The following is a 144,179-nucleotide window of genomic DNA, read 5'->3' as shown; positions in this document are numbered from 1 at the left end:
GTCCCAGGCGGCTGTGCTTGGACTCCCAGTCCAGGAATGCTGCTGTGCTCCGGGCGGGGGACATGAATGGGGAGGGCTGCTACAGGCAGGTTCCGAAGGGCCCAGTGCGTCACAAACACCACCACACGATCTAGGGGCCCCACCTCTGCCGCCGCCACCAGCGCCCCAGCAGCACCGAGCCCTGGGAGTAGGGGCTCCTACCGAGTGCCACTGAGAGAAAAGTGCCAGATGAGCTTGGCAGTAAGAGTGCTTTGCTGAGTGTGACCTCGCCGGACACGTTATCACGTTGCAAACTAAAGGAAAAATAGCGAAAAACGCTGGGCATGAGGGACGACTGAAATAATTATTCCACCAAACACCATGACCTGGGATGCCCCTGCCCCTGCAGCACACCGTCATCAGCGCTTCGCATGCGTCACCCCATTGGGTTCCCACAACACCCTCCCAGCTCACTGCCCTGCGTGGACCAGGGGACTGAGGTGCCCATGCTGTGGTCACACCTGTCACTCTCAGTCCATGGGGGACATTTGAAGAGGGTCATTGCCAAATGAGAGTGGTGCAAAATAAACTAGAAGATGGACCTAAAGCAATTTTGGCACAGGCTATAACACTTTTGCAAGGGGCATCCGCTGTCACTCGGGGCTCATTTTAAGTTCGACTCCCAAAGCGGTCACCAGGAGGTCTTAATTCATTTCGAGATCATCTCCAAATCTCAACATTATGTAAATACAAAAGGATTATAACCTGAGCTGCAAAGAATAAATTGCTTGGGCAAATGAGAGACGTCTAACTAACCTGAACAGAGGAGACGCAGCTGGGCCTGTTTGCAATGGTCATTCTGGAGGGCGGGGCAGGAGAAGAGACGAGTGGCCAGCAGGTGTCTTCCAGCTGCAGCCCTGAGCACCCTGGAACCAGGACCTCGTCCCCAGGAGCACAGCTGGGCCTTGTCACCGTCTTGCCCACTGTGCCAGGCACAGAACGAATGCCCCCCAGGTGTGGAGAGTAAAAGACCCAGGAGACCATTGTACTCGGTTTTCTTCAAAAACAACAGAAATGAGGGGGGAGAAAACCAAACTATTAGACGATACACATGGACAGGCATTCCCAGAACCGGTGCTATGAAGTGATTCTCGTCCGACCGAGTCTAACTGCAGACGCTGCCCGCAGTCAGTGCAGGCCCCTGCGTGCCTGGGAGGATGGGAATTAGGTAAAGGGGGAAAGTCCTATTTCCTTCCCAGAATTGCATTATTTGGGTACAAAGGCAAGAGGAAAACCCATTCACAAACACATCAATATAAAACCATGTGCTCATATCTAACCTACATAGGCAAATTATAGCATAGAATTGCTACAGTGAGATAATTCCATTTCTTTCCCCGTTCACACACTGCCTTGGTAATTATAAGATGGTGCAGCACTAACGTAGAACAGCATTTTCCAATCTCACAGACCAAACATGGGGTAGGGCAGACAGCCCAGCGGGACAGGCTGGGGTAGGATGAGCCGTGTTTACAGTTCTGCGGAAGCTTCTCTAGTCTTCAACCATAGACTGATTCTTTTTTATTTTTTTTCTTGAGACAGAGTCTCACTCTGTTGCCCAGGCTACAGTGCCATGGCATCAGCCTAGCTCACAGCAACCTCAAACTCCTGGGCTCAAGCGATCTTCTTGCCTCAGCCTCCCGAGTAGCTGGGACTACAGGCATGTGCCACCATGCCTGGCTAATTTTTTCTATTTTTGGTAGAGACGGGGGGTCTCACTCTTGCTCAGGCTGGTCTTGAACTCCTGAGCTCAAGCAATCCTCCCGCCACAGCCTCCCAGAGTGCTAGGATTACAGGCATGAGCCACACTGCGCCCGGCCTACAGACTGACTCTTATCATTCATACTGTTACAAACACAGGGAATTAAAGTACATACGTTTTTAAACTTCATTTTTCAAAGTGGTATAAAAAAATCAGAAGTGTTTGAATGTGTAAGCAGTGGCTGATTTCACAAGCACCTGGTTTTCTGACTTCCAAGTGGCCGGAGCGATTGAATGATGCCCTTCACGTGGGCTAAGCTTGGGGAGGGGGGTGCCTGCCTTTGGCTTCCAGCTAAAACTCCGATGACAAAGCATGATTTGATCCCCAAAGAGGCTAAAAACCCAGCCCTGAAGGTGCCTCGTTTTAACTTGACAGGAGGAGACACCTAAACAAAGCGACAGACAGAGCGGTTGGTGAGGGTTTCGCTTTAGGGCCCCCGAGGGCCACCTGCGTGGAGGCAAACCCAGGGCTGCGTTTAACGTCACGCCACATTTGTATGTGATTAACTTTCGCAGTCCCCATTTATCTTTTTTAGAAATGATAAATCGAGCCCCTTGATTTTTGCTGGCATGCCTTGGCACGAGGATTTGCCGCTGTGTCCAAGTGCCTTTCCATTCGAGCGCGCATAAATTCAGCCTGGATGGAGGTCAGGACCTCATTAATTCACTTGGCCGGGCTGGGAGACTGCGCTTTGAGAGAGGGTGGGAAAAAATCCCATTTTCCCCCAATTCACAAACCAGAAACTGCCAACATATAAGATAGCAGGAAAGCCAGACCGAAGAAAAGATAATTAACATCTAAGCCCTATCACAAGTCTAATGTAACTGGTAAAAAAAAAAAAAATGAGTTAAAATACTTTTTAGAATGCAGTTTTTCTTCCAGCCACAGTTTAGAAATGCTAATAAGATCATGAGCTGGCGTCCACTGTCCTGATGAATCCTTTCGCTTGGAACGGTCTTTATGTCTTGAAATTAAATGATGACACTTCATTTCAAAGTGCCTGTGTAACAGGACACACTCTCTGCAAGGACCCCAGAGAAATAAATGTTCCGAGTCTTCTAGCCAAGGTCGACCTATCGATCGGGGAGAAAAGGGCATTCTAACGGGCAAAACATTTTAAAATATTAACACTACCCAAGATGCACCTTAATGCTTTTGAGAAATGTGCTGGGCAGATGGAACGTCAATCTAAACAATTAGGGGGGAGAAATCAGCTCAAGGTAGGAACGAAACGATATTTAGAAAGCACAGCACACCTCACTACGCTATGATCCTGCCTAAAACGAGAGGGGAATAGAAAGGAGGAGGAACACAAAGAAGGAACCCCACTTTCTTTAAGGATTAAGAAATCACGTGCATCCGCGGGCACTGAATTCCCACAGTGCTCTTAACGTTGGAATGACAGGACAGAGTCAAAGGTCATAGGGTCTGCCAGGGAGGTCGCGACCTTCTGAAGCACTAGCTCCATGTATAAACACCGCTGGTATTGGGTGAAGGGAGCGGAAACTCATTTACGTTTTGGAAAATGTAATTGGGCCCTGGCGGTGTGAGGAGAGGCGGCGGGTGGCAGAGTCCCGCGCACAGTGGGCTGACACTCCGTGAGGCCCGGCGAGGACAGATCGAGGCTGGGGGGCCCCCGCGCCCTGAGATGACTGGGGAGGGGGACCGAGACCCTGAGCCGGCCCCTCCACGACCCAAAGCGGGTGTGCTCAGAGCTTGTCCTCTCCCAGGGCTCAACTCCCGCTTTGTGACATAGGCTGTTACTTTAAAGAGCAAATCTCGGGTGTGAGAGAGGCCCTGGCTCTCCGTTGTCATCTCACGGCCCCGAGATCAGGCTCGCTTGCTGGCGCCCACTGGGGACGTGGAGCCTGCGGTGTGCGGGGCGCCGCGGCGCGAACTTACTTGCGGGGCATCGATGGTGTCCGGATAAACCTGCCTCAACCGTCCGTCAGAATCCATGGCTTCTACTCTGCGAGGCGTCCCACTCCTACACGACATCTCCCGTCTCTATTTGAAAGGTTTAGACCAAAGGAGACATGCCTGTGTGTTTGCTTATAAAGAGCCACTCAGATTTCAGCAGCGATTTCTTCTCGACCGACGTTTACTCAGCTCTTCACCCCAGGCACCTTGCTGAGAGCTGCAGATCGCAGCGGGAAAGGTGCGTTCTCTCTGCCGGTGAGGAGTGCACCACTTTCTGCACCGGCTGCAAGTCCTAGCGCCGCAATCCTATTCCAACACAGGGTTTGGGACTGCAGAACAGCGGAGCCTTACATGGAAAGATTTGGTGGCCTCGAACACCGACACACAGAATGAGGACCGGCCGGTCGGTGGTGGAGCACCCACCTCCCCACGTGGGCGCGGTTCTTCCTGCTGGCATTTCATTTTCTTTGACCTTAAATGCCAAGGAAGCTGCAACACACAACTAAGACTCGTGCTTGTGCCTTGAGAGTCCTACATCCTCTGCAATGGGGACGGGGCAAGGACACCCCGTGTGGGTCAGGTCCCAGGAGGGGACTTCCGGCGAGAGCAGACAGTCCGTGGAAGCACAGGTGCAGGCAAGTATGAGGAAGGAGCCAGGTTCACAGGACAGGGACAGCCACGCCCGCCAGCCCACGCCCCCTGCCCGCCACACCCCCATGCCGGGGCATCGGACCAGATAAGTCCCAGGGCTGAGAGCGCCGCCAGGGAACATCCCTGCCGGGAAACGCTGAGATTTACTTTTATAGAGACGGGGTCTCGCTCTGTTGCCCAGGCTGGAGAGCAGTGGTGCAATCACAGCTCACTGCAGCCTCCAAGTCCTGGGCTCAAAGGAACCCTCCTGCCTCAGCCTCCCCAGTCACTGGGGCTATGGGCACGTGCCATCGCACCTGGCTAATTGTTTTTTATTTTTTTGTAGAGATGGGGTCTCACTATGTTGCCCATACTGGTCTGAAATTCCTGGGTTCAAGTGATCCTCCTGCCTTGGCCTCCCAAAGTGCTGGGATTATAAACGTGAGCCACTGTGCCTGGTCTGAAATGTTGAGATTTATAAATGACAAGAGAGATTTGATTCTGTCCCCGTGGCCTGACCCTTCCCATTTGCCAGCTCCTCACCCTGACTCCAGGCTGGCCCCCCACCCCCGACCCACTGTGTCTGCTGCAGCCTGGTGTCCACACGCCCTGCCGTGGGGCCGAGCCTGTTCCTACCTGGCTGTGCCTCCGTGGTCCCCGGACTCGCACTGCAGCATGAATCAGCTCCCCTGTACAAATCCGCCAGTTCTCTCTGCTAAGCTTCAAACAGATTGCAAAGTGCTGTTACTCTTAGACAGGCTCCCTCACCAGTCATTCTCCCATTCAGCTGTGGATGCTACAGCAAACACGGGGTGGGGCGGAGCCAGCGTCCTAGGATGCCAGGTCAAGAAAGAAGGGAAGGAAGGAAGGAAAGGAGGGAGAGAAAAGGACACCTGCACTCGAATGTTTATAGCAGCACAATGCACAATCGCAAAGGTGTGGAAACAACCCAAGTGCCCATCAATACATGAGTGGATTAATAAAACGTGGTGTATGTACACCATGGAGTTCTATTCAGCTATAAGAAACAACGGTGACATAGCACCTCTTGTATTTTCCTGGACAGAGCTGAAACCCATTCTACTAAGTGAAGTATCCCAAGAATGAAAAAACCAGCACCACATGGACTCACCAGCAAATTGGTATTAACTGATCAACACCTAAGTGGAAACATAGGAATTACATTTACTGGGTGCCGGGCAGGTGGGAGGTAGAGGAGGGGACGGGTATATACACACACACTGAGTGCGATTCGCACCCTCTGGGGGATGGACACGCTTGAAGCTCTGGCTCCAGGGAAGAAGGGGCAGAAGGCAACACACGTAACCTAAACATTTGTACCCCCATAATATGCTGAAATAAATAAACAAACAAATAAAAAGGCAATAGGAGGGAGGAAAGGAAGGAAGCCTCTGAATTAGATCCAAATGAGCAAGTGCCTCTCTAGAGCAAGGCTGTCTAATATCATGTGAGTCACATGCATAACTTTTAATTTTTCTAGTAGCAACGTTTTAGAAAAGTAAAATGAGGTAAAATTAATTTTAATGACATAGTTTATATTTGAACCCAATATACACAGAAATATTACCACTTAAACGTGAACTCAATACAGAAAACCAATGATGAGATATTTTATCTTCTTTTTCTTCCTGCCGAGCCCCGGAAGTGTCCTCCTGTGGAATTGTGACATATTAAGTAAGAGCCATGCGGTGCGTCTAAACGGGGACAGATACTTTTTCTTGGACAAAACCTCCTGTTACCTGAATCTGTGATGTTCGTTTTGCCTTGGCTGGATTTGCAGATCTTATTCAGAAAGGGGAATGATACATTTCTCCTTCATCGCACGTCCACAGGATTGTCACCCAAAGAGTCACCGACATTTGCACCGTGATAGAATTCCTATCACTGTGGACTTCACCGAGCAAGACCTCTGAGCCGGGTCCTCCTTGGAGGACTTAATGTCAAGGTTAATCTACGACGGAAGATGAAAATAAGGACATCTCCGATTTCCCTCCTCTCTGCTTTCCCCCCATATGTCTGCGTGACTTGGAGCTGGTTTATTTGCTTTTCTTCTTCACTGATTTAATTCCGAGGCTGCTTTCTCTTGAGCCGTCTGCTCGGCAAGTGCATTGCTGGGTCATCCTGGACGTCGTGACGGTGGCAGCTGCCCTTCCCAGGCTGGCCCTGCCCAGCCAGGACAGAATCGCCATGGCTCCTGGTCCTTGGGATTCCATTTGTCTTTCTTCTTCCCTGAAAGAGTGAGCGAGTTCCATAACGCCCTCTCTCTGCCTAACGCGGACGGTTTGAAGCTATCGTGCCAAAAACGTCACTGAAATGATGGAGCTGTACCCTAAATTTCAACAGCAACGGAGGTGATCAAAGAACATAAAACTCTATGGAGATTAACCAAGCTTCCACTTTTGTGACTCTGAGTTCTGTCTGCATGATTATAAATGCCAAATGGGACAAGATAGAGGATAAACAGCAGGTGGCTACGTGTCACCACCCGGTTTTGGAGTCCTTTTAAGTCATATGCTGCACCGGTTGGTTGTTGTTCTTTGCTTAATTTGTGGGTCTGGGTAGGCCAGAGTTGTTGGTTTGTTGGTGTTTTTTTTGGGGGGGAGGGGGAGGGCAGAGTCTCACTTTGTCGCCCAGGCTAGAGTGAGTGCAGTGGCATCAGCCTAGCTCACAGCAACCTCAAACTCCTGGGCTCAAGCAATCCTCCTGGCTCAGCCTCCTGAGTAGCTGGGACTACAGGCATGCGCCACCAAACCCAGCTAATTTTTTCTATACATTTTCAGTTGTCCAGCTAATTTCTTTCTATTTTTAGTAGAGACAGGGTTTGGCTCTTGCTCAGGCTGGTCTCGAACTCCTGACCTTAAGCGATCCTCCCGCCGCGGCCTCCCAGAGTGCTAGGATTATAGGCGTGAGCTGCCGCGCCCGGCCCTGAGTTAGTTTTTCAGCAACAAATAAAGCCCATTGTGCCTGTCTACCCTGGAACCATTCGTTGCCTGTTTGCTTATTTGTTTAAAATCGCTGCTCCAACCAAACATCCTTTCTGACGCTGCGGGACTCCTGGGTGCGTGGGTACAGGCAGCGCACATGCAAATTCCCCCCGAAAATTAGCAACGTGAGGTCACGCTCTCCCAGTGAGCATCTTCCATACGCCCTTCACCCTGAACACCGAGCAGGCCGTTTTTGAGATGGTTGCTTTGTGGAATCCCATGCAGCACATCACCTGACAAACTGCTCTCAAAATGCGTGTGACGAGAAGCGAATAGACCACGGGGCCCACACAGGGGTCTCGGTGCTGTGGCCCTGCCTGACTCCACTGCCAGGGCTTCTCCCTGGCTGGTCACTCGCAAGGGGCCTGTCCTGACCATTTCCGCGGAGTGGCCTCCCACCTACGGCCATCCTATCGTCCTTCCAGCTCTGCTTGGTGGAAAGCGGGGACAACCTTCACCAACGCCGCGAGCAGCCTGAAGGCCGGGTGAGGACCCCCACAGGGAGGCCAGAGCTCTGTGCACACCTGGAGAAACATCACACACCTGCAGGTCGCAACAGGAGGGGAGGGTGACCTCAGAGCTGCCCCATCCCCCAGTGAGAAAATGCCCTTCGTCCCGACGAATACTCCCTCTGGTGATGAGAAACTGTGGGACATTGCAGAACTTGGGTAATTGAACCCACCGACGAGCTAAACACGTCCTGTTTGATGATTCGCCCTTTCATTCCAATAAAACATCTTCCGATGCCGTCTGCATGGAGTGCTTGCAACGGGGGGCCCCTGAGCCAGGCAACACTCTCCTCCGGATCTCTGGCAGAGGCTACAGTCAAAAAGAGTGTGAATGGCCGGCACCCCCAGAATACAGCTCAGGCATTTATGCTGGAGTTTGGGGCCCCAACTTAACCTGCGCTCATTGGAATAAATGGCTTTCTTGCACGTAGTATTTTAACCTGGGGACTCAGAGGGGCTCCTTCTGCCTGAGCCCCCGGGGGGAGGCCACGCCAGAATCCACGTCCTGGAAGGGTGCCACATCCGTGCCGGGGAGGTGACCCGAAGCCGTGTCTCTGAAGGCAGACCACAAAACTAGAGGAGCCCAGGACGCAGCGGCGGCGTGCGGGGAGGAGGGTGGGAGGGAAGGTCGCCACCTGCTCTGCCTGCCCTGGACCCGCACACGGCCGGACGACTCCGTGCAGCAGTCGGGCCGGGATGGCCGTGAAACCGCACCGTGTTCTGAAAGCAGTGTCGTGTCCAGAGCAGAACCGGTCACAGACCCACCGGCAGGCTGAGGGTGCTCCTCCCAGGACGTCGGGAATTTCCAGAACTAGTCCCGTGATGATGCCTTTCTAACCTACACCGTTTATCGATGTCGTGAACTGAATGTGTGTGTCCCCCCCCCCAAAAAAAAAATTCACGTGTGGAAACCCTGACCCCCAAGGCGGCGGTGTTGGGAGCTGGGCCCTGTTGGAGGTGGTGAGGTCTTGAGGGTGGAGCCCCCGTTGGGGGATGAGGGCCCTGCAAAGGGGGGCCCAGGGGATTGTTTGTCCTTCTGCCACATGGAGATGCAGGGAGGGGGCGTCTGTGAAATCTGCCGGTGCCTCAATCGGCCCCCCGGCCCCCCAGCGTGAGGGATGCATTCTGCCGTTCCCAGGCCGGGCCGTCTATGGCACTTTGCGGTAGTGGCCTACGAGCATGAGGACAGTGAGCCTCTTAGCAGACCGCTTGCTGCGGTCATAAATGCTGCCACAGCTAGTTCATGTGAAACAATGACTGTGTCAGGAGCTCTTGCCTGTAGCAAGTCAGTCTCAGTCTTCATGAAAAGCCCGTGATAAATACTGTTATCGCTCCCATTTAACAGATGAGGAAACTGAGGCACAGAGGTATTAAGTAACTACTGAGACGGCAGAGTCGGTGGATCACAGCTCCAGGCCTCGCACGAAGGCCGGCTCCACCCAGATCTCACCTGTCTCACGCCTACCCCCAGCCCCAGGGTGGGGGCAAAGAGCAGCCCCGAGACGGCAGGCTCTGAGCCCCGGAGTCTGTAAGCGTCACCTTACGGGGGAAAGGGTCCCTGCAGACGAGACAGGAGATTATCGCGGGTTGCCCGGTGGCCCCTGCGTCAATCACAGGTGTCCTCAGGAGAGCGGGGGGCAGAGACCCAACATACACACAAGGGGAGAGGCCGTGTGACGCGGAGGCTCAGACCGGAGCCATGAGGCCACAAGCCGAGGAACGCCTGCAGCCCCGGGGCCTGGAAGAGGCAGGAATGACCCTCCCCTGGAGCCTCCCGAGGCTCCGGCTTCAGCACAGCGGGACGGATTCCAGAACCAGGACGGCCCAGTGCTGTTGAAAGGAATTAGAGGTGTGTCGTACACTCCTGGTGTTTAATACATACATAGAGAGAGACGTTGTTCCAGAAGTTACTACAGGTGTGCTGAGTATCTGTGTGAGTGTCTCGATTTTGTCCAGCACGGGATGGTTGCATATAACTTACTAGTTGCAGGGCAGATGCACAGTCTCCATTCAAAGCTGGTGGGGGCAATGTGACTGCAGCTCCTGTTCAGGTGGGTCCAGGCAAAAAAAAAAACAAACGTCCTTCGCACTATTCTTGCGGATTTTTCTATAAGCTTGAAATTATGTTTATTAAAAAATTATACTGATGCGGAAACACTCCATAGAGAGAGCCATTTGGTTGGAGGTAGGCTTCCTCTCAAAATCATCAAAGTACCTCCAGCTTCGGGGACCGGCGCGTGCTGTGCCAACCACCGGCGTGAGGGCTGCACTGGACAGTCCAGTGCTCCACCCACCCCGGCAGACGGCTGGGCTGCAGGCAGAGCCACCACAAGGCCTTGGAGGGACAGCGCCGAGCTCTGACCACGCGCGCCAGCTCCACCCTCGGCCCTGCTCTGCCGGAAGCCACAGGCAGGAAAGGATCCCCGCTCCGGAGGACTCACCCGACGCCCGTGAGGCCATCAGACCTTAGGGACAGTAGCCAAATGCCGTTCTGCAGCCCCCGCTCCCCTCCACAAAAGCCAGCCTTTTCTGGGGACTCTAGAACTGGGCTGAGACAGAACCCGCCACCGTGATGGGAGTGGGGGTCCCCGAGAACGCTGGGCCGGAGGCACGCAGGCGGGGAGGCGCTGCCTGCTCAGGGAGGGGCACAGCACGCAGCCCCGAGAGTGCCGTCTCCAGGGGCACGTGGAGTCTGTGGGTGGCGCTGGCCTTTCGAGGAGTCTCTTGGGGCCACAGGAGGAAGCAGCTGCGACTCCCCGCTGGCTGGTCCAGCTTCTGGAGTGAGGTCACCTAGAAATCTGCCGCGGGTGGTGCCTGCCCTGCACGCACCTGTACACGTCAGTGTGGTGGCCTCAGTGCGTCTGCACCGACAGACTGTCTTCTGAGAGCCTGTTTTCTCTTCCCCGGTGGATAACGTCCTCCCGTGCTCCAAACGGTCCGACCAGTAACAGGAACGTGCCGCCTTACACCCAACATCACCAATTCCTCTCCGATTCCCTCCTCAGCTCCCATCAACTTCCGTGAGAATTTTCGTAACAGCCTGCTTTCGATGGGATGCCAGGATTCCTCAATGTCCCGTCTGTAGACGATGCTAAATTAATTCCCGGGCTTGGGAACAGATTCAGAGCCACTTAGCGTCTTCATATGCAGTTCGAGCAGGAAAGAGAGAAATATCTACCACGAGTCTCTCGTGCATACGTGATTTCCATTCCACAGGTTCATGGAAAAGCCTAGGAAATCACAGACTGTCTTCTCCATCTCCTCACTTTTCCAAATAGGATATATTTTTGTAGCTTATAAAAGAAATCTTCCTGAGATTTGTTTTATGCACTGTTGCATATTCTAGGTATCAGCAAGACAGTTTATAAGGCTTCAAAATAAGGTAAAATCCAAAGTGTGTTCATTTTTTATTAATATTATCTTATTATACCTCTTAAGTTTCTGTATCTTTACTTTTCTAACTTTTTCCAAAACAACCTTGGAATCGTTTTTAGGTAATAGCCATCCTTCCATGTGATCTTCACTCAGGGCCATTTGGTGAGGGAGTACTTCTCCTTCCAGGATATTATCTACAATTGAGGAAAAAAAAATAACACTGAACATGCTTCAAAAATAATAAGATCCCATGGGCAAAGCCCTGTCGTGAGATGTGCGATCGTAACCTAAAACGAACAGGAGCGGTGTGTCCCTCTCTAAGCTTTAAATTTAGCCCAGCAAATTTTCCTCCAAGTGGACTTGCAAATTATTGTGGAGTTTACATTATGCCACAGGCAGCAATTAATCTAAGGCTGTGTCAGTTGTCTTGACTGTAAAAAAAAGTGCATTTCCCTCGACTTCTCGCCATTTCTTTACGTGATCCACAATCATTCCTCATTTAGTCCAGAAACACAAGATACCTGAAGGGCTCCCGCAGACAGAACCGGCTACCGGTTGTCCATCCGCAGGGATTTAAATGGAGGGTCGAGACCTTCTGCCTTAACGATTTTGCCAGAAAATGGGAATCTTGAAAGGGGTGACGCACGTGAGCATCAAGACCTGTGACCAGCACTTAACGTGTGCTAGGCGCGGTGTCGGGTCACACGGGAGGAAGAAGTCCCCGCCCCACAGGGCCCATGGCCGTGCCGTAGCTAGGACTCTGTCTCTAACCAGGCAGGGTAAAAGTAAAAAATAATAAATACAGAGTTTGGGAGCAGGAGACGGACACACTCCTGATGAGACAGGCTCTGTTGAAAAGCCTGCCTGAGAGACAAACAGCATTCTCCGGAAACAGACCTGGCTGGGACAGGATGGGGTCTGAGTCAGCCTGAGAAGGTGAGTAATTAGGCTTAGATCAGTCAAGAGGGGGTGGGAAGGGAGCTTCCGGACAGAGAGAGAGCAGCTCGAGCAAAGGTAGAGAGATGTGAAAACGCACCGCACATTCGGGGAAGGGCGAGAAGTCCGCTGTTAACCCAAATCCTGGAGAAAGGGGTCACACGACATATTCTCATACTGAGATGAGACCTGTGTTGCTTTCGTCTTGATCCCATTAATTCTAAGAAGCTCAGTGTCAAGCTTCCTCATTCTCAGCTCATTAGGTGAAAATGGCAGAGTTTGCAGGGTTAGGAAGAAAATTTGTCACTCCGGCTAGTACGGTTGGTCATTAGTCCAATATTGCTATACTTTTCCCCTATAGTTTGATGATCACTTTCGACATCATTAGCCTGCAGTTAGCTCTCAGCCTCTAAATTAATTTGCGGTCATCGTCTACACAACTTGACTGCTCTAAAAATAATAAAAGAAATGATTTCTGTAGTCCAGGAAGGGTCTGGATTCAGGAAAACTGACGTGATTCTTTAGTAAGAACAATTGCTGTGATCTGGTTTAGCCAAAGGTTCATTTTTGATAAATGTTATGAGAAAAATTCAGTAAGAAAAGTCAAGTTGAACGATGGACTTAACGAGCATTTGTGAGTTAAAGACCATATATAAGGCGCTTGATTATCCAATACACAGGAGTCCAGTGGATGAAGAGAATTCTCATAGCCACCCAAATCACCTCAACACATATTGTTCTGAAGGGGCCCAAATACATATTATTCCAAAAGGAGACAAGATGCAAATTATTTGCAACCAGGCCTCCTTCTGAAAATCACTATCCAGTTTAATATCAGAACATGTGTGAAACTGCAGAAGGGGCTTAACTCTGAAGGTTTTAAACAATATACATTAATAATTTCCACACTCTTTACGGATTTCTCATTGCACGTTTGCATATAAGTCCTTCAAAAAGAATTTTAAAAAGTGCCAAGAGCGGCTTAGAAAACACAGAAAAATGAATCCTACTAAGAAACATCTTTGGTTTATTAATGAGCGTAATAAAAAGGGGAAGGGACAAGAAAAGCAACAGGTTTTTGCTTTAGGAGAAGATCTAAAATCCTGAAGGCAAGTCCTAAATGCAAACACGCTTGCATTAAAATCCCCAACCCTGGAGACATCTGATAAAATTCATTACCCAGCTAGGAGGGAAAGGAAGGGCAAGCATTATAAATACTGCTCAGAGTTTTTATCACAAAATCATTCATCAGCTAAGAATAACTATTCTTTACCTCTCTGCACAAAACAAACCAAAACATTTTTCTTCTATGATTTTCTGCATTTTTTTCTCTCTCTATTTTTTTAGCTGGCCAATTAATTTCTTTCTATTTATGGTAGAGATGGGATCTAGTTCTTGCTCAGGCTGGTCTCGAACTCCTGATCTTGAGCAATCTGCCCGCCTCAGCCTCCCAGAGTGCTAGGATTACAGGTGTAAGCCACTGCACCTGGCCTATTTTCTGCATTTCTTATCAAACTGAATAACCCCACATAACAAGTGGTTGAAGGCCAGGCGAGAAAGCCCAGCCTGTTATACATAGATCAGCACAATAGACACCCACCAGTATAAAAATCACCCAAAAGCTAAAGGTCAGAGCCCAGACAACACAATAGCACAGAGTTAGAATAAAGCAATAAAGTGCTACTCAACAGGATGAACAGAAATCCACCCAACATATCAATTCTCTCAATAAATGTGAATGGCTTGAACTCCCCACTCAGAAGACATAGGCATCTTCTCAGACTACAGTGCAATAAAATTAGAAATAAATTCAAACAAAAACACTCAACTCTACACAAAGTCTTGGAAATTAAACAACCTATTGGGTCAAAGAGATAATTAAGAGGGAAATCAAAAGATTCTTCAACTAAATGACAAAGGGGACACAAGTTATCAAAATATGTGGGATTCAGCAAAAGCAGTCCGAAGAGGAAATTTCATAGTCTTAAATGCCAAAATCTCCAAAAGACGGAGAGGTCACAAGTCAATGATCTAATGAATCATCTCAAGGAATTGGATAAGGAAGAGCAAACCAATTCCAAACCTAGCAGAAGAAAAGAAATAACTAAGGCCAGAGCAGAACTAAATGAAATCAATAACAAAAGACTTATACAGAAGATTAATGTTGGTTATTTGAAAAGATAAACAAAATTGCCAGGCCTCTGGCTAGATTTACCAGAAACAGAAAATAAATGACCCTAATAAGTTTAATCAAAAATGAAAAAGGAGATATTACAACTGATACCATGGAAACATAAAACATCATCTCTCAATACTATAAAAATCTCTATGCACACAAACTTGAAAATGTTGAGAAAATGAGCTAATTCATGAAAACACACAACCTCCCTAGGCTCAATAAGGAAGAAATAGAATTCCTGAACAGACCAATATCAAGTAACAAAATTGGAGCAATAAAGAATCTCCTGACAAAGAAAAATCCCAGACCAGATGGTTTCATAGCTGAATTTTACCAGACCTACAAAGAACTGGTACGTATACTACAGAAATTATTTAAAGGAAGAAATCCTCCCCAATTCATTCTATGAAGACAGTATCACCTTGATATCAAAGCCAGCAAATGATACAACAAAGAAAACTGCAGACCAATATCCTTTATGAATACAGATGCAAAAATTCTCAACAAAATCCTAGAAAACCAAATTCAGTTGCACATGAAAAAAAATAATAATAATACAACATGACCAAGCAGTCTTCATCCCAGAGATGCAGGGATGGTTCAATATATGTAAATCTATAAATGTAATCCACCACATAAAAGGAGGCAAAAACAAAGATCATATGATTCTCTCAATAGATGCATTTGACAAAATTCAGCACCCTTTTATGTTAAGAACTCTGAAAAAAAATAGGCATAGATGGAACATACCTCAAAATTATAAAATCCAGATACAACAAACCCACAGCCAACATCATACTGAACAGGGAAAACCTGAAAGCATTCCTACTTAGAACTAGAACCAGACAAGGTTGCCCACTCTCACCACTTCTATTCAACATAGTGCTGTAAGTCCTAGCCAGAGCAATCAGGCAAGAGAACAAAAGCAAGGATATCCAAATGGGAAAAAATGAGGTGAAACTATTACTCTTTGCTTACAATATGATCTTATATCTACAAAACCCCAAAGATTCTTCCAAGAGACTCCTAGCATTGATAAATAAATTCAGCAAAGTCTCAGGTTACAAAATCAATGCATACAAACAAGTCACATTCCTATACACCAATAACAGTCAAGCTGAGAATCAAATTGAAGACTCAATACCTTTCACAATAGCAAAAAATAAATAAAATACTAGGAATATATTCAACCAAGAAGGTGAAAGACCTCTACAGGGAAAATTAGAAAACACTGAGGAATGAAATTGCAGAGAATGTAAACAAATGGAAAAACATATATTCTCATGCATTGGCAAAATCAACATTGTTGAAATGTCTATACTACCCAAAGTGATTTACAGATTCAATGCAATTTCCATTAAAATACCAATGTCATTTTTCACAGCTCTAGAAAAAATAATTCCACTCTTCATATGGAACCAGAAAAGACCCCAAATAGCCAAAGCAACCTTAAGCAAAAGGAACAAATCGGGAAGCATCACTTTACCAGACTTCAAAGTATACTACAAGCTACACTACAAAACAGCATGGTACCAGCACAAGTACAGAGACATAGACCAATGGATCAGAACAGAGAACCCAGATATAAAACCATCTACCTACAGCCATCTGATCTTTGACAAAGCAGACAAAAACATACACTTTGGAAAAGAATCCCTATTCAATAAATGGGTAATGAGAAAATTGGATAGCCACATGTAGAATATTGAAACAGGATTCTCACCTTTCACCAGTCACAAAAATCAATTCATGATGCATAACAGACCTAAACCTAAGGCATAAAACTATAAGAATTCTAGAAGAAAATTTTGGAAAATCTCTTATGGATACTGGCCTTTGCAAAGAATTTATGAAGAAGACCTCAAAAGCAATAACGGCAATAACAAAAATAAGTAAATAACAAAAATAAGTAAAGCGGGGATGTAACTCAGGAAGTAGTTACAAGAACAAAATGTTTTAAGGTGTCTGAAAGTGCATCATCATATAAAGGGCTAATAACCAGAATCTACAAAGAACTCAAGCAAATCAGCAAGAAAAAAATCAAACAACCCCATTAAAAAGTGGGCAAAAGACATGAACAGAAACTTTTCAAAAGAAGGGAGACTAATGGCCAACAAACACATGAAAATATGCTCAATGTTTCTAATCATCAGGGAAATGCAAATCAAAACCACAATGAGATATTACCAAACTCCAGTGAGAATGGCTTTTATCAAAAAGTCCCCAAACAACAGATGCTGGCATAGATGCACAGAGAAAGGAACATGTGTACACTATCATTGGGTCTGCAAACTAGTACAACCTCTGTGGAAAGTGGTATGGAGACACCTCATAGAACTAAAAGTAGACCCACCATTTGATCCAGCAATCCCACTACTGGCCATCTACCAAAAGGGGGAAAAAAAGACATTCTGTAAAAAAGACACTTGAACTTGAATGTTTATAGCAGCACAATTCATAGTTGCAAAGATGTGGAATCAAACCAAGTGTCCATCAACATATGAGTGGATTAATACCATAGAGTACTACTCATCCATAAAAAAAAAAAAAAAAAGGTGAACTAGCACCTCTTGTGCTATCCTGGGTGGAACTGGAGACCATTCTTCTAAGTGAACTGTCACAAGAATGGAAAAACAAACACCACGTGGACTCACTATTAAATTGGAGCTAATCGATCAACACTCATGTGCACGTATGGTAGTAAAACTCGCAGAGATCAAGCAGGTGGGAGGGGGAGGAGAGGATGGGTGGATTCGCACCTACCGGGCACAGCGCACACTCTCTGGGTGGTATATAACTTTGACTCAAACTGTTCAAAAGCAATTCATGCAACCAAAATGTTTGTGCCCCATAATACTCTGAAATTTAAAAAAAACAAATCAGTTAAAATAGTTAAAAGTAAATACAATTAAATATCTGGTTTCTCTGGTTTCTCTGTCTCGCCTTCTAGAACTAGATGGAAGCAGGGGAGGAGGTGTGGATCCTGATCTCTCTGGAGGTGTTCGTGCAAGAGCTGGAGAGAGAGACTCGGCGTTCTCCAGGAAGCGAGTCTGGATCAGTCAGTGAAAGGGTGTGAGGGAGCCGGGGGAGGTGACAACATTCACAGTGACTTGAGTCCCAGCCAACGGAGCCGCCATGAGGCTTCCAGACACATTTCCGTCCTCTGGAAAGTGGGGCCGCAACGCCCCACAAAGGAGCTCCAGGAATGAAGCGTTTCGAGGTGTCTGCAAGAGCCAGCACACGCAGAGAGCCGGGCAGGCTTCACCTCCGCTCGTCACTCTTCTACTCTTCTGCTTGTTATTTTTACTCTTAAGCATCTGTTTGCGCGTGCCCCAGCCTGGAGAGCAGGCGCTCTTTGAAGACAAGGACGCTGTCTGACTCAGGTCTGAGCCCCCCGGAACCCGGCGCAAGGGAGCACTTAGTAAACATGGGTGCTATCAATGAGCGAATGAATAAACGAATGGCTGTGGCCCTTGGCACCCGTGGGAAATGAGTGCCTTTTTAAAATAAACCACAGATGTGTCTGATTAATTATTTAAACCAGACTAAAGTAAACAGTGATACAGTTCATCCGGATGCAACCTGAGCTGGCTCATTTCCACATTTGCTCTCCAGAGATTTCCATTTTAGGGCTCAGGGGCTCAGCACCTCAGTCCGCAAAGGCTCCCACGGCCTTCCGTCACCAGCATTTTGGGGATCAGGGCGATTAAGCTCCAGCTGTATTCCGAGCTTCTGCAGCCATTGCAAAAGCAAGTTGAACGGATCTGTAAGCGAGTGGAGTGTGCTCCGTGCTGAACGCCGAGATGAAGCTGCCGGGCATACAGCTCATCGTGTTGAAGCAACTGAGAAAAACACGCTGGGAAGAAGTAAAACAATGTAAAATATAGCTAGCACCCGCGAAAGATAAGCAATTTATTTTCCTCTCACACCATATTGGATCGCAGAGGAGAGTGATGTCATTATTTTATTATTTATAACTGCTGGGACCTAGCCATGTGAGACTTGGCTGAGGTATCTGGATTGCAGACCGTTTGTTTCCTGCTTTTATCATTAATCACTCCTCCAGCCAAACACCGAAGCTGTGGAAATGCAGAGAGCCCAAACTCACAGCTGCCGCAAGCGTGGAAGACCCATGCCAGCTAGCACGTTTGCATGTGCGCCTTTTGGGCCACACGACGGTGCAAACACGGAACGTCTCGCGCACGGTGCTCGCGCCGGAAGGGCGGCTAGAGGTCGGCTGGTCCTGCCGCTCATTTCTCAGATGGCAAGAGCGCAGGTGATGGAGGCGAGAACCCGTTTTGCAGTGAGGACAACCGACCCCACCGCCTCCTAAGTGCATGACTTGGGGGGAGTGACACAAATACTCCTGGTCTGTCCTCCCATTTGCAAAGCCGCCTTCGTCACCTGCTCCCTCCTCCTCACCACGAGTCCCCTTCCTGACAGGTGCGCCGCAGAGACAGTCTGCGTGAAAGGTCCTGCAAACCGCACTCCACTCCGCAGAGATGGGATCCGCCGGTGGGCTGCCATCGCCAGGGAGTTGGTCACCGATGTCCAAAGATGGCGCAGGCCCCTCGTCTCGGCAAGGCACCACTTCTGCTGGCTGTTCCGACACTGCACTGCCCCGCAGGTGTGGCACTGAGCCCCGAGATGCGGCTGCTCAGATCGGGATGTGCTGTGAACGGAAAACACACGTTAGGTTTGAAGGCTTACTACCGAAAAACAGAATGCCAAACATATCCCTATTTTTTGTATCAATTTGACATGGAAATGACAACATTTTGGTATTGGGGGTTAAAGAAAAATATACTGTGAAAACTGACTGTATGTGTTTCATGCCACTTACTCTAATGTGGCTACTAGAAAAGTTGAAATTGCCTGTGAGCCTATGTGCGCTATTCCTTTTGGGTCCCCAGCCTGGGTTTTCTCATACTCAACAGCTCCCGCCGTGACACTGCAGGCCAGCCAGGAGGGGGGGCCCTTGGCCTCAGCCTTACTGTCACTGGAAACTACCCAGCAATGAGAACTGGTCTTCCTACACCCTTTCTTGCATTTTGCCCTTGAAACTTTTGCTGACAGTCTTCCTGGGCTTCCCACACAGTATCATCTAAAACAAGCATCCAGAGGATATTTATAATCCTAGCACCAGTGGCAAATCCTGGGTGTTCTGGGTTGAACTGTGTCCCCCTTAAAGATACGTGAAGTCCTCACCCTCTGTTATCTGCCCATGAGACCTTACTTGGAAAAGGGGTCCCTGCAGATGTGACTGGGCACGATGAGGCCACAGTGACTACCCTAGACTCTAACGCCAGCAACTGGCTTCCTCGTCAGAGGTGCAAACGCCGCACGGAGGCAGAGGCACACGGGCAAGGTGCCGTGAGATGACACAGGCAGAGATTAGAGAGGTGCAGTGACAAGCCGGGGAAACCGAGGACTGACATCCAGCACCGGAGGCTTGGGGAGACAGGGAGGGATGCTACCCAACGCCCAGAGGCAGCGTGGCCCTGCAGACAACTCGACTTCCGGCTTGCGGCCTCCAGAGCCGTTAAAGAATCGGTTTCTTTCAGAAGAGTGAGAATGGGGCCCCAGTCTCTCCTTGCTTGTAAAGTCTCATTAGAGAAGTCTGATGTTATTCGAATTGGCTTTCCCTTGTATGTTACTTGCTTCTTTTGTCTTACAGCTCTTAGAAGGGCCTCTTTAGTGGATACTTTGGTCAGTCTGATGACTGCATGACGTGACGTCTTCCTGTTTGCATTGAATCTCCCAGGGGTCCTCTGGGCTTCTTGAACTTGTATAAATGTCTATACTACCCAAACTGATCTACAGATTCAACGCAATACCTATTAAAATCCCATCAGCATTCTTCACAGATATAGAAAAAATAATTTTACGCTTCGTATGGAACCAAAGAAGACCCCGAATATCTAGAGCAATTCTAGGCAACAAAAACAAATTGGGAGGTATTAATATGCCAGATATCAAACTATACTACAAAGCTGTAGTAATTAAAACAATATGGTATTGGCACAAAAATAGGATTATTGACCAGTGGAACAGATGTGAGAATCCTGATATAAAACCATCCTCATATAGCCATCTAATCTTTGACAAAGCAGACAAAAACATATGCTGGGGAAAAGAATCCCTCTTCAATAAATGGTGCTGGGAAAACTGGATAGCCACTTGTAGAAGGCTAAAACAGGACCCACACCTTTCACCTCTCACAAAAACCAACTCACGCTGGATAACAGACTTAAATCTCAGGTATGAAACCATTAGAATTCTGGAGGAAAATGTTGGAAACACTCTCCTAGAAATTGGCCTAGGCAAAGAGTTTATGAAGAAATCCCCAAAGGCAATCAAAGCAGCAACAAAAATAAATAAATGGGACATGATGAAACTACAAAGCTTCTGCACAGCCAAAGAAACAGTCATGAAAGTAAACAGACAACCTACAGAATGGGAGAAAATTTTTGCATCCTACGTATCCGATAAAGGGCTGATAACTAGAATATACTTAGAACTCACGAAAATCAGCAAGAAAAAATCAAATAACCCTATTAAAAAGTGGGCAAAGGACTTGAACAGAAACTTTTCTAAAGAAGACAGAAGAATGGCCAACAAACATATGAAAAAATGCTCACCATCCCTAATCATCAGGGAAATGCAAATCAAAACTACAATGAGATATCACTTAACCCCAGTGAGAATGGCCTTTATCAAAAAGTCTCCAAATAACAAATGCTGGCGTGGATGTGGAGAGAGAGGAACACTCCAACACTGCTGGTGGGACTGCAAACTAGTTCAACCTCTGTGGAAAGCAATATGGAGATACCTTAAAGCGATACAAGTGAATCTACCATTTGATCCAGCAATCCCATTGCTGGGCATCTACCCAAATGAGCCAATGACACTCTACAAAAAAGACACCTGCACTCGAATGTTTATAGCAGCACAATTCATAATCGCAAGGCTGTGGAAACAGCCCAAGTGCCCATCAATCCAAGAATGGATTAATAAAATGTGGTATATGTATACCATGGAGTACTATTCAGCTCTAAGAAACAATGGTGATATAGCACATCTTATATTTTCCTGGTTAGAGCTGGAACCCATACTACTAAGTGAAGTATCCCAAGAATGGAAAAACAAGCACCAGATATATTCTCCAGCAAACTGGTATTAACTGAGCAGCACCTAAGTGGACACATAGGTACTACAGTAATAGGGTATTGGGCAGGGGGGAGGGGGACGGGTATATACATATATAATGAATGAGATGTGCACCATCTGAGGGATGGTCATGCTGGAGACTCAGACTTGTGGGGGGAAGAGGGAAGGGCATTTATTGAAACTTTAAAATCTGTACCCCCATAATATGCCAAAATAAAAAAAAATTTAAAAAAAAAAAGAATCGGTTTCTGTTGTTTTAAGCCCCCCAGTGTGTGATACTTCTTACAGCAGCCCTGAGAAATACGGCCCGGAGCGGGGGAAGGAACTCCCTGCAGAATCACAGCGCTTCCTGTACAATGAAAAGAATTTGTTGTGTCCTTTCAGAGCCAAATAACAGTGTTTCTGGAAAAATGCAGATTGCGTTAGCAATTGCAAAGTGTACACGTCTAAAACAAAGCATAAAGAGTGCATAATGTGAATGTGCATTTTACCCTGTATGGATGTGTGTTTTAGTGACAGAAATTCGATCGGGTCAAATATTCACGTCCAACAACCTATAGGATGAGTCGTGAGTGTTTATGAAGGGCAACTGTGCCGTGTCTCTCCCATCCCGCCATCGCCGGGAACTCGGTTTCAAGGTGTGTCCGGCGTCTCCTTGGCTGAAGGGGTCCACTCAGCCAGCAGGGGTTTTTTGGGCTTTTGTTTTCAGTTCGCAGACTCAAGTCCAGCAGCACGGTCATCTTGCTGTTGACAGCCTGGCTGCGAGGAACTCCCAGGCTTGTACCGTGCCCAGGCGCTGCCCCGATTCTCAGACACCGAGCCGTTTCAGGCTGCCTCTAATATCTTCTGAAATGAAAAACAAACAAGGTCACAACGGACACGGTGGCGGGAGGCTCATTGCTTCGGCATTCGGCAGAGATGACTCCGAGCTCGGTCCTCATCACAGTTGACAGCTATCAAATGTGGCCTCTTCTTCGCGTCATTAGCCTGCCACATGGGGGGAGAAAGCCAAAAGTGAACGGTGACCCTGTCAGAAACCGGTAGCAATAAAACATAATTGGGAAGAAATGTGTGTTCCTGCTACATCTAGGAAAACTAACCTGCCTACCCGGAAAGCCAGCAGCGGATGCCACTCCTGGGACAGAGCGGGAAGGCAGGCGGCCGCGACGGCACTCAGGGTCCCCTGAGGGGGGAGGGGCGCTGTCCGGACACTGCCGTCAGCAGACCCGCCGGCCCCCTCTCTGGCCTCGTGGACGAGAAGAGCAGGGTGCACCCTTAGAACCGGGAGTGAACCCGGTTTTATTGTTGAAAATTAAAAACGGGTGTATTTTCAGAGACTTCACACGGCCCCATGTTCTGGTTATCAATTAATCATGCACACCCGATCGTCCCACGCATAAATCGCCCGTGTCTGTGGACTGCCCACAGCAGAGACGGATTCCAGACGTCCTGCCCACCGTGACCTCTGGCAGCAGCACGGCGAGGGCCTCGTGTCTCTTCTCTGCCCCGAGTCCGTGCGCGCCAGGAAATGCAAACAGACCACAGAGTGGAAAACAGCTAGATTTTTGTCGCAGAACGGAGCTGCTGCCAGCGGGGACTTGCTGGACAAACATTCACGGAGCGCTAATTATGTGCCAGACACGGCTCTGTGTCCTGGCGATGCAGCGGTCCGTGGGCACAAGAGACCGGGGACGCTGCCTCGGGAAAAGTGCTGCGTCTGTCAGGCCCTGGGCCCAGACCGTTCTAGAGACACGCCTTAAGTTCAAACAACATGTATCGAGCACTTCCTGAATGCCCGGCACTAAGACCAAGACCCCACCCCTGGAAAGCTTAAAGTCAATTAAGCCAACAGCTGCTCTTTACTGGGCAGCACCTGTGAACTCCGCTGGGCATTTAATAATGCTATTATTAATTAATTAAGCATTTAATAATGCTATTATTATTAATAGCATTTAATAATGCTATTACGTAGGTTTCATTATTCCCACCTGAACTTAGAGCGGTTAGCCGGCTGGCCACAGTGGACAGGAGTGGGCAAACTGGCAGGAAAACGCAAATGCAAACCTTCTGGCTGAGCCCGCCCTGTTCCATCGCCGCCCCCGCCCTTGCCCCGGACCTCGACCCTGCCCTCGCCAAGAACGGGCGGTGACTGGCCCAGGTAGCCGGTAGCGACAGACCCAACTACAAGCTCACACTGAGGTCGAAGAGAGGAGCAAAGATGGAAAACTGGGAAAGGGCTTCTAATCACGAGAGCCAAGAGCGGAGAGGGCACGTGCTTGAAGAGCCGAGGCCCCGAGGAATGGAAACAGACCGGCAGGAGCGCGGGGAGGGCTCAGGCCTTACGGCAGGAGCGAGGCCAGGACTCGAGGCTGAGATTTCACGGGGGCCACACTCACGCCCAGGACATGACCCCAACAACTTAGGACGGGCGTGCGGTCGTGACGGCCCCGCTTACGGTTACGGGAGGGAGTAACGCAGGTGCTCGCGTCCCCAGCCCTCCCCCCCTGCTGGAGCAGCCGTGAGCAAAGACACCCAAGGACCCCAGAAAGACCAAAACACCCTGTCCCCCACCCTCATCAGGGCCGAGGCGGATGGATGCCTGCAGACAGAACTGATACTCTCGGAGCGTGCGGTAGACAGAGGGGACCGCGGGCCCTGCCCAGGGCACTCCAGCTCGTGCAAACCCTAAACACAAAGAGCGAAGTCTCTGCACGCCGGGTTTTGTCTCTAGCTGAGCTAACGTGACCTCCGTCAGCATAAACGCTCAGTTCGTTTCCTAAGACGTGAGCGGCCCCATATGGCTCCCCGAATGCTAGAAACACGGGAAATGATGGTGAGCGAAAGGAGAGGGGAGAGGAAGGCCAGCAGACACGACACGCGCTTCACCACGACCGGCGATTGTCGGAGCGGGGGTCGCTCCACACCCCGTCCCGTGCACGCACCGCGCAGGTACGCGGAACGGCTTTCGTATTTACATTTAAGCTTCCACCTTGGTCCTCCTGGCCCGACGGTTCTAAACATCTAGCGCGACTGACTGTTTTTATTTTGTGGTCGTGGCCACTGGTGCTCTAGAATATGAGCAGTGAGGGCAGAAGGCTGGCTTGCCGTGGCAGAGGGGAGCTTGCTGGCGGTTTGCCTGCTGCAGTGCATGGTGGCATTCGTGGAAATATGTTTGACGCCTGCCACGGCAACTCAGGATCAGAGCCATCGACGCTTTGCTAAGCCGGGAGAGTCATAATTCCAGACTCCATTTAGGAAATCACTGGGAGCAGCTCTGTTATTGCCCCTAGAGACGGAACATTCTCGCCCTGCCTCCCCAGAGCCGTCTGCGATCGCTGCAGGAAGGTGGACAAGGCTGAATTGGAGCAGAGGGATTTGCTCTCTCCAGCTATTCAGTCTCCCTGAAGGTCTACAGGGCAAGCAGTTTCTGAGGAATTTCTCAAGAGATGTCACGGGCCGACAGGAGCCCACCTCCTCCTCCCTGCTCCCATGCACTGCTTGTCTTGACAATCCACACCTCTGGCAGTCACATGGCAGATTAAAAGCCAGAATAGCGGGGAGGGGGAGAGGAGGGGGTGGGCAAACACCTACCCAGCGGGGACGGTGAACACTGCCTGGGTGATGGGCACACTCACAACCCTGACTCAAGCGTAACAAAATCGATACAGGTAACCAAAAACATCTGTGCCCCATAATATTTTCAAATTTGAAAAATCAGCATTCGTAATCTGTGGTGCTAAGCCAGGCGGAGGGGGAAAGAGACATTTGGAATTAGAATTAACTCACATTCCTGCAAGCAAGCGGGTGGGGTGAGGGGCCCGCAGAGAACAAACACCTGGCAATAACCCCGTCCAAGGCTCAGGTCGCGTCCTGCGGCTCAGCTCAGCACCGCGGCCGCCCTGCTCCTGGGACCCCGGGAGGCGCGGCTGGCTCACACCTCTGCCCGGCGTCCTGCGAACAAAGGTGGCACACCTGGGCGGCACGGAGGTGTGCGCCGCGCACCTGCCGCTGTCAGAGAAGGATGCTGCTGCGACCCGAGCACTGGGCCGCGGGGACATTCAGGCCGCTCATCCGGCAAGCCCTGCCTCTCCCGGAGTGCGCAGCAACGGCGAGTAAGCCGGGAACGGCGCCAGAGCCACATTTCTTGCTTCTTTTAATTTCTTGCTTCTTTTGCTCACGGTTCTAATTAATTAGCATGGCATTAGCAGCAGCTACAGACAGGGGCTCAGGAATATTTTGTGATATAAGCAATTCGCATTACTCATAAGTTTGTACATACGAGAGCCTGAATCCATCGTGAGTGAATTATAGTATGGATTGTAAATGTAGCATTCATAAAGTATGATGATGATTCCTTATAACTAAATACACATTGAACACTAGCATTACAGAACACTTTCATTTTTACGAATGTGTTTAATTAAATTTTGCACAAATTAAACCTTAAATTTTACTTTATTAAAATAATTTTGATTTTTGGATATTTATTATTGTTTTTATTTTGGATTTTAATTTTAATAAAATAATAAAGAAAATAGTAATATTGAAAACATCATAAAAATGACTTTAATTTTTTTTTAACCTTAACATTTAGGGAAGGTGGCTCTTACCTAAATCTATATTTTATTGGTAAAATGTCCAAGTTTCATATTCTGAATGCAAATACATTTTCCTCTCTAATCCTTTTTTAGGTCAGGGACTGACTGGCAAATGTTTTTGATAAAAGACCGGCTTCACGTCATCAAGAATGAACAGAAGTTGGTATTTTGCCAGAAATAGAAAATATACAAACGGACCTTGAAGAAAAAGCAGAAAACAGTCACAGAAAGACTCAAAGAGGCAGCCTGTTTAAATTTTTTTAAACTGAAGACAATAGAGATGAACAGAATTTTGTCAAGCATGACCCACATAGAATTTGTGAGCAGGGAATTAAAATTTTATTTTTTGAAAATTTGATTATTGATTAAAACAGTAAATATGAGCAAAAAAAAATTCTAATCAAATTCACAATTGAATAATTTGACATTTTTCCAACTCCAATCATAAAAAGTATAATGCTACATATATTTTAATTTCGTTTTTATGAGTGAGCATTGATTATGAACAAATAAGGATTTTTGTTGTAATGATTTATAGTTCGGTTTACGAGTTTCCAATGTAAAAAACACAGCGGGTGTGGGTCCCATCTGTGCCCCCGTCCTGGCTTCGCGACTCCGGCAGCCCCATATGACATCACGGAGAGGCCGCTTTCTGGATGAGCACAGGGATTCTGTCCGCTCTCATCAGATGGTTCTTCCTTAAAGACTGTTTCTGATCCCCCAAATCCCAGACTCAGAAGGTTCCCACACACCTCCACTGTCTCCAGTTCAATTCCTCAGGCTGACGCACGACGACACTCACGGTGTCTCCAGACCACACCTTTCCTTCCTTACCTCCCGGCGCTCTCCACCCTGGTTTTCCACTCTGGTGGACTGACCTTGCAGGGCCTCCCGCCCAGGCGTGCACAGCCCTGCCGTCTGGAGTAGGAAAGAGGTCCAGCCTCGGCACCCGTTTCAACGCTCAGCACGAGGCTGACACCGTGGGGAAGTCTCCTGGGGCTGCCCACACGTGTGGGAGTGTCCTCCCGATTCTACGGCTCGTGTTCTCTGCAGCCCCAGGAGGCAGGAGGCTCTGTAGTTAGCTGCCAAAGAATAACATCTCACTTCCCCAACCAGAGTATAATCTTCGTAAGACCTGACGTGTTTTGAGGCGCTATGACATGCCCAGCACCTTACATTCACTATGAAAGCAAATTAACTGAACTGAACTGACGAGTGTGGTGAGTGATTTTAGGTGTCACTTGACTGGCTTAGGGGTCCCCAGGTAGCTGGTGAAGCATCATTTCTGGGTGTGTCCATGGCGCGTGAGTCAGTGGACGGAGTGTGGAAGGTCCACTCAGCTGGGCCCCGGGTAGAACAAAAGGCGGAGGAAAGAGACTCTGCCTCTTCCTCTCTTCTGCAGTGGAGACACCCCTCTTCCCCTGCCCTTGGACATCACAACTCCAGACTTTTCAGCCTTAGGACTTGGGGACTTACCCCAGTGACCCTGCAGGTTCTCAGGCCTTCAGCCTTGGACTGAGCTTTCTGAGGTCCCCAGCCTGCAGGCGGCCTATCATGGGACTTCTCAGTTTCCATAACCAAGGGAGCCGATTCCCCTGTCATACACACACACACACACACACACACACGACAGAAACTGTAGGCTCTGTTTCTCTCCAGAACCCTGACCAATACAACAATTGATATTCACCGCAAGAACAAAAATTCTTCCCACTCTCTTATGCTCCCTGAATTCCTACCAGTCAAGTTTATATCTTACACAAACAATACGCCCCACACAACTTTCTCTTCTTTCTTTTTTTTTTTTTGCCAAAATATTATTGGTGGGTATATAAAAAGAAATGATGTAAACTATTTAAAAAATAATTTTGGAACTCATAAAAAAACAAGTGTAAAAGGAATTACAGGGACGTTTGGAAAGGGATAATGAGTAGGGGCAGTGATTTCTGGTTAACAAAGTTGCTGATACGATAAATACAAAGTTAGCTTTCATACTTTCATTTTACTCACACCTTCTACCAGCCTCCGCACCGAAACCTTAATATTAGCATTAAAAAATACAATCTATTTTTTGAGGCTTAAAAAATTTGAAAAAATGAAAACATGCCCCAAATGAGTATTTCATGGAAAATTCTATGTTTTCATTGGCCTGATAGAGGAAGAGGAAGAGGAAGAAGTTGTCGTCATGACATCTCAGAGCTGGTCCTTGCAGGGGCTTTCCCACAGGTCCGCTGCCTCTGCTCCAGCAGTCTATGCAGAACATCAAAAATAGGTCAAATATGCCACCACAAGAAATAAATAAGAAAAAAATTAACACTCACCCATTCTCCATTTTTTAAAAATTTTTTGAATATCCTATCTGTACTTTTTAAACAGGAGTCAGCCTATCTGAAATGTAAACTTGTTTTCCCGCCAAAAAATACAAGATGAAAACTTTATTTACGTTACTATGTGCTGGTCTTACTGGTAAACAATGCCGAAGTCATTTTGTATTCATATTTAAAATTTCTTTCTAAGATTCTCTGGGCAAACCATTCTAAACCCCTAAGTTCATATTCGTGTTTTATTGAAGCATTTAAAGTTCAAAACACCCGCTAAGGCGCAAACAAAACATCAATTGAGCGCATGATATGCACTTAAAGTTGGAACCTTCTCGTCAATTGTTCAGCTGAGTCACCAGCGGTGAATCACTCTAGATATATTAACACTGTTTGAGTAATAAGCACCATAATCTTAGTGACAAATGTCCCTCTTACAGCCAATTTTCCACGTCCAGATACAACTTGTGCTCACCTGTTTCTGAATCCATTCGGATTCTACTGATGGCTTGTGAAAAGACAAGGTGCACCTGTGGGTACCCCCGGAAAAGCTGCAGGAAATGACCAGAAGCCAGATGAAGGGAGCTGCCTGCCTCAGGGCGCAGAGAGGACTCGTCTACACTTCCCTGCTCCACCTGGGTGCATCCAAGGCCATCCAGCAGGCAGCACAGGTGTGCATTTCAAACCTGTGCATTTGCACAAACGAGAGCCTCCCTCCCACTCTGTCACCCCCGCTGGAGTGCAGTGGTGTCATCGCAGCTCACAGCAGCCTCAGACTCCTGGCTCAAGCGATCCTCCTGCCTCAGCCTCCCAAGTTAGCTGGGACTGCAGATGCATGAAACCCCACCCGGCTAAATTTTTCCCATTTTTAGTAGAGAGGGGGTCTTGTTCTTGCTTAGGCTGGTCTTGAACTCCTGAGCTCAAGCAATCCTCCTGCCTCAACCTCCTGCAGCACTTTTAATTTGCATGTCCATATGATGAGTTTTGTTATCTCGTTTCTATTCCATACTGAATTGAAAGTAGCAGATTATAGGCAGGAAGAGGAACTGTCTGGGCAAGCACCACATAGATTGTAAGAAGAGCTAGCTCACAGCGCAGAGCTAGAAAAAGACGGCGCATTGAAAAATAGCAGCCTACAGACCTAAAGTGGATTTTTCACTCCATGCACCATAAAGCAATAATTTGTCTTTTTAATGTTCATCCTGAGTCAAGGCAATTATGTCCGGCGAGTATGCATGATGCCTTTTTATAAAGATTTACAGTCCGAAGATTTACATTGTGTGCAGGTGTTCATACAGGTGCGCGTGCAGGTGTGTGTGCGCTCTGGTGTGACCAGAGTTTGGTGAATAGATAAATCTCTGCCCAGGTCCCTGTAAGGCATCTGCTGCCGAGTGATTATAAGCAACCCTGTCCCCGGTTAGACTGGGTGTCTGCCTGCTCACACTGAGCCCCTGAAAGGAGGCTGAACCGGTTCCAGAGAGTGTGTCAACTAGGGAGACATACTGAACCATTCCAATTCCTCCCCTCGGACTCCTGAATCTCAGCTTTTCAGGAAAAAAACTGACTCAGATTTCCCCAGGAAGAAAAATAATTACATAATCTATAAGTGTTTATCTTTGGTGAGCAAAATCTCTCCACCTGCCTCTCGAGTATTTCTTACCCAACTTGCCTCTTATCTTAACAAAAAGGCAAAAAAAGGCAAGATGCAGAATGTTCTGTCTTTGGTACAGAGAAATTCTGCCAAGAAACCAAGCCCTTTCAAACCACCTAAAAAAGGCAAAACCCAGGACATCTGCATCAGGCCAATGGGGGGCTCACAGACACCGGAGTTTACTCTCTTTGCCCAGATAACCAGTAACCCAGATGGTCGGCATGGCAGGACCACACAGACTTCCTCAGCGAAGGGAGACAGACAAGGCCCAGCCCGGAGGAGGTTCCAGGGCAGGGAGGGGGCACCCAGACACACCCTGGACATCTAGATGAGGAAGCAGAAGTCCCAGGTTCAGGGGAGGGCAGCGGAGACTCAAGACAGACTAGCAGGGACAGGGGAGCTGCCCAGACAGAGCAGCCCAGCTCTGAGGTCTGCACGGGGAAGAGCTCTTCTGCACGCCCAGGAGGGGAAGTAACTCCCAGGGCGAGGACCCACGTGGAGAAACAGGCAGGTGGGCTCCCAAAGCCCACACGGGGCTGGGGACATCAGGGAACCTGCAAACGGGGGCTTCCCCTCTGTGGTCCGCCACACAGAAAGTCCATTACTGAGACGACGAGGACCATCAAGGAAGAAAGAAAATCTATGGCAGAGGACATCGGCCAGGAGGTGGAAGGACAGCCCTGAATCTGCCTCCCCAGCTGATGGGGTCAGGGGATTCTCTAGAGGTGAAATGGATAATGCATGGAGTGAGCGAGCATCGTTTCGAGTCTGGGGTGGAGTGCAGGGGCGCAAGCGCAGTGAGCAAGCACAGTGGCGCGTACATCGCGTGGTCAAGAAATGGCGAACAAGCCCCTCCCGGGACAGAGGGCGTAGTAGTGAACTGAGCTGGGGTAACCTGGCCATCCTCTTGGCCTTGTGCACATGCTGCTGCGGGGAGGAGGTCCTTGGGCGAGATCTGTGGCGAAATGTGGCTTATCTTAACGTCTCTAAACAACCAGGTAGTGCAAGACCTTCGCATTGTCTTGTGACTGCAAGAAGGAGCCACCGTTTCTGAAAAACAACTCAAAAGGGAAGGGATCGGTGAAAACAGAAAAAATTATAAAGTTCTGGTGAGCACATCTTACTGGCTTGGGAACTCGAAACATAAGAGAACTGCCAAAAGGTATCTTTGTTCATGGAGCCAGTTACGGGAATAGTTCATGTTCCTGCCAAAGCGGGAAGATGGAAGAACACATGGGGCATCGTTCCTGCCCTGTGGTCAAGCCGAGCATGTGCCCAGGTGGAGGCTTCAGCAGATTGCAGTGCTTAGAACGCCCCCTCTGGGACCCAGCCCGCTGCACCATGGACCAGAGACAGTCACCGGCACGGGCTGCCCGTGGGCCCTGAGGTTGCGGGAAGGCAGGACCTGCAGGGACGCCCCATACCAAAAGGAAACTGGCCCGGTTATCACGTCTTCTCCCTTTGCATCTAGATCAGATGACTTCTCTGGATTAATCTTGCTCGCTCTGAGCTGTCCTGTGCAAGCTCAAACTGTGACGCAACAGCTGCGGTGGCAGGCTCCCGGGGAACAGGGGGAAGAGCTCAGCTGCGCCGGTTTTATGTCGGCGTCATCAAATGCTTCAGATAGAACACCAATCCAATCCGGATAGTGGCTCGATTCTCCATCCCATTCATGGAACAAAACAAATGGTTTGGGATTTGGTTCTGCTGCAGATGAATGCACCTGACCTTACTGTGAATGCCACTGTAACTCAGTTACATTAGACATTAAGACAAAACTGTATGTTTTTGTGGGATCCTGTGAAGTGTTGTGCTGTGGTTTAATAACACTCCTTCCAAATTAAGAGACCCATGGAACAGAAACATACTTGGAATTGCTTGTGATGTGCATGTATGTTTCTAACATCCAGAGTACAAGCTATCATTGTCAAAATTAATATTTTTTTCTATACCAAAGGGCATATGAACTACAAAATGTTTTGGGTAAAGTTTATTTTGTTAAACAAAAAAAGTCAGCATGACCAAAGGCTCTTTTCTCCCTTTGCTTACCGTTGTCAGACACTTTGTAGGAATGTGTGAGCTCTGGAGGACCATGTTGTAAGTCAAACTAAGGGTCCCACAATGGGTTAAATATTTCTTTAAATGTTCTAAATTTTGTTTGCATTTTGTCCAAAATCATTCTTTAAGCTTTAATCAAATTATTCAACAATTAAATGATAAAACCTTCAACTTTTGAAGTTTTGGTAATTTGTAATTATTGAAAAGAAAGGTTGAAAACTGGAGTTCATTGAAATTTATGCTTACAAAAGCTAGGGAGGCCTTCAACATGTCCAACATGAGAGTTCAGGTGGATTTTGAACTTCTATAACTTTGCCTGGAATTATCTCTTACTTACACAACTTACAGGTGTGCTTTAATAGCACACCTGTTTTTAATTGGGTAAATGTATGCTTTGTTTTGTACCACAGTGGGATAAAATTGAGAGGCGATGTGATTTTGCAGCATATAAATTTCTTAGACATTAAAAGGATCACCAACGGAAACAACTTCTCTGATGAGTTTTGTCTTGTAAAAATACTTGTCAACAAAAGGCATCTGAATGGAGCCACAAAGACAGCAACTCCAAAAATATTTGCCTGAAATATTTACAATTTCAACATTTAAAGAAACAGAATTGAGGATTTTCTACATTTTGCAAAATTTGCTCTGAGCTTGTGAGGTCCCTCAGCACCTCTAGAGAGAATATTTTCTCAGTTAAAAATATAACAGTATATAGAGGAGCATCAATTGGAGATGTCAACCATTTCAAATTTATTAATCACAAAACAGTACTTTGAAGAAAATTGCAGGAAATTTTGTGAAAAAATTAAAAATAAATTGGCTATATTAAAGCACATATTTTGGGGGAAAATATACCAGGGACACAGTATTAAATAAAGATAATATTAAAAATGCAATTAACAGACATGAATATGTATGAGAATATTTCTTTTACTTTTTTTAAGTTTAGATTATAAATATTTAAGACAACTATTTATTTTGCTTTAATGTACATAGATTTTTTTTGTCTTATATAAAAACTTGTTTTGAAAACATTTTTTTTTTTAATGTAGAACTATCTTCAGATGCACCAACTGATTTGGTGGTCAATGTATCAATCTCTCTTCCTCTCTCCTCCTCCTCTTCCTCCTCCTCCTCTCCCTCCCCTTTTCTCCCATATACACACATACATTAAATTATCTTTAGTGGCCCTTCTCACTATCAGAAGTGTCCTGGTTCTGATAATAAGTTACACAGTCATCCTAGTCACTGGATCAATGGAGAGCGCGTCAACTTTTCCTTCTCTCCTTCCCATAAGTGGGGGGAAGAAATACCCCCCTGAAGTCAAGGGAAGGACTTGTCGTGTGTGTCAACCACAGAGACTGAGGGCTTACAGGAGAGAGGACCTGACGCGCTATCTTGGATTTCCCTTTTTTCTCACTCAGATATTTGGTTTTTGACATTTCCCCCCAGCTTTTACCTTGTGGGGTCTCCCATAGGAGATGTAAAATTTTTGAGTTTTTACTCTGCCAAAGCATCTATTATTCAAATAAATTTTGCACCTTCTCTGCTCTCCATGTTGTCTAATTCCACTCAGGAAATATTTTCTCCCCAATCCTCCACTTAACCCAGATTTGGCTTAACCTGTCACTACTGCGCCTGCCTCTTTCTCAGCAGCCCTCATGTTCTCTGCACCTTTCCTTAGAGAGCTCATTTGTAAACTACCCATGCTTGCTTTCCAAGGGCGAATGCTCAATCTGACTCCCCGCCTAAAACACCACATCATCTTCATCCAGTAGTGCCTGAAGGTCTCTATTCTTCCTTCTAAGTAGTCTGCAACCCAACCGTATATGCTCCTAGGTCTCTAAGAGACAGCTACGCAACAGCACTCTGCAATCCGACTGCACATGATCCTGCGTCCCTAAGAGGTATCCTCTCAGAGGCCCTCACTTTTAAGAAGTCATCCCTTTCGTCCCTTTAAACTCTTGTCTCTCCTCCTGTGCTGTATTTCTTTAGGCCCCACTCTCTCTTCCTGGCATCCTTAGCAATTTGTAATCCTTTTCCTGGTCTTACCTTTCAAAGGCAATTTTATCATTATCTAGCCTGACTTCCATTATTAAAATACTTCTAAAGGTCTAAAAATATCACGCCTTCCTTTTTATGCCTCCTTAAGCGCTCGTCTAAGAGCGCAAACGTTGTCCCAGAGAAATCTCTCTCATCTTCCAAGGTGATAGCTGTATTACCATCTTCACTTTCCCTTGCAGTCTCCCTTTCAAACACCAGGATCCAACCTTTAAATTGGAACTGATCGTTGCCCATTTCCCCTGTAAGTTTATTTAACATTTTATTGCATACCTTTTGCTTTCTCTTAAAACTTCTACATCTCCTCTTCACGTTCAATTGCTGACCTGACCCGATGGTGGGAAGTTCCCGCCATCGAACCCCTGACCTGCCTGCATCCGTGTATCTCATCCATCCGTTCAAATGGGGGTGTCAGGCGTGCACATAGTCTCCCTCCCCCACCTCCCTGCTGCCCTGTTACCAGATAACTTCTCCCAGAAGTTTCACTTATTTTTCTGCCACATTCGTTCCCTTCTGTCTTTCTGGGACTTCAATTCCCCATATATCAAGCCTTTTCACTATGTCCACAGCCATCTCTTAGATTCCTTTATGTAGTTCCTGGTTTTTTTTTCTTTTTCTTTTTCTGTTCAGTTTGGATATTTTCTGACGATCTGTTTACCAGTTTACTAATCCTGTTTTCTTCTGTGTTTGATGTGTTGTTACTTCCACTTGTAACAGTTACTCTCAGATATTGTGTCTTTCTGTTCTAAAATTTCCTTCTGAAAAAAAATAAAGATTTCCTCTTGATCCTTTTTTCGTAGACTCTACTTCTCTAATGAAAGTCTCTATTTTTCCTTCTATCCTGATGAACATATTGATTATTGTTATTGAAAGTTATTTCCTGTGCACCTGTGTGATATGCATTGCCTGTGTTTTTCTCGTCTGTTTAGTCTCTTGATTTTCAGTGATGCATTCCTGTGTCTCATCATACCCAATCATCTTTTACTGAATGCAGGGCATTGTGCATTTAAGAAAATGTTACCTTCTTCCAGGGAGGATTCTCCCTTCCCTGGTGGACTACCCTGGAGCTGATCGTTCTACCTTAATCCAGGACTAAGCAAGTGGGAACCGCACTGTGTGCTCCCAAGATTCAGCGATCTTCTGTTTCTCCTACTAGAATGCGAATCTTTGAACGCAGGGCTTTTTGTAGGTCTCACTCATCATTTTCTTCCTTTAAGGGATAAAAAAAAATACTCCATGGAATAGTGTGGAGACACACATCAACTAGAACACTCATTCACATTAGAGTTTCAAAAAGTGAACACAGTAAAAATGAACTATTCATTGTTCTGAACATAAAATTGTAAGAGAAAACCAGTCTGTATGTGACCTCCACCAACCTTCTCTAATTATTAGTAATTTAGCCATCAAACTAATTCTTCAAAATGCAATTACATTTTACACATACAGCCTGCTGGTGGGCACTAACATATGGGAATGCTTTATGAAATAATTATAAATATGTTTAATTTTTACCAATATGGTTTTACATCTTTATTCTATTTCTACCCATTCACTTAACAGATAAGCCCAGTGAAATGTACTTGGCAAGCACGTCAGGCAACCGAAAAGAGGACAGTCACATATTCCAGATGTAACTGCATTGGAAAACTAAGCAAGATGTGGCTTCATTCTCTGTAGGAAATCTTTCTGATGGCCATGTGGTAGGAGGCTCAGTGTGGTAGTAAGATTTTTCACATTTTAAACTGCCTTTCCAGGAAAAAGGAAAGGCCAATGGCAGAGAAGAAGACTCAAAGAAAAAAATGTGCAAAATATTCTGAAGGCATGCTCAAGCATAAACGCAAAGGTGCCAGCTAGTTTATTACTCACCAACTTCTAGGGCCAACGTGGAATCTGTGTGATTTCAAGGTGACCAGTCAGTGAAATGGCTCCAGTAGTCCAGTCAGAGCCAGCAGTTTGTAAACACACTCATTAAATGGAAGAAAATAGCAAGCGAGCCGCTTTGGAGAGAAACATCGTATTCGTGTTTCCTAGTGTACCCTTCGCAACTCAGAAGAAAGCTAATTCTCTGTAAGTTTTTGCTAGTGTGCATATGGCAGGCTGACTGAGCAAGGAACACACACAACAGGGGTCACGCCTGCTCCCCTTTCTTGCTTTAAGAAAAAAAAAACCAGAGACTTTCCTCTTTTAACAATCTCTTTCCCACAAACAGACACCAACAGAGAAACACACATTATTATCCTATTAAAAAAGAAACAAAGGGTCTTAATACATTTTGAAGTTACAGAAACATGCTTAAAAGCCTTCAGATGTTTTCAAGTGCATGAGACTTTAAGCCACTCGGGTGCCCTTAAGGAAGAAATTTCGACTTGTGTCTGAGCCACGGGGTTGCTGATGGAGGTTTCGGGAATTAATATGACAACGCTAAACAATCCCCACAAAGAAAATTACTTTATGGGGGAAAAAAGTTCACATTCAACTTCTTAATAAAAGACAAGTTTGATGTAGAATGTATGAACATGGAATTGTAAGCTATTAGAACTCTTTAAAGATTTTGGAAATGGACCCACATGATACGTAAAATCTGGCTGCTTTCAAAAGGTAGTATAAGCCTCAGAACAATGCAGACAATTGACATTTGGAGTTAAAAATAAATCTTCGTGCAGGCTAATTTCACACTAACCGCTACGAGAGTTGTATTTAACTCACTCTAGTTTCGATCCCGGGGCCGTGTGAAGCATATACAAATCTCACTTGCTGATGTTCTTACTTTACAATTAATATTGGCAATTTAACTCTAAAAACGTGGATTAAATGAACAGAAGTCAATAAATTTCATTTTTCTACTTATGTTGACTTTCAATTACACTTAAAGGTTTTTTATTCTATTTTCATAATAAAACGCTATGGACCCAAGGAAAAGTTTCTGGTTTTATTTGTATGGCAGTCATTGTGTTAAGCATCAACAAAAATACAAGTTGAAACTATTGAGCCTGCAGTCAGTGGTTAAAACTATGTAACAATAAATATAGCAGTAAATACATTTAAGTTCTTAACATAACAACATTCAGTACCTTGGAGATAAAGATGTTTAAGTCTCTACTGTGAAAATTTAACCTTGTTGATAGTCCATGATATTTTTCTAACCAAAATGTAAAGGTAAACAGCCTACAGGTTCTTTAAATATGACTAGAATACAAACGAAATAGAGACACAGAAACTATATGTGTGTCTTGGCAAAACAATCCCCAAATTCCACAGATGAGGGGAATAATTTGAAGACATACAGAATTTTCTGAAATTCAAATCTTTGCTAAAGAAAAACTGTTAAATCTCTGTGCTTAGACTGAGACATGTAAGGTGTCAAATGAAGCTGTATAAATATTTTTGCCTTCATAACAAGTAAATAAATTAATAAAATCCTTTTCCCAACTAACCTTGGATACTTTTTCTCTTCAATTTTAATTAATGATTCAGAAGATGAAGTATTTTCATAGAATCTTTGCATAGCAGAGGTTCTATGTACCTCTTTTGTGAGAACTTTCAAGTTATAAAAAAATGAAGCACCTTCCCATACATATTCCAAGAAAAACAGTGATGAGGGAAAATACATACAGGGTTTTTTTTTTTTCCAAATTCCTCTAATTTTCTGAATGATCTTTGTGGAGCTTGATGATAAAGAATTACATTTCATTCTTTTTTTGTTTTGTTTTGTTTTGTTTTTGAGACAGAGTCTCATTCTGTTGCTTGGGCTACACTGCTGTGGCATCAGCCTCGCTCACAGCAACCTCAAACTCCTGGGCTCAAGCAATCCTCCTGCCTCAGCCTCCCAAGTAGCTGGGACTACAGGCATGTGCCACGATGCCCAGCTAATATTTTCTATATATTTTTAGTTGGCCAATTAATTTCTTTCTAGTTTTTTTTTTGTTTTGTTTTGTTTTTTTTTTTGTAGTAGAGGCCATGTCTCACTCTTGCTCAGGCTGGTTTCAAACTCCTGACGTTGAGTGATCCTCCCACCTCGGCCTCCCAGAGTGCTAGGATTACAGGCGTGAGCCACCGCGCCCAGCCCACATTTCATTCTTTTAAATGTTTACTAAAAGAAATATCACCTAGAGAGGGAATCAGAATGATATGGAATTAAACTGGAAAACCCTTATCTTTAGCTTTTGAGACCACGCCACTGCCTGGGGCCTCAGCTTCCCCCAGACGTGATTTTTTTTTCTCTCTGTTAAAACGTCCACATGAGAGATGGAAGCCCCAAGACTGAAGAAAAACTGACTTCAGGAAGATAGAAAGATGATATTGTTAATCTATTGGCTTCCACTCTGAGCCATCTGAAAGACATAGAAAAGCAGGTTAACAGAAAGATCTCGCAGCCGTGGTTTGGCCACATGCCACTGCCCGTGACCACAGGAGCTGGTGTTCCTGTTAGAGTCCGGATGCGGGGTTTTCCTGGGAGGCAGCAGGGTGGGACCCAGGACCCGCAGTCCTGAGCCACGGCTCGTCACAGTGCATCAGACAGCAACACGCATGCTCCATTCGGGGACCGGGCAGGTGGCAACCTTGAAACTTTATTCTGAAATTAGGTTTTGTTCGGTGCTAGTGGCCATCCCAGTTCAGTCGCTGTCCCTCTGCCCTCCCCCCAGTTCTCCCTGTCCTGGCCAATCAGCTTTAACCACTTCGGTACCAGCGTCGACTGTAGTCGACAGCCACAGATGAACGCGCACAGCAGAGCATCAACTATAGTCGACAGCCACAGACAAACGCGCACAGCCGAGCATCGACTATGGTCGACAGCCACAGATGAACACGCACACAGCCCAGCGTCGACTATAGTCGACAGCCACAGATGAACACGCACACAGCCCAGCGTCGACTATAGTCGACAGCCACAGATGAACGCGCACAGCCCAGCGTCAACTATAGTCGACAGCCACAGATGAATGCACACAGCCCAGCGTCGACTATAGTCGACAGCCACAGATGAATGCACACAGCCCAGCGTCGACTATAGTCCACAGCCACAGATGAATGCACACAGCCCAGCGTCAACTATAGTTGACAGCTATAGATGAATGCACACAGCCTAGCGTCGACTGTAGTCGACAGCCACAGATGAACGCACACAGCCCAGCGTCAACTATAGTCGACAGCCACAGATGAACATGCACAGCCCAGCGTCGACTGTAGTTGACAGCCACAGATGAACATGCACAGCCCAGCGTCGACTGTAGTTGACAGCCACAGATGAACATGCACAGCCCAGCGTTGACTGTAGTTGACAGCCACAGATGAACATGCACAGCCCAGCGTCGACTATAGTTGACAGCCACAGATGAACACACACAGCCCAACGTCGACTTTAGCATTAATAACAAAACTTGACTTTTCTAATTTTCCGTTTATCAAAATAAAATTGTGAACGTGTAAAAACAACGTAATGAAAACATATATGTGTATGTTACCCATTCTGACTTACATGACAAGTAAAGCTGCCTGTAACACAAAACAAGCTTCCAGCTCTTTCAAGCTTCCCTCATCACACAAGAGCGAAACGGATTCATCCTCAATGCACAGCGCACACTGCCGTGCGGACTGTGAGTGCCGGCTGTGGGCGAGGTGTCGCGGCCGGTGAGCGCCGCACAAAGTGGCTAAACACACTCGGACACAAGAGAGGTGTATGGATCTGCATTTGTTTGTTCAAATGTGATCTGAGTAACTTCCCCGAGGAGCTATGTGAGCCCACCTCCCAGGACCCGGACCACACCAACACTAAGCCCCAAACGTGGACATCATCTAGAGGCAGTATTTTTAACTTTCTTAAAAAAATTTACTTAAAAACATGTTATGTAGCCATTAAATTTAAATGAGTCTATTTTACCCCAGTAAAATGCTGAGTGTTTACTTTCATCTGAATCGTGCAACAATTCTATACTAAAGCAGGTTGAGTATTATAACAGACCTGAAGTTAGATTTTCAAAAAAGAAGAAGAAAAAAAAAACAAAAAAAAAACAAGGGTTCAAGTGCCGCCCCTGCAACCTACCAGCTAGAGGTCCCACGTGACTCCAGATGACTGCCTAACCCCTGTGGGTGACCCACGGTGCAGTGTGTGCTGTGAACTCTGCAATCTCTAGGCTTGTTCCCAGCTCCAGCAGTCTATGAGACTGTTAGAAGACAGCTAATGTTCAGAGCATCAGTACATTGCTCAGGACCTTACGGTCAACAAATGGTGGGGTGCAGAATACAGCCCAGGCCTCCAGCCCCTGGTCCATGTTCTCTCCACAACAGCGTGCCAGTCTACACCACAGGCACCAGGGCAGCCGGAACAGAAGTCACGGACAAAAGCAACGGGAAATGCAATTCTCGAGTTCTTTTTCAAGCACCAAAATATGCACTTAGAACGGAGCCAAATCAAAGTAGATGGGCTTTCTAGCAGGAACTTGCTAACTTTAAAAGGCTCAAGATGAGATGGAGATGGTTTCTATTTGATTACAGTTGCCTCCTTAAAGGGCGGCAGATACTATAGACAAGTCTGACAATACATCAAGAAACTACAAATGTGGCGAGATAATAGCTTTTCTTCCTCCTCCATATGCAACACTGTTTATATAACTAATTAACAGATGGTGAAGAGCTAGCTGATTGGCTCTTTAAGTAGACTTTTACAATCCTAAAATCCATGTTGCCGTTTTTGTCCTGGCAGTCGAGAAGCTCAGCTGACAAAGAGTCAACTGCAATGCTTGTCTTCTCTCATTGAATAACAAAAAAAGACAACTGCCCAAGTGAAGGAGCTGGAGTAGCGAACATCTTCGGTGCCTGCCCTGTGTGCAGCACTGTTCTAAGGGGTTATGATAAGTAACTGTCTCAACAGCCTCGGAGCTAGTTATTATCGTTAGCCCAATTTACGGATGAGTAAACTGAGGCACAGGCCTAGCTCACACACTTAATGAGTGGAGAAGCCCCACATGTGTAGTCTGACTTGAGAGTCCATTCTCTTAGCCACCGAAATGTGCTATTCCATAGGGGTGCACCATCCATTTCTGAAATGTAAGGCATCGATACACATAGATAAACGTATGCATGCAGTACATGTGTGTTTTGTGTGTATATATAAACATATGTGGGCATAATCATCATAATATGCTTAATTCACTGTTAAAGAGGAAGAATAAATTATAGATAACTATGCAAACATGCACCGCCTGCAGGATGGCCAGGTCGCTCTGGAAGGCTGGGATGGGCAGACATTCCAAGAAGGGGGGATCTGTACCGAGTGGCTCACTGACCCCCCTCCCCACCCAGCTCGACCTCCATAAAATAGAGGAAGGGATTCTAGGTGAATATAGCCTTAAATATTTAAAAAAAAAAAAAAAAACGCTGTCCACCAAAACGTGAAATTCATAATTTTTATATTATACTGGCATACCTCTTCAGCATAATGTGAAAAAATGTCTAATTTTATTTTCATTTGCCTTGTGGTCCTTCCTAGCTTCTGTTTTTCTTCACGACAGGGTTGACGCTTTGTCGTGGCATTTGTCGTTTGATGTGCTGGTCCCTGGGTCACCTGGTTTCAGCACGGCTGTCCCAAGGACGACTGTTCAGGGAATTCCTGTATCTCAGGTGTCTGTGCTGGGGACGGTTGTTCCAGGGGTGACTGTTCAGCGGGTTCCTCCAGCTCAGGGATTTGTTCTTGCGATGTCTGCATCAAGGGTGGCTGCCCGGCAAGTTCCTCTAGCTCAGGGATTTCCTCTGGCAATGGCGACATCAAGGGTGACTGTTCAAAAGCTTCTCGTTCCTCAGGTGTTTCCGCTTGTCTTGGTGATGGTTCTCCTCCCGATCGTTGTCCCGTCGGAGATTCTTCTTGGGCTTCTACTTCTACTGGGATTTCCAGCAGCACCAGTGGATTCTCTCTCTCTAGAATATCATATGGTTCTTTTTCTTGTTTCCGGCAAACAAAATAAAACAAAATCACCAGTGAACACAGTGGCCATCTAAACCAACCGAAATAATTCATAAAAAAGACAAGTGCTGCTGCTACAGCGATAAGTAGTGACAGTGCCAATACTAACAAAAATAATGTTCTCCTAGGGTGTGCCCCCCACAGTGTGCTTCTGCACCATCACCCCTTTGCTCTCCTTTGGAAATGCAATCTCAAACAGGCATAAAATAGGCAGGATGGGACAGTAGGGGAGAAGTGAGAGCGGAAGGTGTGTTGCCCAATATTAATTAAAGAGGCGTAATCCGTTAGTCACTTAAAGATTGAAAGGTCATGGGAAAGACTCTTGCCTTTTCTACCAGTCGCTGAGCTAGGGAAGGGACTTTGAGTGAAATGAAAAGGAGACGAGCAAGAGCGAGGGAGAAACCCGGCCCGGCGTTCTCGGGGAAACGCAGCGCCCGAGCTCGGGAAGCAGGCCGCGCTCCCCGCTGCCCCCCAGCCACGCGCGCCAGCACCCACGCCACACGCTCCCGACAGGGACGGACGCCACCTGGCGCAGGGAATCAAAGGGTGCGTCAGAAACCTGTAAAACAACGGCCTTTGAAAGAACGTAGGAAGAGACATCTTCAGATCCTCAGGCAAGAGCCTCGGGCGCCCGAGAGGGAGCTCGGCAGACTCGCCAACTCCCGCCTCACGCCCTGCCTCCCCGAGGCCGGCTCCTCCCTGTGCTTCCAGGGGCAACTCCCAGGCCCCAAGCCAGAACCCCGACTCGGATTCCATCCTCGCCCCCCGTATCCATTTTTGGCCAAGTCTGGTCAATTCTGTCTACTCCCAGAAATCCATCGCCTGCAACCCCACCCTGCCCGGTCCAGGTGTCCATACCTGGGGAGGGGACCGCTGAGTACACAGTGCTCGCTTGCCCCATCCTCCCCTGATGCCAGGGCGATTTTTAAAGCCATCAATTCCATCGCGTCATCTCTCTACGCTAACATCCCTACGGGAGAACCACCCAAACCCTTAGAATGACAGGCGTGGCAGGGCAGTGACAGCCGGGCCGCCGCTAAAGACCTGTGCTCCCCTCCCGTGCACAGGGCTGCCCAGACTTTCCAACCAGCTTGCGTCTGAGTGGGGCTCGCTGGCACACTCAGACCACAGGGACGGGAGACCCGGCGGCTCCTCCCGGGCTGGGCCGCTGCTGAGTGTCCGAGTTTTCCTTCTCCTCCCGAGGGGAACTCGGGCCTGTGTGCCGGAGATCACAACACAGGACACCCAAGTCACAGCGTGGAGGGGAGCCACCCAGGAGAGCCTGCCACCCACGGCAGGCCTCCGCGACCAAGAAACAAACACTTACTGTGCAAAGCCACCGAGGTTCGAGGGCCGATCTCTTTACATCTTGGCCTCAGCTCCTCTCCCCGACGGGCCCCGAGAGCTGGACCTCACCTGCGTTTCCTTCCTCCTCACACACGTCCACTCTTTGTTCCACCTGCACCAAACTGTCAGCGCCTCCCCAGACACACCCTCACTCTTCCAGGCACTTGGATACCTGGCCATCCTGCCCCCCACGGCCCACTCTACACCGTCCGCTGGGCAGAGTCCCGCAGACCCTGCACTGTTCACTCCAGCTCCCTTTATAACACGGATAACCCAGCCCGGCAGCCTCTCTCCCCAAACCAGCCAGTCACTCTCTCCGTGGCATACTTCTGGGGTATCCAACGTGTGCCTCTGTTTTGACATGTACCACATGAGCTTTCCTGCTTGTACATCTGTGCCCCAACCCCAACGCACACGAGCTTCTAGAGAAACGCAGGAGTGAGTCTCCTTCCTGCGAGGCAGCACCCAGCCCAGGGCCCGCAGCTCCGGGCTGTCCTTCTGTTTTTAAACCACGATCACCCACGTGTGGGTCCCGTCTCTTCTGTCTAATTCCAGACTAATCTTGAACAAGTCACCTGCCCTTTCCAAGTTTCTGTTCCTTATTTTTTAAAACATAGGGACAGGGGAAAAAAAAACGGACCTTTAGGAACTGCAGGATGATGATGAGAAGGAAAGGAAAGCACGCTGTGAGCAGCTAGAACACACACATGATGCGACACCCATTAGCACACCAGAGCTTAAACAGTGGAGGAAAGGGAGGGGATTCGTCACAGAAGAAAAACCACAGGCTGTCACACCGTCATGTATGACTGTACACCAAACAAAGGGCCGGGCCCGCATGTTTTAGGGCGCGGATGCTGTCCCCCTGCAAATCCCTCGGGGAGGACCCCCCCCCAGCACCCGGCACCTCCCGCTGCCCTCGCCCGGCCACACAGTTCCCTGCAGGAGGCCTGTCTTCACCGCTAGACTGCGAACCATTGAGGGCAGCAACTGTGTCCTGCTTATCTTGGTTTCCCAAGCACCCAGTTTAGCCTGGCACATGGGAGAAACTCAGACGATGTTTGGTAAATAAAAGAGCAAAGGCTTAAATAACAAAAGGACCAGCAGTGCCCTGGTCCCACACGTAAAGTATCCCCCAAAACACATGAGACTAGAATGTTCAAAATTAAAAATAGATTTAAGACATTAAGATGTACATGAATAATATATTACTACAATACGCAATATAAATTACATAAAATATTAGTATAAACTAATATTTGGGCTGTATTAATATATATATTAAAATGCACTTTCAAAAACTCCCAAGTTCACCTTGCCTTTTAAATGCAATCATCAGTGAGCCATTTCTGGCATTGCATATGTGTGTATCTATACTGTTTTCTTTCAGAGCTCAGCCTACAATCCAAGAGAGGTCTCAATGTGGCTAAAACATTGTCACTTGCAGTGCCACTTTAGCACACCTCTATTTGTCTGAAATTTCCTGTCTGAAACCTGTACTTCTTATCACGAGTTTTAGCAGTTTCATTTTTCTGTTCTCTGCTCCTTTTTTTTACAAAATATTAGAAGGGCAAGTGTAGTGAAACATTAAAATAATTGCATCACTGAACAATGGAAAGTCTGCCCAAACCACAGTGCCAACTGACAACGCCACCGTATGGTTGAGTCAAAATCCTCATTTGTCAACTGACCTAAAAATTGGCATAAAAAAGATGGTTTAGACTGGAGAGGGCTCCATGCATAGTCATAAAAGTGCAGTTCATTCAAAAGCTGCCTGTCCATGGACAGTTTGGCGGACGCCTGTGTGGGGCAGTGACCACGGTGGCCTCACTGCCGGCACTGTCACGGGTGACTGGGGGTGGGGGGGACAACCCTGCACTGCGCCCGTAAGATGAGCATTAACAATATGTTCTCTTACCAGGAAACGAAACCACTTTTTTATTCTTGCTGAGGTTCTTGAAAGATGCTAAAAAACAAACAGACAGAAATCCGGACATTAATGAGCTGACCAAAGGGTTTACAAAGCATGCTATTTTAACGTAGGATCTACGGCTAAAAGAATGATCGAACTGTAACCCATGTTGACTGGAGGGCTAGTTTCAATAAAAATAAAACCATGCTTTTGTCGTGCAGATAAGCCTTGCCAACACTGTGCAAATGCACTTTCTGGGATTACAGGGCACTGGCGGAATTTTGATTGTCTTATTTTTCTTCCTCAAAGAAAAAAGCATATTTTACTTGAGGTTTTTTTTAAAAAATTTTTTAGCGTCTTCCTCATACAGTTTCATAGCAGGAAGTCAAGGGCATGTGGTGGCATTTCCTTTGCTCCGTCCCAGGTGTAGCAGGTGACAGAGGCGTCCCAGTCGGTCCTGTGCCCTGTGAAATGCAGGCGTTGGGTGCGCTTTGCCAGCAACTAGAAAACGCAAACTGGCTCGGCATGCACGGCAGCTGCCTTTTAAAACCCCGATGGCAAGTCGCAATAAAAGCAGGATACTCTAAAGTGAAAAACACCAGAGCTAGAAATGTATAACTGACGTCAACACTTGCAAGATAGAACACGCTACTACACACAAGTATAGTGCAGATAATGAATGCGATAAAATTTTCTGCAGATCTGCCCCATCGAACATCTTATCCGGCAATTCTGAGTATCCAGCAAATCAGAGTATCTCGAAGGGCGTGTGGGACCCTCTCCCAGCTCGGCAACCTGGCAGGAAACACGTTTGCCCGCGCCCAAGTGGGTCTGGGTCTCAGGGTCTCCGCTGGTGCAATCAGCACAGAAACACTTTTGCTAATAAGCCCTTCAGTGACATTGAACTGAGGAGCCAAAGCACCAGAGCAATGCGGTTCTGCAGCCCTGACGCTTAGGCAAGGGGGAGGGGAAAAACGAGCGAGGGCAGGAGGGACGCTGACAGCATGGAGGAGGGCGGGATCGGAGAAGCGGGTGGGAGAGCCGATTGGAGAGATCACGCTGCTGGCAGCAGCAGCTGGTGGATCTGAACCGGAGCGGAGTGGGACAGAGCCAGAGCCAGGACTTTCCAGGGAGGGCTGGTTCTGACTACGCAAGGGGGAGGGCAGAGGCCACCAAGAGCCAGGCTCGCCAGGAAGGCCGGCGGGAAGAGGTGGGCAAAGCCGCCGCCTCTGTCCACAGCCGTTCCGCCCTGCCCCGCTGTCAGGGACCCCGTGACTCCAGCGAAATGTGAGTCCCGCCTTCCACACGGGGCTTAAAACCTAGCTTTTACTTTCACCAATTTCTGCGCCTGCCAGAACACACCGCAGCTGCCAGTGATGAATCGAGATGTCAGGCTCAAAAACGTGCGAAAATAAGCCCGGTGTTTTGGTTCCGGGGATAATTAGTTTGTGAAAAGTTAGAAGCCCAAAGCGAGGCGGCGTTCAAGTGTTGTAGTTGGTAACGATCGCCTAGGCAACCGATCTTTCTGCGTGGGCCGGAACGCGTCTAAATAAACCGGCGGGGACATGTACCCAGTCCTTGTAGGGGAATCGAGAGTTGAGTCTAGAAGCAGTTTGAGTCCACAGAACCCCTGAGGATCGATTGGCTCGGACGCCTTGGCCCTGGGGCAACACGTTGCCCTAATGAGCTCTTCCACGACCACTGTAGATATTTTTATTCTTAAAATACATTTTTATGGTCTGTATGCAGACAAGCTCATCACAGAAAATCTGGAAAGCAGAGCAAAGCTGAAGAAATGGAAAAAAAAATAGAAATCATAAGCCCACCCCTTGGTGTCGCCAGTTGTAACCTAAATTAAGTCCAGCAGCCGGGAACAAGAGCGTCTCTCTGATCCCGTGGCCTTGGGAGGAACTTCCACACGTAGATGGCGGGTTCAGAACGCAGACATGCTTTTCGGACTCTTAAGCATCCTTCAGAGTGCCCCACGGAAAAGAGCCGCCACGTCCTACTCTCTTGGGGACCCGTCCCCAGCCCATAAACCCTCCCAGATGATGGCAAACCCCCCTCCACCATGTGCTGGGACCACTGAACGTGGCCGTGGGTGGTGGTCTCTCCGCTCCCATCACTGTGTTCGGACCCTCCCGCCCCGAAAAAAACCCATTGGCCTCTTTGAAGTTCCTGTCACCAGACTGTCATGCCCCCACTCTCCTGGCAGTGACCCGCAGACCTCAGCCCACCCCGCACCTCTTTGACCCTGTTTGCCCTTGGTCCCCCTCCCTCTCTCCCTCTCCCCCCAACCATAACCCCTGGGGAATCCCAGTAACTACTTGAGACAAACCGGCCTCCAATCCCGGCTTCTCGGCTCCTTGGTTCACACGCCCGCACGTCCTGTCTCTCCCACTCACACGACCACACCCCAAACCCTGTGAGTCCGAGGGTCTAGCCTGTCCCGCCACCCTGCGGGCCTCCCACTCTCTCCCTGGGACGGACGGACGGCAGCTTTACTCTCCTGCGCCACCCCCACCCCAACCCCTAACACGTGCACGTCCTCCCCGTGCTCCGCTGGGCCAGGTCCCCTGCTGGGCTCGATCCTCTTGCTCGTGACCCCGGACCCTCAAGGGGTCCCTCAGCACCAGGGCACAGCCCGAGCCCTTCGTGAGCGACTCTCCAAGCAGCTGCTTCACGCTTCCATTCGCTTCAAAACTCCACCTGCCCCTCCATACTCGCGGCCGCCAGGACCCTGCTGCCGTGAGAGTGTGAGAGCTGTGGGCAGACGCTGCCGCAGGCTGCCACCCGCACGCCCCCACCTGCCAGGCCCGCGTGCACGCCTCTGCCGTCTCGGGGCCACGCCGGGCGAGCCGCCCTGCCCCTAAGCAGCACCGACCCTCCGCCGGCACGGCTGCCCGCGTCCACGCACAGCCACCTGGAGATGCTCGCCCCTCACTGCTGCCCCCCAGTTTGCTCCCCCTTAGGTAGGCACAGGCGTGTGTGATGCCCCCACCTTTGAGAAAAGAACCCCACCTGGACCACCACGTACCCACCTGGAGCCACCGCGCCCATTTGCACCGCCGTTGCGGCTGCCACACTCCTGCCCAGGGCCGGACGTCTCCGTCCCCTCTGCTTCCACTCTGGGACCTGAGACCCACAGGCCCTGTGCTCACCCTTCCGGAGGGAGCATCTGCCGTGTGGCTGGGAACCACTCCCAGGTCCTCGCACCCCGCGGTCGGTTCTCCCTCTCTCTCTGCGTATCTACCGGCGAAATTCAGCTCAACCGCGAGTTCTGTTATCACCCTAATCATGCACTGCTTGGCAGATTGAGTGAGACACTCAGACTACTGTTTTCAGCTGAAAAGGACCTTAAAAGATCAGCTGACGTGCACCTGTGTACCCACTGTGTCCTCGGAGCCCCGGTGGCTCGGGGCTGTCTCGGGACGCACGGGAGGAGGCCGCAGAGAGCAGCAGGGAGCTGCCTGCACGTGTGGGTCTCGGCCTGCCACCTCTCCCTAAACCAAGCAGCTCGTTTTTCTCTCCGCCCTGCAGGCTGAGGTTTCTCATACTATTCCACTGGGGAAAAAAAGGTTCTGGTGCTTTCAACTTTTTATTTTGAAACAATTTTAGAAGTACAGGCCAGCCTCGAGTTCCCGAGTGCTCTTTACCCAGAGTCCCCCGACCCCGACGCCCTACAGACCACGGCACGTATGCTAGACCGGAATTGTCATAACATCGGTAAAATGCTGTCTAACCGCAGACTTCACTAGGATTCCACCAGTTTTTTCGCTGATGTCCGTCTGCCGTTACAGGACAGGACCGTGCGGGACAGGACCTTGTAATCAGGCGTCACACCCCCCCCCCGTCGCCCCCAAACTGTGACGGTTTCTCCGGTCTCTTATTCTGCATGACTCTGAGGCTTTCCAAGAGCACTTGCGGAGTGTGTCACAGAACGCCCCTCAGTTTGGGCGTAGCTAATATCTCCTCGTAGACAAAACTGGAATATGGCCGCTGGGGACAAGGCCACGAGGATGGGCCACCCATCCTACTGCCTCACACCACGAGGGTTTACATCCACACCAGTTCATAACTTAGTGTGGCATTGGCCGGATACAAACGTGGGTCTGGGGGTGCTGGTCAGATTTCTCCACTGTGGAGCTTTCTGGTGTTTCCCTGCAGAGACTGAAAATCAACAGTCTTGCCCTTACCTTCTGTTTTAACATGAGAAAGTAAGACCCGGATAAGGTGTCACATCAGTGACCCTAGGGTCCACTCCACTGTGACCAATTTTAGTGGGTCTAAAGCTGCTCATGCCTCCAAACATCTAGTTCACCGTTACTCCTTTCCACCAGCTAGAAGCTCAAGTATTCAGAAATTATTGAACCTAAAGACAGATAAAAAAAAAATAGAGATAAAGCAGGAAGTTGGAGATTTCCACGGAAGATGAGAACCTTGGTCCTATGTATGCTTTATAGAGACGAGTGCCCTAATTTCCCTCTCTCTTTGACTTTCCCATTTATTGCTCAGTGTCCATATTTTTATTCTTCTTCTGAAGATTTTCAACTTTCTTTTCTATCTGTTTTTATTGTAAACTGCCTCATACTGTTTTAGCAATAAGTAAAAGTCCCTTTAATAATTCAAAGAGAGAGAGAGAGAGAGAGAGAGAGAGAGCCAAGAACACCCCAGGAGTTGTCTGGTTGTCCTGGTTTCATGTCCTTAAAAGTAAAGGAAAGCTCGGTGTTTCCTGGGAAGATTTTATAAATCCACCCAAATACTGCCCGTCCACTCTCTTAGGGTGACCGGCCTCAGGACTTACTGCACGACGCATGGAGAAGCACTTCGTCGCCTCTGGGAAGGCGAATTCACATACTTACAGGAAGGACAGAAGCTCTGGGAGTGAGACAGACCCAGATTTAAGACCTGCCTTCTCAACTTGCCCACGGGAAATCGGCACACCTGAGTCTCACTGAACTCACGCTTAGAAAACTGACACGTGCCGTCCCAGCGGTAACCCTCACACGAGGACAAAGAGCAAGAACGTAAATAAAATACTTCGCACGTGCCCGCCACATACTACACGCTCAATCCCTGTTAGTCCCCTCCCCTGCACGTTCCCCCACCCGAGCCCCTCTTGGAGTGTGCTCTGCAACCCGGGGGCCGGGCGCTCCTCCTTCCACCCAAGCTATTTACCCATTCACAGATCTCCACCCTCCTCCTCCTCCTCCTCTCTGCCCACCCGTCGCTTGTTTAACAGCCTTGGGCGTAGAGGCAGTTGCTGGCCGGGAATCGTAAATGCTGGGGGTGGCCGGACCCTGACACACAGCCCAGGGAGCTCACAGCCCTGCTGTCCTGGGCCCCCTCGTGTGCAAGTGGCTGGGCACAGCGACCTCCCAGGTGACCTCTGCACTTCTTCCCACAGCCCCCGAGCAGGCAAAGGCACCAAAGTTGGGTGTAGCAGAAAGGCATCAGGCATGGGTCCCCCAGAAGCATTTACACAGAGAGGCCAATGCCCGAGTGAAGGAAGCTGCATACTCTATTCTTCCAACGATGTGACATTCTGGAAAAGGCAAAACGAGGAGACAGCACAAAGACCAGTGCCCCCCGGGGGGTTGGGGGGGAGAAAGGCATGAGCACGTGTCACATGGGAGATGCTCAGGGCAAGCGACCTGTCCGCGTGACATCGCCGTGGTGGACGCGAGTCCTTGTGCCTCTGTGCAAACCCACGGTGCGTGCAGCAGCAAAAGGGACCCTGGTGTAGACAGTGGGCTCGGCTGCTAACGTGACAGTGTGGGTTTACCCGCTGTCACTGTGTTGGGAAAATATGATTGAGGAATTAATGAAATGTGGCTCATAGGATCATTATTTATTGTATAACCCGATATTGCTATATTAAAGACAGAAACAGGAGTTTGCAGGGTTGTGCCCTGGAGGAATGTGTGGACTCAGTGGTTCACTTATTAGAGGCTGCTATCATGGGAGAGCTCTCAAATCTCCGGTAGGGATGTTTCCCAGGAAGACTTCCTGGTATCTCAAAATCTGTGAGCTTCCCTGTGTCTTGAAAGACAAGGCAAATATGGCCCACAGGATGGGAGCCAGAGAAATGAGTGTACTTTGCCCAGAGATGTGCCCCAGTGGTTATAAACAACCTGTTTATTAGAGGTGGGCTTCCTGCTCTCTCCTGTCTGTCTACCTTTAAGTCCACCATAACTAGTCAAAGATATATTGAGTCACTATACCTCCTTTGTTTTACCTTTGTTAATTGACAACTACCTCTTAGAATTTAGAAACTAGCCCCTAAAGATGTTGTACCTGTTTGTTCACCTAGATAGATTAGAAGCCCCTTGAGAGGACTTTTGACCCTAACCCACTACCTGTATCCCCTAGCAACTGCATTCCCTGGTATGCAAGTAGGTTACCCTGACAACTGGTAATTGATGTCTGTGATTATAAAAACCTGCGTGAATCTAACCATATGGCTGGCAGGTGTGGAGATACACCAGTCCCCTAGGAACCTCCTGCTGTGTTTTATCTGATCTTTATATATAAATATATATATATATAGTTTATGTATATATATAAACTATATAGTTCATATATATATAAACTATATAGTTTTATATATATATATATATACATATAAAACTATAAACTATACCTTAGTCTCTGTGTATTCTTTAATTTCCCTCTGTTGCCTATCAATTTCCTTATCCTCTGTGGCGACCCCTATCTTAGGGACTTGGCTCTGTGGGGAGAAGCAGCTGATCTCCTAGCAGACCTGCCTCAACTACTCTCGCCCCACACCCCCAGTGCACCAGCTGGTGGGAGAGGTCGACAGTGGGGGAGGGGAGGCTGGGGAGGGTGGGGGGTGGAGTGCACATGGGAAATCTCCGTACTTTCTGTGTAATCTTGCTGTGAACCTAAAACCGCTCTAAATAATGAAGTCTACTTTTCAAAAAAAAATGAGAAGTCGAGAGATCAGGGTCTCCCAAACCACTCTCTACTCAACATCAGTGCCGTCACACAGGGACAAGCCCTGAAAGGACAGAGAAGACTTTGGGAGCAGAATAACGGGCCCATGAAGATGTCCCCGCACCACTCCCCGGAGCTTGTCCATACGTCAGGCCGCACGGCCACGGGGAATTCGACTGCAGGTGAAACTAGAACTGCTAGTAAACAGGCGAAGTAGCCCGGATCACCCAGGTGAGCCCGATGTCATCACAGGGACCCTCAGACATGGCAGAGAGAGGCAGGGAGGCGAGGCAGAGGGCAACGTGGCCACAGGACAGTCACAGAGACACGACGTGGCTGCCTTCGGAGACGGGGGACGAAGCCGCCAGCCCAGGGGTGCAGGAAAGGACACGCAGCCTCCCCTGGAGCCTCCAGGAAGGAACTCAGCCCCACCCGCAGCTCGACCGCAGCCCAGCGAGACCCGAGCCCAACTTCCACGTCAGGGAGAATCCGGAGCACGCAGAGCTCTCTAAAGGAGGAACAGCTGCCTGCCTCCGCGGGAGGGCTTGACGTGCCACCGGCCACCCGTCGGGAGAGGAACCACACAGGAGCCGCGCCGTGGGATCTTTTACTTTCCTTCCTAGTCTAGATTTTGATGGGGTTATAAGCTATTTGTTCTTCTTTCATGCATACTGACAAAAACCTATTGGAGTCTGCATTTCAAAGGAACGAAAACTACCGAAGCCACAGGTGTGATTCCCGAGAAATGTGCTGGGAAACGAAGCAAAGATACACGGTGAAAGCGGCAAGAATGCCTTCTCGCGCCATTCGGTGTCAGCAGATGCTTCAACCTTGGTAGTTTGTTTAGCGCACGGGGACCACCGATGTCAACGGGAGGGCCGGCCAAGCTCAGGGGTGCAGAGAGGACTGGAAACCAAATTAGGGCAGATGGAGACGCACCACGGGTACAAGGGGCCCCCCACGCCACAGACACGGGCCGTACACGCAGCACGTTGAACAGACGAGGAGAACTCGGGGACGTCCCAACAGGACAAAGTGAAGGACAGAACTGCCTCACATTGTACGTGGTTTTCCTTCCCAACACATCTTCGGGTCGCTTTGCTCATTTGACGCCGCGGCAGGGCCCTGCGACGTTATAACTACTTTTGTAGATGAGGGGGTTGGCATTCGGGGAGGCGGGCGGCTCACCTGACGCCGGCACCCGCCCCCGGGGCTCTGCCTACCCCAGTGCCTGCCACGCGAGGCTGACTAAACTAGGAAGGTTCGTTTTAAACAGTCATGTGCTAGGTAATGACAGTTCCATCAACAACAGACCGCATCTACGATGGTGGCCCCATAAGATCCTAAGACTGTATTTTTACTGTTCCATTTCTATGTTTAGACATGTTTAGATACACACACACGCACACACGACTATGTTGCATTTGCCTGCAGTACTGAGCACAGCAACCTGCCACGCACGTCTGCAGCCTCGGAGCAAACGGCTATACCACGTGCCTGGGTGAGCAGGAGGCTGTGCCAGCCAGGTGTGCAGGTATGGTCCATGATGTTCACAGACAGACGACATCACCTAATTATGCATTTCTCAGAACGAGTCCCTGCCAGTAGCGATGCATTGCTGCAATTGCATGTTAATATGTCCCCAGCAATTCCAGTTTATCCAACGACAGCTCCTCCAGGACCATTTGGAGGACGGCTGTCCACAAACAGCAGGGAGCCTACACCCAGTTTCCATGACGACCAGAAGGCAAAGGAAACGCCCTCCTTCGCGCACCTGTGTGTATATAGCCGGACAGGCTCCGATCACCCTTGAGGAAAGTTGCATTACAAACCCAGCTCGTGCTACAGTTGCTCAGAAAGTTGCCATGTAAAAACCCAGCGTGTGTTACAGTTGCTCAGAAACATCTTTTGCAAAACCCCAAAGGCCATTAATCAGGCTAAGATTATTTACCATAGGAGATTAAATAGAGGCTTCCTATCTATCAAATGCTATACAAGAAATGAGGTAGTTCTGCTACCAAAGAAAGAAATAGAGATTTGTGATTCTCGGAAAAGACTGATATTCAGCAGTAAGGAAAGAATATAAAGGGAAAAGGCAAAGACTCTGGATTCCAAACTCAAACGGCCTCCCCAGCGGGTCAAAGCCAATCCCGCCACACAGTCCAAAGGGTCCCCGAGCCCCTGGGCCCCACGGGGCTCCCTCCGTCCAGCCCAGGGCCGGGGGGCGCAGCTCCCCGCTCACCCCCATGTGACCAGAGCAGACCCGGGAGCTGGAGCACACGTGGGGCGAGCACACGTGGGGCATGCACACTCTTGGGAGAGCTGGAGCCAAAGGGCAGCGTCTGATTCCTCGGCCTCATCTTACCAATGAGGACGGGAGGCCCCTGGGGCTGGCCCGCGTCGACGCAGCCCCGCGACAGCAGGTCCAGGGCGGCCAGGTCTTTTGGATGCAGGCTAGGCGCGCGCTCTCCTCTGCACCATGCCGCGGTCCTAAGCATCGTCTTATACCTGAGCAAAAGATCACAGAACATCACTCAACAGATCTGCCAAAAATAAATAAATAAAAAGAAAACAATAAACCCCTCAAATAAAAGCACTCATAATTTGTAAAAACCAAAAGGAAACCCCAGCTGGCTAAGGTCACTCCTAGCAAGTGTCTGTGGAACTTCCCAGAAGCATCTAGAAGAGCCGATGGACCCACATGCGTGCTCAGCACCAACAGCAGCGCCTGAACCCCCACGCACACAGGAACCACTCGGTTCCCTTTCCGTTCTCCTCGTCCCTGGGAAATAATTTTCTGCCTGGCTGGCATCCTGACCTGCAGGGCAGGCCGCCCCCGCCAGCCCACCTGGCGCTCACAGCCAGGTGCCCTAACAGCGTCTTTCCGGGAAGAGCCACTGGCAGCCCACGGCCACGGCCCAGGTGCGCGTGGCGGAGCCTCACACCCTGCAACGCGCACGGTCGCGCCCCGGCGTGGGTAGCTGGCGACGGCCCCCCGGAGCAGAGGTTTTCGCCGCTGCCCAGCTGGCAGGAAGAGGAAAGGGACGCAGACGCACTCTCCCAGGGGCGAGGGAGGGGATGGAGGGACCACGAAGGCTGAAAGGCCCGAGATGAGATCCGGGACTCACTGCCCTGCCTCGGGCAAAGCAGCGGGGAACCCGAGCAGGGCCCGGCCGGGGGGAGTAAGTCTCCGTAGCTTTGCCCAGCCAAAGACACAGCAAGAGCATTGACAAGTAAACCATGATGATTAATTTTGCTTGGAGAGGGCTGCTGTCGCTCGCCAAAAGGGGCTGTCGGAACAGACAGCGCGTGGCGAAGGCACAGCCAGCAGCGACGTGCTTTTGAACCGGAAACCTACAGATCAGAAAGGCCGGGCAGGGGCTGGGTGTGTCCCCCCACTGCCCGCAAGGGCCCGCGTCCCCCCACGGCTCTCGGCCTTCTGAGGGACGATAACAGCAGGTCACCACAGAGCCAAGCTAATGCGTGATCGTAAGAAATGTTAAAAATTCACGTTTTAACAATTCCTTCATTGCCCGATTGACAAAAAAAAAGGAGAAGAAGAAGAGACATCTAAGGGAAGCTCACAGGGTGGGAACCCGGCCCAACCATGCTCCGCCTCTCGCTCCTCGCGCTCACGGCACACGGGGACCGAGAGGCGGGAAGAAGGTGCCTGGGCACCGCGCTGGGCCAAGAAGAGGCTTCGCGAGCGCAGCGGGCGGCGGGCGGCTCTGCTCCCGCGGCTTTGCCGCCGGGACCGTGCGCACTTCCAAGCAGAGTAAAGCAGATTGAAAACCACAACGGAAAAATAAATAAATAAATAAAAAGGTGGTGGTGTTGTTTTTTTTCCCCGTGTTTCTTTTGTCCCTTCTCTTTAAATACCCCTGTGCGTCCTAATTCTCAAAACCAAATAAAAAATAACTGCAATAAAACACAGCCAAAAAAATTATTCCCAGTGAGCTAAAGAAAACATTACTGCCTTGAGTTAAAACTTCAGGGACTATTCAGATCTCGCAAACTTAAAAAAATAAAAAAAAAAAATAAAAAAAAAAAAAAAAAACTTCAGGGACTTAAAAATCACCTCATTCTCCCGGAAAAATGAAACTGGTAAACTCTCACAAGATCTGAGCAGGCAGGGCAAGGTCTGGGAGCAAGCGCTGCAGGTGGCAGCGAACGCCAAGGTTCGGAAGCACCCGACTCTACTGTAGAGTCTGGTAGGATGGATGGCCACCGACAGCCGAGAGCATTCAGTAGGAAAGGCAACGTTTCTTAAATGAGGAGTGAAATGGGCTCCTTCCCGCCTCCCAAATAAATCTTCGTGTTGGGCCACAAAGTCTGGTGGCCTCGGATTGGCCGATTAACTTCAACAGCCTGGTGTAACGCATGTCATTAAAAAATTGCTCGAAGGCCCTGAAGGCCGTAATTGAACCACAGAGCTACTGGGCAAACCCTGAAGGGCCAGGGGACGCTTGGAAACAAACTAGAGAATGCAGGAAATAACTCACAGCCAACCTGCTGGGGAGGGGGGTCTCAGAGCTGACCATGCAGAGAACCCACAGTGTGGCAAGCCCTCCGCCAGAGGGAGCCCACAGTAAGCTGAGCCCCACCAGCACCCAGCACTGAGCACCCACTGCCTAGCACCCAGCACCCGGAACGTGCTTTCCCGGCAGTGGATATAGGTGGGAAGAGAAGGAGAGTCACTTGAATTTTCTGCCATTTCTTTTGTCACTTCTGTCACCAAAGACAAGGCAGGTAATCACTGTATTTTCTCCTCTGTCAAACGAGAATAGCCATCTGGCAGGGTTGGGATGGTGAAAATAAAACTCCAAAGGAAATGTCTACAGAGGCGTTGTATAATCCATACGCATTTTAAATCACTGGGGCACCAGATGGCTCAGTACGTGTCTTATAAACTTAAGGCTCCATGGGAGTCTGTGGGACCACGTGGGATTTCGAAAAGCACTCGGGACCTTGACTCGAAAGGGCAGAGGAAAGCTGGAGGGTGAAGACGGCTTAGGTTTTGGCCACTGGCACCTTTCTCGGGGGCAGACTGTCTGTCAGCTGAAGAGCATCCTCCAGTTAGAAATGAAAGAAGGAAAGAAAGGAGGGGCAGCGGCTAGACCCGCGGCTGAGACTTACTTGTGGCGGCCCGGGGGCTCCTTTCTGGCCGGGAGGTGGCGATCTGGGGCCCAAACGTACTTCTCCTCCAGGGTGGCGCACGGGCCACCTTCGCACTTTATTATCTGGGGGATCCTCCTTATAAACCTCTTTTCTTGAAAACAGAAAAAGCTTCTCTGATAATCTTGTTGGCATTTGTCACACTGAATGATGATTTTTCTCTTAAGGTACCAGGAAGAGTGGAAAGTCAAAGGTAAACGTTCCCCAACATTGAAAAGATATTGCTCTTGAAGGATTTCGATTCAGGGAACATCAATAATTACAGTGAAATTTTGAAACTGAAACCCAAAATAGCATAAGGCATGGGAGGTCCCAAGCAAGCCTGTGGCCCGTCTGACTCTTCCTGGTCCACAGAGGAGAAACAGTAGGAAAGACCCGCAGAGAGAACCCGCACTGCCGTCCTGGGACCTGGACCACGTGGCCTCCTTGGTCCAGACCAGCCGTCCCGCACGCCAGGCAGACCCTGCCCCGGCCCCGACTTCCCCCTCTCGCGTCTCAGGGGCTTGTCCTCTCGTGCCCAGTGAGACCCTGACACGCCCACATCCACACACAGCCTGCACGCTGCCCGTGACTTGCTGTCCCTCAGGACTCCCCTCGGGGTTAAGTCAAGCTAACGTTGACCATGCACGGATTCTGACAGCAGTCGGCTACTGCAACCGAAGGGTGAGGGGTGACGGGTGGAGGGTGGAGGGTGATAGGTGATGGGTGATAGGTGATGGGTGATGGGTGAGGGGTGATGGGTAAAGATTGATGGGTGAAGGGTGATAAGTGAAGGGTGAGGGGTGATGGGTGGAGGGTGATGGGTGAAGATTGATGGGTGAAGGGTGATAGGTGAAGGGTGATAGGTGAAGGGTGAGGGGTGATGCGTGAAGGGTGACAGGTGATGGGTGAAGGGTGATAGGTGAAGGGTGAGGGGTGATGGGTGGAGGGTGATGGGTGAAGAGTGATAGGTGGAGGGTGAAGGGTGATGGGTGAGGGGTGATGGGTGGAGGGTATGGGTGAAGAGTGATGGGTGAAGGGTGATGGGTGAAGGATGATGGGTGAGGGGTGATGGGTGGAGGGTGATGGGTGGAGGGTGATGGGTGGAGGGTTAAGGGTATTGGGTGAAGGGTAATGGGTTAAGGATGAAGGGTGAAGGGTGATGTATGAAGGGTGATGGGTAAAGGGTGATGGGTGAAGGGTGGTGGGTGAAGGGTGATGGGTGATGAGTGAAGGGTGGTGGGTGATGGGTGATGGGTGAAGGGTGATGGGTGAAGGGTGATGGGTGAAGGGTTAAAGGTATTGGGTGAAGGGTGATGGGTTAAGGATGAAGGGTGAAGGATGATGGGTGAAGGGTGATGGGTGAAGGGTGATGGGTGAAGGGTGAAGGGTGATGTATGAAGGGTGATGGGTAAAGGGTGATGGGTGAAGGGTGGTGGGTGAAGGGTGATGGGTGATGAGTGAAGGGTGGTGGGTGATGGGTGAAGGGTGATGGGTGAAGGGTGATGGGTGAAGGGTTAAAGGTATTGGGTGAAGGGTGATGGGTTAAGGATGAAGGGTGAAGGGTGATGGGTGATGGGTGAAGGGTGAAGGGTGATGGGTGAAGAGTGACAGGCTGCCCACAGCACTGGGAAGTGAGGCTCTCACACACACACACACACACACACACACACATGCACTGGCAGGGCTGCTCTCATCCTCTCCTTTGGCAAAGACTCCTCCTATATCTTTCTTCAAGAGGAACAATATTCAGGTCCTCACTCATAGAGTCTACCTAATAAACAAAAGGAGGGAAGGAAGACAGGAGGGAGGGGAGAAAGGAGAGAGGGAAGGAAGAAAGGAGGAAGGAAGGAAGGAAGGAAGGAAGGAAGGAAGGAAGGAAGGAAGGAAGGAAGGAAGGAAGGAAGGAAGGAAGGCCGGCCATAGAGATGCAACACAAATTGTGTTAGGTGATCTCATTACCATGTGATCTCATAGAACACAACTATGTCACAGGATCTTAATCACCACATTTTCTTAAAAAGGGGCCACAATTGCTTTACTTGGGGGACTAAATTGCATCCAAAGAGCACAAAAGTCATTGACAGTGACCTCAGCCACGAAGCAGAGCTATGGAACGAGCTGCTGGCTTCCCCATTTCTAGCCAAGGACGTGGGACTTGCAAACTCGGAGCACACAGCAGTGAGTGCGCTTTAGCTACAACATTTCAAGTTCAACCCCCATCTGTGCCTCAGTTTCCTCATCTGTAAAATACCTGACTAATAAAAAGACAAATTGTTAATGCCACCAAAGGACTTTTACAGTTTGCAAATCGCTTTCCCAAGTACCGTCAATTAATACCGCAATATATATCATCTTTCTTCTCTTCACGGCTGTTAACACCAGAAAATCATACACATGAAAACTCTGTAAATTGCTTTCAAAGCCACACATATAAAGAATTACAAGCAAACAATTATGAAAAGGTTTAGAAAAGGAATTCTAATCTGGCGATATCGTCATGGGTTTGTGGGCAGCGGGGAGGAGGCGTGGGCAGGGAGTTAGACCTTTTCTCCGTGAGCCTGCTCTGCACGTGGCTGCGTCCAAGAAGCAGATTCAGCCTCTAGCTCACCAGCCGTTTGTCATCCACGGCCGAGTTATTATAGAATGTGCACATCTCTATGTCTTCAACCGATACATGACATACCTTTTTTCTTTGAGTTGTGTCTTAAGGGAAACCTTTTCTTAAAAGACACTCGTGAATTGTCTTCCTGAAACAGAAACCGTGAGTGTTAGCAGCTGATACTTTTTCTCGGCACCATAAGCCAGCGTCCTCAGGATGGGGTGGTCGGCCCCGGCTGGCTCCTGGGCATGAGATTTGCAACAAAAGTTAGTCCGCCGACGGGGTTAACGCATTCAGAGATGATTTGCCAAAACGTGACGGCCAGTGCCGGGTGGCCACCACCACCCCTGGCTGCAGCCGGGGCCGGTCTGATTCCAGCCTGGCCTGGGAGTCCAGAGCAAGACAGACAGATGAAGCCCACGGGATTGCCAGGGGTCTGCCCTCAGGTCCAGCCCCTGTGTGTGGCCCCCTGAATCCAGGTGTCAATAGTTCGGCGACCACAATGGAGCCCGGGAGCCGTGGACCAAGTCCATACCGATCCCCACGGATCACTCAAGTTTTCCACCGCTAATGCCGTCCTCCCCAAACATCTTCCATACCGAACATGAACCAGCTTCAGCTTGGAAGGTAAAAAACTGGAAAGAGAATCACTCCTACTCTTACTCTAAGAAAAAGCCAGATAATCTACAAAATTGTAACCTTCTTGAATCCGTTAGAGAGGATTCAAGAAGGTTATAATTTTCTTGAATCCTCTCTTCCTTCTTCCTTGCGTCCTACCTTCCTTCCCTCCTTCCTCCCCTCCTTCCTGTCTTCCCTCCCTCCTTTTGTTTATTAGGTAGACACTATGAGTGAGGACCTGAATATCGCTCCTCTTGAAGAAAGATATAGGAGGAGTCTTTGCCAAAGGAAAGAAGGAAGAGAGGTGAGGCCACAGAGCAACCAAATGGCCTGAAATCAAAGACAAGACCCCCTTCTGAGGGGACGCAGGGCCTGAGCCTGGCTTCCCGGGGCAGGGCCCAGGAGGAAGAGGAGGCTGCCGGCGAAGGGGAGAGGAAGAGTGAAGGAAGAGCACGGCTGAGAGTTCAGTGGCTGCGGGTGACCCTGGGTGCCGCAGACAGGGGAAGCTGGCACCACTCTCAGGGGCTTTCCTAAAACCTCGCTGGAGCTCACAGGCGAGACGGGGGCCGGGGCGGGTCAGGGAAACTCTCCTCGTGATGCCAGCCCTGGGGGAGCAGCCGCTGCCACGGGAAACCCCCGAGCCCTGCCCAGCCCCTCCCACCCCGGGGACAAGCCTGTGAGACAGCAAAGCCTGTTCCTCCAGGGCACGGAACAAAACCCTCCGCCTCTGGGGAGGGCGAGAAGCAGTTCTGGGTCCAGACCGGGGGGACCCCAGCTGCCAGGGAGAGACAGGACAGCTGGGAAATCCCAACCATGTATAAAGAAGGTAACACATCAGAAACGAGCCGGGTTTATCCCAGGAATGCAAATCTGGCTCAACATTTGAAAATCAATCAGTGCAGTTTGGTATCTCAACAGACTAAAAGAAGAAAATGTGTTTATCTCAATAGATGCAAAAAAAAACTATTTTGCAAAATTTGACATCCAGCTAGGCGCGGTGGCTCACGCCTGTAATCCTAGCACTCTGGGAGGCCAAGGCAGGCGGTTGTTTGAGCTCAGGAGTTCGAGACCAGCCTGAGCAACAGCGAGATCCTGTCTCTACTAAAAAATATATATAGAAAGAAATTAGCTGGACAACTAAAACACATATATATAAATTAGCCAAGCATGGTGGCACATGCCTGTAGTCTCAGCTACTTGGGAGGCTGGGGCAGGAGGATCGCTTGAGCCCAGGAGTCTGAGGTTGCTGTGAGCTAGGCTGACGCCAAGGCACTCTAGCCTGGGCAAGAGAGTGAGACTCTGTCTCAAAAAACAATTCGACATCCATTCATGGAAAAAAAAAAAAAAAAAAAACCTCTCAGCGAATTAACAATATAAGATAACTTTCTCAATCTCATAAATGCCATCTACAAAAAAATGCATTCCCATGTGCATACAGAGTCTGAGTGTTTCCCCTGCAGATCCGGAGGGGGAGGACAAGCGTGTCTGACTGCACCGCCCCACCCTGCATCGCAAGGGAGGCCCGCCCCGGTGCAACACGGCATCCACAGAGAAAAAGAAGAGATGCAACAGTCTTTTTCTTTCTTTCTTTCTTTTTTTTGAGACAAAGTCTCGCTTTGTTGCCCAGGCTAGAGTGAGTGCCGTGGCGTCAGCCTAGCTCACAGCAACCTCAAACTTCTGGGCTCAAGCGATCCTCCTGCCTCAGCCTCACGAGTAGCTGGGACTACAGGCATGCGCCACCATGCCCGGCTAATTTTTGCTATATATATTAGTTGGCCAATTAATTTCTTTCTATTTATAGTAGAGACAGGGGTCTCGCTCTTGATCAGGCTGGTCTGGAACTCCTGACCTCGAGCAATCCGCCCGCCTTGGCCTCCCAGAGAGCTAGGATTACAGGCGTGAGCCACCGCACCCGGCCCGACGTAACAGTCTTGATTCACAGACAACACAATTGCCTAAGTAGAAAATCCCAAGGAAAATACAGAAAGCTGCCAGAACTGATAAATGAGTTTATCTCACCAAGGTTTCAGAATTCCTGTCAATATCCAATAATCAATTGTTTTTTTATATATTAGCAAGAGACAATTGGAAATTGGCATTTTTAAGTGTCGTGTAGAATACTGTGTTTCCCCGAAAATAAGCCCTACCCATAACATAAACCCTAGCAGGATGTCTAAGCATTTGCCCAATAGAAGCCCCACCCCGAAAATAAGCCCTAGTGATGGGCGTGGCTACGCAGCGCATCTGCACAACCCATGCATTTCGTCTCGGAACGGGAAAGAAGACGAGCAGCCCTTCTCATCTGCCCCATCATGACAGCTGCTGTCCCAGAGGTGACAGGAAAGGTGCGGGCAGCCCCACCAACAAGGTCAGCTCCCCCTGTTGGGTCCCGGCCATCCTGTGCGTGCTGCAAGCTGAGGCTTTGAGGGGAAAATAACACATCCTCTGAAAATAAGCCCTAGGGTGTCTTCTTGAGGAAAAATAAATATAAGACCCTGTCTTATTTTCGGGGAAACACAGTAGTTCCAAAAACAGAATGGCTAATGCATAAATTTGGGGAACATGTGAAAGATCAGTGTGCTGGCTGCCACAAAGCATGGACCCAAACGATCATAACCCTACATAAACGGAGAGAGACCATGCTCACAGTATACCATATCCAGTGTCCTTAACATACAGATTCTCCCCAAACCGACCCACGGAGCAATGCAATCCTAACCAATCCCAGCAGGGTTGCCACAGAAATTGACAGGCCGGTCTGATATTTATTTGGAAAGGCAAAAGCTCTGGAACAGTCCAAAACAACGTTGAAGAGGAAGAATAAAACTGGAGGTCTCACGTTATCTGATTTCAAAACTACAGTAATCAAGCAAGTCTGATACTGGTGAAAGGAGGTGACTGTTTACAGGCAGTGATGGCCACGCACCCCGCACCCCACACTCCGCCCGGGCTCACTCCTCACCTACCCTGCTCTGGCTGCCGAAAATCTCAGCCTTGGGACTGTGGAGCGCGGCCCAGCACCTGGAAACGTGCAGGGGGATTTGGAAGTGAGCAGAAAGCCGCAGAAGGACTAAGACCCAAAATCTGATTGCACGGCCTGGCCAGCTCTCCCCAGCCACTAATTACGCAATTGCATACGTTTGCCAAAACTCCTCAAATTCCAGTGTGTGTACATTATACCCCCATGCTGCCAAAAAAAAAAAAAAAAAAAATAGCTTCCTGAAGCGAAAAAAAAAATCCCCAGATAATACCCTCCAGAGCCGACAGCCTGGCAGGCGTGGCCGGGCTTGAGTCTGCGCTAGGCGACCCGATTGCGGTCAGCTCAGAACGCGGCCCAGGAATTCACCCGGCCGAGGGCAACACCTCCCTCATCGGAAAGCCGCAATGCCTGGAAACATCACTTGCCCAGAAAACAGCTAAACGCAAGAAAGAAACTAAAAGATCTGCCAGAAGCCCCCAGTTGGCGTCCACACACTGCTGACAGGAGAGCCCCGGGCCCCTGCCTGCCCGCCCATCTGCCTCCCTCCCCTCTTCCCTCCCTCCCGCTGCACAGCAGAAGGCCCGTGTGTGAAGGCATCTGGGAAGCTGCTAGAAGCACAGCAACAGTGGGGAGTCCCGGAAACTGTGGGGAGAGGAGAGACCGGGAAATTGTGAAAGGTAAACCGGAGGACACAGACAGCCCCACAGGCCGAGACAGGTCACAGCAGGACAAGAGCCAAGACCCAGGCCCTGGTGACTTTGCAAACACCTGTCAACACAGCAGGGGGACTTGCTGGGGGCAACGCGATGGCCCACCCGTCAGGAAGCGGGTGTTTAAAAATGAAGTACCCTGTTTCCCCGAAAATAAGACAGAGTCTTATATTTATTTTTCTTCAAGAAGACACCCTACAGCTTATTTTTAGGAGATGTGTTATTTTTTTTTAAGTATGGTACAACCATCTACATTCATTCAAAAATAGTTAAGTCGTCTTCTTCTGGGACATCATCATAACTGTCCAAACCCCAAATTAAATACTGAATTTCTTGCAACTCTATTTCCTTCAGAATAGTTGGCCCTGATCTCTCCTGTGGAGCCACAGAGCTCTCACGGGGCAGATGAGAAGGGCTGCTCGTCTTCTTTCCCGCTCCGCGACGACAAGCACGGGTTGTGCAGACGCGCTGCGTGGCCACGCCCGTCACTAGGGCTTATTTTCGGGGTGGGGCTGCTATTGCGCACATGCTCGGAAATCCTACTAGGGCTGATTTTATGGGTAGGGCTTATTTTCGGGGAAACACGGTAGCTGCAGCTTAACTGCAGGGGCATCGAGATAGACGGAAAATTCACTTTGGGGAAACAGAGATAAGCGGGACTTTGCCGTGTCCGAATTTCATCGAACCTTTCTCGCTGAAACCGCTCAGTTCGCACGCAGCAGCGTGGGGGGAGAGTGGCGAACAGTTCGCAAGTCCTGATCATCAAGGTCCTCATCAGCGCCTCCAATGTTAATCGCTAAAGACTTATCTGCAAAAACCTAATGACTTCTTTAAAAATGTCCTTAAAAACTTCCTGAAATGTTTCACGGAAGCCCTGGGCGGGAAATGCAGGCTCAGGACAGCGCCTTTTCTCTGGGGTCACCGCCAGCCGACACTGGCCACGCTGGCAAACCGCCTGCTGCGACTTTGCTCCGTTTGCCACCGAAGAAAGAGATTCTCCACAAACAGCCACTGCAGTCACGTCACCAAGCGTGGAGGTGACAGAACAGAACTCCTGGGTGTCTCTCCCCACCTGCGATAAACTCCCTCCCATCCTTCCGCCGTGGGCCGTCTGCCCGTCCCAGCCGGTCCCGAGGGGGGCGGGTAGACACACGTGCTGGGAGGACCAGGCGCAGTTTCAGAGCGGATGGATGACGCCTCTGCTCGCTGGAGACCAGAGCAGGAGCTCCAAGACAGGGGGAGAGATTCGTGACACCCGAGAGCCAGACAGGACACAGATGCACACGGACCCACAGTCGAGAAGGGGGAAAATTTCAGAGAACAGAGGATGCATCATTTGGGAAAGGCCACCGTGGTCTAAACATCTTCCCCCAAACTCAGGTGTTGAAATCCTAACTGTAAGGCTGGTGGTGGGTCCCCCTCCCCCTGCCCTAGATCAAAAAGAAAAGGCTCACGAGAACAGACCCGCCAAGGACAACTGCTGGGCCCCGCTGAGAACAACCCCACCTACATGTCCACCGTGATAAGACAGTTTTGGCTCCTGGATTCCACAAATACCGCCAGCCCCTCCTGTTTCTCTATGACCACCTAAGGTCACAGTGGAAAAATCGCCAGCTTTTCCCGCCAAAAGTCTCCGGTCTGCCCCAAACAGTATAAATGCCCCCACCCCCTCCAAACATATGCAGCTTCTCGGGCCCCCCACTCTTGGGACCCGAGAACCTCGTCCAGGAGCACACAATAAAGCCACGTTGTTTGCCCCACTCTGTTTTCTTCGCCACCGGACAACTTTACACTAACCAAAGTGATGGTGTTAGGAGGTGAGCCTTCGGGAGGTGACTGGGTCAGGAGGGTGGAGCCCTCACGCTTGGGATTAGAGCCCTTAAAAAAGGGACCCCAAGAGTTTCAACCAAGTGAGGACACAGCAAGGAGGTGCCGTCTCTGAACCAGGAAGCGGGTCCTCACCAGACACCAAGCCCACCAGCACCCTGACCTCAGGCTTCTAGCCTCGGAGCCGTGAGGAACACACTTCTGTGGTTGATGAACCCCCAGCCCACGGCGCTCTGCTGCCGCCTGAATGGACGCAGACAGAGGGGGAACCTCCTTTCCTCTGGGGTTCCGGCAGCTGTCTGACTCAAAGACTAGCACCTGGGATGCTGAGCTCGCTGGTTATCCCAGACATCCTTCCCTGGCTGAAGAGGTCATAGCGCCACTGTTTACCTTGAAAGATGCAGTAGCGGCCGGGCGAGGTGGCTCACACCTATAATCCTAACATTCTTGGAGGCCGAGGTGGGAGGATCGCTCAAGGTCAGGAGTTTGAAACCAGCCTGAGCGAGAGAGACCCCGTCTCTACTAAAAATAGAAAGAAATTCACTGGACAACTAAAAATATATAGAAAAAATTAGCCAGGCACGGCGGCGCATGCCTGTAGTCCCAGCTACTTGGGAGGCTGAGGCAGGAGGATCACTTGAGCCCAGGAGATTGAGGTTGCTGTGAGCTAGGCTGACGCCATGGCACTCTAGCCCAGGCAACAGAGTGAGACTCTGTCTCAAATAAATAAATAAATGTGCAGTATCTGATTTCCCCCTAGAGTTCAAAATTACCTGAAAAGGCTACTAAAACAGTCTTCTCTTTCAAGTACTTATCCACACGAGGCTGGATTTTCTTCACCTACTTGAACCAAACTAGCGCAGAGCAACAGACTAATGCCAAGCAGACATGAGAATCAAGCTGCCTTCTCTGTTAAGCCAACAAACATATTTGTCAAAAAAAAAAAAAAAAAAAGAAATGTAAAACAATGCTTCTCTACTCATTGATTTTTTTTTATTCTGGGAAACAGAATTATCTTCATAAAAACTATGCTATTTATAGTAACATGTAATTGACTTCTTATACTTAATTTTAAGTGAATCAATAAGTGTTTTTAAATTTCTTGGTTTTAATTCCTAATGTAGTAATTACTGATAGATATAACCCACATAAACAAAAGGTCTCTGGGGTCCCCAACAATATGCACAAGTTTAAAGGGTCCTAGGAATAATGTCTGAGAACAACTGCTCTAATCGTTTAATCTATCAAAATCAATAGTGTGCCATCAAATTCATCTAGTACATTCCAAAAAGACAGAGGGTGCTTGTGCGTTGGTTTTAATGACTATATCACAAGCCTGTTACCATTTTCTATCCATATGTCGAACTTCCAAGGCCTAAAATAAATGTAGCCACAACTTCCAAGTTCACCATTTGCAGGGAGAATTTCTGAAATTGGACTTTTTTTTTTTTTTTTTTTTGAAAAAGAACAAGCAGCTGTATGAAATTGGACTTTATTCTTTTCATTAGAAATAAGAAATCACTGGCTTGACCTATTTAGGTAGCTTTTTTATTGTTTTCATTTTTTTAAATCTAATTTTGACATTTAATTGCATATTCTTCAACACACCATAAGCAAGACATAGAAGCGCTGCATTAAAAAGATGCTCTAAAAGCGCTTAGCCGTGACCCCGCCTCCCCTCCCCGCACCCCCCGCCTTCCGGGCAGCATTTGGACGCTGAGGAGAGCAACGACTGGTAGGCAGGGCGACGGGTCCACATCTCACTGCGTCTTCCCGTGTCTGAACCCGGCTGAGTCTGGCACACCTGGGTAGGCGCTGGATGCAGATGGCATCCTCACTGGGTATTTGGAATTGGCTTAAAATACTTCTAGTGCACCATCTGGGGGATGGGCACACTGGAAACTCAGACTTGTGGGGGGAGGGACAGAAAGAGCATTTTTTTTGAAACCTTAAAATTTGTACCCCCCATAATATGCTGAATTAAAAAAAAAAAAAAACTAAGAGAAGACCTGAATAAATTAATCCTTTTGAACTCAATGTGCAAGATTGAGTTTTGAGATTCAAAAATTGTACTTTTAGGCCGGGCGCGGTGGCTCACGCCTGTAATCCTAGCTCTTGGGAGGCCGAGGCGGGCGGATTGCTCAAGGTCAGGAGTTCAAAACCAGCCTGAGCAAGAGCGAGACCCCGTCTCTACTATAAATAGAAAGAAATTAATTGGCCAACTGATATATATATAAAAAATTAGCCGGGCATGGTGGTGCATGCCTGTAGTTCCAGCTACTCGGGAGGCTAAGGCAGAAGGATCGCTCGAGCCCAGGAGTTTGAGGTTGCTGTGAGCTAGGCTGACGCCACGGCACTCACTCTAGCCTGGGCAACAAAGTGAGACTCTGTCTCAAAAAAAAAAAAAAAAAAATTGTACTTTTAAGTATCACAAACTCGCCTAAAGAATCTTTTAATGAAGTTCTTATTTTTAATGGGATATACGTATATCTTGCATCAAACATAGAATGACATCGAGGTCTATGATTTATAGCGTATAAAATTTGCGAAATATTCAAGAGTTGAAAATAGTGACAAATAACTTTTAATTAATTAAAAATCACTGTTTTTAATAAAAAATATATATATTTCTAGTGTAATAAGGAAATTACCAGAAATTTTTAAATGACAGTGTTGACATTAGCAAAGAGATGTTCCATATCCTCCCAGTCACAAGGAAGGGCCGGAGAGGACTCACTTCCAAGGGTGCTTCCGGCCCAGTGTCCAGACCGCAGGCCCGGCACACCTGCCGGTGGCCCTAGGGACAGGAGCCACCTGTCCGGCACAGGCCCATTCATCCGTTGCAGGAACACAGAGCATGTGACACGGGTTTGGACAGCGGTGACAAAGTCATGCCCAAAGAAAGCTTCGGGAGCTACAGACGCAAAGACGGAACCGAGGGACATTTAGACCAGGGGTCCTCAAACTTCTTAAACGGGGGGCCAGTTCACCATCCCCCAGACCGCCGGAGGGCCGTTGGAGAGAGCGGCGCACATTCCACGCATGCACACCGTGGGCCCTGGACGAGCCGGCTGCTAAGCAGGACAGGCAGCGGCGGCAAAAACACCCAGCGGGCCGGATAAATGTCCCAGGTGGGCCGCAAGTGGCCCTCGGGCTGTAGTTTGAGGACCCCTGGTTTAGAAGGACGGCCCCCCACCCTGAGTGTCCACGCGGCTTGTTAAGGGCACGTGCGTTCTCTGCCCCCGGTATTGGCCCATCCGTGAAATGCACTCTTGAGAGCATATCAAGGTGCAAATTTGCTTTTTGATACATTCATCACAACTTTCCCAAAAGCCTGTCTTTTTCTCCTCGCTCTGTTTACATGCAGAAAATGTGAATTTTACTCGCAGCGCTTTTTCCTGCACTACCATGGATCTGTCTCCTTGAATATCAACGCAAACAATGCTGACGGTGAATGAGCAGGAGACGCACTCCTCACCCTGGAAGGGACCCCACGCGGCCTTGAGCAACGGCTCCCCACGCTGCACGAGGCAGCTCCCCGTGAGCCCCACCTCGGCCATCCCATCTCTCGGGGAAAAGCGGCCAAGGTCACAGAAGACACGTGGAAAGAAGGGAAAAAGGCCCCAAACAGTCTCATCTGTCAATCCCACGTGCCCGTGGACTTTCAGGCCCCTTTTCCCGTCCCATTTCTGATTTTCTTTCCTCTAAACTACTCATGGGAGAAGATATTTTTCTCTCCAAACTATGGCTTTCAATTTAGGGTAACTGAGTAATAAATTCACCTTACAGCCCCTTCCCCGAGCGTGAGGCAGGCAGCCAATAAAGGTTTCTCATTAAGCCTTCCCAGAAATGAAATCTTGAAATGTTACTTTCCGTGTCCAAAAATTATATTTATGGCCACGTCAGTGGAACACAAACCTAAGCTCCAGGTTGTTTGGTGCCTTGCAGAAACTCTGTAAACTGACCACATATATTCTTCTTATTAAAAATGACTCATGTGTTTCAAAAGTTACAGAAAACATCTCTATTACTCATGTGGAAAAAGAAGTAAATGCAAATAAAATGCTTTCCTTTTGTGACCGCAATGGCTTGTGCATTGTGTGGTCCTGTTTTAATAAAAGCCTGTCGACCCAAGGCCATCAGAAGCGTGGTAAGATGACCACTCGGCGAGAACAGAAGTGGATTATGAAACCCCCATATGCCAAGGGCCAGACTCACGGCTCAGGGATGACAGTCATGCTGAACTAAGGCTCCTTTCTTTTCTCTCTGGGACCTCCTCCTGCTGCTTGGGCATCACAAGTTGAGCATCAAGTTCAGTAAAATACTTTACTCCCACCCCATGGGAGGTAGCTGTGCCGACACTTTTAATTAAGAGTTTGCTCACCGCGGAATCCCAGAGTTGTTCTTCGTCTACGTCCTAGCAGATGGCCCGAAGGAAGGATTGTGTTCATCTGCTTTTAATCAACTTTCCGATGACACTGTGCACGACTGGTGAAAACAGAAACGAGCTAATGAATGAAGGGCCAACTAAAGGCTACTGAGGAGCAGGAGACCTACCTGAGCCTCTGGTTTAATCCTACCTCCTTTCCCGTTCACTGTCAAGGTCAGGAATAAGTCAGATCGGATCCGAGAGACAGAGCGAGCCCAGCCCAGTGGCAGCACATCATGACTCCCCGATCTAGGGCGGAAGACGTCCCGCTGGGAGGGAAGGAGGGAGAGCCCTGTCCGGCCATGGAGCGGACACACTAGGGACAGGGGCCGCATGAAGATCCTCGGGCCCTGCAGGTGCTCCGAAGGGGATCCAGGTCCGCTGGGCAACCGGAAGGAGGATGAGAATCGGAGTCGTCGGCCTGGAAACCAGGAGCAAAGCATGGAACTTGCGAGGCGGAAGGGCAGGTGGGGGACGCTGGCCGGCACCCACACCCACACGGGTCCTCAGCTGCCTCTCCAGGCCAGGCGGCAGCCCTTCCGTCTCCTCCCCCGTCCCCGTCCCCACCCACGACTTCTACAGCTGCTGAGAATGCGACAAGGCCGTCTCCATGGAGCACGGCGCACGAGGAGACTGATGGGCTCGTCGTGTCTGCTCTATCGCGAAACATCGATTCGCACCTCGTGCCTTATTAATGAAGAGCACCGCCCGGGAACTCGGGGCAGCTGTGGGGACATAAAGCATCCTCCACCTTTAGGTGAAAATCTTTCTCCTCGTGCCTGAATCCCAATGACTCTCCGAGGCACGTAGAGGAATAATCCAGGCTTTATATTTCTAGAACCATGTGATTTCCTAACATTTCGTTACTTAAATTCGCCACGGCCCCGCTTGGCATTGCTGACAGCCTCACAGGGGGCTTTAGAGGCTCAGCGAGCAGCACCGACCCCGTCTCCTCGGGGGCAGAGACAGACTCACAGGTGGCGACAGAGCCGTATCGAGGCAATAAAGAGAAAAAAAAAAAAAAAAAACGTAAGCATACCGGGCAGGCAATGAATTTTAAAAATCAATTAAAGTATCAATGCCGTTTTCATCATGTCCCAAAAATCCTGAGTCAGAGGCAATGCTAGGTCATAAAAAGCCTGGTTTCGTCGGCGCTTCCGGCAATGTTAATTAAATGGAAACCCCCTCCGGACTGACGGGTAAGCGCACAAGCCCGAGGACGCCACCGTGGATTCGCGCACGGACCCCAGGGAGACGCGTCAACGGTGCTTCCGTCGGTAGCTGCGGGCGACGGAAAATGGCCCGTGCTCTGAGCGTAGCATTCATCAAGCGTTTTAATATTATTTATGTTAATTGACATAAGCCACTAACTACTTTGATCATTTACGAAGGGTGCAGTTAGCGCTCGTCTCACGGCTAGCAGAGACCAGCTCCTCGCTCTCCTACGCGATCTTGTCTCGGGCTTTCTGCGCAGACCGTGGCAGGAGGCTGCTGCGCCCCGGCTCGGGCAGAGCGCCAGCTGCACCAGCGGGAAGTGCCCACCTCGCGCGAGACCCCGCGTCAGTGTGACCAGTGAACTCCTAAGCACGCTGCGATCTTGGGTGGAGTCACAAAGGCAAGAAAATTAAAAAGCAAAATAGAACATGATTCTCTGTTTTTAAGAACATAAGCACATGATAGCACATAGCATTGATCAACGATAGATAACTCCTGCTTTATAACTACTGGACCAAGATTACCCACGGGATGCTAGTTTCTTTTTCATTCCTTCTCTTGTCCTGATGACTCTACCCAAAGTCAAATTGTGTTTTGCAATTTCCTAGTTTTCAGCAACATGAAATACTAAAGACCAAAAGCTAGGAGAGGACCAAATCTCTCTTACGCCAAATCCTAACCCTATTACAGAATGCCCAGGTTTGGTTAGTTAAGATTGTTTTGCACAAGTAGTGCTCCTTACAAGAAAGGAGGAAACATACAAGCAAAAGATGCGTCCCAGACGTAAAGAACGGACCACTTAGCACAAAAAAATAAGCCCTTCAGTTCAGAGTTGTTGAAAACTTGAATGTACACACAAAATAACTTGGGGATAATTGGGGAAAGGCAGAGTATTTGAAAATGACATGATTAAAATAGCATGCATAATTGCTGAAAGAACGGAGTATTAAGAAATTACCAGGCCGGGCATACTGGCTTACTCCTGTAATCCCAACACTTTGGGAGGTCAAGGTGGGAGAATCACTTGGGGCCAGGAGTTGAAGACTAGCCTGGGCAAGACAGCATTTGCAGAAAATAAAAATGAAAAAAAAAATACATATATATATATAAAATCAGGGCACACTGGTGCACACCTATAGTCTCGGCTACTGAGTAAGCTGAGGTGGGAGGATGCCCAAGCCCAGTTCAAGGCTGCAGTGAGCTGTGATCCTGCCACTGCACTCCAGCCTGGGTGACAAAGAGAGACTCTGCAAAAGAAAGGAAGGAGGAAAGGAGGAAAGGAGGGAGGTAGGGAAGGAAGGAAGGAAGGAAGGAAGGAAGGAAGGAAGGAAGGAAGGAAGGAAGGAAGGAAGGAAGGAAGGAAGGAAGGAAAATGACCATAAATCATGGTCATGGTTTATGTCATGGGTGATTATTTCTTGAGAGAGGTAACTCACAAAACAATTAGAGATAGGGTTTTGGAAAAAGAGTGAAAGATCAAGACAGAAATATAAATAAATACGACATAACCATAAGTGGAGCAAATATGAGAATTGGCGCTGTCGTGCAAGGCACTTCATCAAGAGGGGCGCGGGGCCAGCCCCCAGCTCAAAGCGGGTCTGGGAATGAGAGCGGGAAAAGGACCTTCCGAGTTCCACGTGGAGTTTTGTGTGTTGCTCGGTGATTTTTCACTCTTGTTTCTCCATTGGGCTAAAATGTAAACGATTCAAAGGGAGAGAAAAACTGCTATTTTCTGTGACACTGAAAGCATTTAATACATCATGCTCAACATGTTTGAGTGCTGCCATTTGAAGAAACTTTGCCTCGATATTATACATATCATTGTCACAGAACATAAAATCCACCTTTTAAAAGATAATAGACCATTATTTCATACATAATTGATGACTATAAATATTAAAATTCTCATGTTGGGTGCTTTATTTTTTTACTGGTAGCACACTGATTATTCATCAAAATTACACTTGATTTTTGAAGCCTCTAGAAAAAATATTCCCAATTATTTTTTCATCTTCTTATTTGCTTTGCCCCTGGAGCTGGTCACTATGGCAACCCGTCTTGATGCTCGTGCATCGGAAGTGATCGATGTGGTCACACCCTATTCTGTAACGCAGAACAAAAAACAAACTTCACGCCCTGTGTATTCTGATGTTCTTTGTCAGTGTTACGTCCCAGACAGACAGTTACCTGCAGCCCAACACAGGATGGAAGCAGAATATTTTAACATCTAGGTTCGCGAGTTAAAATTATAGTTTTTATATCCCTGAATCCGACGCTGGCTAAGTTATTCCATCTGTTTACTCCTTCTTATGTCTCTCTTCATTTTTCACTATAATCACAAAAATATACCCAGTGAGAAATCAAAGTGAGTATTTGATCCAGAAAAAATAAATAAATAAATAAAATTTCCTTTCCCCATCCCAGTTTGAGATCAGGCAGGACAGAGCCTGGGGCGGCAACGCCTGTGACATAACTCTGGGAACAATGGGCACGCCCGCGCAGGGCCCACGTGCCACTCTGTTGTGGCTGTTGTTAACGTGAATGGCAGCTCTGCTTACAATCGTTTACATCTATTTCATAAAAATAAAGCCAACATTCTGAAGCATATTGATAAAAAAAAAATTTAAAGTGTTAAAAGTATCCTTAATGTCAATTCATAATAATTTCTTAAAATAGATTATCCTATTATCCGCCAAGTCCCCAGCCTTGTAATGTGCTACCAACACACATAAAAAATAAGTGAAAGACGGAAAGCAGCCTCCAAGAACAAGCCCAGAAGTGGAGACGGGTCCCTAGCAGAAGGACGTAGTGTTTTTACTGTGTTCTCTCACCCGTATTTTCTAATAAGTCTGCAATAGACACAAATCGTTTATAATTTGACAAAGTAGTCTGAATTTTAAAACTAACCTGAGACACCGTGGAAGAAAATTCCGTTTAGAAATACCATGAATGCCAACGGTGGGCAGGGCCTCGTGTGCGAGTCATGCTGAGAAAGCCGCAGACGCAGGTAAAATCCGATTCCTGCCTCCACAGACTTTAAACTTCTGCGGATCCGTGATTAGACTGGAGAGTGACGATGCCAACAGGGGATACAGTTTACTCCCAGCGCGCTGAGTGAGGCCCTTTGTGAATATTTCTAATCTTTCTGCTACGGGAAACGCACACCCCTTTCCTTCCACCGTGTTTGGTAAAATACTGTGATCAATACTGTGATCAATACTATGATCACATACTATGATGAAAAGAACGAGCAACACACGCGCCAAGCACGTGATAAATTCCCAAAGAATTGCTTGACACTAAAACCGGACATCACTTATGCTCACGGGGACATCACCGTGGACACCGGTCAGTGTTTGTCCAGCCGACTGCAGTGGGGTTGGGTGCGGAACGTTCCGGAAGGTGGGGCGCCACGTGACAAAATCGCTTACGCTGATGTTCACAAGGGAGTTCAGGGAGGGGACAACCAAGTGTCCGATTTCAAGCCCAGGGACAGGGACGTTCATTGTCTAGCTTAAGTGCACATAACACAAAGAGCATTTTAAACACAGACATGTTAAACTTTTGGGGAGCTTTCAGAGCCACTGTCTCGCTGACTCTCGAGAGGTAAGTGGATGGATCAATGTGAAAAAAATTGTTGATTGACATAATAAGTGGGAACAGGTTGCATTACTTAAGGAAGGACACCTATGGAGCTAACGGAGGAGATAAAAACAGGAGGGGGGGAGGGGGGCTCTCCCACGGGGCGCCCCCTGCAGGTCAGAGCCCACACACAGGAGAGCACACCTGTGCCCCTCGGCTATCACAACTCAGTTATTCCTAATAATAAACATTCAATAGGCCGGGCGCAGTGTCTCACACCTGTAATCCTAGCACTCTGGGAGGCCAAGGAGGGAGGATCGCTTGAGGCCAGGAGTTTGAGACCAGCCTGAGCAAGAGCGAGACCCACCGTCTCTACTAGAAATAGAAAGAAATTAACCAAACAACTAAAAATAGAAAGAATAGCCCAGCATGGTGGTGCGTGCCTGTAGTCCCAGCTACTGGGGAGGCTGAGGCAGGAGGATCGCTTGAGCCCAGGAGATTGAGGTTGCTGTGAGCTAGGCTGACGCCACGGCACTGTAGCCCGGGCAAGAGAGTGAGACTCTGTCTCAAATAAATAAATAAACAAACAAACCTATAATAATAAAGGCCGTGACACTGAGCACACTGTGTTCTAACCCTGGAGGCTGATCTTGTCATCAATAAGCAATCAACAAGCGGACCAATTTCAAACAGAGGAGGAAGTAGAGTCTCTCGGACTTTAAGGCTCGCCCCCAAAGCCACCGGGGGACAGTGACCGAGCACTGGACTGCAGGTCGAGCGGATGTCAGATCCCCAGCGGCCCCCACGTGCGGGTTCTGACGGGGTTTACCTTCCCCAGCGGTATTACTTATGGAGTGACGAGACGTCTAAGTGAACGGAGGACTACGTACATACATTTTTACCTACTCAGACAAAAATCGTTACCATCACTTAGTCATTCAACGCATAAGGGCGGGCACCTGAGCCTGCTGAGGACAGCGCCATTGCCGTGCCGGGCAGCCGGGCGGCGGGGAGACAGAAGCCCCTGGGGCCGCCAGGTGGGGCCAGCCACCCGGCTAGCGCGTCGGCCTTGCCCAGGGCGAGAGCCTCAGGGCCCCCGGGGGGTCCAGCCGCCCCCGCGCCCTCCCACACCGGCACACTGGTCCGTAGCTCGCTCGGTGGCTGGAGTCGGAAGGGGCGGCTTGTGCGACTACCTGGGAAAACCGGGTGAGTGACTCCAGGTGCGGGCGGGCAGGTAATTTACAGGAGGGCCACTAATGCAGCGGCCCGAGGCGGTTCTCACCCTCCCGGTTTTTATTTGCCTTCATGGCGGATCTGTCCGGCTACATGCGATGCCTAGATAATGTTTCTTTTCCAACCCTGGGGGACAGAGAGCCTCGGTGCGGGGCAGACGCGTGGAAGTCACATTCCTGCAAAGCACCTGACAAGGTTTTGGGATCCGCGGGCTGTCGCGTCAGATCTGTCTTCTGAACAGAGAACACAAGACTACAGAGTCTGTTCATACGAACCTTTCTCTCAATATCTTCGTAAAGCCTTTCGTCTTCTTTGTCCTGTTATTAAAGACATAAATATAGTAATCAACTGATTTGCAAGGAGGATATTGCACAATAAATCCTTTCTCTCTCCCGTCTCTGCCTACCTTCTCCGTGAGGTCAAGCTCTTCCCCGCCACTCGGGTCCCTGCTCAGAGCCCTGCACCTCACCCCTGCCTCACCGCCCTGTTCCCCCCATTTCCGTTTCGTTTCCCACTCTAAATTCTGTTTTTATGCACATCTTGGTATCAATAATTATTTATTTATATAGAAGACAGCATGTTATGCCTGTATTCTCTGCTGCATTTTGATTTTTTTTTCCCCCCGCTTAGTATACACCCCGGAGCTGCCACCCACCCCTGCTGTTCTGACAACTGCATTGTTTTTCCCTCTATATGGGTGAAGCATAAAGCAACCGACCAATATGTTGGTGGGCATTGCATTTGTTTCTATTATTTGCTATTAATTAATATAGCTGCTGACAGTCCTAGCTATCCAAATGATGGTTAAGAAAAAAGTGTGCACATTGAATTTGAATAGAAAGAGAACAGCTGTAACATCTCCAAGGTTCTCCGTCAAATCAAGGTCGGCCACTCCTGTGTGACGAGTGAGGTGCTAGAGATGACTGTAAAATGAATTAAGCCCGGGCTCGTGCTTCAAGCTCGTATCGGAAGAGACAGGGAGGCACACAAACAGCCCTAACACAAGCTAACATGCGATTTGCATGGTGCAGGAAGCATGAACACAACACTGCCGGAGATCTGCGGAGGGAGAGAGAGTCCCTGTTGGAGAAGGACCCCAAGAGCCTTGGGGAGGGCGGCGGCGATCGATGGCAGGGAGCCCCGGGGGCGGGCGGCAGCTGGCGCGGCCGCACAGCCGGGGAGAGGCAGTGAGGTGCAGAGCGCGCTCTCGACAGAAGGAAAAAATCATCTCCCCGGAATTAAAGCCAATTCCCCTCTCCTTCTTCCTCTTCCTCACTCTCTTATTGAATACACAAAATTACCCATGAAATTTTTTACACAGCCTGTTCAAAGGTAGGGAAAACTGGCAAAAGGTTGAAAATAACTAAGAGTGAGAAAAACCCTCGGAGTCGCCCGGCAGCGCCCATTCCTGGGCGGAGGGCCTCTCTCACACCCCGGCAGGGCTGGCCGCAGACCACACCGGAATATTCCCAGCGGTGGGAATTGCACGCTGTCTCGGACAGCCCCGCGTACACGGTCTGCGGGCACATTTTGCGCGACCACCACCAGTGCCACCCCCCACATTGCTTTGGAAAGGGTCGAATCTTTGCGAAACCTTTACGCACTGCTTTGCAAACTTGGCGGGTAGCATAAATCAAGCAGCGCTGTTTGCACATGAAACATTTTACAGTCAGTGGGTGCAGACAAATCTAGCACTGGGAACTGGAGGAAATTCCGGCGTAAGCCTCACTGAGACAGTCCCCAAGCACCCAACGTGACGAAAACTGCATGCGGCAGACACGGCTGGAAACGGTACAGGCGACAAGCACAAGTTTCATCTTTGCTACCCCACAGGCAAGCTTTTCAAACTAGTTAGTGTTAATAACGTTCCACCTTCAAAGGTGTGAAATATTATTAAAGTGCCCGATATCGTTCGTGGTCGTGACTGTAAAAGTAACATATTTAAAGTATTCTGAGGATGAGGCAGTGTCCTAGGAATGCACAGCTCCATTTTTGGTTTTGCTTTTTATTTCTCCCACTTCTGTGTCATTGACACACATAAAGACAAAATAAAAGCACTTGTCCACAACTCCCGGGCTGGGGTGCGGCAGGTCTGGTCATGAACACCTGCGTTCACCCGTTCTCTCCGGCCTGGCACTGCTCCCAGTGCTTAAACCAGGCGTCCTCAAACTGCGGCCCGCGGGCCACGTGCGAGTATTTTGCCCATTTTTTTTTTTTACTTCAACGGCTCTCTTTGTATGTTTTAGGCCATAAGCTCCTCTGGTGTTTTTAAAGACCTGAATGAACTTCCTGGGGACCAAATCCCTTCCACAGCGGCCCCTTCTCCAGCCGGGCGGGGCGCCCTGCAGCCGCACGCCCCTCCCAGCCCGGGTCCTCTCTAGTCCCCTAAGCACGGAAGCCACGACGCTGCCGGGCAAGTGGGAGCAGAAGGAAAATGTTGGAAACACTCTCCTAGACAAAGAATGTATGAAGAAGACTCCAAAGGCAATCATAGCATCAACAAAAATAAATAAATGGGACCTGATCAAATGTAAAAGCTTCTGCACAGCCAAAGAAACTGTCAAGAGAGCAAACAGACAACCCACAGAATGGGAGAAAATTTTCGCAAGGTATACATCCAATAAGGGGCTGATAACTAGAATCTATTTAGAACTCAGGAAAATCAGCAAGGAAAAAATCAAACAACCCTATCAAAAAGTGGTCAAAGGACATGAACAGAAACTTCCCCAAAGAAAACAGAATAATGGCCAACAAACATATGAAAAAACGCTCAACATCTCTAATCATCAGGGAAATGCAAATCAAAACCACAATGAGATATCAATTATCTCCAGAGAGAATGGCCCTTATTAAAAAGTCCCAAAACAATAAATGCTGGCGTGGATGCGGAGAGAGAGGAACACTCCTACACTGCTGGTGGGACTGCAAACTAGTTCAGCCTCTGTGGAAAGCAATATGGAGATACCTTAAAGCGATACAAGTAGATCTACCATTGGATCCAGCAATCCCATTACAGGGCATCTACCCAAAAGAACAAAAGACACTCTATGAAAAAGACACCTGCACTCGATGTTTATAGCAGCACAATTCACCATTGCAAAGCTGTGGAAATAACCCAAGTGCCCATCAATACATGAGTGGATTGATAAAATGTGGTATATGTATACCATGCAGTACTATTCAGCTCTAAGAAACAACAGTGATCTAGCACCTCTTGTATTTTCCTGGATAGAGCTGGAACCTATTCTACTAAGTGAAGTATCCCAAGAACGGAAAAATAAGCACCACATGTACTCACCAGCAAATTGGTATTAACGGATCAGCACCTCAGTGGTCGTATAGGAATAACATTTATCGGGTGTCGGGCAGGTGGGGGGAGGGCATGGGTATATACATAAATAATGAGTGCGTTATGATGTGCACCAACTGGGGGATGGACACGCTTGAAGCTCTTACTTGGGGGGGGAGGGGGGCATGGGCAATGTATGTAAAGTTAATATTTATACCCCCATAATATGCTGTAAAAAACTTTTAAAAAAGAAGACAGTCCCTCGCAGGGCTGCTAGTGCCCGAGCCCATCGGCAGCTCCAGGCCTCAGCGCCAGAACAGACCCGGAGCGCACCTGCCGGGTGAACCACACAGCCTCCAGCCTGAGGCCAGACCTTCAGAAACAAGAAACTAACTTGGAAAATATGCAGATGAGTCACATCACCTCACAGAGTGGCACAGATACGCGCTCCCGGCGTGGACGGGCGTCTACGGTGCCTGCGTGGGCAGGAGGGCAGCAGAGCTGCACGCCCGTGAGCATCCTGGCTTGTGCTGCCACCTGCGGACACGACACAGACGCAGCCACGGACGTAGCCACGGACGAGCCACGGGCACATCTGCTGCCTCCATCCACCTCCCTGACCTCCTCCACCAAACATACATCCTGAAACTTGCTGGCAGAAAGGTTTTCAAGTGTGAGAGCGGAAGCACCGTGCACAGTGATTGGGACACGCACAGGAGCCACCACGACCACCCACGTGATTTCTCTCGCACACAAGAAACCTGTCGTAAGCCCCGTGTTTCCCGCCTGGGAGGCACGCGCTGTGCTTTGCCGCTGCGCGCTCGGGCGCGGCGGGATGTGGGAGCCCTCCACCCCCGACCGCAAGCCCCTCGGTGTGCCAGGAGTCTCGGACCCGAGCCGTAAACGCAAAACGAAACCGACTCACCTTGCTGCCCTCAAAGCCAGGAGAGCTGGCCCGTATTTCTTCATCTTCTTTCACCATCTCGGCTGGTGTCTGGGGAGAAAGCACACCGTGTTTTACGTTTAGCCATGGTCAACCTGTGTCAGAGACTGCTTTCAAATACCAGGGGGCGCATCAAATGGTGCAGCTTCCTGCACCGCTTCTACAGGGGGCCGGAAAGTCACCCCACACCAAATGATAAACACATTGTTCCTGTGATTGCTGCGTACACCCCATAAGATGGCTGGTTAGTCAGTGACGGGTAAGACCCCTCAAGGGAGGGGCGACCTAAGCCAGGCACAGCCGCCGGGGGTCAGCTGAAGATCTTAGGGGGTCACCCTAAGAGAAGCTGGGGATGAGAAATGGCCCCTGTGGCTCACCTTGCCCATCCTTGCTAATCTCGGTCCATGATCTATGCCTAGTGCCTAGAGCAACCACCTGGAAACCTTGAGCCAGGGGATATCTGCTTCCCTAAGGCTATTCCGGAATTTATGGCCATTGCTGCAATGCCTGGGCGGTTACATACAAGGAACTAACTTTAATCTTTTAGAGTATAAAAATAAAACGGACCCGGTGTATTATTACTCGAGTCAACCCTTTGTACGTGGTGTGTTTGTGTTTTATGTTCTATGTTCATCCTCTGTCCTGTAAACGGGCCATAACAAGGGTGGCCGTCACCGGGCAGGACAGACACCGGGACGGGAGGACAACACACAGGCGAGGCGCCTGCACGCAGTGTCCCCACTCTGCTGCGCTTCGCTGTCTTAGGACATCTAACGTGATCTGAGAACTCGGCAGATGCACATATGTGCCTGGAGCTTGGACCGAATTCTGCACGGACGCGGAAGCCGCGGCGACACAGACTTTTACGTCATGTCAGGAGAAAGTCCAGAGCGAGGAGACAAGCCACGCCGGCCCTGATCCTGGGCGAGCGCCCGCCATTTAGTGGCCGGGTGATCGGAGACCCAAAGAGAGGAGGAGAACGAGTGGCCGGAGGGATGGAAGGAAAACGTGGCCGAACGGAGACAGTGTTTCCAAGAAGAGGGTGGCGGACGGTGCCCATGGGTGGGGACGGTCAGGCGTGATGAGAACTGAGGCCCACGCCGGGCGTGGTGGCACGGAGGTTAAGAGCTGTCTCGTGCCATCGTGGGCAGAGGCCAGGAGAGATGGACAGGAGGGGAGAAGACGGAGAAAGCGAGCAGAGACCACTCCCCACACACTGGCCCTACTGGTGAGGGCGGGACAGGGTGGCCCGGGGAGGACTGAGACGGGGAGAGTCGCTTTTGTCGATTGCAGGCGTGTTTGAGAACATGTACAACCAGCCAGGAAGATGCAGTGTGGGGTGGAGCTGAACATGAGAGAGAGAGAGAGAGAGAGAGAGAGAGAGAGAGAGAGAAAGAGAGAGAGAGAGAGAGAGAGAGAGAGGGAGGTTAGATAATCGACAACATGGGTTCCTGAGAGCTCCGTGAGCACAGGATCCGAAGTCCAGGGCAGGGGGTGCAGGCAGCAGAGGAGGGACATGGTCTATCACGAGGAAGGGGAACTTGGGCACAGACGGAATATTCACGCATAGATGCTGAGAAAGACCGACCTCCTAGCCATTCCTTACCTTTCCTCACTAAAAACCAAAATCCCAATTTTTTCAAGCACTAGTCGTACAGCTTGGGGGAGCCAGGACCCCCCTTCAGACACCTGAATGAGCACGGACCACTCTAACCCCCCCTCCCCCGCTCGGGAGAAGCGGGAGGCACGGACACAAGGCAGATTTCTGGGACGTCCTTGGAAAGACTTTTCTCGCTGGTCACATAAGGCCCAGGTTAGGAAATGGCCTCTCTGCTTTCGTCAACGTCCGTGGGCTTCAATGTGCCCCCAGAGCTGAGGTGACCACCAAGCCCGAGGCCAAAGGCCAGGTGCTGGGCAGGGCAGGTGAGGCAGGGGAAGAACCCGGACGTCCAGCTCACTCCAGCCTCCAAGCTGGCCGGCTCCGGCCCTTCCCTCGGAAGGGCTCTGGACCCTCTGCTACGTGGCATGATAAATGCTCCTTGAAGCCACACTTTTCCAAGTTCCCTGCTCTTTATAGCTAAGTCGTCCTTATAGATACAGCAGCTAATTATACTTTTAATTGACTCATTAAAGCAAATGCCCCACGGCCCTGCGTTAGCTTAGCCGGCGTCACTCTGCACACCTAAATACCAAAGCCTTAGAGCTTCATCGTGTTTTTTTCTAATTAAACACGTCACAGATTACACAAATTTACACTGACCCTTCTCCTAATTAGCCCGGATTACGTTGGTTTCACTTTAGTGCCTTGTCCTTAGCACTTCCTCTGCAGCGAAAGGCATTGGGCCCTTGGGAGGCGCAGTGCCGGGCGCGGTTCGCGTTGCGGCTTGAGAATAAATAAGATACTCTCCTTTTGCACTGATGCCTGGAGACTCTCCAAAAATAAGTGAATTTCAGTTGAGTCAGAAGTGGACCCAGCGTTCTGTGGTTTCCGCCCATGCACGGTTCTCAGGCCTCACACCTGCAGACCTGGATGTGCCCAGCCCGCCGGGCACCTGCGCACGGGCACAGCACCCCACGACACGGACGCAGAGTCAGCCACATGCAGAGTGAATGCCACACTCTTTCCTCAAAAAGGGAATCAAGGGTGAGGGTCCCGGGCCAAACCGGTCCTGCAACTGCAGGCATGTGTCTGCCTTTTCAAAGTATTTACGAAAATCAATGCAATCCTGTCTCTGGCAGCGGACATTGCTGTTGTAGGAAACGCAGTTCTCAAATCAGGTAGAATTTGGACGTCAATGTTTTAACATCCACGTGCCACTTTTTGCAGGGACTGTAAGTGCTAAAAAATTGTTTCCTTCATTCACGCTGAGGTACGCCAACTCTGGACTGAGAAGTAAAAGCCAGCGTGAAAATTCACCACTCGGAGGGCGGGAGCTCGCGTGGTGGGCCGTGAACGTGCCTCCTTTACCCCCCCGAGCCAGCCCTGCCGACGGGCGTGTTGGGTGGGGCTCATGACAACGGAATGCATTAAACGACAAGGGAAACAAACATTTGAAAGTAAATCATAATTTCTTAAAAGTAAAAACTAAAAAAAAAAAAAGAGCAGATCGTGCAGCCTGGGAGGGAATAAAGGAGGCAACGTTAAAGACGGGCGATTGCCCCCCACCACAAAGCCACGACAGGTGACCCGTGCAACACCCTCCCTCTGGGCGTGTCTCACCCACACCCTGCACCTGCCACCCGCTCCTGTCGCTGCCACGCATTCCCACGAGCCAGGCCCTCCGTGCTGGTCACACGCCGCCGAGTTCAGGGCACACCCGCTTGGGTGACTTTGAAGCTTTAGCCCTCACGGTACAGGTGACGGCATCGACTGACTCCAGGTGCAGCTTCCCTCACCTGGCACCTCGACCTCGATTTTCTCTCGAGTCAAAGGCGTCAACAGAATCCCACGGGGTTCTCGTGCCCAGTTTGTGCCACAAGAACGAGCTTTGAAAATGACCGGGAGCCCCTGGGACATGAGCAGGACCCTCCTAGCGCACGCGGGCGGGATAAGGGCTCTGCAGAGATGGATGCGTCTGAAGGTAGAAGCCCAATGACAGAAGCCAGAGGACAGACAGGTGACTCTCGCGGTGGAAAGCGTGTGCTGCTCTGTGAGCTAAGAAGAAAGCAATCGGAAGGCGGGAGCATGAAGAATGGGAACGTCTGGGAAGCCCCGGTAGAGGCGGGCAGTGGACTTGGACTGTCTGGAAGGCGACACCCAACGGGACCAACGGCCTCACCGTAGAGCTGAGCCTCTGGCCCTCCCTCCCCAAAGTGGGTGCCGCCATCCTGCCTGCCGACCCCTCCGCACAGCACCGGACGTCCCTGCCCTGGCTGGAAGCTCCTAACGCTGGAACGAAGCACAGGCCGGGTCAGAGGCCAACACCATCCAAGTCTTGCTCACTACCACAAAAAACCAAGACAGCATGCCGCCCCTGAGCAGGGGCAGAGGACAGGCCCCAGCCTCGGTTCATCCAGACCTGGACGATGGAGCTTAGTGATGTATACGGATGTCCTCACGGGAGGATCTGAGCGAGCCCCGGTGCGGACTTGCTCTGTACTGATGCTCTGTTGTTAATGACTATCATCAACCACAAAGCTACGGCCTGGGTTTTAGAGACTCCCTCATGCTTGAAGCTCCCTTCTTCATTCGAGGTTTGACCCCCCATTCACACACATGTTAGCTGGGGTGTTGGGTCTTGCAACATTTTATCTTTACAGCACCGCCACCCTGGAGAAAGCATCACACCCCAGGCATGATAAGAAACAAGTTGACAGCCAGGAGCGGTGGCTCACACTTGTAATCCTAGCACTCTGGGAGGCCGAGGCGGGAGGTTTGCTCAAGGTCAGGAGTTCCAAACCAGCCTGAGCAACAGTGAGACCCCGTCTCTACTGAAAAAAAAAAAAAAAAAAAAAAATTGAAACTGAAAAAAAAAAAAATAGAAAGAAACTAATTGGCCAACTAAAAATATATAGAAAAAATTAGCCGGGCATGGTGGCGCATGCCAGTAGTCCCAGCTACTCGGGAGGCTGAGACAGGAGGATCGCTTGAGCCCAAGGGTTTGAGGTTGCTGTGAGCTAGGCTGACGCCACGGCACTCTAGCCCGGGCAACAGCGTGAGACTCTGTCTCAAAAAAAAAAAAAGAAAAAAGAAACAACAAGTTGAGATGTTCAGACCAACCCAGAAAGCTACAATCAAGACACGGCAGAAGAGCATGCCATGTCTCTACAGAAGTCAGCCCTGTAATCGAATAGCGTGACATCAGCGTCAGCTGTATTTCACAAACGTCCGTGGGCGCCCGGCTGTGTGTCGGCCCCCGGTAGGCGGGAGTAGGGTGCGTAGGGCCTCCCCCGACAGGTGCTGTGCAGGGAGGGTCCCCCAACACCGAGCTCCCTCCAGCGCCCGCACGCCTGGCAGCCCAGCCTCGGGGGCAGGTGGACGCTGACCCACCCTCGGTCCTCATACCCCAGGCGCAGCCACAGCCAGGAGTGTTTCCACATCCCTTGAAACCATAGAACTCGTGTTAATATCGTCTCCAAGAAAATCTGCATTCGCCGAGAAGAACGTCAGACAAAGGCCCTTTCCCCTCCTCGCTGGCTGGTGGAGCACCCAGCCGGGCCGGGCCCATCCTCACGCTCCCATGATGCACGGGGGGGTGGGGGGGAGGCCACTCCCTTCCTTCCTCTCTCTTCACACTCCTCAGGGGTGACCACATTCACCCCACAACCTCAATGCAACAGAAACCAGATACACCAGCAACTGAAATCCATAAAGATGCTTATTGTGCACAAACAGCTGTGACGACAGTAGTCATTACACCAGGATCGTGCCTGCATTTAAAACTTCGGTTAGCAACAACCACCAAAAAAAAAAAAATAGACCAGGTGCCGTGCGTGGCTCATGCCTGTAATCCTAGCACTCTGGGAGGCCTAGGTGGGCAGATCGCTCACGGTCAGGAGTTCGAAACCAGCCTGAGCAAGAGTGAGACCCCGTCTCTACTATAAATAGAAAGAAATTAATTGGCCAACTAAAAATATATAGAAAACATTAGCCGGGCATGGTGGCACATGCCTGTAGTCCCAGCTACTTGGGAGGCTGAGGCAGGAGGATCGCTTGAGCCCAGGAGTTTGAGGTTGCTGTGAGCTAGGCTGACGCCACGGCACTGTAGCCCGGGCAACAGAGTGAGACTCTGTCTCAAAAAGAAAAGAAAAACAACTATTGAAACATACTTTTCATGCCTTGAGGTGGGCAGTGTAGACAGAGGTGGGCGGTGAAAACACAGTCACAGGTCGGAGTCACTGTGGTATCCACCCGCAGGAGCAGGTGGAGGGCCGGGGAGCCTCCCCAAGGCACATGTGGGGTGGGGCCTCCCCCTCCGCAGGACCCTACCCTGCCCCTCCTCCATGCAGCCAGGGGTGGGGGCGGTGGCCAGGCCCTCACGGAGCATCCCCACCCTCAGTTCCCACCCACGGCTGACGACCGAGGCTCCGGGTCCCACGGCCGCGTCCGTGCACCGCTTACCCCATCACTCAGCCTTTCTACAGAAAACCACTGGGACGCCTCCACGCCAGGAGCTCCTCAAGGGATGGGGGCCACCACACCGAGCAGGGCAGACCACGTCCCTTCTCATGGAGCGAATAGCTCAGAGAGGGACCAAGGCGATAATCTAATTGCCGTCACTCCCGGACCAGTGCCAAAAAGGGCCCTCCCACCCCCAGCGGAAAAGCCTGTGCGGCAGGACTGGGCAGACAGGAATATGTTGTAGGACAAGGAGCACGAGCAGCCGCCCACTGGAGGGGTCAGGGAACATTCTAGAAGCCAGAGAGAACTTGGGGGAGGGGAGGAGGATGCGGCTGAGGCAGGAGGGGCTGATGGGGCGGGACTGAAGGCAGGAGTGTGGCCGCAGGTCCATGCTACTCACCTGGTCCAGGGGCATCTCCACCTGCACGCTCCGGTCTTCTTTGACCTCCAGAGCCCCTTGCGTTTCCTTGCTGGGCGTCTGCGCTTTGAACACGTCACCCTCTGCAGGAAAACAACACGGACAGACTTTTCACACCACCGGGGAAACTGAGGTCCTTCTACATTTTCCAGCCCAAACCAAGTCACCCGGCTCGGCATCTCTGAGCCTCCTGTGTCACCGGGCAGCCACCTGGCCCAGGTTCCCAGACCCCAACCCTCCCGCCCCACTCCCCCCGCACCCCCTGTGTTTGGTTTTATCGAGGTGCCCAGCCCAGTGGCCTCAATTTCAGCACCATCCATGGATGATGGACGATGTCATCCCCCCGGCCACAGTCAGTCCACGGACGAAATACAGTGAAGGCCAGCAAGCTCGTGTCCGGTCAGCTCAGTGAGAAATAAACACCAGGCAACCCCACGACAGCAAAATCATAGAACGTATTTAAGGCAATGCAGCTTCAGTGCCTCGAAATATGTTTAAGAACCACGAGGCACTAGAGCCATGTGCCTTAACGTACTTGACTTAATCAACGGCTGGGTGTGTTAAATGCTTGCACAGTCCCGAGGTTCCCGAGAAGCTGCTCGTCACCCTGATCAGAAGTGACAGGTGACAGCAGAAGAAAAAGAAGTCGCCAGCCAGTTCCTTCAATGTCCACGAGGACATGCACGTGGCCCCTGGCCAGCTCAGTCGTCCCAAGTGGGAAACGCCACCCACAGGCCAGCTCCATTCCCAGGCAAGAGCCCTAGAGCTCCTTCCCCTCCCCTGGGCCGTTCTGGTCCTCCTCCTCCTTTCCCAGCCCTCGGCCCCAGAGCTGGGCTGGAGGGGTCCCTGCTCTCGGGGGTGCCAGGTTGGAAGGTGAGAGAAAGGGCAGGGGAGTGACCCTCATCAGGAAGCTCCGGTGTTCTAGGCACTCTTCCACACACCTGCTACTCAGCACTCGCGGCAACCTCAAACTTACATGCCCACTGGTGGCTGAGGAATCCGCCCTCCTTACAGGCTCAGTGGGGCCACAGCCAGGATTTGAGCCCAAAGCCCACGCCCGAGCACCATTCTGCCTCCCGGAGTGAAGGCCCAGGGAGCTGGGCAGCTCTAGTTACTGTGTGCAGTGTGTGTTGTCAAGGAGGAGATTTTTAACCCATGGTGACTGAATTTTCTTTGGCACCCTTTGTGTTTTTGTTTCTAGAGACAGGGTCTCACTCTGTCCCCCAGGATGGAGAGCAGTGGCACAATCGTAGCTCACTGTAGCCTCGAACTCCTGGGCTCAAGCAATTATCCTGCCTCAGCCTCCAGAGTAGCTGGGGCTACAGGTGTGCACCACCACCACACCTGGCTAATTTTTTTATTTTTTATTTTTGTAGAGACAGGGTTTCACTATGTTCCCCAGGCTGGTCTTGGACTCCTGGCCTCAAGAGATCCTCACAACTCAGCCTCCCTGAGTGCTGGGATTATGAGCCTGAGCCCCCGCACCCGGCCACAAGTTTTCTTTCCTGCTCTGCCTAACACTGCCCTACGAGCTGAACACTTTGTTAATAAGTCATATAGTCACAAACCAAGAAGTACTGTTGCAGTATAAAATTGGTCTGGGGAAGAAAAAAAAAAAAAAACACATTCTTAGCCCAGGGCATTTTGTGTCACCTACAGCAGAATGAAATCTCACGTCACCTGCGCCACGTTGGATTAAAGGTTCTACCAATGTTTTCTTTTCTTCTTTGGCGTAATAAACGGAATCCTGGGCTTCGGGTGGTATGCTGTCATATTTCTGAGGTTCTTTTCCTTTGGAATCCACCTAAGGCACGAAATAAGAACAAAAAGCATGTGAGGAGCGGTGGCACCCGCGTCTCTGGGTGTGTGTGGTCTGGCATCGGCGTTTCCGGGTGTGGCCGGGGGAGGCGCAGGCCTCAGGAGCACAGCAGGTGGACGTCCGGGCACCTCCTCGAAACCCACTTCAAGCACAGTCTCTGCTACCTGGGCCCTTGCAGTTCCCTTCTGAAAAGTGGCAAAAATCCCTCTGTCCCCGTCCCAGCACCTCCGGGGAGAGAGAGGGCCCGTTCCCCTCCGCGCTGTGGCTGCCTCCCCGACGCCCGGCACAGCAGGGGCTGCCTAGAGAGGAAGCAGGTCCAGGGATGCCCCCCAGTTCTGCAGGGACTCGTAGTACAGCCCAGTAAACACCGCTGTGACAACCACCACAAACCGTTCCCCTGGACCTTCTGAGCGAGCCGAGAGCATCTCTGATGAAAACCAGCCACGTGGCAGTTTCCTTTGGGGCTACAATAAAGGGAAATTCAGATTTTTTAAAAATCTGTAGTCGGCAACAACAAAGCATGACAGGAACACAAAGCAGAGGTGGGAAACCGACGCATGCTGCTTGATTCACGACTCGGCCACGTCCCGACAAGCCCAATGTCGACGGCAAAAAGCCAAACTCTGTAAAATAATCTCAAAGAGATTTATTCTGAGCCAAATTTGAGGACCATGACCCAGAGCCACTGCCAAGAGGCCTTGAGCAAGTGGGCTCGCCATGGCTGGGTCACAGTTCAGTTTTATACATTTTCAGAGAGACAGGGGTTACAGGCAAAGTCACAAATCAATACATGAGAGGCACACATTGGTTTGACCCAAAAAGGTGGGACATCTCCAAGCGGGGGCTTACAGGTTATAGGTGGGTTTAAAGATTCTTCAGCTGGCAATTGGCCGAGAGAGTTAGACTTTATCTAGAAGACCAGAAAGGATATGCTTATTTTAAGATAAGGGTGTGAGCACTGTGGGAGGTCCAGACAGGAAGACGTTTTAAATTTATAATAGGCGCCTGCTAGGATGTTTTAAGATGCTTTAAATTTACGATAGGCGTCTGCTAGGGTGCTTGAGTTAAGACAGGGGCTTCTTATCTTTTAGGTGATGTTAATGCCATGCCAGAATCAGGTTGGCGCTTAGTGGGAATTCACCGTTTGTCAGCCTGACCCAGCTGGCCTCCTTAGGAAGGAGTTTTTAGCAAAAGAAAAAGGTCAGAGTTCAGTGCTCACCAATAAGAGATATGTATATGTGTGTGTCTTCCTAAGTTGAAAATACCTCAAGTGGAAAACGGACTTAATGCATGCAACCTACCGAACGTCACGGCTCACCCCAGCCTACTTTACAAGTGCTCAGAGCGCACGTAGGCACATTCATCCGGTCACGTGACACGGCGTACAGTCCGTGGTCCTCCCACCTCCTGGTGGCCCGGCTGCCTGTGTGTCGCGGCTCACGAGGGCATCGTGCAGCCTTCGACCGAATACGCATCGCTTTCACACCATCGTAAAGTCGAGACTTCCTAAACCAGGGACTGCCTGTCATTCTCAGCACCATCCCAATTCTAGCCCAGAAACTATCTTTACAGTGCACTTTTTTAGGTTTTCTTTTTTTCTTTTTTTTTTATCCTTTCTCAAGTATTTGGAAGCAAATCCAGGCTAGAGTATATAAATAGACATTTCTCCTGAGCTTTCTATGTCACTTGGGCAATGTCAAGCTAAAAGCACCTACCTGGTACCATTAAAATATCGTATGTGATGCAACTACCAGGTTTTTTTTTTTTTCAATCCTCGTGGGAATTAAAGTGTGAAAATAGTTCTCCAGCCTCATACAAGGGACCTCACAAATGTTTCTATTTATTTTAAGGAGTTTTCCTGCACGTTGAAATCGTGCTGTTAAGTACAGGAAAGGAGCCCTTAGAGGAATGGCTGGTTGAAACAGAAAATGGTGCGCGTGGTGCTTGCACTTCAGAGGGAGCCGGGGGTTGGGGTTCTGAAAATCTCTTCGGCATCATCAGCCGGCTCTAGCCGTTAGAATACATTTTCCATAGCTTTAGCCCCCAAGATACAGACAAACACACATGCACACATCTCTTATTACACCTGAAGTAACACTCAAAGGACAATGACAAATGACAGTGACCCACCCTCGTCACAAGGGCACGGGAACAGCTGTGACACAAAGCAAAGCGCACAGGCCACGAGAGCCCACGGTTTACCTGCCGGGCTCCCCATCACCTGGGGCGAGGCAACGGCTACAAACGAGGCTCCCCCTGCCCCGACCTGGAAAGTCACCTGCAGCAAAAGCACCTTAGAGGCAGCAGGACAAAGAGTGGGCACTGTGCCGTTAAAGCCAGTCACCTTTCGCCTCGAGCCTTACCCAAGCAGGTGAAGTGTGCAGGCTCTTACAGACACCCTATTTCCTCCAGAGCCGGAGCGGCGCGGGTGTGGCTCTCCGCGAGGACCGGCCAGTCACGGCGAATTCCCGCCCCGTCCCCACACTCCACCCGCAGCGGTGAACACCATCCACAGACACCGCATCGGTGACGTCTGTTGTCTGTCGTTCACCACCAGAACATTAGAAGCCGCACGAGGACAGGGGACAGGGATGCCGGCTTGTTTCTCCATTCGTGAATTCCCGGAGCCCGGAACAGTGCCCGGCACGTGCAGGTGCTCAGTAAACGTTTGCTGAGGGAATAAGCGATGATCCTGCTCCAGCGAACTGCCACCCTAATAGACCCACCGTCTGCACGGGTTGCAGTGAAGCACAGTTCAAATTTCATTCCAATTTTCTCACATCTGCGCGTCTCTGGTGAGTGAATCCACCCATTCCCTCACTAGGCGTCTACTGAACATCCCCGGGAATGCAGCCGGGGCAGACAAGGGAAGGGCGGCGTGCTGCTGCGGGCAGAAACACAGGAACCGCGAATGCAGCGCCTGGCTTGGCTCACGTCGAGCTCAGAGGGGCGGGTGCGGGTTCCATGGGTGGCTGTGGAGGGAGGTGGGGTGAGCCCCAGAGCCGGCCTTTCGGAGGAAGTGAAGCTCACGGTCGCGCGGTGGGGGTGCCCCACGCAGGGTGCACAAGCCAGGGAGAGGGAAGAAGAACCAGGCCAGACAGGAGGGTGCCAGCCGAGAGCCCCCCCCCCCCACCCAGCACGGCGCGACCGGACCCACCTGGGCTCGTGAGCCGGCGCTGGGGTCACGGAACTGCACGCGACCCCACCAGGGTGGAGGATGAGGAGCCCTAAGGTCAGGGGCTCTCTAAGTAAACATCCCTCTTAGGAGGACCCCGTGACCTCCCTGTGGAGCCCGGCAGGCGGCAGGTGCTCCTCTGCTGGGTGTCACCCCAAGACCCCAACCACCAGCTCCCTGCCTCAGGCACCTTGCGCGGTCTCCGTCCCTCCCAGGGGCGGTGGGGCTCATAACCGCACCTGCCTCCCCCTGCGTGTGGAGGCCACGTGACTGCAGGCACGGGGCTCTGGGCCCCACACTGGCGCTCAGCCAGCAATAAGCGAACCTCGAGAACGCAGCTGCGCGTGCAAGGAGTGGCTGGCACTGAACTCCGGACACGCTGAGAGCAGGGGGTGGCCGGGGACCAGGACAGGAGGGTTGAGAGGCTCTCCCAGGGAAGGAGCAGGCAGGGTGCACCTGGCAGAGGCCACGTCTGCCTGCAGAGGCCGAGGTGCACCTCCCTCCAGGATAGAGTCCCAACTCCTCCCATCACAACCGGGCATCCAGCCCCTCACCCCACACCCTGCCCTGCTCCTGAACTTGTCAGCCCCTGCAAGTCCAACCTGCTGGAGAACAGCCACCTGCTCTCTTCCACCCAGCACACGTCCTTCAAGACGCAACTCAAAGGTGTCGCCGTCCCACACCTTTCCTCCCCCGACAAGCAGGCATCGCACCTTAGGAAGAGCTCTACTTCCGCACACCTGCGTCGCCCACGCCCGAGACTGCTTCTCCATCAGCCCTGGAGCTCCCCGGGGCCAGGCAGGGCCGCCTGTGTCCCCACACGCCCAGTGCCGGGGACAGAGTGGGTGGGCACCCTGGCTGTCAGCAAAATGCACCTACAGCGACCGTCCGTAAACAAAGGATTGAGCAGGAAAACAGAGAATCCGCGCCCCTCGCAAGGGAACATCCGTGAGCCTCACGACTTCCGCCGGGTTTCTCTCCCTCCCTCTGAAACTAATCCCAGCTCCATTTAGAAAGGCAACGGGCACTTCTCAATGTCGTTCCTCTTCCTTCCTGTTAAAAACGTTTTCAGAAAATAAACCTGAGGCGTGTTCGGTTTATTCCTCTGTCGTGCTTTAAACACTATTACTTGTTTCCAGAGCACATTTCAATCAATCCAGCTATATTTTAATGCTATTGTAACAGACTGTCTTGCTCTGGCACACAAAGCCAGCCTCCCAGGGTAATATGGGATGAATTGGACACTTTTTCTAATTGAAGACCAGCAACAGCCTGTCTCACCTAAGTGAAGACCAACACCACCCTATCTCACCTAAGTGAAGACCAACACCACCCTATCTCACCTAAGTGAAGACCAGCAACAGCCTGTCTCACCTAAGTGAAGACCAACACCACCCTATCTCACCTAAGTGAAGACCAGCAACAGCCTGTCTCACCTAAGTGAAGACCAGCAACAGCCTGTCTCACCTAAGTGAAGACCAACACCACCCTATCTCACCTAAGTGAAGACCAGCAACAGCCTGTCTCACCTAATTGGAGAACAGCAACAGCCTGTCTCACCTAACTGAAAAAAACAACAGCCTACTTCACCTGATCAGAGAACAGTAACACCCTATCTCACCTCACTGAAGACCAGCAACAGCCTGTCTCACCTCATTGAAGACCAGCAAGAGCCTGTCTCACCTAAGTGAAGACCAGCAACAGCCTGTCTCACCTAAGTGAAGACCAACACCACCCTATCTCACCTAAGTGAAGACCAACACCACCCTATCTCACCTAAGTGAAGACCAGCAACAGCCTGTCTCACCTAAGTGAAGACCAACACCACCCTATCTCACCTAAGTGAAGACCAACAACAGCCTGTCTCACCTAATTGGAGAACAGCAACAGCCTGTCTCACCTAACTGAAAAAAACAACAGCCTACTTCACCTAATCAGAGAACAGTAACACCCTATCTCACCTCACTGAAGACCAGCAACAGCCTGTCTCACCTCATTGAAGACCAGCAAGAGCCTATCTCACCTCGTTGAAGAACAGCAACAGCCTGTCTCACCTACTTGAAGACGAGCAACAGCCTATCTCAGAGTCAGCAGGAGGGTCCCCAGCGAATGTCCTTGACCCACCCTCAGGAGGGCGCTGTCTCCCACCCACAAGCCAGCCCTGCTTTGACCACTGATTAAAGTGGGAGATTTGCTAACATTGAACCTGGTGATTGCATCTTTAGGCTGCTAAGGACTTGATTGTTGTGAAATATTTCTGTGACCTTGACATTATTAGGTGGCAAACGTCAATTCCCTAACTAGCTTCACCTAACTTCACACCCAGCTTTACAGTTTAGACCAGGTTAGTGCAGTGCATGTCTCGGCCTCATAGGTGCATGTCTCTACAACTGTTTTCTCGCACACCCTTTAATTTATAAGCTCTCTCTCCCTTTCATTATTGTTCACCACCAACACTGGTGCTCCATGCCCAGAGAGAAGCATTTATAATGATACTAACGTTCTGATTGCGGATGTGTTATAAATACAATGCTTATTAACTATTTACCGATTTTTATAGAGGCTTGCACCATAAAATATTCATTTTAATATATGAATGCAATTTTAAACGTTTATTAAATTAGCCTGACTTCCTGGGAAGTTTATAGATATTAAGATCATAGTAAATACGCTTGTCGTAAAACTGAATTTTTATATAAAATAAGGGCAGCTTCATTCGATTACGTTCATTGGACTAAAAAGCTCAATTGTGCCATGTCAAGACACCAGCAGACTCTTAATGCCGTATTTTCCACTGCTCAGATATCTGAATCGAGTGACAAGCAAACTAAAGCCGCACAATGATGCGAGCTGTTTCCAAAGAAAAATCAGATGTAGCTAATGAGTAAAAATGCACTCGTATGAATGTTCGCCACTTTCTTGGGAAGTGGGTATTTTTAACAGTACAATTTAAAGTTCTTCTGCTAAATTAAGATCAAATATTTCACTATCTTTAAAATGGAAATCTAGAAGCAAGAGGCAAACAGCCTGTGCTCTCACGTTTTTTAAACACTCTGGACAGGGCACTTATAAGAGCTTAAATTAGAGCTTCGTGCCCTTGGAAGTCAGTCTGGGGACAGAGACGGGGTGTAAGGAAAGCAGGAGGTGGGAGAAGAGCCGACCGGCTTGTACTGACGGGGCCCAGCGAGTGACAGACACTCCAGCCACCCGGCTGGCAGGCACGGCCGGGATGCCGGGTCCAGGCACTCGCTCCTAAAGTACCGCGGCTCTGGCCTGACGGCAGCAGTTGGTCTTCCAGGAAACACAATGTCACCATACCTAGGAAGGTTTGCACCTACTTTGCAGATGTCTATCAGACCCAGAGGAGGCTCATCCTTTTACGCATTAAGGGATCCACGGCAATAACCCCAGACAGACGCAGAAGCGTGTCTGTCCTCTGCCTTGGGTGGCGGGGACCCTGTTTGACATCCAGTACTTTAGCTCGTGGATGTCCTCCCGCGCCTCGCTCCACTCTCCCCTGCTGCCCGGCCTGGCTCCTCCGTCTACCTGTGTCCCCCAGAATCCTGGGTCACCCCGACTCCTTCCCCCTGCCCTGCGCACTCCACAGGCATCTAGACGGGCCAGCGACTCCCCCCGTTCTTGCTCTTCTCGCTCCACGGAGGCGAGACGCCACGAATCATGCAACACGCAGCGACTCCAAGCTCCGCGGAGAGAGAACGCTGCTATTTCGAGCTGTCACTGTGCTTTCTCATCACCTACACGCTCTATTTTCTGCTGGCTGGAAAAGCCCTTCCAGACCCATTTAGACACACGTTTCCATCGCCGATCACACTGGCACGGGAAGAAAAAGGGGCCTACGCTGGAAATAGATTGTCGAGTCCTCCCGAGATCTCACACCCAGAGTCTGACTCTTCCGAACCCGTGTCTGACTCGGGCTCGGCCGGTCTGGGCTTCCCGTGCGGGGCGGGCGGCTGCTCTGCCGTTATCGCCAAACCGGCTTCCACGCTGCTGTCTCCAGTCTGCGCGTTGGGGACCGGGGCTCCCGGCCTGGGGCGTGAGAGGCGATCCCTGCGCACCACTCCATTCCGCAGGCACAGCGCTCGGGGTCACCTGCTGGCCACAACCCCGCCCCGCCTGAGGCAGCACGCAGGTTGCGGGCCGAGTGCAGCTTTGCCAAGCTCCGCCGCCGACAGAAAGGCTGCTTCTCCGCCTCCCGGGACCTGGGCTGGTTCTGGGGCGTCCTCCTGGAAGGCGGGAGATGCACGGAAGAGAGTCGAGGTGTCCCACAGCCAAGGCCACTGCCGGGGGCGTCAGTGAGGCCGGCTCGGACGTCCCAGCTCAGAGGACCCTCTGCGGAACGTGGCCTCCCAGGGACCAAGGTGCCACCACCCACCCACAGCCCCGAGACGAACAACAGCCCTACGGCTTGAAGCCCCTGCGCTTGGGGACGGCGCGTCACCCTGTGCAGATCCCCGGCGGGGACAGCCTCGGCCGTGCGTGCCGACCTGCCCTTCTTCCCACCACGGGACCCGCTGCGGCTCTGCCGGCGCTCGGGCGGTGAAGAACACACTGCGTCAGCACCAGAGCCGCGCCTTGAGGCCGTGCTCCCATGCCTTTGTGTGCACACGACTCGCCGCTTCAATTTTGAATCCCAGCGGCCTCACTCTGAGGACGAGTCCCACAGCTGTCAGACTCGGCGTGCTGGCCGCAAGGCTGCAGATAGACGGCAAACAAGCCGCCATTGCCAAGTCCACGGCGCACACCTGCCGACCGTGCACACCTGCCGACCGTGCACACCTGCTGACCGTGCACACCTGCCGACTGTGCACACCTGCCGACCGTGCACACCTGCCGGCCGTGCCACGGCCGAGCCCAGGAACCCTCAGACACCGTCCTCGCGGGACGCTCCCCGACCAGACAGGCACCAGGACTCGGGCAAACGCTCACGGTGGGATCGGTGATGCAAGGATCCTCAAATGCCACCGCAGTCACCTGTCACCTCGCAGGGGACCCCGCAGCTGCTCAGGGCTGGCCCCTCCCTGTCTATCCCGCTCCGCCCCCAGGCCACACATCTGACTCCATCGGCATGGCGACTAGCAGGTGGACCTGGCCCTTTCTACTCCCTCGCTTACGTCCCTACGCATGCGAACACCTTCGCCCGGCGTGCAGCCCCGGCCCCTCCCCGCGCAGGTACTGCGGCTTCTTCCTCACTCCGTGCCGCAGCGCCGACAGGCGTGGCTGATGGGGGCTCCGGAAGCCACACGTTCCAACAGAAGCGGGGCTGACGCTCCGCTGGAGTCCTGAAGGCAGGGGGGGGTTGGTGCAGGTGCAAGCAGGGGGGACGTCTGGGCTTGGGCTCCAACGGCGAGTGGCGTTCTGCTCGCTGACCCGGAGGGCAGGATGTCTCTGCCAGGCTCGTGGACCCCTCTGCCCGCACCGCTCACCTTTGTGTGCACGGCACTGGCGGAGAGCTTAGCGCGCTGCGAATGTCCCACCCTAAAGGTTCTTCGGGCCACGCGGTGAGCCCACGAATGCTGCAGGTCCCACGCGCTACAGGCACAAGCTCTAAGTTGCGTTGGTGACGTGTTCACTGCAGAGTCAAGAAAGATTCTCTGCTTCGTGCTCTAGGTGCATTTTTTTAAACTTGAAAATGTAAAAGAGGCTCCAGCACGCGACCTTAGAGAGAACTGCGGCTGTGACCCTCTGCGCCCCATTAGAGAGAACATACACGGCCCCCGAGGGTCCGGCGGCCCCACCTCTCACAGGGCAGCGTCCCCGCTAAAGGGCGATCCTGATTCTCCAGCATCCGTTCCTTAATATCCCGCCCCTTTCCCGAGGAGATGTTGCAGCCATTCACATGGAAAACAGGATTCTTTTTAAGTTTAAGAAGTTTTGGGAACTCTGGAATAAGCAAGCAAAGAAACTGGCCGGGCGCGGTGGCTCACGCCTGTATTCCTAGCACTCTGGGAGGCCGAGGTAGGAGGCTCACTCAAGGTCAGGAGTTTGAAACCAGCCTGAGCAAGAGGGAGACCCCAGCTCTACTAAAAATAGGAAGAAAATTAATTGGCCAACTAATATATAGAGAAAAAATTAGCCGGGCATGGTGGTGCGTGCCTCTAGTCCCAGCTACTCAGGAGGCTGAGGCAGGAGGATCGCTTGAGCCCAGGAGTGTGAGGTTGCTGTGAGCTAGGCTGACGCCACGGCACTGTAGCCCGGGCAACAGAGTGAGACTCTGTTTCAAAAAGAAAAGAAAAGAAAAGAAAAGAAAGAAAAGAAAAGAAAAGAAAAGAAAAGAAAAGAAAAGAAAAGAAAAGAAAAAAGAGAAACAAATATTTATCATAATAAATTGCTGAGTCGTTGACTCCTCATGATTCCAGCCTCAAGGACGTCCCGTGTGTGGAACTATTTCCATTCTCAGAAACACCCACTCCTCACGAGGCAAAAAAAAAAAAAAAAAACTACACGAGTTCTAAGACTCTTCACGATGTGGGCCTCCCAGCAAGACACAATGAACAGGTAAAGCACCTTGACAAGCGTTTTTACAGTAAACACGGAGATTTTATAGGAATCTTTGTTAAAACAACGTCTTTTTGTTCTTTAGAGACAGGGTCTTGCTCCGTCGCCCAGGCTGGAGAGCAAAGTGTGACCACAGCTCACCGCGGCCTCCAACCCCTGGGCTCTCGGGGTCCTCCCACCTCAGCCTCCCAGAGCACTGAGACCACAGGTGCGAGCCACCGTGTCTGGCCCAATGCCTTTTATTTTCTTCAAAATATTTTCATTTTCTAGAGTACAATACAGTTGCCATACTGCTATGTATTCTTGTTACACTTACGTTATGATAATTTTTCACGATAGATTTAGTTTTTCTAAAGTCACACATTTTCGCACTGCAGTTTGTGACCTATTTTATGATCACTATGCTTAAAGATTCCTAAATGTTCCATGTCGTTATCAGAACCCATTAACTTTTCGGTGCTGGGTCTCAGAAGAAAGAAGTAAAAGGAACGCAGACCATATTAGAACAAACACGCCCCAAATTTTAGACCAAATAGAATAAACATTTAACAAAAGGAAAAGAAAATTATATTCCTGCCTGTAAGGAACCAAAGTCAAACAGCCACATAAATAAATGAAGACGTAACGAAAGAACGTGACGGCAATACCAGAAGCTCCCATCACCTCTCAGGTGCGGGATTTTCCAGGTGGTGCCGTTCACGCCAAGCACAGGCCTCATTCACGACCCCGTGCCCGCCCGGTGCCGCCCGCACGGCTGAAAACACTGGTTAAGGGAGCAGGGAGAGACGCCGTGACGCAGGATCACGCAGTGCAGACCTCCTCACGTGAACACGTGCACTCACGCAGGCTACCTCTCCACCTGGGACACCTGCCCCTTCTCTGAGCCGCACCTTGTGACCTAAGCTTTGTTTGCCAACCTCCACGCACGTCCATCACCCCTCTCCTCCACAGCGTGCTGCTACACATGTGATTGGTTCCTACAAACCTGTTGTCATGAAATGAGCACACGGGCTCACGTGTCTGTCCATTCCAGCTCAGTGCAGTGCGTCTTGGGACAGAATCACGCCTATCACCTTTGTATGCTCACTGACCATCAATCACGTATCCATTCAACGAACACTTAGTATTAAAAGCCATTCCTTAGAGAGAAAAGAATTCAAAATAAATAAGCTGATCATTCAACTCAAGAAGCTACAAACAATAACAAGAGTCAATTCAGGAAAAAAAAAAACAACGCTCGGCACCAAAAGCTAGACGAGGACGACATGCAAAGGAAATATTACAGGCTAATCCCACTTCAGAACAGACGCGCAGAATCCCCTGATGACATTTAGCAAAGCACATTCAGGCGACGGCGCTGTTTTAGAAGTAGGGCTCATTCGGCGAAGGAGGGCAGGTAAGGACGGGGGCTGGGCGTGAAGGGCTGGGTCACCGCGCCATCCCCCGCAAGGCCAGGCTGCCCTGGCGCAGGCGCAGCGGGCCAACACCAAGGCCAAGCGCCAGAGGGATTAAAATGGCAGCTATGAAGCACGGGCAGCAACAGGGGCGCCAGCCACAGGCCTGGTGCTAGATACCGGGAAGGAACGGCAGGCACGGCAAGGTGCTGAGGGCCACGGCGTGGCAGGGGCGGGGGGGGGGGGGGGGTCACTGTACTGGAGCTGGCGAGCCGGGCAGACAGGAGCCAGCAGGAGCCGGCATTCGACAGCTGTGCTGAATAATCTCCACGTCCATAGAACTACTAGAATGTGTTCTTTATGCGATGGTCGTGGTATACAGTGCTCACATAGACACATCATGCGGGCCGGGAAGCCCCGTGGGACGTGGCTTCTGCCCGCCTTGCCAGCCCCGTTGCCTGCCACCATCCTTCCTCATGCTTTATGCTGTGACTTCAAACTGTGTGTAGATCAATATACACACATGTACACAGACATACATGCACATGCACACGGACATATGTGCACACATAGATACACGTACACGCATATACATGCATGCACACACAGACATGCATGCACACACGACATGCACACAGACATACACAGAGACATGTATGCACACGACATGCATGCACATGCACACAGACATACACACAGACATGCATGCACATGCACACAGACATAACACACACGCACAGAGACATGCATGCACACGCACATAGACATACGGGCACACAAGCACCAAGCTGCTTCTCACCCCACTGCCTGACTTCCAGCTCTCACGGCCTGCCCAGAATGTCCTCCTCCCGCCCCGCCCTGGCCCACCCCGCCCTGGCCCGCCCCACCCTGCTTGGCTCAGTTTCCCCCCACCTGTCCCTCGAGACCTGGCGTCTGTCTCTGTCTTGACGCCCGCCGTGTGGTTGCAATGCCTCCCTGCGCCTCCAGCCCTGCACGCTGCCCTCCCAACACGAACCCCTCTCTGCCGGCTCGTGCACAGCAGCGGCACGTCCGGTCTTCCCTAACGAGCTGGCACTAGCTCTGTGCCCAGGGAGCTGTGTCACAACCGGAGACCTCCCGTGTGCTGGGTCCCCGTTAGTGCCACGAGACGCCACAGTCAGGACAGCTGTCATCGCTCCTCTCAGAAAATGACTTACCGTTTTCTTCCTGGGTGGGGATTTTTCGATGTCCGCATACCTTCTGAAAGACAAAAGATAGTCACCTTGAAATGTTTAAAGCTCGGCCCTGACACGTCTTTATAAAATGCCGGCTGCAGCCTTGGCTTTCGGAGGGGAACCTTGGGCCGTGCACACAAGACACGGCCGGCAGCTCCGGTTTCCCAGCCTCCCGAGCAAAACAGGCCCCCCACCCCCCACCGGGCACCTGCCCATTTCATCCCTTGAAATCTCTGACAGTCGGGTGGGTTCTCAAGTACTAGGGTGCGGCATGCCCTGCACTGGCGGGGCGGTGGGGGGGACCCTAACAAGAACGCAGACACGGTTTCCTCCTGCGGCTCTCACAGTAACTGAGCAAAGCAAGAATGACCATTCTCACTGTACCAGCGAGGAAACCAAGGCCCAGAGAGATGGGGGCTTCAGCCAGTGCAGCTGATCAGGGGCAGAACTGAGATTTCTTATTTTTGAGACAGAGTCTCACTCTGTTGCCCAAGCTAGAGTGCTGTGGCATCAGCCTAGCTCACAGCAACCTCAAACTCCTGGGCTCAAGAGATCCTCCTGCCTCAGCCTCCCGAGTAGCTGGGACTACAGGCATGCGCCACCATGCCCGGCTAATTTTTTCTATATATATTTTTAGTTGGCCAATTAATTCGTTTCTATTTTTAGTAGAGACGGGGGTCTCGCTCTTGCTCAGGCTGGTCTTGAACTCCTGACATGGAGCAATCCGCCCGCCTCGGCCTCCCAGAGTGCTAGGATTACAGGCGTGAGCCACCACGCCCGGCCAGAACTGAGATTTCGATTCAACTCAAAATGCAAAATGCACTCCCTTCCTGCCACCCCCGGGGCTCCTGCCTGACTGCCACCCTGGCAAACACGCACACCCCGGTTCTAATTCCTCCTTCTTGCGGCTCACTCCAACAGTCGCTGCACAAATTTGGAGATGCCTCCACCAGAAGATTCTCTGCGAGAGAGCCCCTCTTGGGTCCATTTTGCGTTGCCAAATGCACCGCAGCCTCCCTGCGACTGTGAGTGGCCTCCTGCTGACCCTGCGCCCCAATCTCCTTGGGAGGGGGGAAGGTATTTAAGCAGCCGGCAGGTTCAGTTTGGGGCTCAACGATGCACGGAAGGCGTGAAACAGCAGAACACACGGGAAGGCACGGAACACACGGTGCGAGCAGGCAGCAAGCGATTCAACGCGACCCGCCCCTGGGGTGTTCCCAGCGGCTGTGCTATTCCAGGTCAAGTCAGTAGGAGCAGGGAACAGCCACGCCTGCAGGCCGCACTCTGACCTGACCCTCTGCCTGGACACCAAACTGCCGCAGGGCCGTCCTCAGCCCACAGGACAAAGGGAGCCTCTCTCTGCCTTAAAGAGCAAACCCTACCAGCGCGGGAGCCAGAGCAGAGGCGGTGGCCCCCACCTGCCGGGGCGGTGCACGCTCTGTAAATGCACGAGGCGCTCACACAACAGAACGCGGGGGTGGGGAGCGGAGCCCGGCCACCTGCACGGTATTCTCTGAAAATACGCTGCACACTCAAAACTCTCTGTCCTCTTCCACAAAGAGACGACAAATGACACCTCTTCTTCTTTGCTCAAGATGATGACCATTAAAAGACTTAACAGAGAAATAGCTATGGGGAAGGTTCCCCATAAGCCCTGGAATCATGTCCTACGGGAAATGTACTTTGATTACACCTGTCGGGGCTGAGCCATCGAGGAAGAACCACCCACAGGTGGGCTTCAGAGCCGTGCACCCTGGTCCCCCCACGTCTACACCTGCCTGTGTCCATAAACACGCTCCCGTGGTGTCCTCTCCTAGCCATGCCCACGGGCTCCTCTGAAAACCACAGCTTCCTCCAGCACAGCAGGAGACACTGACGCCCGGCACGACCCAGCGTTAAGACAGAGAAGCGAGTCAGCGCCAGAGCGCAGGCCCTGCGCTGGACACACCGTGGACGGGCAAACCGCACCCTGAAACCAGCCCTGGACGTTCCGCATGTCCCGACGCCCCATCCCCACGGCTCCTGCCATCCTAGAGGAACAACGGGCTCCACGTGGGGTCCCGCTGTCCTTGTCAACACCGCAAAGGAGCGTCGTTCCACCAAGCCTCATTTAAAAAATCTAAAATTGAATCGTACATAAAACAAGAATAGCAAGCTTCACTCCAGGATAGCCCATGGCTGAACTGGACGGATTTGGGAGAGGTGCGGGCGGTGGGGGGGGGGGAGGGCAAGTATTCCCGAAACTCAGAGAGGACAGGGACGGAGCATGCTCACTGTTGGACCTCGCTGGGCACCCGCGGAGAATTCCAGTAAGGGAAGTGTTTGAAGGCCTCCAGTCCCGCAGCCACGTAGAAACTGTTGTCTTGCAAATCCTTTGAGTTGTCCAAAAGATGCCCGTTCATTGTGAATAATCTGCAAAGAAAGAAGAAACGGGGTAGAGATTGCAAGTCCAGCGATCTAGGGTGTTAGGGTATCTCTGTGCACAACACGGCTAGCACGTGGACCCCGGGAGAAACAGCGCACGTGATCCAAACAGCAGCCAGCGTGATCCAAACGGGCCGGCCGAACCCAATGGGAGCTGCTCTTCCAGGGTCAGACTGCCTTTCCATTTTTAGATTTTTTAATTAAAGTGTATTTTTAATTATGTACAAGTGCTCAGAGGCTCTTGAGACCACGTTAAGCTCTTGGTTGGTGTTCAACTAATTTTAACTAATAATAGCTTAAATTAAAACAAATTGGCTTATATTGTTATAACAATACTTGGAGAACAAACCAGCATTTATTAGCAAATAATATGCATTTTTATAAGCAACAAAAGACTAATATTAGTCTACTTTTTATTCAGTTCTCTTTTTCTTTGGCAAGGACTCCTTCAGTAGTTTATTTAAGAAATGATTCGGTTAGTTCGGTGCTGAGCACCTACACGCACAAGACAATGCGGTAGGCATTGCACTGGATAAAAATGTGAATAAGCAAGTCTCTGCTGCCCCAAAGTCCGGAAGCCTGCAGAAACCTACAGAGATAAATGTGACAAGAGAAGAGCAAAGTGCTGGGTCCCAAGAGGATGGGGTCAATCCAACCGCAGGCTCTCCAAGGGGAAGAACTTGCAATGCACTTGGGGAGGGAGGCCGGATCTCACCATGGGAAGCTGGGAGGAAGCCACAGAGGCCCGGGGACAGGCCACCACTGAGGGTGACACATAGACAGAGTGCATTAACTTGCAGGGCAGGCAGTTTATAAAGAGCCTTGAATTCCAAGGGGAGGCACTTGTCACGAACATCAAGTGAGCGAAGATTTGCTTGGAGGAGTAGTGTTGTGTTTCCCTGAAAATAAGCCCTACCCATAAAATGAGCCCTAGCAGGATTTCTAAGCATGTGCGCAATAGAAGCCCTACCCCGAAAATAAGCCCTAGTGACGGGCGTGGCTACGCAGCGCATCTGCACAACCCGTGCATTTCGTCTCGGAGCAGGAAAGAAGACGAGCAGCCCTTCTCATCTGCCCCATGAGAGCTCTGTTGCTCGACATGAGAGATCGGGGGCCGATGGTTCTGAAGGAAATAGAGTCGCAAGAAATTCAGGATGGAATTCCGGGTTTGGAGGGTGATGATGATGTTCCAGAAGAAGACGACCCTATTTGAATAAATGTAGATTGCTGGACCGTACTTAAAAAAAATAATAATAAAATAAGACATCCCCTGAAGATAAGCCCTAGGGTGTCTTCCTGAGGAAAAATAAATATAAGACCCTGTCTTATTTTCGGGGAAACACGGCAAGAGCTGTGTTAGCTCCAGCACGCCGGCCGCAGTGGCAGGGACAGGACAGATGGGAACCTCCAGTGGGCACAGGCTTGGAGGAAGAGCAGGGATTTGGGGCGCGTGGAAAAGGAGGGAGCCGCAGAGCGTGTCCCGCCCCGGGACACATCGCCGCCTGCAGGACTGGCCTTGCCCCTCTGCAGAGGCCGTGCTCGGGGAGTCCGAGATGAGGCCCAAGCTCTTCTTCTCCAGCAAGCTCGCTGCTGTGACCCGGCTGCTCCTGCATCCCGCTTCAGAGCCACTGCGTCAGGGCTGCGTCTGCCCGTCCCCCGCGAGACGACGCCACCCTGCGAGGTCCACACCCGCCACCAGGCCACCGGCGTTCGGGTGGGGCCCGCCGGGCTCCCCGCCAGTGTGTGCGGAGTCAGCGGCTGGACTCAGAAAGGAAGGTTCACGCGTCGGGGAGCTTCAGATGACATGTCGCCGACACCGAGCCACGCACGGAGCCCGGCGGGACGAACAGGACGAGCTTGTGCCGGGCCACGGGTGACATCGACTCAGGCAAGCAGGAGCCACCAACTGCGGCGGCGAGGCTGCCGCCACGGCCTCCCCCGCGTCACTGCCCCCTGCTCCGCCGCAGCGGCCGGGACCACGCCGGCTCAGACCCCACCTTGACCCTTCTCTCAAGCCACGGACCCGCGGTCCATCTGCCTTCCCCTCTCTGGCCCGGCCCACCGAGTGCCCCAGAGCAGCACGGCGCCCAGTCCGGGGGCCGTCAGCCCCGCCGGGCCACCCTCCCATGCCGCGCCCGGCTCCCCATTCTCCTCCCCGCCACTCTCAAGAGACACCTTCTTTCCTACTTGACCGGCATCACCAGGCATTCATCGCTCACCTTCCTTCTCTCCTGGAAACCTTTCCGCCCCTGCACCGTCCTCTCCTCCACCCCTGCCTCGCAGAAAGGGGCTCCCCACCCCTGTCCCCCCATCCTCCAAGGCCAGCCCTCCCCCACCAGCAGGACCTGCTCTCTCCTCCCCATCCCCAGACTTTCCCTTTAAGGAGAGAAGGAAGGTGTGCAGGTGTCCCTCGAGTTCGATGACGACACGCGTTTGCCCTGAGCCCCTCGACCACCACAGTCTTCCACCTGCAGCACCTGCCCCGCCCGTCAGCCACACGCACCCCCACTCCTGTCTCTGCCTCTGCCCCTCACTCACTCCCGCCCGCACCCCGCCTCCACCTCCCAGTGCGCGTGGCTGAGCACGTTCTGGGTCCCATCTCGCTTCTCATCTCGCTTGCCGTGGTGGCATGTGTTAGCGTCCTTCCCTGGGAGCCCCCGCGGCCCTGGCTGCCACGCTGCGCCCCTTCTGGGCCACCTGCCTCCGCTCTGGCGTCTGCACCCCATTTGCACTCTCCTCGGTGGCCTCCCTTGTCTCCTGCTCCAAACGCCACCTCCTGCCGAGAACCCGCCCCAAGCTGGCTCAGGGTGCAGGACTGGGGACAGGTGCGGGCCCAGGTACGCCACAGCCACAGCACACGGGGCCAGAGAGAATGCAACCAACAGCAGCCGGGGCAAAGGCAAGACCGAGCACCAAAGGATCTGAACAAGGCACCAGCTTGAGGAGGCCACATGGAGAGACAGAAACCAGGCCCAGGCGTGAGGACCACGAGGCAGAAGAGACTCCCCCCAGGGCAGCCACTCGGGGAACAGGCTCCTCCTGTCAGACACCTGACACCTCACCTGTGGGCAGACCCAGGGACACAAAAAGAACTGACCAGAGGGTGATTGCTGTCTCTGTTTTAAATGATTTGATGTTTCTGGCTTCCTGTGAAAAATACGACCCGGCCACACTGGCCTCCCATTGCCACAAGGTGACAGGTGGCCCAGGGAAGACCCCACAGGTGCCTGGGCTGTGCACCTGCTCCAGGCCAGCTCCCAGGAGGGCCTCGTCCCACGCACAGCCTCGCTGGCCACTGAGTTGAGGAATCCCAGTGTAAGCTCTGGCTTCCGCCCTGCTTGCAGCCCAGACCAGGGGTCCCTAGACACGCCAGGGTCCCCAGCACCCACACCTGCTGGTCTATGGCGTCCCCACCTTGGAAAAGAGCCCCCATCAGTCCAGTTGCTCCGGGGTCATTCGAGCCGTGAACACCACGGTCTTTCCATTTATTTGTGTCTTTTTCAATTTCTTTCATCAATGTTTTATAGTTTTCAGTGCAGAGATCTTTCGCTTCCTTGGTTACATTTATTCCTAAGAATTTTATTCTCTTTGATGCTATTATAAATGGGATTGCTCTTTTAATATATTTTTCAGACAGTTTGTTGTTATTGTGCAGAAACACAGCTTCCTTTCGTACGTTGATTTGCATCTTGCAACTTTACCGAATTCATTTATTAGTTTTAACAGCTTTTTGGTGGAATCCAGGGTTTTCTGTGTATAAAATCAGATCACGTATAAACAGAGACAGTTTTACTTTTCCCTTTATAATTTGGATGCCTTCTATCTCTTTTTCTTGTCCTATTACTCTGGCGAGGACTTGCCACACCACATTGAATGTAAGTGGTGACAGGAGGCCTTCTTACCTCGCTCTTAATCTTAGCGGAGAAACTTTCAACTTCCAGCCACTGAGTGTGAGGTGAGCCGTGGGCTCCTCACACTTGACTTCCGGCATGTTGAGTATGTTCCTTGTATAAGTAATTTGTTGAAAGCTTTTATCATGTAAGGCTGTTGAGTTTTTGTCAAATGCTTTTTCTGCATCTATTGAGAGGATCATGTGGTCTTTATTCTTCATTCTGTTCGTGAAAGCGAGGTGCAAAGTTGGACTGTTTTATCTGAGATTCTCTCTCTCTCCTTGATGTAGGTATTTTCACCGTGAGCTTCACTCTCAGAGCTGCTTTTGCTGCATCCCATAATTTGTGGTATGTTTTTCCATTTTCATTTTTTGTCTTGAGATTTTTTTTTTTATTTCCCTTCTGATTTCCTACCTGACCCACCGGTTGGTCAGGAGCGTGCCACTTAATTTCCACATGCTCGTGAATTTTCCAATTTCCCTCCTGTTATTGGAAGAGGGAAATTATAGTTTCTTATCGTTGTGATTAGAAAAGACGCTTGCTATGATTTCAATCTGCTTAAATGTGCTAACACTCGTTTTGTGGCTGGCGTTTGGCTTACCCTGGAGAGTGGGCTGTGTGCACGGGAGAAAAACGTACACCTGCTGCTCTGGCAGGGAACGTTCCGTGGGTTCTGTTGGGCCCACCTGGTTTGTGCCGGTGTTGGCGCCTGCTGTTTGCTCGCTGATTTTCTGTCTGGACGATCTGTTCGTTGTCCAAAGCGGGGCACAGACGTCCCCACACAATTAGCGTATCTCTGTCTGTTTCTACCTCCAGTTCTGGTGTTACCTGCACACTGTGTATTTACCTGCTCCGATGTTGGTCGCACCTGTGTCTGTAACCGTTGCGCCTTCTCGGTGGGCTGACGCTTTGGTCACCAGGCAATGACTTTATCTCCTGTTGCACTCTTTTACTTCAAGTCTCCTTTGCCTGATAGAAGCGCAGCTATACCCCTGCTCTCTTTGGGGTTGCATTTGCAAGGAATGTTCTTGCCCCTGTCTTCATTTCTGGCCTGTGCGCGTCCTCAAAGCCAAAGGCGCACCGAGACTGTGTCACAGCCGCCAGGGGCAGCTCCCGCCTCTCACCTCCCAGCCCACCCATCGTCACCACTGCCCCCGTGAGCTCTCGCCCCACACACGGACTGCACGCGTCTGGGCTGCAGGACGGCAAGCCCCTTGCCTGGCCGGCGAGGCCTTCGTGGACCCGAGGTTCCGGCCCCAGGTCCTGCGGCTTCCCTCGCGTTTCGTACGAGCCGCATTTCGTACGGTGTTTCCTAGTCCACCAGCTCGCTCAGCCCTCACCAGCCGCCACAGTCGTAATCACCACCCCCGTCTAATGCCTGCTATACGCCAAGTACTATGTTAAGCACCTTACGCGTACTGTGACTCTTGGAAGTAAGCACTATTATCGTTTCCAGCTTTCCAGATGAGGGAACAGGCATCAGGAAGGTAAGGACGTACCTGAGGCAGCAAAGGCACAGGAGGCAGGGAGGAGACACGGCTTCGAGTCTGGCCCCCAACGCCCAGGCCCGCAGCCCCGACCCTGCGGTCCCCTTCACACGTGCCCTGCGTCCCCAGGGAGTGCACGTGCCCACACCTGCCAAGTGTGGACGGAAAAAATCTGAGCCCTAAAATATTTGAAAGAAGTTTATTCTGAGCCAAATTTGAGGACCATGGCCCGGAGACACTCCCAAGAAGCCTTGAGCAAGTGGGCTCGCAGTGGCTGGGTCACAGTTTAGTTTTATACATTTTCAGAGAGATGGGGGTTACAGGCAAAGTCACAAATCAATACATGAGAGGCACACATTGGTTTGGCCCAAAAAGGTGGGACACCTCCAAGCAGGGGCTTACAGGTTATAGGTGGGTTTAAAGATTCTTTGGCTGGCAATTGGCTGAGAGAGTTAGACTTTATCTAGAAGACCAGAAAGGATATGCTTACTTTAAGATAAGGGTGTGAGCACTCTGGGAGGTCCAGACAGGAGGACGCTTTAAATTTACAATAGGCGTCTGCTAGGATGCTTGAGTTAAGACAGGGGCTTCCTATCTTTTAGGTGATGTTAATGCCATACCAGAATCAGGTTGGCGCTTAGTGGGAATTTACCGTTTGCCAGCCTGACCCAGCTGGCCTCCTTAGGAAGGAGTTTTTAGCAAAAGAAAAAGATCAGAGTTCAGTGCTCACAAGCCTCAGCTCAGACGCCGACTCCCGGGGCTGCTTTCTCGGGCCCGGCTGAGAGCGTTCGCCAGACGGGCCGCGGCATCTGCCCGCACTTTGCGTCCTGCCCCGGCGGGGACCGCAGGGAGCAGGGCTCTTGCCCCTAACGCTATGTCACGTTCACAACACGTAGCACACGGTGCATGCTCAGTAGTGCGTTGAATGAACGAAGGAATAAAACTGGTTAAAGTAAGTACGGTACCCAAGGCTGAGAAAATATTGTCTGCTTTGAAAAACCAAAATTAAGAGTTTATGACGAGTCCTTTCAGACCTTGCTGGTCCCGGCAGACAATTCCCATGGACAAGCGCAAAAACAAGCCGCTGCCTCCCGCCGCCACCCCAGTGCCCCCGCAGCGAGAGTCTCCTTACTTCCGAACGCCTCCCATGGGGAAGACTTTCTCTCCGACTATGGCCAGCACGACGTTCCAGTCGGACAGGCTGAACTTGGGTATGATGATTTTTACAGGCGGAATAAATAACCTTCCATTTGTGAAAACACTGTAAGAATGAAAAGAAAGGCATTCGTTACTGCCTTGAATTTGAGGACAAAACATTGAAAATCCGAAGAAAAACATGCATATACTCATAGAACAACGCAATCACTCAGTAGCCCCTAGTAACGCACACCAGGCCCCACGGGGGATTGTCCCACGCTGCACAGAACGTCTTAGCGCCTGGTGACATAATAACGTAAAAAATACATCTTTCTATATAATCTAAAATGCCCAGCTGAGCAGGACAGAACTCCACTTTTTAAAAAAATATGCCTCCAACTACTGTGATGGGTAAAATGGAAGAAAATTGGGTCCATTTGGAAAACGGGGGGATTTTCCTTAAAGACTGCAGCTGCTTTCCCCTCCCAGGGAGCCGAGATTGTCTCCATCTCCCAAAGAAAATAACGTGCAGTCCTCTGAAAGATAAACGATCTATTTCATTCTTGTAGTTGTAAGGCAGCTTCCGTGTGATCTCAAATGGTTATTGTATTATTTCTATGTGTGTGTGGGGGGGGGAAGACTTAGTAGATTTTCAAAACCCAGGGCAAAGGTATTAGTTCTCCAGTGTTAATGAGACTATGCTGGCTGGGTGAGGTGGCTCACGCCTGTAATCCTAGCACTCTGGGAGGCCGAGACAGGAGTATCGCTGAAGGTCAGGAATTCAAGACCAGCCTGAGCAAGAGCAAGACCCCATCTCTACTAAAACTAGAAATAAATTAATTGGCCAACTATATAGAAAAAATTAGCCGGGCATGGTGGCACATGCCTGTAGTCCCGGCTACTCGGGAGGCTGAGGCAGGAGGATCACTTGAGCCCAGGAGTTTGAGGTTGCTGTGAGTGAGGCTGATGCCATGGCACTCTAGCCCAGGCAACAGAGCCAGACTCTGCCTCCAAGAAAAAAAAAAAAAATGAGACTATGCCACAGTCAAAGACACTGGGTGGTGGCTCACGCCTGTAATCCTAGCACTTTGGGAGGCCGAGGCGGGCGGATTGCTCAAGGTCAGGAGTTCGAAACCAGCCTGAGCGAGACCCCGTCTCTACCAAAAATAGAAATAAATTAATTGACCAACTAAAAAATATATATACAAAAAATTAGCCGGGCATGGTGGCGCATGCCTGTAGTCCTAGCTACTTGGGAGGCTGAGGCAGGAGGATCGCTGAGCCCCGGAGTTTGAGGTTGCTGTGAGCTAAGCTGACGCCACGGCACTCACTCTAGCCTGGGCAACAAAGTGAGACTCTGTCTCAAAAAAAGAAAAAAAAAAAAAAAGACACTGGGGATAGCTTCAGACCCTTGTAACTCAAAATAAGGTAAAATACGGGCTTATTTTCTAAGTCTAAAAATAATGAATGATGTCACTGACATCTTTTAACAACACACAAGCTCAATCTTACAGTTCTGTTTAAGTTTTTTACATTATTATCTACTGTTACTGCAGTTTTGTTGTTTTTTTCCTTAAATGCAAATAACTTTGAATTTGAGAAATACATCTTTTTTTCCAGAGTAATATAAATATTAATTTAATATATTTGTCACAATAAAGAAAATGCAGGGTTTTTTGCTAAGGTTGTATGGCAAAAGAAGTTTCCAGTCAACCCTGGAGTCCAACTCCTTCCATATTTAAGACACCACTCAATTATTAACTGTAAAAAGGAATGTTCTGTGTAAGCTGTTGTACACATCGCAATTCCTCAATGTGCTATTACAACTATAATAACATTTGCTACAATGTTTTTTCAGTTATTGGTTTTCCCAATTGGTTTATGCCAAAAGTATTTTTAAATATAGATTACTAGTAGTAATAAAAGAAACAAATGTTTGAATAATTGAAATCATGTTACATCTCTGTCCAAAGTTTTAAGGTATGATTTATATTAAATATTGATAAATAAGCACATTGACATATTGTTGATGTAGTTAAAAGTTAGCACGGTCTTCCTGAAGGGCATGCTGGCGATACAGATCAATGAGAAACAGGGATCAGTAACCACCGGCCCAGTCATTCCACTCCGTGAAATCCATCCCACGCAAACAAATGTGGGAAAAGATTTATATATAAAGGTATTTCTCATAGAATTATTTATAAACCCAAAAATATAAAATGTCTAAGTATGGATGAATGGTCCAATAAATTATGGCATAGCCATATAATAATAAATTATGCTGGAGGGAGGTGAAAAATAAATAAATAAATAAATAAATTACATTTGCCATTAAAAATTATTTATGCAGAATTTGCATTTACGGGGGAGGGGGGAATGGTCAAATAGAATTAATGCTCTAAACAGAAAACACAACAGCACATGACAGAGAAAGCTCTAAGAACAAATGTGCCTCAAAGCTAACAGTGACTATGTCTCTAAGGAATGGGATAACTGGCCACTTGTATTTTATTCTTTTAGCTTTTCTAGATTTCCAGGTTTTTATGAGAATGTAAACAGAGAAGAAAACTACTGTGAAAATTCAAAATTTTTTAAGGAAAAGAGAAAAAAGCAAACATAATCCCCAATTTATAAATTAGGCATTTGCAAGTTCCGAGGGAGGAATGGGCTTAACCCGTCTGCGGAAGTTGCCCGGCGGAGCTGAAGATGCGCCCGGCCCTCTCTTCCTGTCCAGGTTTGGGGTCCGAGTTGCTCAGGGCTGGGACGGCCCATCCGACAGGTGGCTGGAGGAACAAGCCCCCCCACAACACCCACAGGTAGCTCCCCTGGAAGTCTGGGATGGCGGGGAGATGGACGGGCGCACACCCAACCCCACCGTTGTTAAATAAACACCAGCATGTGTGAATTCTGGAATCCCGTGTAGCCATTTTTCAAGGCACCCTCTATCTACTCGTGCTGATAAGAAGCCACATGCAAGATAAACTGTGCGGCGAAATAACAACCGAGTGCACACTACAGTGCACGCAGCGCACACGGAGACCCGGAGTGCCCGAGCTCCCGCGGTCAGCCCCAGAAAGACCCCGGAAACGGTGACGCTGGCGTCGCTGGGAAGCCGCTGGAGGGCTGGGGGCGCAAGGTGGAAGAGTCTCTTTTAATTTACGCCTTTTAAACTGTACGTGTACCGCAGGCTCCAGTTACTCTGGCTATTTAAAAAAACAGTTAATTAAAATAAAAACTCTGGGCCGGGCGCGGTGGCTCACGCCTGTAACCCTAACACTCTGGGAGGCCGAGGCGGGTAGATTGCTCGAGGTCAGGAGTTCGAGACCAGCCTGAGCAAGAGTGAGACCCCGTCTCTACTATAAATAGAAAGAAATTAATTGGCCAACTAATATATATATATAGAAAAAATTAGCCGGGCATGGTGGCGCATGCCTGTAGTCCCAGCTACTCGGGAGGCTGAGGCAGGAGGATCGCTTGAGCCCAGGAGTCTGAGGTTGCTGTGAGCGAGGCTGACACCACGGCACTCACTCTAGCCTGGGCAACAGAGTAAGACTCTGTCTCAAAAAAAAATAAAATAATAAAATAAAATAATAAAAACTCTGAAGAGGAGTTAAAGGCATATAACTATTTTGTCAATGTACCTCCTAACATGCTAATTAACGTGTAACGGGAAAAGGGGGGGAAAGGTCACATTATTTTAAACAGAAGATGTGTTAAATTATTTTACATGGGAACGAGCACACGGGTCTGGGCATGGATCCTAACCAGGTGGCTGATGGGGCGGCGGCCATGTACCCAGCGCTGGCCACACACACGTGTGTAGTCGTCTCTAATCTTCTCAACAAACCAGTAAAGCAGGTGCCGCTATCCCACGACACAGATGGAGAAACTGAGGCACAGAGAGGGCAAGTGGCCTGCCCAAGTCACAGGGGGGCCGGGCGGAGGGCCGGCCACGCGGCCACGTCCACCTGGCTCCAAAGCCTGTCTGTGTTCTTTACCCCAGTCACCCTCCCTCCCACCGTTTCTCTTCTCTGCTGAAAAACCAGGTAGAAAGTGTCGCAATGTGCTGCTTGTCTCTCAGAAATACGCTAATGATGGTCCATGGGAGAAAGCCAAGGTCATCTTTATCTCCGGTGTCCTCGCTGTCCTCAGACAGGTGTCATCTGCTGCAGCAGGTCACAGATGAGCCACGATCATGTCATGACCTCTTGGGGTTTGTGAACTAAAACGAAATCTTAAGGCTCCCCACAACCGGCTGACTGAATGGACCCCTCGTGGCCAAAAGAATATCCTAAAACTAAACTGCCTGCCAGGAGGAGGGAGGTCAGACAGGCCCCATCATGCCCCCTCCCTTCTTGGGGACATCCTTTGTAACCCATTAACAGGCCTAAGGGTGTGCAAGACACACCAGCAGGTCCTCAATTTACACAACAAATCTATGTCCCAGGGCCTTATCTCTGATAACAGCTCCTCATGTTGAAACATTCCAAGCCTCTGGACAAACCTTCCTGTCTTTAACCAATTACAAGCCAAAGAATCTTTAAACCCACCTACAACCTGTAAGCCCCCGCTTTGAGATGGCCCACCTTTTCGGGCCAAACCAGTGTACGCCTCTCACGTATTGATTAATGACTTTACCTGTGACCCCTGCCTCCCTGGAATGTATAAAAACAAACTGTGACCCAGCCACAGCAAGTCCACTTGCTCAAGGTTTCTTGGGTGTGGCTCTGGGTCATGATCCTCAAATTAGGCTCAGAGTAAATACCCTTAAAATTATTTTACAGAGTTGGGCTTCTTTTCCATTGACAGCTGCCTGCACCCCTCACGGGGGAGCCCCGCTCACGCTCGCTCCCAAAGACCAGACCGAGTCCGGGTTGAGCTGAACTGCAAGGCTCTCCTCCCTGGAAGTCGGAAGCCGCATTCTCCAGAGCTGATTCTGGAATTAAACAGCTCGGTGTCTGGGCAACTCATTCCCTCGCTGAACTCTGAGATCTCAGACGGCAAGCCCGGGGCTGAGTCTCGTGGCCGTGTCTGGCCCCCGGACGCATCCAGCACATTCCGGGCGGGGCGTTCAGACGGAGCCACAGTGCTCAGTGGGCAGCCGGCGCCCCTCTGTGCTGTCCCGGCCCCCGCATTCCCAAGGCCGGGACGCGGACCCGGACACACCTCCCTCACGGGGCTACCACGCAGGCAGAAGGAGGTTGTGGCTATTCTGATTTGAATGGGGTGAAAAGAAGAGGCATTACTTTTTGAAACTAAGGTGTCGGAACTGTCATCATCGTGTTTTTCTAAACTAAGATTCTGAGACAACGTGGGAGAAAGCTGGAGTGATTTAAGCATCAGTTCACTCCAAGCCCAAACCTCCTCACTGAGAACTGGAGAACCGTCGGCACACGGCAACTCTATGCATTTGGAAATAGCAGCACAGGCTTACGGTGCTGCAGTTAAAATAACCAGAAAAACCTCACCCCACAGCAAGCGCCACGATCCCGGACTCCGGTCAGGCACCGCAAGGACAAAGGACACGGGCCCATCATCACCTGGCCTCGAAGGAGGGGAGAGTGAGCCCCAACCAGCTCGCCAGAAGGGCGCCGACCGCGCCCCGAGGAAGTGAACCTCCAACACCCCCACCTGCCCCTAACCTCGAGCGGGAAATCACCCCACCAATCGGAAGCCACGCCACCACGTGGCTCACGGGTACGGGGGCGACACAGTGCAGCCTTGCACCTCTCAGCCTCCTTCCTGCCCCTGCCTGCGAGCGCCAGACTTCACCAGGGCTGGGTCTCGATCACGTGCCCCGTGACCTTCTCACCCTACGCGCATTTCTAGGGGACCCTCCAAGCAGCTCAACTTCCTTCTCGGTTCCGACACCCGCACACCTGCTGGAAGGGATCCTCCCCTGAACTGGGGCGTTAAATTTCCTTGGGGGGGAGGGGACGACTCCTCCCCTGAGGTCCTCCGCCCCCTTCACCCAGCCCCCACCGGACGCCTGCCTGAGCCGCTTGACTCTGCAGGAAACTCACGGTTTGTTCAGCTGACACCTGACTAGGGGCCTGACCTCATCCTTTTTTTGTTGTTTTTTTGAGACAGAGTCTCACTTTGTTGCCCAGGCTAGAGTGAGTGCCGTGGCGTCAGCCTGGCTCACAGCAACCTCAAACCCCTGGGCTCAAGCAATCCTCCTGCCTCAGCCTCCCGAGTAGCTGGACTACCGGCATGCACCACCATGCCCGGCTAATTTTTTTTTCTATATATATTAGTTGGCCAATTAATTTCTTTATATTTATAGTAGAGACGGGGTCTCGCTCTTGCTCAGGCTGGTTTCGAACTCCTGACCTGGAGCAATCCGCCCGCCTCGGCCTCCCAGAGTGCTAGGATTACAGGTGTGAGCCACCGCGCCCGGCCGAGACCTCATCCTTAGAGCACTCACAAACGAGTCTCTGGGACTCAGAAGTGCCGCCCAAGCACCTAAGCCCCTCCCTCTGAACCGCGGCATCGGGAAGGACGGAGCCTCTGTCCCCTGGTCTCTGTGGGGGACAGAGTCTGAACTTCCATGACTGCCGTTCGCAGGCTGGTCACATTAACTGACCACCTCCGTGCTGTTCCCCCACCCCCCGCCATTCCACTGAGCCCCTGCGTCCCCTCCCTCCCTCTCCGTTGAAAATGCCCAAATCGCTCCTGCACAAGTCAGAGTCGGGGGGCTCAGCTCCCTCTCTGCTGAGTAGTTACTAGTGAAATCTGTTTTCACCCCTGTCACTGCCATGTTCTCTTTGACGTCATCTTCCCATCGAGGGCCAGACCCGATGTCCCTCGGGCCCCTCCTCCAGGTGCCCGGGACCACAGTGCTACCTGCTGTCAGTTAGGACAGGCCAGTGTAGGAGGCCTGGGGGTCTCCTCCCCACACCCACTGAGTGCAAGCTCTCCAAGGGGGTGCAGAGAGTCCCCACGTGAAACCACTTCTAGGGCCCGGACGATTTCCGCCAGCTCGCTCCTAAATAAACAACGAAAGTAAGACCCTTCAAAGCCCTCCTCCCCTAAGGTCCGCTCACAGAATTGTTTCGTTTTCCTCCCTCTCCTGTCTAGATGGCATGCGTGAACGGGCCCCTCGTCTGCAGTCCCGGACTGCAGGGAGAACACCGGGAAGGGAAGAGACCTCGGGTCAGGCAGCTTAGCAAGCGCCAGAAGCAGGACCCCAAGCTGACCCTCCAGCCCCCACCTGGTGGCTGCAAACCACACCCTCGCGGCCGTCAGGGCAGCGCCAGCCTCCCTCCGATGTCCGGCTGCCTCAGGACACGAGCCGGACACGCCGCTCACTCCCTCTGTGAGGGAGGGTCTTCCCTCTGTGAGGGAGGGTCCGAATCCCCCCCCCTTGAACATCTCAGCCCCCAAAAGCCGGCAGAACTATTGCTCATTTGTTTTTACGAGGACACATGGTCAGGTTTCCTTCCTGGGAGGAAATGCCCGGCGTTTAGGTGGATATTTGGGTCCATCTAGTGGAACTTCCAGCACACCAGGACCAAGGGCGTGCGTCTGCTGCGAGAGTAAGCGGGTTAAATTGGGAAAAAAAATGTCGAATAAGTGAGGATCGTTGATGACTGGAGTCACGCCCATGAAACGTGGCTTTAGGAACAGGTGTCTTTGGCAGGAAGGGCCCGCTAACCGATAGCGTTCCCTGGGATTGCTATACATTCTGCAGAAAAAGACTTCGTTAACAAAATTTAGGTGTTTGGGGTTTTTTTTTTGTTTTATTTTGTTTTTTGAGACAGTCTCACTCTGTTGCCCAGGCTAGAGTGAGTGCCGTGGCGTCAGCCTCGCTCACAACAACCTCAGACTCCTGGGCTCAAGCGATCCTCCTGCCTCAGCCTCCCAAGCAGCTGGGACTACAGGCATGCGCCACCATGCCCAGTTAATTTTTTGTGTATATATTTTTAGTTGGTCAATTAATTTCTATTTTTAGTAGAGACGGGGTCTCATTCAGGCTGGTTTTGAACTCCTGACCTGGAGCAATCCACCCGCCTCAGCCTCCCAGAGTGCTAGGATTAGAGGCGTGAGCCACCGCGCCCAGCCAAATTTAGGTGTTTTGTTGTTGTTGTTGTTGTTGTTGTTTTGAGACAGAGTCTCACTCTGTTGCCCGGGCTAGAGTGCTCTGGCGTCAGCCTAGCTCACGGCAACCTCCAACTCCTGGGCTCAAGCGATCCTCCTGCCTCAGCCTCCCGAGTAGCTGGGACTACAGGCACGCGCCACTAATGCCCGGCTATTTTTCTAGTTTTAGTAGAGACGGGGTGTCGCTCTTGCTCAGGCTGGTCTCAAACTCTTGAGCTCAAGTGATCCGCCTGCCTCAGCCTCCCACAGTGCTGGGACTGCAGGCGTGAGCCACCGCCCAGGGCAGACGAAATTTAGAAACGCTGTCTCTTTGGTTATCTCAAAGCAGCTCTCCTACTTAGGGAAGGACCTTGGGTAGTTCAGTGGCGCCTCGCAGAAGCTCACGGTGTTTTAAAGAAGCGACAGTTGAGGTTTAAGGAAAGGTGAGAGGAGCTCAGTTCAGCTCATCAGCAGTGACGTGTCCCTTCCTCTCTGCCTCCCAGTCGGGGTCTGGTGGGTCCGTGGGGGACTCTCCATCCCAGGAGTCTTGCTTCCTGGTCCTCGCTCCCAGGGCTGAGGGGCGGTGACTCCCGCTAGCCACGGCTGGGACGAGACACCTGCACTGCTGTCCCTCGACTCCAAGAGCTCACGAGTTTCCCTAGAAACTAAGTTCTTTGCATGTGGACCAGAACCCGGTAAAAGGAAGGGTGCTGCTCTCTTGAGCTCCACATCAGGGATTTTAATCCCTAAACATATTAAAACATCACAATAATGGAAGGATTTGGGGGAAGAACTGCCGTTTAGAGAACTGCTGCCCTGGGACAAGAGCGGGCGGGGGCAGTGCTGGGACCGCGACCAAGGTCATCCTCACCACCCCCTGCGGGGTGGGAGCTCCCGGTCCTGCCTTGCAAACCTGCAGGGCGTGACGCAGCGCGGGGAGGGCACGGCTGAGAGGGCGAACAGCGGGTGTGAACCAACGCTCTGAGTCAGGCGTGCTCTCTCCGCAGCCCAGAAGCACAGCGCACGGTGACCCAGGCAGGGGCTCAAGTCACCCGGACACGGTCCGCTGAGCACCTGCACGCCGGCCCTGCGACGGTGTCATGGCAGCGGAGGCTCCATCCCGTTCCCCAGGCAACACCAGACGAGGACGTGCTCCGACCTCGAGGGCCTTTTGGTAGGCAGAGCTCACGGTGGAAGAAACAGCTTTTAAATTCCCTTTCAACATGCAACAGCTGGGGCCGGGCGCGGTGGCTCACGCCTGTAATCCCAGCACTCTGGGAGGTTGAGGCAGGCGATTGCTCGAGGTCAGGAGTTCGAGACCAGCCTGAGCAAGAGTGAGACCCCCGTCTCTACTAAAAATAGAAAGCAATTAATTGGCCAACTAAAATATATAGAAAAAATTAGCCAGGCATGGTGTCACATACCTGTAGTCCCAGCTACACGGGAGGCTGAGGCAGGAGGATCGCTTAAGCCCAGGAGTTTGAGGTTGCTGTGAGCGAGGCTGACGCCACGGCACTCTAGCCCAGGCAACAAGAATGAAAAAGTGAGACTCTGTCTCCAAAAAAAAAAAAAAAAAAAAAAATGCAACAGCTGCAACTGCTAGATTAAAAACAAAGGAAAACTTAAAAGCCTAAAACTAAATTGCGTGTGTGATGCTCTTATGTTTCCATGCCCAGGTAAACTGCTCTGTAAACAACAGCGTGGTAAGTGGATGGCTTCTCCCAAATCAAGGCTGAAGAGAGGAAAGAATGTGTAGCCTTGGAAAGGCTGAACCTCCGAGAAGGTGGACAGAGGAAGCAGAAATAGCCTGGGGGTTGGGGGGGGGAGAAGGAGCAGAAAAGAGGTTCAGAGAGTCCGCCAGGATAGAAAGGATCGTTTTTAAGGCGCTACTGCTCTTTTCGACTTTTCCCCCATACCACTGTACTCACTTTATATGCCGGGATATCCGATTATATGTTTGCCACCTGGAAGGCACGTTCATATCACAGTGCACCACCGGTTTGATCTGAAAGAAGAAAAAACAAGCCTCAGAATTTGGTTCAAATTGGCGAGCACGTGTTAAATGCCAACTGCGTGCGCAGCAGCAGCCCCAAAGCGTGCGTAAGTGGGGTGTCCCTTTGCTAACCGAGAGTTCACAGAGCATCTCCAGACGACTCGGAGAAAGGCGGATTGAGTGCTGGAGTGGAGAAGATTCCAGCAATTGCAAGGCCACGTGAACTGCGGCGCAGCCTGCGGGGGCCGGGGCGACAAGTAAGGTACCACGAAAGGTAATGTAAGGTTCCTGTACCTCGTGCCGGGGCTGCACCCAGGGGCTCGCCCCCAGGCGCTTGCTGCACAAACTTGGGGCCCCAAGAACGGACACGCAGCTTCTGATTTCAGAGCACAGGACCCGAGCCAGGACGCCCTGGCCGGCAGGTGGGCCCCTCCGCCCTGTTTTCAGACCTTTGCCGAGAATGTGGTGCGAGAGGCTGAGCCGACTGCCCGGCCCTGCTACAGCGGCCACCTCCAACCCCCTGGGGACAAGGCGCCAAGTAGGAGAGGAATTTCTGAGACCTGCCCCAGGTGGGCGAAGTCCCTCTTCCTCGCGTCCCTACGGTTTAAGAGGGAGCAGAAAAGCAAACACGGGGATTTTTACTGGGCGTGGATGTGAACGCCCCCGCACCGAGCGCTTGGTCCTGGCCCCACACGCAGTGCCAGGCTCGCCGAGGGGGTGCCCGCCCCAGCACTTCAGTGCAGACCTTGCCCTGAAAAGCTGCTCCCTTTGTCCCTGTCCCTTTGTCCCTGGCCCACCAGGCTGTCCCTTTGTCCCTGGCCCACCGGGCTGTCCCTTTGTCCCTGGCCCACCGGGCTGTCCCCTGCATCCAGCTGGCCCAGACCGTCTGCCCCGGCTCAGCCTCCGCTGTGGTCCACACCTCGCTCGGCCTCCCCTCCCGGCCGCTCACCTGGACAGCGCCGCGTTCTCCCGAGGGCTCCCCACCAGGGCTCCCCACTGCACCATCACCTCCCCGATGACGCTGTCTTCTCGGCAGCAACTGGGCCTTCTCCGCCTCTGCAGGACGAAGTCCAGCCCCCACCCACGCGCTGTCTCCGTGGCCCCCCACGCGCCCACGCCCCAAGCGCCCCCCACGCCCCAAGCACCCCCCATGCCCCAAGCACCCGTTTTGCCTGGCCTCCTCCCTCTGCCTCTTCACCCCGCCCAAGCTCCAAGGGCTCTGCGGGGAGCCCGGTCCAGGCCACACCAGCACTGACCCCCACTCCGGCGCACCCCACACCGGCACGGAGACGGGCCCGGCAGGGGCTCCTGGCACCCACTCCCCTCCCAGCCCAGCCCACAAGAGAGCTCCCAGTGGCCGGCGTCCAGCACCTGCCGCTCCCAGAAGCCCCTCCTGCACCCGCCTCTGCCCACCAGGCCACCCGGTGCCGGGCTCCACGCAGCCCCACGGGAGGGTCCGGCATCCCTGCTCCTCCGCCCCCTCCACCGCCGGGCCCGGCCAGGCCTCCCAGCTCAGGCACACACCAGGGGACGGCCGCTCGGCCCACCCAGGCCGGAGCTCGGCCGAATTGCTCCAAGATGAGCAAAGCCACCCACAGACGTGCCCTGCCGGGTGCAGCAGCAGCCCACGTGCCGCGGTCCACGAGGACGGGCACGACAGGTGGAGGCGCCACACAGCGCACTCGCCCGAGAGCTGCACTGCACAGGTGAGGGCAACAGGTGCTGCTGCTCTGGGTCCTCTGAAGGCGCCCAGGGGCCGTGTCGGCGTCTCAGAGCAGGTGAGGAGAGCCCAGACGCGGCTGCTGGGACCGCTCGGCACCCCCCGACCTTGCAAGGCCTTTCGTCCCGGGGCGAACTGGCCTGGGGGCCTGGGGCAAACGGCGAGTCTCGAGTCTCGGGGGCAGCCTGGGAGGCGGGAAAGCCACGGTCCTCGGAGCTGGGCGAGCCCAGGTTCAAATCCCAGCTCTGCCTCTTACCGCCCAAGTGCCGTAGGAGAGGCTGCCGCCCGGCTGTCTCTGACAGCGGCGCGTCAGTGCTGAGAACGGACGAGAGCACCTGCCAGCACTGTCACGGGCACTAGGTGAGATCACGTCTTATAAAGGGCACCGTGCAGCGCCTGTCACACAACAACACAAGTCCAGTCCCGTGAGTATGGGAGGCCCGAACGCACATGCGTGTGCACACACACACACACAGGGGCAGGGCCTGTGCAGGAGGGGACAGAGGGGCCATTTCGGCATCTCAGTCCCAGGTGGAATTGCTCATTTCACCCCCAGTGGACCGAGGGGCCCAGCCTCCCCATCTCAAGAAACGGCGCCACCCGAGACCCGTCATCAGTCCGACTACAAAATCTGGAGATGTTTTGGAGTCTGCCCACCCCGCGTGCCGCCCCCTCAGCCATCGGTGCACCTGCCAGGTCCACCTGGAAGCCACACACTGCACAACGGCCGATGCCCGGGCCAGCCACGCCTCCGCCACCCCTCCGAGACCCGTCTCCTGCCACCTCTCCCCCCTCCTGCCTGTGACCATCGTTTCTTCATGGGCAGCAGAGGGGCCTTTGCAGACGTAAGTCAGTGCTCGCCCTGACGTCTGCACCCCCACTCAGACCCCCCAGCCCCGGCTGCCTCTCCCCGCTCTCCCTGCGCCTGCCCCTCCTGGCCTCCCCACACCCGGCCTGCGTCCCTCCTGCAGCACAGCAAACACCAGGCTGTCCCTGCACGGGACCTGCGCCCGGAGCATCCTCCCGGACCTCTGCCCGGCTCTCTCCCTCCTGCGCTGGGAGGTCACGCTGAGGTCAGCTCCTCCGAGAGGCCTTCCCCGACAGTCACACCCCGCGATTTGCTTTCACTATAGCGCTTACTGCCCAATGCGTCCTTGCTTGTTCACTTTCCCACAAGCTCCTGGTAGAACGTGAGCCTCGGGGGAGCGGGGACCCTGGCTGTCACGGTCAGCAAGGTGCCCCCAGGGCCTGAAGGGGGCAGGGCCCCTCGTAGGAGCTCGACAACCATTTCATGGAGACGATGGACAGTGGGGGGATGAATGCTACCATGACAAGTGAAAAACAGCCCCGACACCCTGGAAAGGACCCCAGAGAAAGAGACAGAGGCCACTGGAGTTGTGGCAATGCGCTCCGACATCATTGCCATCCTGTCGCAGTGTGCATAAAACTGCACACACCTGCACACTGACAGGTAAAATACAGCACCATGAACACCAACAACTAGCACGAATTTACAGACCGAGTCTGAAAACAAAACAACAGAAATCACCCTCTGCAAAATTCTATTAAAATACAGCCACCCTAAGGCACAGATTCCTGCCTGATTACATGAAATTATGGCAACAATGAGCTAATTGCTCTTTCCATGTGTTAATGATTCATTAACCCTGATAGCACCTGCCTAATTAAATAACTCCAGCAATTAAATACACGATTCTGGGTTATCTTCTCTGTACTCCATAGAATAATCTCCTAAGCGGGGCCGAGCACGTGTGTCTGGTGGCGGTCGCAGCCTCGTTCCACCCGTCAGAGCACAGCCGTGAGCGGAGGCAGAGCGCTCCACACGCTAACTCGCCGACGACCCTCGGAAACGTGACGCTAAAAGGCCTCGTGTTGCATGGACCTGTCTGCCGTGTTTCCCCGGAAATAAGACAGGGTCTTACATTTATTTTTTCCTCAAGAAGACACCCTAGGGCTTATTTTCAGGGGATGTGTTATTTTTTTTTTTTTTAAGTATGGCACCACAATCTACATTGATTCAAATAGAATGAAGGCGTCTTCTTCTGGAACATCATCATCACTCTCCAGACCCCGAATCCCATCTTGAATTTCTTGCAATCCTATTTCCTTTAGATCCATTGGCCCCAGTCTCTCATGTCAAGCAATAGAGCTGTCACGGGGCAGGTGAGAAGGGCTGCTCGTCTTCTTTCACACTCTGTGACGACATGCACGGGTTGTGCAGATGCGCTGCGTAGCCACGCCCGTCACTAGGGCTTATTTTTGGGGTAGGGCTTCTATTGCACACATGCTTAGAAATCCTGCTAGGGCTTACTCTATGGGCAGGGCTTATTTTCGGGGAAACACGGTACATGGCCCGTCCCGAGCAGGCAGATCCACGGGGACGGCCGTCGTCACTCTCACCGGCTTGCAGTCACATCTCAAGGGTGCTCCCTGTTGCCCCCATGGCCCCAGCCACCCCTCCCCAGAGGACATTCCCACCGTCACACGACACGACGTCGAGCCCTAGAAAACCTCTCCTGACTCTATTTCCCCTTGGAGTTGCCTCCGCGTTCCCTCCTTCTTTCGGCAGAGCTCTGAAAGCAGTCTGCATCCCCCTCTCGGTCTCTGCTGCTCTGTCGGCCGCAGGCCCCCGTCACTGAACCCAGGGACCCCCGCTCAGTCACTCCTCTGGTCGGCCGAGTGTGACGCCGATGGCCCACCTATCTCTCCCTGCGGCGGCCACCTGCTCTTCCTCCTGCCTCTTCTGCAGCCTCTCTCCCGCCCACCACGTGCAGGAGCGCTCGGGACGTTTGCTGGGGACCGGCTGTGCTCTGTCCGCGAGGCTCCCCGCGGGAACTCACAGTCCAGCACCACCGCCCCTGCCCGAGTCACCCCGTCCCTTGCCGGGGCCATCGCAGCCGCCTCCTGACCCGTCTCCCAGGTCCCACATCAGCCCCTGGTAAGGGCCCCTGGTGAGGGCCACACAGCCGCCAGGCGCCCTTGTAACTCCGTGGCCAGCGCAGGCCAGCACCGCGCCCAGGGCCTCTGCACCGTCCACCCTCCCTCTCGGGAGCCTTTTGCCCAAGGTGTCTAAGCTGCTCCCTCACTTCCTCTGGGTCTGGACTCAGAAGCCCGCCTCGGTGAAGACCCCCTGGTCACCCTCGGCAAAACCTGACAGCCCCGGCACGACAGTCCTTATCCCCAGCATACTCTGTGTTTTGTTTATTTTCTTCACTGTCTGTCTCCTTGAAGGCAGGAATGCTTTTCCCATTTTATACAGTTGTACGTCCCAGGGCTTCAGCAGCACGTGGTACGTCGTACCCAGTGCTCAGTGAACATTGAGTGCATGCACAGCTGGGCTTGGCGGGCATACGCCTGTTACTTGGTTTCCTGTGGCTCCTCTGGGACAACAAGCCACAGAAAAGCAAACACTTCCAAACATGCAAGTGTGAGGACTGGCATCGATGGAGGATGGACTCAAAGTTCACATCCTGTGATGGCCACGATAGCTGCATAATTACATTCAATTCCTATTTCATAGGTACAACCACACCCATTCTACAGATGGGAAAACTGAGCATCAGAGAAGCGAGCTTGCCCAAATGGCAGGGCCCACATGGTGTTTTCACAAAGTGGCAGCACAAGCATGGCAAATTGTTGGAGAAATTAAGCAGCATAGTACGCAGTGCTCCAGAGGCGTAGGAAATAGCCGCTCTCACGTGGTGGACATGGATTTAATCCGGTCTAGTCTCCCGGGTAGCATGTATCAAAGCCCTTCCTAGATTTCAAGCAAAAGGTGACAGCTTTTAAAAACATACAGAATATATGGCACACACATGGAGTGCTCTGAGTCCACCAAAAAGTATCATAGAAGCATAGTTATTGACATGTAGTGACTTCATGATTAATAATTATGTAAGAAGGTATTTCATAAAAACAATATGTAGGCGGAGCAAGATGGCGGACGAATAACACCGCTAGACAGAGGTCTCTGCAGAAAAGACAGATTCTAGCAGAAATTAGAGGAACGAAGCAAGAAGACGAGCATACAGAGGACAAGGGCCGGAAGGAGGGGTACCTGAGACCCCGGGAGACTCCACGGGAGGAGGCTGCGGAGGAGACCTGGAGGCTGAGACCACCGGAGCAGCCCGGAGACCAGCGGCAAGGGTAGGTGGATTCGCTGTTTCCCCTCCCCTGCATTCGGGACTGCTGGTGGGCTCCCCAGCGGGTGGAGAGACCTGCGGACACCAGCCCAGAGACGGCCGCCGCCTGCCAACGGTGAGCCTGTAGCAGACGTGGCACCAGGTTCCCAACTTCCTCCGGGCACCTCCCTGTGCACGGACCCGAGCCGCGCGGCAGGCGCCATATTGCCTCCTCCTCCCCTCCGCCGACCCTATCCGCAGCTGCCCAGAGACACAATACAGCCACCAGCCGGAGGCACCTCCAGGGAACGGGACCTTCCCGTTTGGGACCCTGCCCGCCCTCCCAGGTGCTGCTGGCACCGTGTTCCCAGGAAAATGGTGCCGACTCAGAGGCTGAGAGACATAGACCCAGCTTGGGCTCCCTGTGGGTGAATTAGGACCGGAAACGCTCTCCCTGGTGGGAATACAGTTTGAACTCTGGGACCCAGAGGTGGGACCTGCAGACCAGATCCCCTGCACCGAGGGCTAGCATTGCCCGGGGCACAGAAGGGTTATACGTGAACAGCCTACTGAGGTGTGTGTGCCTCCAGGGGCGGATCGGGTCCTAGAGGGCAACCCTCCTCCCAGGAGGAGGCCGTGTGCCCAGACCAGGTGGCGTTCCTGTGCAGGGAACCTCCCCGCCGGCATCACAGTCCGGGGAGGCCTGGTGGCTTGTGGTCTGGCCTGCTGGCAGAGGCCCAGGAGTAGCTGGGGAGTTGGGGAGGGTGGAAAGAAGCAAGGCCCGCTCCAGACTGCGGGTCTCAGACAGCCCCACCCCACATACAGACTTTCTGGCTGAGCAGGACCATTCCAGCCCCGCCCTAACAGCTTTCCCTGGAAGCAGAGGCCAGAACTTTGACCCCTGCTAACGGCCTGAGGGCAGGCTTACCCAACCCAGCTCCACCCAGAACAAGAGCAGGTAATGGGACACAAAATCAACAGTATAGCCTCTTCCTCCAAGCAACGCCACCTACTGACAGGGACGGCATCTCGCACAGCCTTTCCACGGCACCCACTGACTCAATATACAGGGAGTGGTCCAATTTCACCCACAGACACCACCTAACGCCTCAGACACTAAACAAGGTGTGTGAATACCCAAACAATAACCTAAGGAAAGAAACAACAACTGATCGACATGGGAAGAAATCAGCGAAAGAACTCAGGAAATATGAAGAACCAAATGGAAAATACACCCCCAAAGAGGAGCACCAGCCCCCTAGAAACGGACACCAACCAAAATCAGGCAACCAATATGACAGAAGAGGAATTTCGTATGTGGAACATAAGAACACTCACCCAGCTGCAACAACAACTCAATAACCAACACAAAGAAACCACAAAAAGTCTCCAGGATATGGGAAAAGAAATAGACACAATGAAGAAAAGTGTAACCGAACTCCTGGAAATGAAGAATCAATTCAAGGAACTACAAAATACAGTGGAAAGTCACAAGAACAGGGTAGATCAAACAGAAGAAAGAATCTCAGAGCTCGAAGATAACACCCTCTAATTAAATAAATCAGTCACAGAAATAGAGCAGAGAAACAAGAGAAAAGAGCAAAGCCTACAAGAGCTGTGGGATTATGTGAAGAAACCTAATGTGAGGGTCATAGGGTTACAAGAAGGGGAAGAAGACAACACTCAAGGGTTGGACAAGCTGTTTGAAGATATAATAGAGGAAAATTTCCCAGGCCTTGCTCAAAATCTTGATATACAAGTTCAAGAAGCTCAGAGGACCCCTGGGAGATTCAACGCAAACAGGAAGACGTCATGACATGCAGTCATCAGACTGACCAAAGTATCAACTAAAGAGGCCCTTCTAAGAGCTGCAAGACAAAAGAAGCAAGTAACATACAAGGAAAAGCCAATTCGAATAACATCAGACTTCTCTAATGAGACTTTACAAGCAAGGAGAGACTGGGGCCCCATTCTCACTCTTTTGAAACAAAACAATGCCCAGCCTAGAATATTTTTCCCTGCAAAACTAAGCTTCGTATATGAAGGAGAAATAAAAACATTCTCAGACAAGCAAAGGCTCAGAGAATTCACCAAGACAAGACCAGCCCTACAAGAAGTACTTAAAACAGCGTTATGCACGGAACATCATAATAATAAACCAGGAATATAAAAACAACCAAAACCCAAAGATATTAAAGGCCAGATATTACAATGGCTCAAGACAGAAATCATAGCAACAACATCCAACCCAACAGAACGATCAGTAATCTACCTTACCTATCAGTTCTCTCAATAAATGTGAATGGCTTAAACTCTCCACTCAAGAGACATAGGCTGGCTGAATGGATAAGAAAATACCGGCCAAGTATATGCTGTCTTCAGGAAACACATCTAACCTGCAAGGATGCATATAGACTCAAAATAAAAGGGTGGGGATCAATATTCCAAGCAAATAGAAGCCAAAAGAAGGCTGGTGTGGCAGTTCTAATTTCAGACGATTTAGTTTTTAAACCAATAAAAGTAGTAAAAGACAAAGAGGGTCATTATATAATGGTGAAGGGCACAGTCCAACAAGAAGAGATAACAATTTTAAATATATATGCACCCAACTTAGGTGCATCCAGATTCATAAAGCAAACCTTACTAGAGCTAAGCAAATGGATTAATAGCAACTCCATAATCGCCGGAGATTTCAACACCCCACTGACGGCACGAGACAGATCCTCCAAACAGAAAATTAATAAAGAAATAATGGACTTAAACAAAACTCTAGAACAATTGGGTCTGACAGACATCTACAGAACATTCTACCCAAAATCCACTGAATATACGTTCTTCTCATCAGCTCACGGGACATTCTCTAAGATTGACCCTATCCTAGGACACAAAGAAAATCTCAAGAAATTTAAAAAAATAGAAATCATACCATGTACCTTCTCAGATCACAGTGGAATAAAAGTAGAAATCAACCCTAACAGAAACTCACATTTCTACACAAAAACGTGGAAATTAAACAACCTCCTACTAAATGATTACTTCATAAATGAAGAAATCAAGACGGAAATAAAAAAGTTCTATGAAGAAAACAACAATGGAGAGACAAGTTATCAACTCCTCTGGGACACAGCTAAAGCAGTTCTGAGAGGAAAGTTTATCTCTATAAATGCCTATAACCAAAAGACAAGAAGATCACAAATAGACAATCTAGTGAAACGACTCAAAGAGCTGGAAAAAGAAGAGCAGACCAACCCCAAACCCAGCAGAAGAAGTGAAATCAACAAGATCAAATCAGAACTAAATGAAATTGAAAACAGGGAAGCTATTCAGGAGATTAATAAAACAAAAAGTTGGTTCTTTGAAAAAATAAACAAAATTGACACACCATTGGCTAAGCTAACGAAAAGCAGAAAAGAGAAATCTCTAATAAGCTCCATCAGGAATAAAAAAGGAGATATCACAACTGATCCCAAAGAGATACAAGATGCAATTTATGAATACTACAAAAATCTTTATGCACACAAACTGCAAAATGTGGAGGAAATGGACAAATTTCTAGAAACACACAACCTCCCTAGGCTCAACCAGGAAGAAATAGATTCCCTGAACAGACCAATCTCAACAGCTGAAATAGAAACAGCAATTAAAAATCTCCCTAAAAAGAAAAGTCCCGGTCCAGATGGCTTCACACCTGAATTTTACCATACTTACAAAGAAGAACTAGTACCTATCTTGCAGAAACTATTCCACAACATCGAGAAGAACGGAAACCTCCCCGACACCTTTTATGAAGCAAATATTACTCTGATACCAAAACCAGGAAAGGATGCAACAAAAAAAGAAAACTACAGACCAATATCCCTAATGAATATAGATGCAAAAATTTTCAACAAAATCTTAGCTAACCGAATCCAGACACTTATCAAAAAAATAATCCACCACGACCAAGTGGGCTTCATCCCAGGGATGCAGGGATGGTTCAACATACGTAAATCTATAAATGCAATTCACCACGTAAACAGAAGCAAAAACAAAGACCACATGATTCTTTCAATAGATGCAGAAAAAGCTTTTGACAAAATTCAACACCCTTTCATGATATGAACACTGAAGAAAATAGGCATAGAAGGGACATACCTAAAAATGATACAAGCCATATATGACAGACCCATAGCCAACATCATACTGAATGGGGAAAAATTGAAATCATTCCCACTTAGAACTGGAACCAGACAAGGCTGCCCACTATCTCCACTTCTGTTCAACATAGTACTGGAAGTCTTGGCTACAGCAATCAGACAGGAAAACGGAATCAAAGGTATCCAAATAGGGGCAGAAGAGATCAAACTTTCACTGTTTGCTAATGGTATGATATTGTATCTAGAAAACCCCAAGGATTCAACCAAGAAACTCCTGGAACTGATCAATGAATTTAGTAAAGTCTCAGGATACAAAATCAATACACAGAAATCAGAGGCATTCATATACGCCAACAACAATCTAATTGAGAACCAAATCAAAGACTCAATTCCCTTCACAATAGCAACAAAGAAATTAAAGTACCTAGGAATATACTTAACCAAGGACGTAAAAGAGCTCTACAGGGAGAACTATGAAACACTGAGGAAGGAAATAGCAGAGGATGTAAACAGATGGAAATCCATACCATGCTCATGGATCGGCAGACTCAATATCATCAAAATGTCTATACTACCCAAACTGATCTACAGATTCAATGCAATACCTATTAAAATCCCATCAGCATTCTTCACAGATATAGAAAAAATAATTTTATGCTTCGTATGGAACCAAAGAAGACCCCGAATATCAAGAGCAATTCTAGGCAACAAAAACAAAATGGGAGGCATTAATATGCCAGATATCAAACTATACTACAAAGCTGTAGTAATTAAATCAATATGGTATTGGCACAAAAATAGGAATATTGACCAGTGGAACAGATGTGAGAATCCTGACATAAAACCATCCTCATATAGCCATCTAATCTTTGACAAAGCAGACAAAAACATACGCTGGGGAAAAGAATCCCTCTTCAATAAATGGTGCTGGGAAAACTGGATAGCCACTTGTAGAAGGCTAAAACAGGACCCACACCTTTCACCTCTCACAAAAACCAACTCACGCTGGATAACAGACTTAAACCTAAGGTATGAAACTATTAGAACTCTAGAGGAAAAAGTTGGAAACACTCTCCTAGACATTGGCCTGGGCAAAGAGTTTATGAAGAAGTCCCCAAAGGCAATCACAGCAGCAACAAAAATAAATAAATGGGACATGATGAAACTACAAAGCTTCTGCACAGCCAAAGAAATAGTCATGAATGTAAACAGACAACCTACAGAATGGAAGAAAATTTTTGCATCCTATGCATCCGATAAGGGACTGATAACTAGAATATACTTAGAACTCACGAAAATTAGGAAGAAAAAATCAAATAACCCCATTAAAAAGTGGGCAAAGGACTTGAACAGAAATTTTTCTAAAGAAGACAGAAGAATGGCCAACAAACATATGAAGAAATGCTCAACATCTCTAATCATCAGGGAAATGCAAATCAAAACCACAATGAGATATCACTTAACCCCAGTGAGAATGGCCTTTATCAAAAAATCTCCAAACAATAAATGCTGGCGTGGTTGCGGAGAGAGAGGAACACTCCTACACTGCTGGTGGGACTGCAAACTAGTTCAACCTCTGTGGAAAGCAATATGGAGATACCTTAAAGCGATACAAGTGAATCTACCATTTGATCCAGCAATCTCATTGCTGGGCATCTACCCAAATGATCCAATGACACTCTACAAAAAAGACACCTGCACTCGAATGTTTATAGCAGCACAATTCATAATTGCAAGGCTGTGGAAACAGCCCAAGTGCCCATCCATCCAAGAATGGATTAATAAAATGTGGTATATGTATACCATGGAGTACTTATTCAGCTCTAAGAAACAATGGTGATATAGCACATCTTATATTTTCCTGGTTAGAGCTGGAACCCATACTACTAAGTGAAGTATCCCAAGAATGGAAAAACAAGCACCAGATATATTCTCCAGCAAACTGGTATTAACTGAGTAGCACCTAAGTGGACACATAGGTACTACAGTAATAGGGTATTGGGCAGGTGGGAGGGGGGAGGGGGGCGGGTATATACATACATAATGAGTGAGATGTGCACCATCTAGGGGATGGTCATGATGAAGACTCAGTCTTTTGGGGGGAGGGGGGGAAATGGGCATTTATTGAAACCTTAAAATCTGTACCCCCATAATATGCCGAAATAAAAAAAAACAACAATATGTAGAATATGCTCCTGTTCTTGCCTAAACGAATATATTTACAAAGCTACGAACACACACACGTATGTATGCATATGCATACATGTTAGAAGCATGTAGAAAAACACAATGGTTAATCTCCAGATGCTGGGATTATGGGTGTGTTTTCTTTCAAATTATATATATATATATATTCATATTTCTCTACAGGAGTGTGAATCATACAGTGCTTTTTTTCTAGAAAAACAGAAAGAGAAGCTTCCGAGTCACATGCTCAGGGCAGGTCAGGAAGCAGCGAGAGCCGGCGGCAGCAAGACCACAGGAAACTCGGTGGGGCTGGGTGTCGTGCCTCCGGCCCCGAGTACCTGCCTAATCTCGGCTCACCTAGACACGGCTAAATGCCATTCCCTGGGCTTCCAATAAGGCTGGGAAGCACGTGAACCGCTTTGTAAAAATTCGTACTAAAAAAGTAATTTAAGGCGTTCTTTATGTTAGACTCATGGGCAGCTGCAGCGATCTGAAAAACTCACCATCACATCCTCCTGTTCCTGACAGCTGGAGGTGTGCGTGGCCTGGGTCACCGTGCGCTGTGTCCAGCCCAGTGGCCCAGGCAAGGGCAGCACCAGAGCACGGTCTCCCCGAGGGGAAGCTGGATTGGCACTCGTCTGCCCAGAGGAGAACTGCAAGGGCCTCCTACATTCTGCGTAAATCTACAACTCCCAGTGTTGCACTAGAAACCCTCTCACTGCAATGAGACCAGGAGCACTTTTCTCACTAAAGCCACCGTGACACAGTCTTCCGAAGCCAAGAGCCCAAGAGCAGCTGCTTCTCATCTAATTTTCCTTGTCCTTCCATTTAATGAAATGAAATTTCAAATTTATTCTATCAAAGTGTTGTATAAGTCATTTCTATGGCCACATTAAGGGCATATTATGGCACTCAATTAATTTTAAGTAAATTTCTACGCTAAACCGGGGTCTCTTGGGAAGCTTCTTCGATTTTCCCACTAATATATTTCGACCGAAACAGAAAATTCCGTGAAAGAATAACTTACAGACGTTGGGTTCTTCCACTCTGCATTGCTGTATTGCAGAATAAGGCTAAAATAACTTAGCAAAATGAACACTGAGCAAAAGCAAAACCCATCTCTACTAAAAATATTAATAGAAAAATTAATATGTCATGGTGCATATTATGTCATGACATAATTAATATGTCATGGTGCATATCTGTGGTCCCAACTACTTGGGAAGCTGAGGCAAGAGAATGGCTTGAGCACAGGAGTTTGAGGTTGCAGTGAGCTATGATGACACACCTGCACTCTAGCCCAGGTGACAGAGCAAGACTCTGTTCTCAAAAAAAAAAAAAGGTAAGAGCTTGCACATTTATCAGAAATAATTCCCACAATTGCTTAATTCTATGAATTACACAGAAGAAACTCATTTAGTTCTGGTAGGTTGTGCAATTGCAACAATGGATCTTTTCCCTGGGAAGAGGATGGAGGAAGCCCTGGAATCATCTCGAGAACACCTGGGTTCAGTCCAAGCTCTGTTGTGAGTTGGAGAGGCAGGTGTTGGGTCTACTCTGCCTCACACGGTTGCTACTTGTCCATTTTCCCAGACGAGACCTTACATGTGCGAACACGCTGAGAACACGAGCCCCAGTCCTGTGGTAATACCATCAAATGTGATGATGAAGCACCTCGAGGGCTGAAATGACTTCCCAGTGCATGATGTGACGTGGGGACGTCACCCCACCTAGGCGGATACGGCCGTGTGCACAATCGAGAGTGGGGAGGCTCACGAAGAAATCCCTACAGTCCTACGACTTGAGGTACAGCTTGAGCCCCCCTCCGAAGCGAGGCATTGCGAGGACGGAAGAACAGGCTCCTCGCGTCACGTAGCACTGACCGATCGACGCTACGGTGCTCACACAGCAGTAATAGTCTTTGGGGTGGGGAGGGGTTGGGTAAACTCACAACTAACGGACGCGGTGGGCATTGTAGGGGGGAAGGGCAGGTCTCAAATCATGGTTGGGATGTGTCAACTTCATAACATGCCACCAAAATGTTTGCACCCCCATAATTTACTGGGAAGGAAGGAAGGAAGGAAGGAAGGAAGGAAGGAAGGAAGGAAGGAAGGAAGGAAGGAAGGAAGGAAGGAAGGAAGGAAGGAAGGAAGGAAGGAAGGAAGGAAGGAAGGAAGGAAGGAAGGAGAAAGAGAGAGAAGAAAGAAAGAAAGAAAAAGAAAGAAAGAAAGAAAGAAAGAAAGAAAGAAAGAAAGAAAGAGAGAGGAAGGAAGGAAAGAAAGAAGGAAGGAAGGAAGAAAAGAGAGAGAGAAGAAAGAAAGAAAGAAAGAAAGAAAGAAAGAAAGAAAGAAAGAAAGAAAGAAAGAAAGGAAGGAGAAAGAAAGAAAGAAAGAAAGAGAAAGAAAGGAAAAAGAAAGAGAGAGAGAGAAAGAAAGAGAGAGAGAGAAAGAAAGAAAGAAAGAAAGAGAAAGAAAGGAAGAAGAAAGAGAGAGAGAGAAAGAAAGAGAGAGAGAGAAAGAAGAAAGAAAGAAAGAAAGAAAGAAAGAAAGAAAGAAAGAAAGAAAGAAAGAAAGAAAGAAAGAAAGAAAGAAAGAAAGAAAGAAAGAAAGAAAGAAAGAAAGAAAGAAAGAAAGAAAGAAAGGCCGGCCACACTTTGGAAAGCCAAAAAAGAGAAAACAAAGCCCTGTGACTGGGCATATGGTATCTGGTCGGAGCACCTCCATCCCGGGCCTAGGAGGGAGGATCGCTCCAGGTCAGGACTTCCAGACCAGCCTGAGCAAGAGCGAGACCCCGTCTCTACTAAAAATAGAAAGAAATTAGCTGGATAGCTAAAAATATATAGAAAAAATGAGCCTGGCACGGTGGCGCATGCCTGTAGTCCCAGCTACTCAGGAGGCTGAGGCAGGAGGATCGCTTGAGCCCAGGAGTTGGAGGTTGCTGTGAGCTAGGCTGACGCCACGGCACTCACTCTAGCCTGGGCAACAGAGCGAGACTCTGTTTCAAAACAAAAAAAAAGAAAGTTAGAAAAAAAATAAAATAATAATAAAAAATTATCCATGCCACCTCATCTCTCTGGAGCAGAGTGTCCTCAACTAAAAACAAGAAGTTTGACAAGATAATCTGAAGGTTTCCACCCTGTCCTAAAATGTCACCTTTTAATCATATTTTATGTAAATCGCTGAAATGTTCAGAGGATGAACATAGATTCAATCCTCCAACAGATGCTCTCGGGGGTCATTTCCAGAACGGTTGCTTTAATCCCACTCCCAGCCCCGCACGGAGAGGGGCAGACAGGGACCCAGGTGTCGAGAATAATCGTGTGCCTTTTCCACTCTCTTTATTAAGGTAGCCCTGAAATTCAGTGACGGCCAGAGTTGCTTTCTAGCTGGAAACTTGCTCTCTCCCCTGCCCTTGGAAAGTCACACTTTAGAATGGGTAACATAATAAACTTCGCTTCACTGCCCTGAAAGCACAGACTCGTAAGGGAGCAGCTAAACTCTCGTGCAGGCAGGTGCTCAGGAATAACGCCGGAGCTGCTAGCGCGTCCCTCACCGGCACCCCGGGTGGTGATCCAGGGACGCAGAGCAGCCCGGCCTCTTTCAGACGTTGGAAGAAGAGAAACAACATCTACCTAGATGCCGGTACATTACCTGTATTTTATCATTTAATCCTTCTAACAATCCCCTAAGGTAACAATTATCATCTCCATTTCATGGAGGAGGAAATTTAAGAATGGCAAGATTGCAACATAGAGAAGTAGGTCCCGGCTAAACCTCTCACCTGTGTAATACTCCCCAAAATAAGTCCATTTAAAAAAAAAAAAAAAGTAAAAATCATCTTAAATTCTAACTATCAACAGGCTATCTTGCTTAAAACCTTGTGCTTCTTTTTGGCTTACAAAAAAGGCACATCTCTTTTAACAAAATAAATGTTTATTCTTACTAAGAATCAAGTGATGTGAGTGGAATGAGGGAATGTTCTATCCTGTGGACCTTGTAAATCTCTATCAGGTGCAAAAAGGTTGAGAAGTTGGGGCAAATGGTTAAACTTAGCATTATAATTAGCATCAACACTGCATAACTTTAAGTAACTTTTCCAAAACTCCCAAAACAAAAGGAAAGTGAAAAGTTTTAATAAACAATTGCATGGTATTCCTCAAAGAGACTATCTCCCCATGCATGGCCTTAGGACTTTTTCACTGACTTCCAGCACCTCCTTTTCACCTCAGTACGTTGACAGTGAGCGTATGACAAACTCTCACTGTGAATTCTGACTTTAAGAGCAACGTGTCTTTATAAGCATTCCCTACTTAAACACTGCGTTGTAAAACGTTGATTATTCAATACTGGCATTTACATTTTTACCAAATCATCCGATTAATCCCACCCCTAGTAGTTAGAAGCAAACACTTACTTCCTTCAACTTTTTCATCTTTGCAGGTTTCCTGGGAACTATATGAATATAACTGCAAAAGAAGAAAGATGAAAACATGATTAGACGGTAAACATTTAGATAGTTTGAGCCTCTTTAGAGATGATTCTTTTTCAACATGAAAACATAACAACCCGGCCGGTGTGGTGGCTCACGCCTGTCATCCTAGCACTCTGGGAGGCCGAGGCAGCAGGATTGCTCGAGGTCAGGAGTTCAAGACCAGCCTGAGCAAGAGCAAGACCCCCGTCTCTACTAAAAAAAATAGAAAGAAATTAGCTGGACAACCAAAAATCTATACAGAAAAAATTAGCCAGACATGGTGGCGCATGCCTGTAGTCCCAGCTACGCGGGAGGCTGAGGCAGGAGGATCGCTTGAGCCCAGGAGTGTGAGGTTGCTGTGAGCTAGGCTCACTAGGCTGACGCCACGGCACTCTAGCCCAGGCAACAGAGCGAGACTCCGTCTCAAAAATAAAACACACAACCCCGACAGCAATTTGGAACTAGAGCCAAAGCTTCCTCAGAGCTGGGATCCATGTCGGTCACGGTAGCAAAGCTACGGCAGGAGCGTTTCATACTGGGCATCACCCGCACTGCCCAGTAGAAGCCCTCTGGTAGACGACACTGCTTTCCCCCATGTAACTTAACTACGGAGAAACCCCAGAATCACCGAGTTCAACAACAGCCTTTTTAACCAGGTCGCTGCAAGCCCAGAATGACAAGCCCATTGATGTTCCCAAGACAGGCGTGCATCGGATCAGAACCTGGACCCCTCACCCCGCTCCCCTGCTCGGCCAGCCCTCCCTCCCTCCCTCCCTCCCTCCCCAAGCCATTCTCCCCGCTGCCGTCCTGCCAAAACCTCAACTGGAAAGCAGTCGCCAGAATGAAATTTGTGTACATCCCACCAACACAGTTTTCGACCGTTGGGGGCTCTCGGAGGGCCTTCCATGTGCCTCAAAAATAAAACAAAATGTTTTCAAGACACCTGAAGATTTATATCTGATGCTAAGGTTTCTTCCTGATTTAAAAAAAAAAAAACATAATGATATATTTGAGACTGTTGTCATTTTTGATGGTTTTAGCAATATTCAAAGGAGGATTGACTTAAGAGTTGGTGGATGGAAGGAAAAAGAAGTAAGTATTCAGCAGAGAGTAAGGCGCCACAAACTCGGACCCCTGCAGGGGCCAGGTGAGTGGCGGGCGGCACTCCCCGGGGCGGGTGTCAGGGAGGGGTGCGGGCTGCGGCCAGCAGGACAGTCCGTCCCTCCCGTGTGGGACGCACACAGCTTCACACGTGTAGGCCACTGGACATTCGGGCAACTACAGTCCAGTCATCTTGACCAATCGAACCCTCTATTTCATTCCAATAGAAACCAAAAGTTTATATTATTACATGAACTCTCCCAGTTATAAAATGTTACAGCCAGTTCAAATCTTTGATAATTGCGGGAACCGGAAAAAAAAAAAAAAAACACGCTGCCGGCCGAGCTCAGCCTGCGACTGTGCAGCACACGGCTCCGGTGAGGGCCAGGCCCCACGTCCACTCTCCACCTGCCCCTCCGTCTTCCTGCTTTTCCAAATAGGCATTTCACATTAGTTCTAAATCCCCAAATTCCATATTTGTTTATGAACAGTGATCTCCAAATGAGACAACCAATTACTATTTTTTTTTTTTTTGAGACAGAGTCTCACTTTGTTGCCCAGGCTAGAGTGAGTGCCGTGGTGTCAGCCTAGCTCACAGCAACCTCACACTCCTGGGCTCAAGCGATCCTCCTGCCTCAGCCTCCCGCATAGCTGGGACTACAGGCATGCGCCACCATGCCTGGCTGATTTTTTCTATATATTAGTTGGCCAATTAATTTCTTTCTGTTTTTTAGTAGAGACGGGGGTCTTGCTCTTGCTCAGGCTGGTTTCAAACTCCTGACCTCGAGCAATCCACCTGCCTGGGCCTCCCAGAGTGCTAGGATTACTATTAAATGGAAACTAAAAATACAAACGGAGGCATCAAAGGATCTTAGGAAAACACAAAATATTACTGTCTCAGGGTCGTGCTCCTGAGGACACATGCACAGAGCAGGGAGAGGAAACAAGCAATTCCTCGGAGACCCGGTGACCTGGGCTCTTTGAGCCAGGCACTCGGACAAGCCTGTGGGTGGGCGAGGGGCCCTGCCGGTGGCACGGGCAGGTGTTTGAAGCAGAGACAGGACAGCCGCCGTGTGCAGCCGCCCTGCTGGCTGCTTCCCGGGACACAGGGAGGGAGGAAAGCGCCCGAGAACCGGTGCCGGGCGGCTCACGGCGCCACGCTCATTTGATTCCCACAAGGGCACCACGGAACAATGCCAACCAACCCCACTTTATGGGTAAGGAAACGGGGTCTCGGAGAGGTTATTCAGTCTGCTAAATGTTACTCAGGTGCAAATACCCAGGATCCAGTTCCTTCCAGGCCTCTGGCCCTGAGGCCAGCGTCCCTCTCTCACCTGCCTCAGCTTCCTCCTTCCCCGTCACCCGATAGTCCCCGGGTACGCACGTTGGCGAGGGAGACTGGGGGGGTGGGGGCTGGGGTGCGGAAGAACCCGGATGGTTCGATTGAAACAGCACTTTCACATTTATGTCTCAACACAAGCTCTTAAGGTGAATAGGGCAATATTCCAATTAAAATTCTTTGGGTCCCTCCCCGAAACACACGTACATGCACACACGTGCAAGCACACGCGTGTGCACAAAAACACAGTACCCTGATGTAGACCGTGCTGTGAATATGGCTGTCTCCACAAAAGAAACATTAACTCTAGGCTTTATGGGACATTTATATTTTTTGAAAAGTGATTATTAGCATATGTATAACATTTTTTGTTTTACAGAGAAAAAAATCATGTTCTTCATCTCAAATTAACTTATTCCAGGAAATGCAGGAAACGTTTAAATAATGATTGGATACTAGATAGATTTTATGGTGTTTATCTTTTCAATGCACCGTCTCACAGCCATTGTTAAAAGGGGAGGGCCCCGCTGGGTGAGGTGGCTCACGCCTGTAATCCCAGCACTCTGGGAGGCCGAGGAGGGAGGGTTGCTCTAGGTCAGGAGTTTGAGACCAGCCTGAGCAAGAAGGAGACCCCGTATCTACCAAAAAGTAGAAAAAATTAGCCAGGCATGGTGGCGCATGCCTGTACTCCCAGATACTCAGGAGGCTGAGGCAGGAGGATCGCTTGAGCCCAGGAGTTTGAGGTTGCTGTGAGCTAGGCTGACGCACAGCATTCTAGCCTGGGCAATAAAGTGAGACTCTGTCACAAAAATAAAAAAGGGGGAGGACCAGGATTGTTGATAACATCAACTGTATTCACAGATAACATCGTGAATACATCAAATGGCTTCACATCAAAGTTCATTTGCTGGTGACACCGTTAGAATATTATTTTCTGGTGAAAATTAACTTTAATTGTTCAGTGGTTTAGTAATTACAAAATAGAAATTCCCAACTTTGCGGATACCTGGGAAAATCCAGCCAACACATTTTTTTAGAGCCTTATTCACCAAAGTCTGGATTCCAATTTCACACTTCATTGACCTAAAAAGTAGTGAAGAAAATGAAACCCAAATGCCTCTCCACGTTGAACTTCACATGCAAATACTACCCATCTAATTTACAGCCAGGAGGGCACACTGAGAATGCAAAACGACCAAGGCTGCCAACCACAGGGGACCCTGCCTCCCCTCCCTGGGCCGAGGCTCATGTTTCCTTCCTCCCGGGAAGTAATACTAAGCATTAAAAGTGCGGGGAAGGGAGGCACCTCCAAGTTTCTCTCAATATTTTTGCCACAGGTCCAAAACATTTTAAATAAACCATGAGCATCTCTCTCTAACATCAGAGGTGCACAGGGTCTGTTGGAAAAGGCCTGGACCCCAGGGAAGAGGCAAGAGCCCACCACTCCACCCCACCCCACCCCACCCCACCCCCGGGCAGGCACAGGTGGACGGCAGGTGCTTAACCAGTGTCCTTCCTCATCTGCCAACACAGAAACATAGGCCGATTTTACAAGGAAATGTTTTGGGGTAAAAGTTAAATATTTTTCATCATATATGATCAGGAAGGACTTTAAAGTCAATTTTTGCAGAAACATACTCTTTTTTGTTGCTGTAAAACAACACTGAATCCTGGATTCTGGTGGGAAATCAGAAGTTCTAGATATCCACGCCACCTGACTAACCCTGGACAAATAACCACAGAATCACTTATCTAGAAAGGGACACAGCGCCGTCTGTGATTTCTCATGTGTAACAGGGTTATTGTAGAAATAAATTCCACTCTAAAATGTCATGACATCAGTCCAGACTCTACCTCTTTGCCACTGGGATGCCTGTGACTTAGGATTTTCCTTTCAAAAACAACAGGATGCTAAATTTGCATCTTTGCAAATGCCGTTAAGAGTTTGGAACCACACATCAGCCCTCACACCAATTTCAAAAAAAGTAATAAATTAAAAACTCAAACTGCTCATTTAGTTTATGATATCCTTGGATTGGGAGCATTCCCGGCGTTTGGAAGAAGAAAATAAAATCCTTTCTGGAGAATCTCGCTTTTATCTCAGCCCTTGAAGAATTTCCCTGCATAAGACTATAGAAAAGGAGTAGTTCACAGTCAAAAACTAAGTAAACTCACAAGGAAATAAAGGACCAGAAGGAGAAACCAGCTGAAATAACAGGAAGCAGATACAGGCGTCAATGCCAGGGTGACAGATGCAAACCATGGAGGGACAATATTCCCATGAAAGGCTTGAAACGCACATAGGACCAGGGAACTGTAAACATAAGGTCTGGAGAGGCCCCACCTGCTCTCGCTCCCGATTGCTCTCACTCTCACTCCTGCTCTCCCTCTCACAGCAAGCCGGGGAGACACCGAGTTGCTGTAGCAGGTGGAGCAGGGTGCCTCAGAAGGTTACATCCAGGATGTACCTCGTTTATCCCCATTCTGGGTACAGAATGCGCGCAACTGCGCGCCCACCCCCTTCACGATCCTTTTCCCCAGCCCCTTCCTAAAGGTGTCTACAATTGCCATGGCCTGTGGATCGCAGAAGGTGTAGGTTTGCTCACAGGTGCCCGCCGGGCCAACACCTGCGCGCACACACCTGCGCGCGCACACCTGCGCGCGCACACACCTGCGCGCACACACCTGCGCGCGCACACACCTGCGCGCGCACACCTGCGCGCGCACACACCTGCGCGCGCACACCTGCGCGCGCACACACCTGCGCGCGCACACACCTGCGCGCGCACACACCTGAGCGCGTACACACCTGCGCGTACGCAGCGCAGAAGCCCCGGCGGCGCCGGCGCGGGAGCCTCGGGCCACACCTGGACGGCTGGACAGACAGCAGGACAGCCGGGGGACAGTCAGCGCCCTCCCCCCCGGGCCCGGGCGCACTCACTCGAGCTTCTTGAAGCGCTCGCGGCCCGCGGCCACATACTTGCCGCCCGCCTGCAGCGCGTCCAGCTGCAGCACCTGGTGGCCGTGCGTGGGCGTGTAGAGCCGCCGCACCCCGAACGGCGCCTCCACCTGCTCCGACAGCTGCTCCAGCAGCCCCTCGAAGGTGGCCACGCGGCGCCGCGACAGCACGACCTTCCTGCCCACGAAGAACTGGTCGCCATTGCGGTACACCAGGATGGTCTTGGCGGGCGTGGTGTCCACCAGCGAGTAGGGCGCGCGGGTGCCCATGACTCGGCTGTCGGAACGCGGGGACGACGCGGGCGCAGCGCACCGAGGCTCCGCACCCAGGCACGGCCGCGCCACGCGCCCTCCTGCAGGCTGCGGGCTCGGGCGGGTCCGGGCGGGGCAGCCAGTGTTGACGCCACCGGCGATTGTGACCGCTGCGCCCAGGAGCGGTGGCGGGGAACCGCACAGGCTGCGCGGGCTCGGGCCAGAGAGGGAGGGGCCGCCCCCGCCCCCGCGGGAGTGGCACGAATGAGGGCGCTGAGCTCGGGCGCCCCCAAGATCCCACCGCCCGGCTGCCCGCCCCAGCGGAAAGGTGGAGGGGCCTTGGGGGCATCAGGACCACGTGACGACCAGAACTGGGTAGGGCTGGACGCCCTTCACCTTTTTCTTTTATTTCAGCATATTATGTGGGTACAAATTTTAAGGTTGCGTATAATGCCCATGCCTCCTCTCCCCCCACAAATCTGAGCTTCAAGCGTGTCCACCCCCCAAATGGTGCACATCTCACTCATTATGTGTGTATATACCCGTCCCCTCCTCCCCCCTCCCACCTGCCCGACACCCAATAAATGTTATTCCTATCTGTCCACTTAGGTGCTGATCAGTTAATGCCAATTTGCTGGTGAGTACATGCGGTGCTTGTTTTTTCATTCTTGGGAGACTTCACGTAGTAGAAAGGGTTCCAGCTCTATCCAGGAAAATACAAGAGGTGCTAGATCACCGTTGTTTCTTTTAGCTGAATAGTACTCCATGGTATACATACACCACATTTTATTAATCCACTCGTGAATTGATGGGCACTTGGGTTGTTTCCACAGCTTTGCAATTGTGAACTGTGCTGCTATGAACATTCTTGAGCCTCGGCTTCTTTTATCTGATCAGTAGGGAGTGTTTGGCCACGTCAGCCAGCCTGATAACCCACAGGCCACGCGGGGCAGGCTTCCAAATCCCCCGCCTAGGGAAGGTGTCAGGATTCAGGCTCACGGCCCGGCCCTGAGTGAGGAATCTTACTGAGCTCCTCAAACCGTCCACTCACTCCCTGACCTACTGACCTAGAAAAGGACGCTGACTTGTTTCTGAATCATGACGTTTTACTGATTGTCTTGCACGTAAAACATTTTGGCTTGCATGTTGCCACCTGTGGGCCATGACTGTAGCCTCTGTATCGTCCCCTCCCTTCTCCTAGACTTTCTTACGAAAGCCTTCCAACAGGTAGCGGACATTGGAACCAGCCCGACTTTGCCGGCGTGTCTTCCTGGGTCGGCCCTCAAACCGGCTTC

At 50.3% G+C, this 144,179-nt stretch overlaps 1 protein-coding gene across 4 annotated transcripts; it reads right to left on the bottom strand.

The window, feature by feature from the left end:
- Positions 1-41,606: 41,606 nt before the first annotated feature.
- On the bottom strand, positions 41,607-143,008 carry DCDC2C (doublecortin domain containing 2C). Of its 4 annotated transcripts, none has more exons than XM_012763163.3 (12): positions 142,616-143,008; positions 137,178-137,229; positions 120,515-120,591; positions 110,503-110,631; positions 103,844-103,981; positions 101,552-101,594; positions 89,132-89,255; positions 87,434-87,534; positions 80,955-81,023; positions 77,016-77,057; positions 45,440-45,487; positions 41,607-42,152 (listed from the first exon to the last, which is right to left on the bottom strand). In XM_012763163.3, exons 1-12 carry the CDS (start codon positions 142,900-142,902, stop codon positions 42,129-42,131), a joined length of 1,134 nt encoding a protein of 377 aa, XP_012618617.1. In that variant the 5' UTR covers positions 142,903-143,008; the 3' UTR covers positions 41,607-42,128. The 4 variants fall into 4 exon arrangements, 3 of the variants coding, with proteins under 3 accessions (XP_012618617.1, XP_075856577.1, XP_012618614.2); XR_012918462.1 differs by lacking the exon at positions 41,607-42,152 and adding an exon at positions 54,756-54,898; XM_076000462.1 differs by lacking the exons at positions 41,607-42,152; positions 45,440-45,487 and having other exon boundaries at positions 76,788-77,057.
- Positions 143,009-144,179: the final 1,171 nt, after the last annotated feature.

This window comes from Microcebus murinus, chromosome 3 (assembly GCF_040939455.1).
Source record: "Microcebus murinus isolate Inina chromosome 3, M.murinus_Inina_mat1.0, whole genome shotgun sequence".
NCBI lineage: Eukaryota > Metazoa > Chordata > Mammalia > Primates > Cheirogaleidae > Microcebus > Microcebus murinus.
Note: the sequence above shows the minus strand (reverse complement) of the source record. Positions and strands in the feature narration are given on the sequence as shown.

Excerpts from the sequence above, each read along its gene's own strand:
- DCDC2C (XM_076000462.1), bottom strand. The coding sequence starts at position 142,902 with ATGGGCACCCGCGCGCCCTACTCGCTGGTGGACACCACGCCCGCCAAG. Across the intron at positions 87,535-89,131 it reads TTTAATCCAACGTGGCGCAG|AGGGTGACGTGTTCAAAGCG; the intron begins GTGACGTGAGAT and ends GTTTTCCTGCAG. Across the intron at positions 81,024-87,433 it reads TGGAGATGCCCCTGGACCAG|ACACCAGCCGAGATGGTGAA; the intron begins GTGAGTAGCATG and ends CTTTCTCCCCAG.